Here is a 121896-nt window from a genome sequence, read left to right on the forward strand (position 1 = left end):
CGTTTTGGTTAGCAGTTGAGCATATTCATCATTAGCACCACCCAGGGACTTTATACTAGTGAAAACATTCAACAATTAGGACATTTATTCAGCTCGTACTGGGTGACTAGCACTGCCATGTTACATACCGTATACCCTTGGTTCTTGGATAATTTACATTCCTGGTTTTGAGCACTTACAAGCAACCACATGTGCCCGAAATAAAATATTTTCACGATGTGGGTTTGAATAAAGCTCACTGTGTGACACAAATGGTTTGCACTCGGCTGCTCACCAAAAGGTTGGCAATTTGAACCCACCTAACAGCACCACAGAAGAAAGACATGGTGATCTGCTTCTACAAAGATTATAGCCAAGAAAACCCAACGGGGCTCACTTCTACTTGGGGTTACCATGAGTCTGAACCAACCCAGTGACAACAGGTTTGGTTTTTTGGTTTGAGTTTGAATAAGGTACTTGAGTGCAAGAGTGAGTTACTCATCTCGTGAGTGATCCCATACGGCTGGCCAGCACTCATGTCATGATATGGCTTTGCTATTCTCTACTTACTATTTTCAGCATTTCCTGGAGGAAATCATATGGGAAGAGGCCTTCCTGAATTTGGAAATTTGTGATGACCCAGGCTGAATCCTTTGCAAATGCCATGGTTCTATTATACATTAAAACCAAAACCAAACCCATCGTTGTCGAGTCAATTCCAGCTCATGGATAGAGTAGAACTGCCCCACAGGGTTTCCAAGGAGTGGCTGGTGGATTCGAACTGCCAAGCTTTTGGTTAGCTGTGTAGGTCTTAACCACTGTGCCACCAGGGCTTCATCTACTATACATTATTATTGACATAATCTTCAGCAATCTCTGTCTCTTCTACTGTTAACTCTGGGGGACAGGCTCTATGCCTTATGCAACTTTGTGGCCTTTATACCTAGAACACAATACCTCATACATTTTAAGTGCTCAGTGCATTTAAAATTAATTCTCTCACGTAATTCTCACACACACACTCAAAAACCTCACCCTCTAGATTTATTATTCCCAAATACTCTGTATATTAACAATCAGCTCAAGCTATGCAATGCTACAATAACATACAACCCCAAAATCTCAGGGTTGACAGCCACCAAGGCTTATTTTGCTTGTGTTACACATGCACTAAGGGTCAGCTATATCCCTGTTCAACATCGTCTTCACTCCAGAACCCAATGAACAAGAGAAAGAAAGATGGCAGAAACCCACAATGGCAGTTACAGCTTCCATACAAAAGTGAGGCAATTATCCACACTCACTTGAGTCAAGCAAATCAAATCACATAACCAAGCCTGATGTCAACAGGGCAGGGATGTATAAGCCTTCCAGAGAAGGGAGGGGCGCCAACAATCACATGGTCACACCTGGCACCATGGGGCAAGGTTGTATAATCCTCCCTCAGAGAGAGAGACAGCAAAATTATGAACAACAATACTAAATATCACACCGTTTTATAAAGCAACAGAGGGGAAGCAATTTGTCTGATCAAGTTTCTTGTTAGTGGCAGACTTGGTATTTGAACAAAGTCTCCAGACTCCAAGTTAAAGGTTTTTCCCACTGCACCACAGCTGTTCCTAGATCTTACCCTGGGAGAGATACATTACATGAGCCTGATCTTGCTTTATGCGCACTGCTCACATCAAGTTATCTCACGAAAGCATTTGGCCCTTGAATGTTTTGTTCATAAGGACCCTAAGTCCAAGAGACTCAAAGTTAGCCAAGCTAGGCAAAATTAACAAGCACAAATCAGGAATATGAACAGAGCCAGCACTTACATTCTCAGTAAGTGAGGAGGCACTTTTATAAATGTCTTAGTTTAACCAGACTGAAGATAGGGAGGGGACAGTGACACCTGAGAAGGACAAGAGGCTGTCATTGTCCAGAATGGAAAAGAGAGAAGAATCATGGTCCTGTCTGCTTTCAACACCTCAGGGTGGTGTCACCTGGGTCCCTCCAGCCACTGGTTGATTGCATTGTGCCGTAGCTTGAATGAAGGGTCTGAGAAGCACAGGAACGAGTGCTTGGGAAGAGCCTGGAACTAATAACTTAAAAAGGGCCTTAGCCATGACCTGGTCAGCAATTTTCCAGAGTTAATTATTTCCATCCCCACAAATGTCTCCCCATCCCAAATGGGCACCCTGGTTGCCCATGGTTGCTGACCTCTTTGTTTGCCTCTCTCTGGCCAGGGAGTAGTTTTGCTCAGGGAAGAAGCCTGACATCAGGCGGGTCCCCAAGCCTAGAAAACCAATCCACGTTCTCTGTTTTTTCTGAATCATTTCATTTCTCTTCAGCTGCTTAGGTGACAGCTTTGGTCTTTGGATGGTGCAGGTTATGGAAAGTTCAGCACTATAGCACTTAGCAACAGAGGCTTTACTGAATACCTGTTTCCCATCTCTGCCAATAAAATTTTTCAGCAGATTGGACTTGATTAAAATACACACTGTAAGTCATGAATCCAACCTGCCCAGGATATATCAGGTTGCATTGTGTTATGAAACACATACTGCCCTGGATGTTCTTCCAAAAGAACATGTACAGTAAATGCTGCCCTTCTCCCAGAGAAAAGGTTTCTTTCCAACTCCCACCTCTCACCATCCCCAAATCAAACTCCCAACAAGCTGAAGCTTGCATATAACAATGATGACTCCGGTACTGCTTGTTGGAATCCTGACAGAACCTCTTCTGTCTTCTCCTTCAGTAGATGGAGTGCAGAGGCACCACTAGAGCGCTTTGAAGGACCAAAGTAAGAAGGCTCCATGGAACAATGTCCATGTACCTCATGACTCCCCATTTCTGACAAGCACTTGGCAGACACTCCTACGCAGGCTTCTCAAAAGAGAATCTAGAGAGCAGGTTCAGAATTGCAGCATGGCTACAGGCCATGGTATGACCAGATGTTTGTAGTCACGGGCCTGTCAGCCATGTCACTTCAATACTAAATTCATAGGCCTTAAACTGATCTCTGAAATTGGACTGAGTTGCTCAAAAGTAAGTCATCTGAAAACATCCCTCATAACACCTGAAATAGCCATTCTGGAGTTGCTGTAATTTTTCCAATTTGCTAGTAGGGCACACAGCCAAAAAGAGATGAAAATATTGTATTGGTACATACATACAATACGACGTTACTCATCCCTAAAGAGAAAATGAAGTCCTGATACATGCTACAACACGAATGAACCTTGGAAACACTATGCTGAGTGAAATAAGTCAGTCACAAAAGGACAAGTATTGCCTGATTCCAGTTATATGAATTATCTAGAATGGCAAGGGTGGAAAGACCAAAGTTTATTAGTGGCTACTAGGGGTGGAGGAGGGGGACAAGGGAACTCAATGCTTAGGGAACACTGAGCTACTCTTTAGGGTGATGGAAACATTTGGAAACAGATAATGGTGACGATTGAACGGTATAATGAACATCATCAATGTCACTGAATTGTTCACGCCAAGAATGTTGAAATGACAACTGTTTTGTTACATATATACTTATCACGGAAACCCTGGTGGTGTAGGGGTTAAGTGCTATGGCTGCTAACCAAATGTTCAGCAGTTCAAATCCACCAGGCACTCCTTAGAAACTCTAAGGGGCAGTTCTACCCTGTCCTGTAGGGTCGCTATGATTCGGAATTGACTCTGCGGCAATGGGTATATTTATCACAACAAAAAAATATTATATTAATGCTCAAGGGAAAAAAAAAAGGTTATGAAGGACTTCGCAGAGCGATGGTCTGATAACAAACCAAGAGCATTTAGCAGCCAGCCCTGAAGAAGATGGATTCACAGCCGAGGTTCTTTCCCAAAGCGGACAGCAGCACCTCGTTTTGACACATTCTATGCTGCTTCATTGTAAGCCCCTGTGTGCCATCCACTGTCCCAGGATCACTATAATACAAAGCTAGATGAGGAATGGTTTCTGACTTTGGGGAGCACAGTCTAGCAGGCAACGTAGGATCCACAAGTAAATAGCTAAAATGGCAAATGTTAGGTGCAAAGTGCCACAAGAGAGGTACAGATGTCCAAGGAAAGAGATCACTACCTGCAACGCAACGGGCTTCTCTTTATATACGGCCTTTCTGGCCTTGGGCTTATAATTCTGCCAAAATGATTAGTTGGGCCACAACCTTGAAGGAATTAGTTACTCTACTATGCAAACAGGGTGTGTATCTTAGTCATCGAGTGCTGCTACAACAGAAATACCACAAGTGGATGGCTTTAACAAAGAGAAATTTTTTCTCTCACAGTCTAGTAAGCTACAAGTCCAAATTCAGGGTGTCATCTTCAGGGGAAGACTTCCCCTGTTGGCCCTGGAGGAAAGTCCTTGTCATCAATCCTCCCTTGGGCTAGGGGCTTCTTCAAGCAAGAACTCTGGGTCCAAAGGACCCACTTTGTTCCTGGTGCTGCTTTCTTGGTGGTATGAGGTTCCCCATCTCTGCTGGCTTTCCTTTCCTTTTACCTCTTGTCAAATAAAAGGTGGTGCAGGCCACACCCCAGGGAAACTCCTTTTACATTGGATCAGGGATGTGACCTGAGCAAGGGTGTTACATCCCGCTCTAATCCTCTTTAACGTAATCTAATCTTGCCTCATTAACCACAGACAGAGTTTAGGATTTACAACACATAGGAAAAATATCTCAATCACAAAATGGAGGACAACCAGACAATTCTGTGAATCATGGCCCAGCCAAATTGATATATATTTTGGGGGGGAACATAATTCAATCCATGACAGTGTGTAAAACCACCCAATAGAATTAAGTGACCTTCTGGGAATTGGTTGATTACTATGCAAATTAAGTGACTGTGACAGTTTGCGGTCTGGTGGTAGGGCCATAATTTGAAATTGACAAGAAGTAGGCTTACATAAGGGCCAATCACACAGAGGTTGAGAAGGACCTCAGTACCATCAAGAAAAGTCTGGAGCAGAGCACGTTTTTGGACCTGGGGTCCCTGTGCTGAGAACATCGTAGACACAGGAGAGAGAGACCTATAACACTGGAGATGGCGAGATGGTGAGAGACAGCAGCAACCATGATAGCAGCACAAGCAGCAGCAGCACAAACAGTAGAAACAGAGAGACAGGCAGGAGGCAGCTGCAGTGGGCTTGCAGAGCAAGAAAGAGATGAACGCCTCGGGCCAGGAGGCTTGCTGACAGAGTAGGGTGCTTCCAGGCACTTGTCAGCTGAGCTAAAAAGCTGTGACACTTGCTCCAACAGAGCAGAGGCCAAGAGAAGTCCCAGCAGTGGACACGACCAAGAGAAAGCCTGCCTGCAGGCATGGCCAAGAAGCAGCAGAGAGCTGTCTTAGTTGGAAGCTGTCCTGATTGAAGAACTGCATCCTGTCTCCTCAGTTGTTCCTGTTACCTCCAAGCCGATCCTGATCCTGAATTGTAAACTGTTGCTTCCCCTAAAAACCCTGTAATGGTGAGGGTCTATGTGGCCACTGCAATAAACTATTGAACACAGCAGAGAAGTAGAGAGTGCCATGGGGGGGAGGGCGGGGGGCAAGGAGGGGAGAAGGCTGGTGTCAGAAACAGTGGAAAAGTCGGAGAGTGAAGGAACGTCCGACCTCTACGTCATAGGAATTAGCTTTATGCTGATCTTAATTCCCATGCCTCCTCCTGAAGTTAGATGAGTTCAGACACTACTAGGTTACACTATCCTATGCTGGTGAGACTATGGGCAGCTTTATGATGGAGAAGTATTTGAACTCAGTCTTAAAAGGGGGTAAGGTTTAAAGATTATTTCAGGGCAATAATCTGAGGTTCACCCAGCCTCAACAGCTCCAGAAAATCTGGATTCCACTGAGAATTTGAAACTCTGTTACACATTTTCCCCCTTTTGGGTAGGATTCTTTTCTTTGAAACAAACAAACAAAAAATTGGTCTATCTTAATTAGTAAAATACATCTGCTTTGAGCGTTGTGCTCTTCTAAAGAGTTATCCACATGAGATCAAACTGGCAACAGAAACTCGAAAGATTGGACAGGAAGCTTAAGGGGAAGTGAGTTTAAGATAATGAGAGAGGAATAATTTGGAAAAGGATAGCAAGTGAATGATAGCACGGCTTGAAAAACGTAACCAGTGTCACTGAAATGTACGTGTAGAAATTGTTGAAACGGTGTATTTTTGGCTGTGTACACTTTCACCAAAAAAATTAAAGGGGTGAGAGGAATTAGGCATGTGGAATTGAGGAGAAAGAGAATTCGTCAGCTCCTGCCATAAATGTAGCAGAGTTGCTGGAGCCTTGCCCAGATCCTCTTTGCCACTGTGCTGCACCCACTTCTGAGCTGCTGTGAACTTTGGCTGCTCATGGCACACAGGTGCTCTCCTTTTTTGGAGGGTTGCCTTTGGCTGATCAGAGAGCCTCACCAAGGACCTTGACCCCACCCTGCTCTGAGGATGGCCCACAGCCAAAGATTGATTGAGATGGGCACAATAGGCCAAATTTGTGCTGCAAGGTGGGGACAATTCTTCAGTGTGGCTTATGAAGAGACCACTCCACCCCCCAGCGGATCAGACCCAAGCTCATCTCCACTGAGACCATATCTTTGCTGACGTCTATCCTTGGTCCTATCCCCGTTCCTTCATTTACTCCCTGACAGGTTTTTCCTGAAAGCACCCCTTCAATCCACCAGCCATCTGTCAGTTTGTCCTACTGTGGTGTTTAGTGTGCTGCTATGACACTGGAAGCTATACCACTGGTATTCCAAATACGAGCAGGGTCACCCATGGTGGACAAGTTTCAGCAGAACTCACAGACTAAAAAAACTAGGAGGAAAGACCTGGCGATCAGTTCCCAAAAATTAGCCAATGAAAACCTTATGGATCACAACAGAATATTGTTGGATATTGTGCTGGAAGATGAGCCCCCTAGGCTGGAAGGCACTCAAAATACACAGTGGCCACAACAACAAATGAGCATACCAACAATCATGAAGCTGGCACAGGACTAGGCAACATTTTGTTCTGTTGTATATGGGGGCGCCATGAATCGGAGGTGGCTCTAAAGCGACTAACAACAACAACCCCTTCAATAGGTCACGTGCATCCAGGCTTTGCTTCTAGGAAACCCAAAATAACATAGTAAACCCCTGTTTTCTCTTACACACTGTACCGCTGCACTAACAAAGCATTAGTGAAGTAGCCTTGGGGTAGCCTTCCAGCTCGCAGATAAGCTTCATCCCCCTTCCTTAGCCCACTCTGCTCAATCCCAAACCGTCTCCTGTTCATTACCACAGTTCCTGTCTTAGTTTTGTTTCTGCCTTCCTGGAAACACTTATTCTCCATTTACCCATTTCCTCTAAGATCTAACTCATGATTTACTTATTCCCAGGTTTCCCTGACTAGTCTTTACCTATACCCCTTACATGTGGATTTTTTTCAACACTTAAGTGATGTACCAAAACAGGTACCTATTTTTACTTTTCAGACAATTAGACCAGAACTTAATCATCCGAATAGATGTTGTCACTTTCAAAGTACTCATAAAACTCATAGTGGGAGATTAATCACTTCCTTCAGTACAGCCACGGCCCATGGTAATTTTGGGATTTCCATTTTGAGCTTGCCTTCACAGTATGTCTCACACACTGTTGAACATGGTAGCCTTCAAAAACCTTTGAGGTTTCAGGCGATCTTTCAGAGCCAGGGCTGATAACTGCAGAGCAGTTAGAGCACACAACCATTTTGTAACTCCACAATTTACACACCCCTTGGAAGAAGAAACGCTTCCTCCCACAGTGATGCTCTGAACCCAACCAATCCCACTGATGGCAAATATTTGCCCTGTGAAAGTGACTGTTCTTTCCTCTTTGACACATCGGGATCCACACCTGATGAGTAATGTAGGTATTGATTCATTCATTCAACAAATGTTTATTGTGCATCTTCCATATGCCAAGTACTGGGTGATGAGTGAAGTTGTAAAGGGCTTAGAGTTTATGAGGGAAGAGAGTGCAATGAAGGCTATTACAGAAGCCTGCACAGGGGTCTGCGGGAGAAGGAGGGGGAAACAGACGGGGGCATTAGGGAAAGTTTCAGAAGCAAAGTTTTAAAAAAATGATTAGGAGTTTACTAGATGAAGAGGATTGGTGGGTGGAAGTGAGAGGTGGAACCACTATTGGGAAGGCAGAGATCAAGTTATGAAACAGCAGCACATATTCAAGACATTCCCCATGACGGTGGACTGGTGGAGGGAGCGCAGAGGGATGTGAGAGGTGGTCAGACCCTCACGAAGTCAAGGACAGCTTATCTTGAGAGCAATGGAAAGTCACTGAGGGGTCATGCTGGGGTGAAACCAACCGACAAGGCAGAACCAAGTAAAGACATCCACCCCCTTTTACCCAGCAATCCCACCTCTAGGAATTTATCCTAAGAAAATACTTCAAAAGAAGATGTAAATATTACCATTGCAACATTATCTTTCATAGTGTAAAGTTGGAACAATCTAAAGGTCACTGTGACTAAAAGTTAATGAAATCATTTTTGTAGGTCTTTAAAATCCATTACAAAAAGAATGGTTCCAAAACATTAGGGCAAGTATGCCAACTTCCTTAAAACAATGACTTTGAAATATACCACCGTATGTTGTATAGGCCCTAGACTTGTGGTTAAAATAAATTGGTCTCATTAAAGGAGTTAATGCCTGTGGCACATGAAAACACATATTCAGATGTCTAAGAAGGAAAAGCAGAGGAAAATGGAAATTTTGAGCCAGGCAGCAGGCTCAGTACTTCTTCATATGCGTTCTCCTGGCTAGTCCTCCTAACAGCTCCAAGAGACACATTGTTATCCCCACTTTATGAATGAGAAAACAGAGACCAGGGAAGTTTAGTATCTTCTCCAAAGTCACACAGCTACAAGTGACAGAACTGGGATTCAAACCCACGTCTGTCTGACTCCAAAACCCAGAATGACTCCCTAAAAGAAATTCAGCAAAGGATAAGAACAGATGCATGGCTTAAAGGGAAACTTTGGATTCTAAACATATTTACACCTGGGCCAAATCAAAACATTGGAAAGTAAAATAATAATATCGAACCACTTTTTTTATACCCACCTAATTAGCAGAAAACATTAATAATAATTTACGATGCTATCCAGTTTGCATCGCTCAACTGGCATTAATGTATATTGATGATCATATTGCAAATTTGAATAATTCTTTTGGAAAACGATATTTTATACATATATATAAAATCAGGAATTCTAAAAAAGTCTATTTCCCAGCAAGCCTTCCTCTAGGAATTTATCCTAAGAAAACATTTCAAAAGATGCAAAATTTATCATTGCAGCGCTATCTGTAGTAGTGTAAAGCTGAAAACAATCTCAGTGTGGAGTGACAGAAAACGGTTTGGTGAGCAATGGTACAGCAGCTCAATGGAACAGCGTGCAGTCATTTAAGATGACTTTATGAGGATGATGTAATACCATGGGGTAGTATTTATAGGAAGCAAACCATCATATGAGAAGATAGGATATAGCACACTACTGACAGTCCTGAGGAACACGGCCTAATACCTTCGAAAATTCCCAGGTAGGCGAATGCCATTGTAGCATACAATTTCCCCCCTTTTAAAACGCAGCAACTAAAAACGTTTACAAAAAAAAAAAAATGTGTTTCCACGTTTCCATCCAGTAGATTCCGACTCATAGCGGCCCTCCCTATAGGACAGAGTAGATCTGCCCCATATTGTTTCCAAGGACTCGAATTTCCAACCTTTTGGTTAGCAGCTGTAGCACTTAACCACTACGCCACCAGGGTTTCCAAAAATGTTAAGGAACACCTTAAGCTTCTTAATGAATCTCTGAATACAGGATTTGTTTATAAAGCTATCAAAATAAATTCTACCAATAAAGTAAATTCTAGATTGCATTATAGGACATCATTAGGGTGCTTACCTAAATTTACCTAAACCTGCAAAGAAGCTACCTCTTTTTCACTTCATGTGAGTTCCTTGTAATTTGATCTTGCTGCATTTGGAAGCACACACACACAAAAAAAACAGTTGCCATCAAGCCAACCCTGACTCGCGGAAACCCTGTGTGTGTCAGAGTAGGACTGTGCTCCATAGGGTTTTCAGTGGCTGATTTGTTAGAAGTAGATCTCCAGGCCTTTCTTCCAAAGTGCCTCTGGGTGGACTCAGGTCTCCAACCTCTCAGGGAGCAGCTGAGTTCACTAACTGTTGACACCACTGAGGGACTCCAGAAGCACAAAGGCTGTATGGAAATGCTGGCCCCAGTCATGGTGGGCTGGGATTGTTCACTGGCTGTGTGATTCCTGTCTTCTTGTACATCAGCTCTGAGATTCAGCCATTTCAGAATAATCAAACCCCTGCAAAACTACGAATGGCTGTGGTCTTTGAAGTCCCAGGCAAATAATGGAACCTGAGAGTGTCAAATCCAAGCACGTAAATGGCCCACTACTATTCACAACTAACATATGCATTAGGATTACAACAATCTGAAAATGTAGCCATATGGCCAAAGCTTCTAGAAACATAAAAAATAAAGACGGTTGCGTTTGAGTGAAAGAATTCTAAGTAATATTTTCATTTGAAAACATTTGGTAGGTTTTTATTGTTGTTTTATAATACAGTTCACAGAAATCATGTATTTCTTTACTGGCACATTCTTCTAGGTTGGACTGGATTGCCTACCTTCTTGTTGTTGGGTGCCATCAAGTCAATTCAGACTCATGGTGGCCCCTCGTGACAGAGTAGGACGGCCCCGCAGGGTTTTCTTTGCTGTAATCTTAATGGAAGCAGATTGTCAGGTCTTTCTCCCTCGGAGCTGTTGAGTGGATTTGAACCGCCAACTTTTAGGTTAGCAGTCGAGCACTCAACAGTTTGTGCTGCCAGGGTTCCTTGTATTGCTTTTAGGCCGGTTGATATTTTTATATTTTTTTAATGTGTTTTCAGGGCTTTGGGCTTGTAATAAACACATAAGAGCTGGAGAATTAGGCAAGAACTGGCTAAAGAATTAACTATGTCATACTTTCTAAGGCTCTTGTCATGGATTGAAATTTGTCCCCCCAAAATGCAATGTAATGTAGTCAGTCAATCTGTGGATGTCATACCAGTGCAGAGTGACTCCTAAACCTAACTATTTCTGAGTTATAAAAGGACTAGAATAGATAGAGATGCACCCCACAGGGGGAAGACAGATGTGAGGATAGCCAAGGAACCAAGGAAGGCCCAGGGTTATCCACAAGGAAGGAAGTGTAATGGCCGAGTATCTGACTTGGACTTGAAGCCTCCAGAACTGTGAGAAAATTAATTCCTCTTCATTAAAGCCACCCACTTGTGGTATTTGTGTGACAGCAGCAGTGGGAAATTAAGACAGGCTTGATCCACATGATTCTGGAAGAGAGGAGGAAGGCAGGACGGACAAGGTGAGCGATCACTGTGTTCATGCTGAAAGCACCGCACACCAGCTTTCCTGTTCTTGTTTTGCTCAGGTCCCTGGGTTGACCTCCAGGTGTCCTTCTATCTGTCGCATACGTTCAGAGATAGGAAAACAGACGGAGCATGTGAGCGTAGTTCAGCCTACATACTCGTATGTGAAACAGTCAGAAAATGTGCCTGCTCTTTCCCCAGGCGACTCAGTCTCTGAGCCCTCTCAGTCTCTGCAGGAGGAGAGTGGGACAGAAGAGCCACAATTTTAGGTACATACATTTTGCAGTTCGTAAAAACTCACTCTTTTCACTTACTGTAAATAAAATATTAAGAAGCATGCTCAGAAAGAAATTCCAGTGTTAATGGATGAACTGAAAATAGCTTAAGAAAAATACCAGTAATGGAGAATAGTGGGGGCAGGGGCCACTGGAAGTTATTTAGCCTGGATTTTGATGAAAATCGTGGATTCTCTGAAACCCAATTTTCAATGTTTTAATAACAGAAATTCATAGCATCTTAAAATGATGAGTTTGTACTTTTATTATCAATGATTCAAAAGTTCATAATTAATTTAATAGAGAATTGGGATGAAGGCTTAGGAAGAAATGGAGGAGAAATGAATTTTTTTAGAATTTTCAGGAGTATTAACACTTCATTCTTTATCAAGCGATCCCTCTACCACTGCAAGGGTATTATTGCATAGTAAAGAAAAAAAATTAGCACACCAAGATTGCACCTTAGGGACCTCAAATTTATACAACCAGCATATCGCCAGTTGCCATTGACATGACTCCAACTCATGACACCCCGTGTTTATCAGCACAGAACTGTGATCCACAGAGTTTTCAGTGGAGAGTTTTTCAGACGTAGATCTCCAGGTCTTTCTTCTGAGGCATCTCTGTGTGGGCTTAAACCACCAACCTTTTGGTTAGCAGTTGAGCCTGCTAGCCATTTGCACCACCCAGGGACTCCAACCAGAATAACGTAACTGAAGAACTCAACTGACACATATTAGCCCAGGCACATGGAGACGTCTCCCACTGAATCCTCAGAAGTGCTCTTGTACAGATGAATAGGTGGAGTTGCACATAAGTTAGGGAACTAAGAGGAGAGTGTAGTGGACGTCCTGGTTGACACTCTAATGTCCGGCCATGCCACACTGGTGTAAAGCAATCGGGCTACCATGATCCCCAGCCAGGAACTGGTTCAGGAATGTTCCGTACACATTTCCATCCAGTGAGGAGAGGAGATGTCTGCTGGAATGCTCCTGGGGAAAGCTTTCCCTCTCCTGAGGGAATGTCAGTGGGGGGTCTCTCTTCTTCCTCTGGCAAGGATGGGATGCATCCTGCTTCCGGCAAGGATAACTCCGATGACGGCAAGGTGGAAAGAACTGTGTCTCCGATGGCATCACTGAGCTGCCACCTCCGCCCACACCAACCTCTGGACTTCATCTGGTGAGACAATAAATTTCCTTAGTGTCTACGCCACTTTGAGTCAGATTTTTACTTCCTTCCTGTCAAAAGCATCACAGCTGACGCAAAAAAAAAAAAAAACAGAATCCAAACTCGGATCTGTCTGATTACCAAGCATCTCCTCACCCCAGAGTTCACTAGTCTGAGAGGCTGTCTCTGGTAGCATAAAGGCTCGAAGCGTTTCCAAGTCAACAGCTGCAGTGGAGTCAGACAGACTTGGATCGAATCCCGGCTCTGCCACTAATTAGCTGTGTGATCATGGGCAAATTACTTCTCCTCTTTACGCCTGTTAACTCTTCTGAAAAATGGGGATAATAATAGCGCCTGCCATAAAAGGCTGTTTCCAGATGACAGGACATTTGCACACAATAAGCGCTCAGTGCCTGTTACTCCTCACAAGAAAGGCAGCTGCCGGGCTCTGCCAGCTCTATTCTTTTCCTCAGAATCCTTGTGAGTTCCCAAGAAAGTAATTTTACTTTCTCCTGATAAACCAAATCCATGCCAAAATAAAAACACAGTGTTTCCTTCATGTCCTATCTTTGCTATTGGCTTTTTAATTTAGTCACTGCGCACTGCCTGATGATAATAATAACATAACATCATTAAATGAAATATTTAAAATATCCCTCATAATTTCACACTACCTTGTAAAACTATTTTCATTTTTTAATATCTGCTTTGAGCTCTTTTAATAACATTATGCTCTTTTAATAACTATACTGGAGCAAAGTGACAACAGCAAAGATTAGAAGGGGCCCTCGGGGGGCAGTTAGTTTATGTTAATGAGGGAGGAATAACTCAGAAAAGGAGGGTGAGACTGGCTGCACAGCTCAAGGAATGTAATTGATGTCACTGAATTGGACATGCAGAAACTGTCGAATTGGTGTACATTTTGCTGTGTATATTCTCAACAACATCACCAAAACAAATTAAAAAAAAACTATTTTCATATTTTGATATTGCCTTTTTTATATAATGTTTGTATTCCTACAACTATAGTGAACATGCCGTTTTGTTTACTCTCATTTTTCACTTAAAATACAGCATATTTCTGCATGTTCTTTTAATTGTTTCTTTTAATAGTTTTATAATATTGGTATAGCATAATTTACTAAATATTCCTCCAACGTTGACGTTTAGATTTCTTCCTCATTTTTTATCTTAAATATAATGCAGCATTGAATATCTTTGTTTGTATATTCTTTGGTTTCTGTCAAGTTTTTCCTTAAGAAAAATTCCTACAAGTGGAATACTGGGTCAAGGGGTATGAATTGTCTTTATGTCTCCTGCTATATAATTCTTTCCAGAAGGATTGTTCCAGTTTGCAATTGTCCTTCTAAGTAGTTACTTGGTTTGAAATATCACGCAAGGCTTTGTGCTTTGGGGAAATCAGTATTTTGACTGCTTTGCCGTGGGTTTCAAGCTTTACAAAGCAAGTTCTGCTTTCTTGCTTTGAAAGTTCCCATTTGAACTGATTAGCCTTATTTCTCGTAGACCGTGAACTTTTAAAAGCCTGTCTGGTTTTATCTCTCTGTCTCTCCTCATGAATCTGATTGGAATGATACAGATCCCCAAGGATGAGTAGATGTCTCAAGGACACCATTTTAAATGGATGATCAAGCCCAATATCACATTTCCCTGTGACAGGCACATTTCTAGTTAGGGAGTAAAGTGCTGCCATTACTCTATCCAGATGGGGTAACACTGGTTGCCCCTGGTGTCTTAGTTCCCTAGTGCTGCTATAACAGAAAAACCATAAGTGGGTGGCTTTAAAGAACACAATTTATTTTCTCACAGTTGTGGAGGATAGACATCCAAATGAGGGTCTCGTCCTTGTAGATTCCTTCCTGATAGGTACTCCGGGCATTCCTTGGATGCTTGGTTTGTAGAGGATCTGCTCTTCCCCAGTCTATGTTTGCTTCTGTACCTAATCTGCTCTTTTTATAACTCAGAAGAGATTAGGTTTAGGACACACCTGATGCTGATATGACCCCATTCATATAACAAAGAAAACTCTATTCCCAAACTGGATTACATCCACAGGTATGGGGCCAGGCTTCCAACACTTGTTTTGGCTGGACTCAATTCAATCCATAACACCTGGCAAAAGCCCAGGTCCTTGAAAACTTCATGAATACCCTGAACACTAAAACTGGTGATATAACTAAGAAAAATGGACTCCAATCAAAGTTCAGTGTGGATGTCTTCTCATTCCCTACATAACAAAAAATAACTACCCTCCTTTTTCCTTGGAGCAGGGAAAGTGTGTTTGGTTATGCCAGGATGAGTCTCTTGGGTAGAGAAAGTCTATGTTTTGCTTTGATTTGTTTTTTCCTGCTGTGTTAATTTCCTTGCCTATAGGACAGAACTGTAGCATGTCCAGCATATGGTAGACATTAAAAAAATCAGAATGTTTAATGCATGAATGAACATCCACATCTAAAATCCCATCACATATAAATACAGACAATGATGAAATGAACTAATGGGCTTGCAAACACAAACAGCAGATGGGGAGAGTACAGAGCTGATAGGAGGTCTCCGCATTTTGCCATTCATATGCTAGATCAAGGGTTGGCATCGTTTCTATCACCGAGGCCATATTCTCCAACTACTGTTCCTTCTTCTTTGTTTCCAACTTTGCACGTTCCAATCACCAGTAATTATCAATGCATCTTGATTTGCATGTTTGATCAATTCCAGACTGCAGAAGGTGGTAAAAACCTTCAATTTCCTCATCTTTGGCATTAGTGGTTGGTGCATAAATCGGAATGATAGCACTATTAACTCATCTTCCTTGTAGGTGTATGGATATTAGCCCATCGCTGACAGTGTTGTACTTCAGGATAGATCTCGGAATGTTCTTTTTGAGGATGAATGCAATGCCATTCCTCTTCAATTTTTCAGTCCCAGCACAGCAGACCACATGATTGTCCAATTCAAAATGGCTAATACCTGTACATTTCAGCTCACTAATGCCTGGAATATAGATATTTATGAGTTCCACTTCATTTTTGATGATTTCCAATTTTCCTAGATTCATGCTTCGCACATTCCATGTTCCTATTATTAATGAATGTTTTCAGCTGTTTTTTCTCATTTTGAGTAGTGCCACATCGGCAAGTGAAGGTTCCAAAAGCTTGACTCCACCCACGTCATTAAGGTTGATTATGACATGACCAGTGGATCCCAAGTTCATAGATCCACTCTCACATCTTCTTTGCTGAAAAGTGGCTTCCTTGATCAGATCCTATAATGTATGGGATTCCAGACTGGTAGTTCAAATACTTCATAAGGCCTTGACTAGCGGTGCTGGCTGACACTCTGCAGTCAAGGTAAGGAAAACTCATTCCTGACGTATATAAGTCCTCCTATTAAAATAAACCTTTGGACCATTCAAAATAGAAGGACCCCAATGTAGTCAAGTTGCTACTAAGTGCTCAGTCCCATAATGAGGGCTGCGAGCTGGTCTGTTACTGGCAGGCTGAACGTTTGGCAGCAGCAGTAACTAAATGAGCCTTAGTAAGTGGAAGCCCATTTTATTGGACCAATACATAGTCTCCATCTCTGCCACTATGGATACTCCATCCATGTGGCCACCATGGCAGCCCTGCCTATGATTGAATCTGGCTGATGATAACTGGCTATGTCATTCAGTCTACTTGCTTGTTTAGTGCATTTTCTGTGGCTTTCTGGAAGGCTGTAACACTTCATGCCCATTGCAACATGCCTATCTACATGCCTCTACCCCAGACCCCATAATCCCCGATCTTTCTCCTTCCAGGTCTGACCTTCCAGCCAAGCCATTCACCACTGCCCTGGAGTTTATACATATTCCAACCCTTGGCCATTTCTCCTTCATATCAAGTGGATGACTGTAATTCAGGGCTTCCAACCAGATCTTCCTGATTCAGTCACGGCCAAGGAAGCAAAACCTGAGCAGACCCAAAATTTTAAAATTTGGGTGAACTGGAACAATAACGGGAACAGGAAAAATTACAGGTCAAAACTCTGCTAGAAACCTAATCTCTTTCTTAGAAAATAAGGGGAGCAAGTGCATTGCATAGCAACCAAATCTCTTGCCCATTGGATTTTGAGAAAAGTTGGAAACAGTGGTGTCCCATCCACAGATGGTGGCTGACCCTTCCGCTTTGAATGTGTATCACTCTCCACAGTCCTGCCAATAATCCTGTCTCATGGATCAGGCTCCTGAAAGGGCTTACTAGGCCTCTTCCAAGTCTCCTGTTCCAGGGCTTTGACCATTAATTTTTCCTGTTCTGGTTATTGTTCCAAATCACCCAAATTGTAAAAATTTGGTCCTGTTCTGGTTTCATTTTGTCAGCCATGACTGAACTGGTTTGAACTGGTTTGAAGACCTGCTTCACGTTCACTGCATGAAGTTCCACCCACTAGGAGGATTTTTCCTAGCCACTATTTTTTTTTTATCTTTCAAGGCCACTCCCAAGTGAGACTGAAGTACCAGTGCCATCCATTTTCAGCTTAACCCATCTGTAAACCAAGCATGAAATTTTTCCTCCTCTGTCAACTAGTGATAAGGGCCTCCCTTTTTTTTTTAATAAGGTTTATGATAATACATGAAATTATATATGATAAATGTAGGGGCAAAATCCATGGTGGTTATAGTCACTTCTCCATGCTATGCCTCTATTTTTGACCTGTACTAAAATGATGCTGAAAAATTCCTCTCTGCTCCACACTTCCCAAGAAGACATGAGGATTAGCATCAGGTCAGCAAAGTGTTTGTGCCCTTGGGAGGAAACCCCCCTGGAGAAAGCCAACATGCCTGTTAAAGTTGGGTTTGTCTAGTCCTGCTGAGGAGATTTCCTTTTAGACTTTAAACAATGGATGGGTGAGGTTCTGGTAAAAAGAGAGAGGAGAAGTCAAGTGAGCATGTGAGGATGCGCCCAGCTGTGCCCAGCCTGTGCCCTGATGGGTACAGTGAACACATGCCGAGCTGGTTATTAAACGCCCAGGAGACGATGTACAGCACCTTTGGTGATGTCTGCTGGTGGGTTTAGCCTGGCTGACTCTGCCTATTCTTCCTTACAGTCAGCAGGATTCCCATAGAGATACACATCCAGGCTGTGTATGTGTATGTGTATGTGTATGTGTATGTGTATGTGTATGTGTATGTGTATGTGTATGTGTATGTGTATGTGTGTATGAGCATGTGTGTGTCAGAGAGGGAAGAAGAGGAAAGGACAAAGGAGAATCCACATTCCTGAAGACTTCTCTTCCATGCATTTGAAGGTCTATCACACTCCAGTGGGTGGAATTATAACATACACCAATTAAGAGGAATTTACTAATTACTATCCATACGACATTGTACTTACAGAGTGTTCTGGAGAAAACAAACCAAAAAAAAGAAAACCCAGTTGCTGTCAAGTTGACTGATTCATGGTGACCCCATGTGTGTCAGAGTAGACTGTGCTCTGCAGAGTTTTCAGTGTATGATTTTTCAGAAGTAGATCACCAAGCCTTTCTTCCGCGATGCTTTGGGATGAGTTCAAGCCGCCAACCTTTTGGTTAGCAAGCACTTAATGATTTGCACCACCCAGAGAGCACCTGGAGAAAAATAAAGGTACTGTATATGAGTATGCCCTTTGAGGAGGCTTGAAGGAAGCTGTGGCAGTTTCCCTCTTGGTTTGGGTTTCTTTTTTTTTTTTTTTTAATTTCTATACACAGTCTGCTGTGTCCTGACTGAGGAATAAAGTAGAGGTAGCAAGGGTGTAGATGAGCCAAGCAGCAGCACAAACCATCTCTGGGTTCCAGTCCACCTAGAGGCACCTTGGAAGAACCGAACCAAACCCATTGCCATCAAGTCGATTCTGACCCATAGCAACCGTATAGGACTGAGTAGAACTGCCCCATAGGGTTTCCAAGGAGTACCTGGTGGATTTGAACTGCTGACCTTTTGGTTAACAGCTGTAGCCCCTAACCACTACGCCACCAGGGTTTCTGGGAGAAGGGCCTAGTGATCTACTCTGGAAAAACCAGCCATGGAAAACCCTGTGGAGCACAGTTCTACCCCGATGTGCATGGGGTCACCATGAGTCAGAATCAACTCAATGGCAAATGGTAATGGTTTATCTGTCCTTTTTGCTTTAGGGTAAATACACCTCAGAAGCTTTCATGGGGGCAGTTTTGATGGGAAAATGAGAAGAGTCTCAAGCCTGCACACCCGCTAAGGGAAGTGAGCCCCAGGGGGAGGGAGAGTGGAGAAGAGTCAAAGAGAACAGGTGGGCTCCCATTTGATGAAGCTGTCACCTTTGTCTCTTTGGTTCAGGTGTACAGGGATCTCCAGGGTGGGTGCACCTGTCAGGATTTTCAGTTTGCAAGCAACAGAAAATGCACTCAGCTAAGCCAAGCAGAGAAGGAGTTTATTGGAAGGTTATGGGGGCTCACAGAATTGGAAAGAAGACTGGAGAAACGTTTGTTCGGGCAGCTGAGTACACAGTCCAGGATCCCCCGCAGGGACAGTGGTATTAGAAGCCCAGCCCTGCATGGTGGCAGGTGGCCCCCAAGCCCCTGGACGTATCCATCCCCTGCCACTGCTGCCTCCCACCAGGACATGGTGCATGGGGGATTGCTCCCAAAGAAGAAGGTATGCCGAGGGCTGGGCAGCCCCTACAGAGGGGGAGGTCTGTTCCTTAGCTCTGTCTGAGAGGAGGAGCTTCACTGCAAAAGGGTTTTCCCTCCTGCCAAATCCAATGGATCTTAACCTCCCAATTCTGGTATTAAAAAACAGTCAAGTTGGCTCTGAATCATGGCGATCCATGCATGTCAGAGTAGAACTAGACTCCATAGGGTTTTTAGTGGCTGATTTTTCAGAAGTAGGTTGCCTTCTTCTGAGGCACCCCTGGGTGGACTCGAACCTCCAGTCTTTCGGTTAGCAGCCAAGCCCGTCAACCATTTGCACCACCTGGGAGCTCCTTAATTCCAGAATAGTGCAGCAGAAATGGCATAAATTTTAAATCAGGCAGACTTGAGCTCAGCCTGGCTCGGCCACTTACTGGCTACATGAACTTGGGTAAATGACTTCCAAAGCCAGGGCCTCAGTGTAACATTTCCTATCTCACTAAATGGTTTGGAAGAGCTTTTAATGAAATAACATAAAACACCTGGCCCAAAGCAGGAGTTTGATAAATGTTCTTCCATCTCCTCTGTGTCCATCTCGGGTCCCTGAGTCATCTTTGGCCCATCAGCTCCGGTTTAGGAACACAGTGAGCATCAGGTCTCCGCAGTGGCAGAAGCATCTTTGTCAGATAGAGGAAGGGAGGGCTGAGCCCATGTCAAAACCAAATGGCACACATGCAGGCCTTAAGACAGTCTGCCACACACACTTCCCAGCAGTCTCTGGAGCCTCCTGGCCACCACATAGAACCTACCCGGAGCACAAAGCTCCCAGCTCCTTAACTCTGTCCACCAGCAGCCCCGACAGGGGAGGGGCCTCCAGTCCAGGTTTCCTGTGGCTGCACTCTGCCGAGCTGGCCATATGAAGGCAAAGCCAGAAGCAAGGAAGATCAAGTCACTTTTCCCAGTCTAGAATGCCAAAGTTTTTAGATCAAACAAAACATGTATATGTACACTTTTTTAAATTGTACTTTAATGAAAGTTTACAGAACAAACTAGCTTCTTGTTAAACAGTTAGTACACATATTGTTTTATGACATTGGTTAACAACCCCATGACATATCAACATTTCCCTCTCTCGAACTTGGGTTTCCTATTGCCAGCTTACCTGTCCCCTCCTGCCTTCTAGTCCTTGCCCATGGGTTGTTGTGCCCCTTTGGTCTTGTTTTGTTTTATGGGTCTGTGAAATCTTTGGATGAAGGGTGAACCTCAGGAGTGACTTCATTACTGAGCTAAAAGGGCGTCTGGGGGCCATACTCTTAGGGTTTCTCCAGTCTCTGTCAGGCTAGTAAGTCTGGGTTTTTTTGTGTGTGAGTTAGAATTTTGTTCTACATTTTTCTCCAGTTCTGTCCAGGACCCTCCATTGTGATCCCTGTCAGAGCAGTCAGTGGTGGTAGCCGGGTACCATCTAGTTGTGCTGGACGCAGCCTGGTGGAGGCCATGGTAGATGTGGTCCATTAGCCATTTGGAATAATCTTTCCCTTGTATCTTTAGTTTTCTTTATTTATTCCTTGCTCCCAATGGGGTGAGACCAGTGGAGTCTCCTAGATAGCCACTCACAGGCTTTTAAGACCCCAGGTGCTACTCACCAGAGTATAACGTAGAACATTTTCTTTATAAACTATGTTATACCAATTGAGCTAGATGTTCCCTGAGACCATGGTCCCCACAGCCCCCAGCCCAGCAATTCAGTCTCTCAGGGAGTTTGGATGTGTCTATGTAGCTTCCATGAACTTGCCTTGATATGTACGCTTTTAATCCAGACATTTTTTTCTCTTCCCAGTGGAAAGAAATAGGAGTTGCTTAGAGGAAAAAAGGAGGCTCCCTTTCGTGTTTTCTTTATAGGATTAGAGGTTGAACACAGCACAGGGAAATCCAACCTGGAAAAAGCCCCCTGAAGTCCTTCCCAGACTGGACATGTTTAGAGAAAAAACTGTCTCATATTTGAAAACATGGTGGTTGAAACTCGGCACTGAAGTTAGATGAAATATTTATGTGGGCGGCTTTTAACAACAAATATTCTGTGCCGTTGCTCCCACAAACAAACATTTGCCTGGGTTGTAAATTTGAATTTAGAAAATGCCGCCTGGTAAACAGGTCTTCTGTGTTTGGGGGCCCGGTCAGTCCTGGCTTTAACAGTTAGGCCTGAAAAGTCCCTTGTGGAGTTTCAGGGCTCCTCAGGCGCTCAAAGGAAGCCTGTATAACGTATCTTTGAGGATGGTGCCTTCTTCACAGAGCTCTGAGCCTTTTGAAAGAACATGTACTAACTCTGTAGAAACAGCAGTGGCGAATGGACCTTGCAAACATTTTCCACCAGAGGAGCAAATCTCTTGGAACATTTAGTGGCAGTTTTCCTCTTGGTTTTGATTTCTTTTTTTTAATTCCCACACACAGCCTGCTGTGCCCTGTCAGGGGAATAAAAGAGAGGCAGCGAGGGCGTAGATGAGCCAAGCAACAGCATGAAACATGTCTACACTCTGAGGAACCGAGGTTCAAATGTTCAAATCCCAGCAGGGTTGGCAGTAGTTCAACCCCCACAAAGTGGATGAGTAGAACTAAGAAGGATTTGCTATTTGGGCATTCTGCTGACTAAAGAGGAGTTCCTATGTGGTAAAAATGGTTTATGGGCTTGGCTGCTGACCAAAAGCTTAGAAGTCTGAGTCCACACAGAGGTGCCTCAGAAGAAAGGCCTGGCAATCTACTTCCAAAAAATCAGGCATTGAAAACTCTATGGGGTACAGTTCTATTCTGACACACACAGGGTCACCATGAGTTGGAATTGACATGATGGCAATTGGTAACCGGTAATAACCAAAAATGCCCCTTTGCAAGATTTGGTTCCATTATCTTAATGGGTAATACTGTTACACATTTCTTTGAGAAAATGGCATTTTAGCAAAACTTAACACGCAAGCAAAGATTAGTGTACTCAATTACCCTTCATCAAGAACTACTACTTAAGACTTCTGTTTTCACTTGCTGCATAAATTAGCTTTCATTTGAGAAACAACTGGGAAATTCTTTAAGTATTTGATGAGGATGCTGTTTTGAGGAGTGTTTTCCAGGAATGAAAACAGAGGCAAAAAAAAGTGAATATCAATTCTTTTGTAAGTGGAGCTTGGCGCTTTCTATCCCCAGGCTGAGCGGTTCAAGCATCCAGTGCTTTTATCAGCCTACGCTGCATGTGGTTGCTTAGCAACCCTCCTTATCAATGATTCAGCTTTTCTTCTGATTGCCTTGTAAGAAGATAGTACCTTCGGTACCTTCTATTTCTTCCCTTCCAGATGTACTAGGAAATGATTTTATAAAAGGTTGCCCTCAAGAAATATGCTTTCATTTGTAAGGCCAACATCTCACTAGCAGCCAACTTGGTTGGAGGAGGTATAATAATTAGGCTTTGACGAATGGTTCTCAAACTGTGGTTTGCATCAGGATCTCCTGGCGAAGCTGATAAAAGAATGAAGGTCCAGGCCCTATCCTATTTCAATGAGCCTGAGCCTCTCTATTCTTTTCTCCAATGTTTGAGAACCACTACTAGAGCCTACACATGCTGCTACAGAGTCCAGAAGTCCACCTGCAGATGCCAGGCAAAATCAGATCAATGCATGACCTTTCACAAGGAGTCCCAAGGTTACTCAACTCTTACCTACAACCCTGCGTCCAGCTGTGAACAGGCTCCCAGAGAGTTCGCATCAGCTCCTTCACCTGCACGCTGTGTACACAGGTGGGCTCTGGCGGTAACGTTTGGGCTGTCGCTCCCGGGAGAAGCATTCTACAAGAAGATGAACATTAAAAGAAGCAATCCAAGCCACACAAAGGGGAAAACAAGGTCCAAAGACTCGCTGCCCCAGAAGTTCTAATAAGAGAATTCCGCCATTTTAGGGCCATGAGACGCTGAAATCCATTGCAGTAAAAGTTGTTGTGGCCTTAACTTCTCTTGAGATTCCCTCTCTTCAGAGTGGTCTAAAGAGCAGCTCTGGCTGCACATACGTGGCTTGAGATTCTGTGACCTTCAGAGACAGTTGGGCTGCTCCCTAGAATGGTTTGGAACATTATCTACATTCTGTATCACTGGGTCAAATGGAAAAAAAAAAAAATTTTTTTTTTTTTTGGGGGGTACAATATAATTCAGATGCAACTTCTCTAGATAGACTCAAAGAGAAAGAGAACACGTGAAGAAAGACAACGGGGGTAGAAAATGTTCTGGACCTTGATAAAATGTCTGCTCCCAACTTAATCCCTCCCTGATGAAAGAGCAGGCTGGTAATATTTTTTTCTTAAAAAAAAAATAAATAAAGTTTATTAAACTACAGTTTTTAATGAGGTGCTTAGAAAAACATAAGCCAACCTTCCCTTAGATGGAAAGGGTCATGAAGCAGATGCTTGACACAAAGCTCGCTGTGCCAGGCAGACTCATCTCCCTCAGCCTTACCAGCATCTTCACAAATCACTGGAATCAGAGTCCTGAGGAGCAGACAAGCAGGAATGCTGGAGCTCTCGGGAAATCTCTGCAGAGAAATTTTGCTCTAGATTTCATTTCCACATATCTAGAAGCCCCTACAGGAGGCTTACTGGCACAAAGGTTAAGTACTTGGCTGCTAAGTGAAAGGTTGGCAGTTCAAACCCACTCAACGGCTCCACTGGGAAAAGACCTGGCAATCTGCTCCAATAAGAATTACGGCCTAGAAAATCTGACACGGCAGCTCTACTCTGTCATAAGAGGTCCCTATGAGTCAAAAATTGACTCAACAGCACCTAACAACAACAACAATAAGCCTCTTGGTCACAAACCCATACTGACGTCAGAGCAAGAGCCTGTACTCTGGAGGTTAAAATTTTGCACAGCAAAAATAAAGGCTCAAGACAAAATCTAAAAGTGGTCATCCTGTGCAAGTAACGCTTTTGTGAGTGTACTGTCTGCTGTTTCACAACTAGAAAGAAAGGAAGACCTCCAAATGGAAGGCCGCTCATCTAAATGTAAAGAGAATGAGTTTGGATTCAGACAGAGCTGGCTTGGAGACTTGGTTCCACCACTTCCCAGCCATGTGATGTCAGAAAAAGTTGATTTACCTGCCCAGACCTTAGTTTGCTCATCTGTAAAATGAGGAGAGTCAAAGTATCTCCCTCATCGGGTTGCCTGAAAGATTAAATTAAATGATGCCTGTAGCCAGCACCTGAACAAAGAACACCCTCACTTAGACGGCAACCAGCATTTTGGATCTGCCAGGAAATAAGATCACGCTACCCTTTCAGCCAAACTCTCAACTCATAGAAATAATGATAATTTTAAGAAAGAAAATGGAGGCATAGAAGGTGGTGAATGATCCTGCCTGTTAAATATAATGCGTGGGGGAATTAATCAATTATTTAGTGAGCATCTAAACCAAATGACTGTCCTCGGCATCATCAGGGACATGTCCCCTGTCCTAGAAGAGGTTACAGTCTGATTGTATAGACAAACCATGTGAAACAAAGAATAATTTCATTGTTGTTGCGTGTCTCATAGCGATCCCCTGTGACAGAGTAGAACTAGACCATAGGGTTTCTGTTGTACCACTAGGGCTCCTGAATAATTTAGTACAAAGCCAAATAATACCTTCAGTGAAATAGGGGTTTGAGAAGAATGATACTAGTGTGGGCCTGGGAAAAGCTTTTTGGAGAGGGTGCGGCTGGACGGCTTGAGTAGTAGTTAAGCTGCCTCACAGCTCTGTTTACACCTGTCACCATGAGAAACCCAAGCTTCCCAGGTCATGCCTCAGCCCCTGTACAGCTCTGTACATACCTAGGCTGACCCATTTCATCACTTACTACCCACCAGACCCTTCCTGTGCTCTCTGGAGCTCATGAGCTGAAACACTGAAATCTAAGCCTCTTTTCAAGAGTGATTTTAACATGTAGGAAGAGTAGACAGTCCATTTAGTGTCCTCAGTTTCCCAAGTTCCTTGAGCTTCTTATCTCCAAAGGCCCTGTCCTGCACCCTGCCTCAGGCCCTGTTCCCACCATCTTATCATCACCCTAGCACAATCTCATTTTCAGGCATTCCAATCTCCACTTATCTTTCCAGCTCACTCAAGGTCAGTACCCAAACTCCAAAAGGTCTTCAGCTACACTTTCTCTTCCTCCCATGCCTTTCCCAGCTTAGATTTCATTGGCTGTAACTATATTGATGAAGTCCAGTTTATTCAATTTTCTTTTTTTTTTAATGCACTATGCCTTTGATGTCAAGCCTGTTGTTTTAGTTGCTGTCAAGTCAATTCTGACTCATGGAGAACCCATGTGTGCACAGTAGAACTACTCCATAGGGTTTTCAAGGCTCTGATCTTTCAGAAGTAAATCACCTGTTTTCTGGTACATCTCTGGATGGGTTTGAACAGCCAACCTTTCAGCTAGCAGTCAAGCACTTAACAGCTTGTACCACCCAGGGACTCTGGCACTGGCCTTGGATGCACCCTCATCTTCTTTTCCTTTTTCTCCCTCCCTTCTCCTCAAACATGGGAAAATCAAATCCCAGAAATATCTAACCCTCCCAACTATCCTACACGTGTACTCAAGCATCTGAACATGGCTGAAGAAGAACATTCTGCCAGGCTGATAAATTCAGTTTAAATTCATGACTAATAAGCTCAAGTAGCCCTCAATGTAGTCAGACAATCCTACCACATTCCCTTATTTGCTCTTTCGTTCTCCTGGATCAACATTTCATACCTGAACACTGAACTTAAGATACCACCTCTTATAGGAAGCTTGCCTTGCCTCTTTCCTGACCACCCCTAAGGCTGGAAGAGGTGCCTCACCTCAGTCCTCTTAATATATTCTGTGCACGTATTACACTTACCACCAAAAACAGAATAAAACTGGTCACTGTTAAGTGGACTTCTACTCATGGTGACCCCATTATGCTCTTTTAACAACTATCTATCTATATGGAATCAAATTGACAACAGCAACTCAAAAGATTGAATGGGAACCTTAGGGGGCAGTCAGTTTATGTTAATGAGGCAGGAACAACTCAAAAAAGGAGGGTGAGAATGGTTGTACAACTCAGAAGAATGTAATAAATGTCAAGTTTTCAAGTCTGTGACCTTTTGGAAGCACATTGCCAGGCCTTTCTTCTGAGGCACCTCACTGCCAATCTTTCAGGTAGTAGTCAAGCACTTAACTGTTTGTGTCACCCAAGGATTCCTGCACTTACCACATATTGGGAGTATCCATACACCCACCAGATGGTGGGATCCACGAGGACAGGGACCAGATCCTTTTCCATGCCCTGTGTCCAGCCCAGTGTCCAGCACAGAGTCGGTCCTCAGTAAATGCTTGATGTGTGAATGAAGACATGAATGAACGAACCTACAAAGAAATTAAAAGGGAAAAGTCTTCTTTCTAGTCCTCCAGGTGATTTGCTAAATTGTATGTTTTCTTTTTTCCTTTAAATTTTATTTATTTTTGTTGTTGTTGAGATATACACACCAAAACATATACCAATTCAACAGTTTCTACATGCACAATTTAGGGACATTCATTAAATCTTCTGAGGTGTGCAACCATTCTCACCCTCCTTTTCTGAGTTGTTACTCCCTCATTATCATAAACCCACTGCCTCCTAAGGTTCCCATTCAATCTTTTGAGTTGTTGTTATCAGTTTGATCCCATACAGACAGTAGTTAAAAGAGCATAATGCTCAAGGCAGACATTTTTTACTAGTTAAGCTAAACTATTATTCTATTGTTCAGTTTTAGGAAGACCTCAGGGGATATTTTTGGTTTAAGGTTCCAAGATTATCTCAGGGCAATAGTTTCAGGGGTTCATCCACCCTCCATGGTTCCAGAAAGTCTAGAGTCCATGAGAATTTGAAATTCTGCTCTGCATTTTCCCCCTTTTAATTAGGATTATTCTATGGAGTCTTTGGTCAAAATGTTCAGTAATGGCAGCTGAATACCGTCCATATGGTGTTTTTTTGTTAACCTCTTGTCTTAGTTATCTAGTGCTTAGCTATAACAGAAATACAAGCAGATGGCTTTAACAAACAAATTTATTCTCTCACAGTCTAGGAGGCTAGAAGTCCGAATTCAGGGTGCCAAATCCAGGGGAAGGCTTTCTCTCTCCATTGGCTCTGGGGCAAGGTCCTTGTCATCAATTTTCCCCTGGTCTAGGACCTTCTCAGTGCAGGGACCCTGGGTCCAAAGGACTCCATTCCCCTCTCCTCTCTGCTTGACTCTCTCTTATATTGTTAAAAGATATTGACTCAAAATACAACATAATCTTTTAGATTGAGTCCTGACTCATTAACAAAACTGCCTCTAATCCTGCCTCATTAACATAGAGATTAGGATTTACAATACAATATAATCATATCAGATCATAAAATAATAGACAACCACACAGTACTGGGAATCATGGCCTAGCCAAGTTGATACACATTTTGGGGGGACACAATTCAATCCATAACACCTCTCAGCCACTTTTTCTCAAAAGAATGGATACCAGGGTGGCTGACTGACTGCCAGAGGCTGTTTGTGCGTTGGGCGAATTTCCTGAGAGAGCCGTTGGAAAGCGGGTTGGGTATATTTGTTTAACTCAGGACAGATTTCATTTGGGGATGTTCTCAAGCCTATACTCATGAAATCTTAGAATAGGATGGGGGGCCTGAGAGGTCATTTCATTTCATCTTCAGAGCTTGTCCAACCCAACCTGAGTAGTAACCCGACTGCAGAGCAATATTTTCCAATATTTTGGCAGATTTATTACTATATTCATAATTTTCAGCCCAAATTCCTTAGAATAGCAACAAGACACCGGAAAAGAAATGTGTTTACTTTGAGCAAAGCCAATTAAAATGTTCACTTTCAAACACTTTTCGAATTTGAAAAATTAAGACAGAACCTGAGGGAATGGAGAGGTGTGTGAACCCAAGTGAGGAAGCGAAGGCCTGTTGGGCCCTGGTGTGTAGTGGGCAGACCACAGAACCCCCTGAGTTGTATTTACCGCAAACAATGGAGGTTATTATCCTGCCACTCCCCTCCCCCAGGCCTGACTGCATTATGTAACGCCAGCAACTACTCTGAGCTCCCTAGAGAACGGATATGAGCAAAAATTATACTGTTGTAAATATTCCAGCAACACTGGAGAACTATCGGTCCTTTCTCTGTAATTTAAAAAAAATTATAAACCACAAATTCCCTGATAATTTGACCCAGCCGAGTTGTGAGAAGCACGGCTAGTCATCCTAGTTGCTGTTGTGTGCTGTTGAGTCATTTCTGATTCATAGCGACCCTATAGGACAAAGTAGAATTGCCCCATAGGGTTTCCTAGGCTGTTAATCTTTACAGGAGCAGATCACAAGGTCTTTTTTCCCTTGGAGTGCCTCCTCAGTTCGAACAACCCACCTTTCAGGTAGCAGCCAAGCACTTAACCATTGTGCCACCAGGGCTTCTACCCAATAAAAACCACTGCCGTCTAGTCGATTCTGATTCATAGTGACCTAGATCATCCTAATACATATGGGATAACAAATGGAATATTTAGGTTAAGTAAAAATGAAGTAATGCGAAAATACAGAACATACAGCTTCTCTTAGCCATACCACCGTGCTTTCCATAGTTGGCATTTATTCACTCAACAAGCATTTATTCAGCATTTTCTAAGTGCCAAGCACGGTGCTGGGCCAAGTTAACCCAAGATGAATAAATCACAGGGCCTGCTCTTGAGATCCTCACAGTGTAATAGGGGAGGAGGAGACAGGCTATAAACAAACCTCTGCAATAACAAGTACAACAACGGCTCCAGAAGAGGTGCTCTCTAACACAAGTGCCGCCCACCAATATTTGCAGTTCTCCCTCCAGGCAGGGTCAAGTTGTTTTGGTCAATAAAACGTTAGAGAAAATGATATGGGCAGAAGCACTTAATTGCCATTGTGAGACACGCCAGAGCTCTCATCTGATATCTCAGTAACTGTGGAAGTATGAGTTGAAATTAAGGTGCAATATTGAACAAACACATGAGGCTCAGCTATCCAGGAAAGTCCCTCAAACCCACAGAAGACTTTGCATCAACAAGAAATACATCTTTGTTGTTTTAAACCTGTAAGATTTAGGGAGTGTTCGTTACCCAACTATCCTGACTAATAGAGGTACATTCTAAGTGCTTTGAGAGTACAGTGGAGGGAACCTGATGAAGTCAAAGAGAAATGCACAGTGGAGGTGACATCTGAGCTGAGCAAAGGAGTCTCGTGTGGCTGGAAGAAGTATGTGTACAGTGCGAGGAGTCTTAATATTTAAAAACATTCACGCTGAAGAGCACTGGATGTCATGCTAAGGACCTAAGACTGGTTTCCTGGAACCAGTGTGTTATGGATTGAATTGTGTTTCCCCAAAATATGTGTCAACTTGATTAGGCCATGGTTCCCAGTATCGTGTGGGTGTCCTCCATTTCGTGATCGATGTAATTTTCTGATGTGCCCTAAACCCTAAATCTCTGCCTATGGATAATAAGGCAAGATTGGGTTATGTTAAAGAGGATTAGGGTGGGATGAAACACCCTTACTCAGGTCACATCCCTGATTCAATGTAAAGCGAGTTCCCTTGGGTTGTGGCCTGCATCACCTTTTATGTTATAAGAGATAAAAGGAAAGAGAAGTGAGCAGAAAGGGGGAAACTCATACCACCAAAAAAGTAGTACCAGGAGCAAAGCGTGTCATTCGGACCCAGGGTCTCTGTGCTGAGAAGCTCCTAGACCAGGTGAATATTGATGATAAGAACCTTGCTCCAGAGCCAACAGAGAAAGAAAGCCTTCCCCTGGAGGTGATGCCATGAATTTGCTCTTTTAGCCACCTAGACTGTGAGAGAATAAACTTGTTGGAGCCATCCACTTGCAGTATATCTGTTATAGCAGCACTTGATAACTAAGACACAGTGTTTCCCAAAGCATGGCTAAGAACCAAGCAGATTTTCCAACAGAGCTATATAAAATAAATAAATAAATAACATTCCCTTAAAATATTCCGTTAAAACTTTTAATTGCACCAAGGAAATGGTCTCGGTGTGTTGCTCCTCGTCTCACTTGGAACAACAACATGAATCCTCTCAATGACCCACCAGGCCCTACAAGAACTGGACTTCCAGTTTCATTTCTGAGCTCATTCAGTAACTTGCCTCCTTCACTCTACTGGAGTCACGCTAGCCCCCCTGCTGTTCCTTGAACACAACAGACATACTCCTTAGCTTTTTTCTAGAAGTTTTATCGTTTTCACTCTTACCTTGAGATCTGTGATTTGGTTTTTTTTTTGTCTACAGAATGAAGATCTAAGTGTTTGTTTTTGCATATAGATATCCAATTGCTCTTCCCACACCCCCACTTGCATTTCCAGTAGAAGTTGGGAGGCAGAAAGACAGGCTTAAAATTTGCCTCAATCAATTACCAAGTGGGTGATCTTAGGCAAATTCTTAAACCTCGCTGAGCTTCATTTTTGCATCTGTAAAATAGAGATAACAATATCTACCTCATGGGGTGGTTATAGCTATCAAGTGTAATGTGCCAGGTACATAAAAAATATTGAATAAATATTTTATGGATGAATGAGTAAGTAAATGAAGAGTCGGTGATTATTCAAGCTGTAAGACAAGTGAACCCATGGCATTCCACAGCTTCATGATTAGAGGCATATTTGGGAAAGAAAGCTCATCTCCTCATTTCCCACAGACATTCCTGGTAGGAAATTGACCTCCCAGACTCTGTGTTTCTCCGGTGACAAGTACTAAGGATATTCAAATCTCCTCCCATAAATGCAAAATGATACAATCATTTTGGAAAGCTATATGGCGCTTCCTTAGAAAGCTAGAAATAGAAATACCATATAAGTCAGCAATCCAACTCCTAGCAATATATCCTAGAGAAAAAAAGAGCCATCACACGAATAGACATATGCACACCCATGTTCATTGCAGCATTGTTCACAATAGCAAAAAGGTGGAAACAACCTAGATGCCCATCAACAGAAAAATGGATAAACAAACTGTGGTACACACACACAATGGAGTATTATGCAACAATAAAGAACAACGATGAATTTGGGAAGAATCTCATAACGTGGATGAATTTGGAGCTCTTTATGCTGACTGAAATAAATCAGTCACAAAAGGCCAAATATTGTATGAGACCACTGCTGTACTGAAATTTTTACACACAAAAAGAAACAATCTTTGATGGTTACGAGAGGGGGAGGAGTGGGATGGAGAAACACTAAATAGACAAGGGTTAAGTGGTAACTTTGGTGAAGGGTAAGACAGTACACAGTAATGGGGAAGCCAGCACAATTTGTACAAGGCAAGGTCATGGAAGCTCCTTAGACACATCCAAACTCCCTGAGGGACCGAATTGCTGGGCTGAGGGCTATGGGGACCATGGTATCGGGGAACATCTAGCTCAATTGGCATAACATATATAAAGAAAATGTTCTACACTCTACTTTGATTAGTAGCATCTGGGGCCTTAAAAGCCTGTGACCGGCCTTTGGGAGCAAGGAAGAATGAAGAAAACTAAACATACAACAGAAAGATTAGTCCAAAGGACTAATGGATCACATCTACCACAGCCTCTACCAGACTGAGTCCAGTACAACTAGATGATGCCCAGCTACTACCACTGACTGCTCTGATAGGGATCACAACAGAAGGTCCCAGACAGAGCTGGAGAAAAATGTAGAATTAAATTCTAACTCAAAAAGAAAGACCAGGCTTGCTGGCCTGACAGAGACTGTAGAAACCCTGAGAGTATGGCCCCTGGACACCCTTTCAGCTCAGTACTGAAGTCACTCCTGAGATTCACCAGTCAGCCAAAGATTGGACAGGCCCATAAAACAAAACGGGATTAAAGGGGCACGCCACAGCTGGGGCAAGGACTAGAAGGCAGGAGGGGACAGGAAAGCTGGTAATAAGGAACCCAAGGTTGAGAAGGGAGAGCGTTGACATGTTGTGGGGTTGTTAACCAATGTCATAAAACAATACATGTACTAACTGTTTAATGAGAAACTAGTTTGTTCTGTAAACCTTCATTAAAGTATAATAAAAAAAAAACTCCTTCCACAGGAGTCCTAAGGTTCTCAGAATTCAGAGGTCTACTTTTCTCTGTTTTGCATTCTATATATCGCCCTTATAGCTTAGCACTACCTTAGTCCTGGGCAAGAGAGGCCTTCTCTTTGTCCCTAAAGTTTCCGGAAATGCCCAGGATGCCCAGTTAACTTTGAATTTCAGATGAACATGAACAATATTTTAGTATAAGTATGCTCCATGCATGTTCCATGCAACACCTGGGACATAGTTACACTAAAACATAGTCACTGTTTACCTGAAAATTTTGTCCCATGCTTTAGAGCACCTTACATGTCACAAACCAGCTGTCATGGAGTTGATTCCAACTCTCCTACTCACAGCGACCCCATGTGTGTCAGAGTAGAATTGCACTCCATGGGGTTTTCAATGGATGGTTTTTTGGAAGTAGGTCTCTGGGCCTTTCTTCCAAGGTGCCTCTGAGTGGGCTCAAACCCCAACCTTTTGTTTAGCAGCCAAGCATATTAACCATTTGCACTATCCAGAGACTCCTTACAATCAATCTGTTGCCATTGAGTCAGTTCCAACTCATAGATAACATAAGCACACATACTAAAAAAAATGTAGTAAAGAAATACCCAGGCACTTCATTTGTCATGGAGATCTGGCGCTCACTAAAGGCATAACATACCCCCTAAGCCAAAACATTCTCTCTTATAACTAAACCATTCTTATATCTGTTAACCCACTCTATCGAGTCAATTCCAACTCAGAACAACCCTATGGGACAGAGTAGAACTGCCTCATAGGGTTTCCGAGGCTGTAATCATCACGGAATTCGACTGCCACATCTTTCTCCTGTGGAGTACCTGGTGGGTTGGAATCACCAACCTCTTGGTTAGCATCTGAGCACTGAACCACTATGCCACCAGAGCTCCTAACTATTCTCATACAGGTAACACCATTCAGGCCCCAGGAAATCACTTGTCCACACCTCTTCCTCTTTGTCCTTGAAATAAAAAACAATTGCATCCAAACTCTGTGAAGGTTTGTAGATTGGGCCACTGCCAATGTCAGAGGTATGCATTCATTCATTCAATGTGCAGGGAGATTTTGAGAGACAGAAGCATGAATGTACAAGACAAAATAATTAACTTGCCAAGGCCTTCCTTTCAGGTAGCATGAACAATCTAGACTCTTGCAAAACTAAATATTATTTCACAGAAGTGCCGAAGGATTCATTTGTGTTCTAGAGTGTGGCTCTGGAGGTACTCATAAACTTGTGCGTGGGGCATTCACAACATGGTGACAGACAAAATGCTTTACAATATTAAACAATTCCTATCACTCTTATGGAACCCCTGGTGGCATAGTGGTTAAGAGCTACGTCTGCTAACCAAAAGGTGGGCAGTTCAAATCCACCAGGCGCTCCTTGGAAATTCCATTGGGCAGTTCTACTCTGTCCTGTAGGGTCGCCATGAGTCGGAATCGACTGGACGGCAATGAGTTTGGGTTTTTTTGGTTTTTTTTATCACCCTTGTGGAACCCTTGTAGTGCAGTGGCGAAGAGCTCAGCTGGCTGCTAACCAACCTGTCGGCAGTTCAAATCCCCCAGCTACTTCTTGGAAACCCTATGGGGCAGTATTTTTTTGTTTTTGTTTTTTCATCATTCTTTCATTTGTATATTTATAAATGTGTACATACCATGCATACAGTGTGATAGTGATTCTTTAATTTGGCAACTAGATACGTAGTGCTAGGAATACATACCTACAATAGGTTTCTAACATGCAAAAAAATTATGTTAAAATCAAGTTTATTTAAATGATCTTATTTAAAAATTTGTTACTTATTAATTAAAATTTATAATCTTTTAATATTAAAAGACAATTTTGACTATTTTAGGAGAAAATAACATTTTAAAAATGTATATAAAAATAATCACAAATTTTCGCATTTGATATTTTTATTAAAATATATTTACATTTTGTTACCTTCAATTAATGATAATGTATTATTATTAGTCTTTTATATCATTACTTTGAAGTAAGCATAAATGATGTGAAACAAACTTGATCATAACATAATTAGTGATTGTGCTGAAATGAAGGCAAGAAAAATAAAATGTATGTAATCATTATATAATATTATAATAATTTATAATTATCTAGGTCTGTATTTATTATTTATTCAAATATTGCCAGCTCATCAACAGATCACCCAGGCATGTACAATAATAATTAAATTTAGTCATCTTGGATATCTTGCCAACTATTATTGCTGCTGGGTGCCGTGGAGTCAATTCTGACTAATGTGGCCCCACAGGACAGAGTAGAACCGCTCCATAGGGTTTCCAAGGCTGTAATCTTTAACGGAGCAGCCACTGAGCTGGTGGTGGGTTCCAAGAGCTGACCTGTCCGCCAGCAGCCAAGTGCTTAACAATTGTGCCACCAGGGCTCCTTCTGCTAACTACTAGTCAGGTAAAAGCTATAGCATTACACGTATTTGTAAACGTTGTTGTTTGACTCTGTAGGCAGATGTAATGTATATTATTTAACAGTTTGCTGGCTCTGTTGATAACTCTTCAGTACTGTACTTAGACATGTGGGCTGTGGTTCTCTGTCAGAGCCCTTGCTCTGGACTGGGGTTGCCAGGGCCACGCCTGCCCGAGTGTATAGCATGAGTGATGCTTCATTTCCGCTGAAGGGAGACAGAGCGGGACCAACAGGCTCCTTCTGCTGTCTGTTGCCAGGGAAGTCTGGCTCTTGTCCGCTGGAAGACCAAAGCCCTCCCCAGCCTCTGCTAAAGAGGCGAAGCCCAGGTGAGCAGTAACTGGAAGGAAACAGAATTGCAGGGATACAGCCAGTGGAGTCCTGGAATGCTGGAAGGGCCAGGCCATAGGTGGGGCCTGGACACCATCCTGAGAATAGATAAAAACAAAAACAAAACATGGTCACCGAGTTGATTCTGACCATTTAATGTTTATGGGAGCAGATCACGAGACCTTTCTTCTGCAGCACTGCTTGGCAGGTTTGAACCACCAAGTCTGAGGTTAGTAGTTGAGCACAAACCGTTTATGCCACTGCGAGAGTAGAGTCAGAGTGAAGTAAACACAGGGTGTGCTGGGAATGAGGACCGCGAGGCCCTGCAGAGAGAAGAATCCTGGCTGAGGTGGTGCCTAAGGCCAGGGAAGAGGATATGACTGGAAGGACAGATGGACGGCCCAAGAAACCATGTAAAATAGGTACCTGACTGCATAAGAGAACAGACCTCAGATTGATAAAAGTCCAGAGGAGATTTGTTTTTCAAAATTGATTAAGCGTTGACTGGCTCCAAGTTACCTGATGATGTCTGCAGCTGTCCTTGTGTGTGCCACCTTCAAATACCTGCCCCACCCTACTCACATCTGCCAGTCTCCTGCCTTCAGCATGGTCCTTAATCTCTGACAGGAAGTCCAAGCACCTCACCTAGTAGCCGCAGTTCTCTATGCCCTGTCATGCACTCAAGCCTCCCTGCACTCCCCCTCAAGCCGTTCCCAGTATCCCATTTACTTACTAACTAACCAGTTGTCATCTAGTTGATTCTGACTTATGGTGACCCCACGTGTGTCAGAGTAGAACTGTGCTCCACAGGGTTTTCAATGGCTGATATTTCAGAAGTAGATCACCATGCCCTTCCTTTGAAGCATCTCTGGCTGAACTTGAACCTCCACCCTTTTGGTTAGCAGCAAAGCATGTTAAGAGAGGTTTGCTGGTGACCTGTCCTGTATTTCCTGTGTGGCTCACACCCACATGCTGATCACTGTGCCTGCATGTCCCCTCCTCCACATTCCCTTCTGTTTCTAGGGGACCCCATGTACCTTCAATACTTAGCATGGGTGACACTCTTACCCACTCTCCCCCAGACTGGGCCAAACGGCTCTTCTCCACTGTATGCAGACTTCTGCCTCGGTGCTCATCCTTTGGTGTGGGACAGATCACGCATTAAGGGGTCTGTGCACAGTAGACTGGAGTGTTTGACATTCAAGGATGCTTTCCTCTCATCTTTTGTCCCCAGGATCTGGCGTATTGCCTGGCACATAATAAAAACCCACTGCCGTTGAGTCGATTCTGACTCATAGCAACCCTAGACGACAGGGTAGAAATGCCCCACAGGGTTTCCAAGCTGTAATCTTTACAGAACCAGGTTGTCACATCTTTCTCCTGAGGAGTGGCTGGTGGATTTGAACCACCAACCTTTCTGTTAGCACCTGAGCACTTAACCACTACGTCACCAGGGCTCCTTTGGCACATAATAGATACTCAATAAATGTTTGTTGCCTGAACTGAACCATCTCAATTGACCCTCAACAAGTGAAATCAACATATTATTATCCCATTTTATGCAGGTAAAAAAGGAGGTACAAAAAACTTCAGTTCCTGGAGCAAAGTTCTCTGGACCAAGGATTTCAGTGCTAAGTGTTCTGACTTCTAAGGCCACAACCAGAATGTTCTACTGAATTATGAGCTTTAAATTAAATGGCTTTTTAAAAAAATGTATTTAAGGAGATTTCTTTAGCTGTGAATTCTGTTTGAAGAACAAAGGGAACAAGTGGTTCTCACCTTTGAAGCTCTGGGGCAACAGTTACACAACTTGGAATAGTCCTTGGCCAAAGAGAAGTATCTTTTGAACCTTCCCTTTGAGTTGGTGTCGTTAGTTGAGAAATAATTACATAGTACAGAACACTCAGCCCATGAGAGGCCTTGTTATTTATTTATTTTCTTAATCAACCCTTTACAGGAAGTTGGTTTTCACCCAGGTTACTACTGCAAAATATTTACCCAGGCAAGAGGTACACCCTGAGCCAACCAGAGGCGACTCTGCTGTGTGAATTTGCCGACCTTATTACCATTTACTACACCAGCCATGTAATTACCTTTAGCGTGGAGTACATCCTGTTTCTGCTTGCTCAAACCCTGACTGACATGTTCTCTGACTTTCTAGAACTGCACCAAGGAGTTGCAGTCAGACAGGTAATGCGGAGGCCTAACTCTTGAGGCTCACAACACAGCGTCAGAGCATTTTGGGGCACAGCCAAACTTAAAGCCGTCCCTGAAGAGTTAGAGGCACGCCTCACTTTGGGATGTCCCTCTGCCCTAGGGAATAAACACAGGGATGGGTAGGGAGATGGCCGCGGTGGGAGGAGGTAGCACCAACCAGGGAATAATAAACGAAGCCCTGACACTCACACACCATGATCCTGCGCCCCCCCACCCCAGAAGCTGACCTTAAGACAACTGCCAAAACATTTAGGTGAAGCCTTAGCTGTGAAGCCACCAAAATCTCGGTTGGACTAATTTCCTATTCATTGGCACCACATAATTCTGTTGTCAACGAATTGATTACAACTCATGGCAACCCCATGGCACAGCATAAACAAAAAACCAAACCCATTGCCACTGAGTTGATTCCTACACATAGCGAACCTATAGGACACAGCAGAACTGCTCCGTAGGGATTCCAAGGAGTGGCTGGTGGATTCAAACTACTGATCCTTTGGTTAGCAGCCGAGCTCCTAACCACTGAGCAACCGGGGCTCCTATGGCACACCATAGTGAGTAGAAAACAGGTTAGGAGTTCTAAAGACCCAGCCTCAAATACCAGCTCTCCTCTTTATAGCAGGGTAATTTTGAGCAAGTTACTCAACCTCGACAAGCTTGTTTGACCATCTGCAACATGAGGATATGAGTCCCTGGGTGGTACAAACGGTTAACATGCTCAGCTGCTAACAGAAAGGTAGGAGTTTTGAGTCTACCCGGAGGTTCTTCAGAAGAAAGGCCTGGCAACATGCTTCCGAAAAATCAGAAAACCCTATGGAGCATAATTCTACTTTGACACACTTGGGGTCGCCGTGAGTTGGGATAGACTTGACGGTAGCTGGTTAACATGGGGATAATAGCATTTACCTCACAGCCATTGTGAAGATGAAATAATACGGCCTGTGTAAAGCACAGAGCACATACATCTTGTACAGAGCTGGGCATCACCAAACCTTAGTTATCTTCCCTCATTCCCCCTTGTCCCTGAAGGCAGTAGACAGGGACCATAAGGATCTGCTCAGTGAATTATAGATTAATTATCACAAAAGGAAGAAGTCCTGGTTGCGCAGTGGTTAAGTGCTCGACAGCTGATTGAAAGGCTGGCCATTCCAACCCACCATCCGCTCTGCAGGAGAAAGGTGCGGAAGTCTGCTTGTTTCTATAAAGATTGATCGTCTTGGAAACCCTGTGTGGCCGTTCTACTCTGCCCTATAGGGTCACTAGGAGTCAGAATGTGACTCCATGGCAGTGGATTTTTTTTTTTTTTTGGTGCGGTGGTATCATAGAAGGACTGACAATGACAAAAGCAAGAGCTGCAAATTCAGATCCCTACAGGGGCCTAGCAAGTGATGTGAACAAGTACAGTCGGTGTGCGCACCTGAGAGCTCTGGCAAACAGGAGAGAGCATACCCCCCAAGAGGGGTCTCTTGGAATTATCTCAAATAAAGAGGCATTGGGCCCAGAGCTTCCAATATTTTAAGAGAAGCTAGAAATCAAGATATTTACTTGCAAATTCCCTATTGGTAAATATTTCATTAAATTAAAGTAATATTTTGCTGGTCAAATAAAATACATTCTCACGGACCACCAGCTTGCAATCTCTACACAAGGGAAAAATGCAGCTGGTACAGTGCCTAATCCAGTCTCTGAACTTGAAAACTGGTGCCAATTCTATGGCCCCTATGTTACTTGCTGTGACTCATCACCGCATACACAAATCAAATAGGTGACATTTAATGAGCTCTTACGGTGTACCTGCATGAGCAAACTTAGTCCTAACAATCCCATGGGGTAGGTGCTGTTACGAGCACCAGTTTACAGATTAGAAAATGGGGGTTAGAGATAATTCCCCCAAGACCGTCTACTTGATAAGAGGTGGACCCGAGAGCAGTTACCTGTGTGCTCCAAATCCCAGGTTCTTAGCACTACACAGCAGGTAATGCTTACGTGAACATGAGAAGTCAAGGGAGAGGGGCCCAGGGAGAATCTTGGACAACAAACTATTGCCACCACCTCTACCTGGTATAGATTCTTAAGGGTGAGACGTCTCCTATCTGGAAGTAGAAGCTTCTCTGCTAAGGGCTTTTGGCTGGAGGAAGAGTGCCTCCCAAGTGTGCTCAACCCATAAACAGAGAGAAGCCTACACTTAGGAAAACTGGGGTCACTATTTGTTACGGCCTTGCAGGCCTGCCGACTAACAGGATGTGGGTACACACAGCATGACACATCTCCCACAGGCACCGCTGGCCACACCCGGCCTGCCCATCACCACTCTGACTGCTTTGGACGCTCAGGTGAGGATAGACAGCGGATGTGGTGATGCAACTCCTGGGAAGCTAAGACCTGTGGTTGCGTGGGCCTCATCCACATTCCAACGAGCCTTAATACGCGTCAGAAATAAAATATCATCAGTAAATCAGAACAACAGTTACCATTTCCCGGATATCAGATTGGCAAAATTTGAAAAATGTGACAACACCAAGCGTTGTCAAAGACGTGGGGGAAATAGGACTTCTCACGCACCGCTGGCCGGAGTGTAAACCGGTTCAGCCATCAGAGAGCATTTGGTAGTGTTGAAAATGCCTCAAGGTGTGGACCCCCAGGAGGAAATGCACAAGGAGAGGTGTACACAATGGTTTACCCTAGCCAAGAATAGGGGTGAATCGTGTTTGCGGCATATTCACGCCACAGAACACTGTGCAAAAGTTGACACAAAGGAACCAGATTCATATAAATCAACATGGTTATATCTAAGGAACATAATGTTAAGTGAAAAAAAGAAAGCTGTAGGACGAATAATGTAGTATGTCACCAGGTCTCTGGGAATGCTTTAAAAACGTGCTATTATGATATGTTTTGTAGAGAGAGTGTTGATTCTAATTTCTAAATTTCTCTTGGATCCAACCTCTCCTTCCCATCCCCACTGCTAGTGCCTTAGTTCAGGTAACCTCCTGTCTGATTATTAAAACCACTTACCGTGGAGTTGGCTCTGACTCACGGCAACCCCAGGTGTATCACATCACAACTGTGGCCCACAGGGTTTTCAGTGACTGATTTTTTGGAAGTAGATCACCAGGAGTTCCTTCCAAGACGCCTCTGGGTGGACTCAAACTCCAACCTTTGGGTTAGCAGCCGAGTGTGTTAACCGTTTGTACCACCCATGGACTCCTTTTTCTTTTCCTTCCTCTTCTTTTTTCTCTTCCAACACATGAACTAGAAGATGCACACCTCATTCATGCTGGTGCTGATTTCCAGGGAAGGAGGGGAGGGAATGATACTGGGAAGGGGAACAAAAGGGACTTCAGCTTCCTCTGAAGGAAAGATGATAAAATGTATACACTTGTTCCTTCTGTGTAGTGGGCATAGGGCGTTTGTTATAGTCTCAGTTTTTTTTAGCATTACACACTTTTTGTTTGAAATAAAAAGGGCAACGGTCTCATGAGAAGCAGTGAACCGAAAAGGAGTTTACCCTCCAACACCTGAATACACCATCTTAAAAAAAATTTACCTTCAATTCTTACCTATGGCAATCCCATGTGTCAAAGTGGAACTGTGCTCCATGCGGTTTTCGATGGTTGATCTTCCAGAAGTAGGTTGTCAGGCGTTTCTTCCCAGGCATTTCTGGGTGGATTTAGATCTCCAACTTTTCAGTTAGTAGCTGAGCGCTTAACCGTTTGCACCACCCAGGAACCCCCTTGCGCCATTTTAGCGCGTCACAGCTTCTTTGGCAGCACTGGTGGCCCCCTTGCCAATGAAAGCAGAGTGTGTGCCTATCTTAAGCCAGGGACCTGAGCAAGCTGGTCACTTGGGTCTAGTCCAGGCCTGAGGTCAGTTATCCTGAGAAAGTCAAATATAACTCATTATTTAAAAAGGAGGAACATCTAGCTAGGACAAATGCCAGTCATCGGTTTCTAACCTTCAAATATAGTCAGAGAAGGATTAAACTTCCTGACAGGTCAATATACAATGAAACCCAACTTGGTGTAATAGGCTTTGGAATCAGACAGATCTGAATTTAAATTTCAGCCTCATCATTTGCTAGTTTTGAATCCCTTGGCAGAGTAACGTATCTGCATCTCAATTTCCTTATCCATCAAATGTGGGAAGAAATATCTTCCTCACGGGAGTAAATGAAAAAGGCTTATAAAGCTCTTGGGGCATAGAAAACACTCTAAACACTACCATGTTTCACCAACTGTAAATCACACTTCTCCTAATTTTAAAATCTCTGAAATCAGGACCTATTTGACAATCGATAATATTTTAAAATTACAATTAGTCTTTTTTTTTTTTTTAATTTCTTACAGTGCATAACAGAAACAAAAAAAAAAAACCCAAACCCATTGCCACTGAGTTGATTCCAACTCCTAGTGCCCCTGTAGGACACAGTAGAACTGCCCCACAGGGTTTCCAAGGAGCGGCTGGTAGATTTGAACTGCCAACCTTTTGGTTAGCAGGCGAACACTTGACCACCGCACCACCAGGGCTCCATAACATAAACGAACGTCTTAAAATCAATAGTCTTAGATTTGATTAACTATGGTAGTTCCTAACCTTTCTGTTTCAAAGAGTTGCTGTTGTTATTAGCCACCATGAAGTTGGGCTCCAACTCCTGGTGATCTCCCATGCACAACAAAGCAAAATACTGCCTAGTCCTTTGCCATCCCCCTGACTGGTTGCCAATCAGACTGTTGTGATCCATAAAGTTTTCATCAACTGATTTTTGAAAGTAGAGAGCCAGGCCTTTCTTCCCAGTCCATCTTAGTCTGGAAGCTCCAAGGAAACCTGTTTAGCATCATAGCAACACGCAGGCCTCCACTGACACGCGGCGGTGTCTGTGCGTGAGGTGCGTTGGCCCGGAAACATATACAGCTACATGCAAATCCAAATAAGTTCGTAATGTTACTAGGCTGTTAATACATACATTGCCAACCCCAAGAAAAGTGCTCATAAGAACTTCCCTCACTGTAATCAGTCAGCCTAGCCCCCTTAGAGAAAAAAGCACAGTTCCCTCCCCATTGTAAGTTTAGGCCCTAAAATCCATCAGTGTACCATCAACATGCTTTACGGTTCTCCTGCAGGGCTGCCGGGAGGAGAGATAGCCATCTCTGAGAAAACTATTAAGTGCACAGTAGCTGCTGTAAACAAGCCCCAAGCTGATCTTCAGATCTAGTTTCTTAATAAGCAACAAAAGTATTCGCTAAGCATTTCTGAGAAATGAGGGTCAATTTGACAACTTTTGAGAGACTGAAAAAATGCAATGAGTCAAATAACGGGAAAATCTCAGGAAAATGTATGTAATGTCAATAGCAACACATATTATGCTTCATATTTTTCAAATATTTTTTATCTACTTTATTTAATGTGATCACCACGGCAACTTTATGAATTAAGAGAATGAATATTATTTTCATTTTACAAATCAGACAAGTGACAGCAAGCTCACATAGCTAGTAGAAACAGGACTAAAACTGAGATGTTCTTCCCTCGATCTAATGTTCTTTTTCTGTCTACACTAAGAGCAGACCAGAAGAAACCACTTACAAAGGTTTCAGTCTGTGGTCCATTATGATAGGCTTGCATGCCAAATATTTTACTAGGTTTCTTGCTCTTCTGATTACAGCCTCTGTCATAAACGACAACAGCTGAACTAATCTTTTTCTTTCCTTCCCATTTGTGCACCCATAAAATCATTTCTTTAAAAACATTTGACAATCTGTCATGAAAGCAAAAGCCAAAGCATTCACTTCCGTCATATCCCAGCCTGGCAATTCGCCTGTGTCTTCTGTCATATTCTGAAGAAATTACTGCTCAACTTACAGTGTACTTCCTTACAGCCCTAAGTGAATTCCCCCACCCCATTAATCTGGAGTTTCAGCTATCCAAGATGTCAGCTTGATATCTTATTTTCCATTCTGCCTAACTTGCCAGTAACAATCTGAAACAATACATAAAAAAGGAAATTGTTTCTAGAAAATGCTGTCATAGACATGTATCAAGTTTAACATGTGTTGAAGGTTTTTTTCTTTCAATTCAGTTCAGACAAAATTAGGATGTAAGCAATCAACAATGCATCTACACACAGAAACAATCTTTGATAGTTATGAGGGAGGGGAGGAGTGGAAAGGGAAAAGCACTAGACAGTAAATAAGTGGTAATTTTGGTGAAAGGTAAGACAGCACACAATACTGGGGAAGTCAGCACGACTTGACTAGGACAAAGCCATAGAAGCTTCACAGACACATCCAAACCCCCTGAGGGACCAAGCTACTGAGCTAAGGGCTATGGACCACAGTCTTGGGGCACAGGTAGCTCAACTGGCATAACGTAGTTCATAAAGAAAATGTTCTACATCTGACTGTGGTGAGTAGCATCTGGGGTCTTAAAAGCTTACAAGCAGCCATCTAAGATACATCTACTGGTCCCTTCCTGGCTGGAGGAAAGGAGAATAAAAAAAACCAAAGACACAACAGAAGATTAGTCCAAAGGACCAACGGACCATAACTACTACAACCTCCACCAGACTGAGCCCAGAACAACTAGATGATACCCAGCTACCACCACCAACTGCTGGACAGAGTGGGAGAAAAATGTAGAACACACATACACACAAAAGACCAGGCTTGTTGGTCTGACAGAAACTGGAGGAAACCCAAGAGTATGGCCCCCAGACACCCTGTTAACTCGGTACTAAAATTATTCCTTAGGTTCATCCTTCAGCCAAAGATTAGACAGGTCTATAGGGCCAAGAGTAACACACTTGAGGAACATGCTTCGCCATTCAATCGTGTATACGAGATTAATGAGCACACCAGTCCAAAAGCAAAGACGAGACAGCAGGAAGGGACAGGAAAACTGAACAAATTGTAACAGGAACTCAGGGTGGAGAAGGGGAGAGTGTTGACACATTAAGGGGTTGGCTACCAATGTCATAAAACAATTTGTGTATTAACTGTTTAATGAGAAACTAATTTGCTTGGTAAACTTCCACCTAACACAATTTAAAAAAAAAAAGTGCATATCTATATTTTGATTTTCAAACCTGAAAAGTGAGATTTCAGAGCTCTTTAATGTAGTGATTCTGATCTTCAGCATGCTTGTAAAGGCCAAACAGTTGACGACTGCTGGTCAATATATCTGCATGTGCAGGACTGGTATGAGAAGATTAATGAGTATCCTGTAGAAACCACAGTAGAAACAGCTGATTAATAATAAATATGGCTTTTTATTGAATGCTTACTATGAGGCAAATGTTATATACAACTCAAAGAGATTAAGTATTATTAAGCTTATTTAAAAAGTACTGAAGTTGAGGTTTAGAGAAGTTAAATAACTTGACTTAGTTCACTCAGATAATAAGTAGCAAGTCAGGATTTGAACTCATAGTCTTTGTCCTTAATCACTCTGCTGCTTTAAGAGTTTAATTTGACCTGGAGTCTTGTCCTTAAATAGGGGTTTCAAGATTTCAAAATCTGGAATTTCTACTGAATGTTGAGTAACTCTTGACATAATCCTATTAATATTAGGATATTCTGCCTTTCATGTATTAGTCAACTAACGCCTTTTTCCTTTATTCCACTTGGTTCTAGAGATAAAGTGTTAATAATAACGGATATAAGGAGCCCTGGTGGCACAATGGTTAAATGTTTGGCTGTTAACCAAAAGGTCAGTGGTTCAAACCCATCAATGGCTCTGTGGGAGAAAAGATCTGGAGATCTACTCCCTTTAGTGAATATTACAGCCTAGGAAAGCCTGTGGGGCAGTTCTTCTCTGTCCACCAGGGTCTCTATGAATCAGAATAAACTCAACAGTACGTAACAACAACAATAACAGAAGTAGTATCTGCCTTCATAGAACTCACAGTCCAGAGAAAACACCAACACTAATCGAACAGTTATACAAAAGTACACTTTAACATCCATACAACATCTGATCCTGTGAAGGAGATTACCTCGTTCATAGTATTAGGTGTATCTGCAGAGTTATGTATGGGGAGACTTGGCCAAGAGTTGGGGGTTATGACAAAGGTTTCAGAGTAGGATGTGTTAAGGTTCATGACCTGTGAAGCACAACACTTGGTTGTTGCTTCTAAAGCTGAGGAAATGACAACAACAAAAATTAGGGCCTCCAGCTGGGCCTGGTGGTCAGTATTTTCGAGTTGATCTATGACTTGGTCTCATAGCAATTTTCTTATAGTGAAGAACACTGCCTTCTCTTTCAGCTAGACTTAAGCATGTTTGAAATAGCACATCAGTGGATGGACTGGTCATGGAGAATGGAAGGGAAGAGAGGAGTCAATGATTAAGATGAGACTATAAATATGGGTAACTAAGAACTGAGGACTGTTATCACCAGCAAGGATAGATCTGAGCAGCAATAAAGGTTTGGGAGAAACTCGGATTACAATAATATATTCCATTTTAGACTTAGAGATTTAAAAAAAAGGCGATGGTAAAATATCCAAGTGGAAACACTTTGCAGACTGAAAAAAAAAAAAAACCCAAGAAAGAAAGATAAAACAGGGAATAAGATTTGAGACTTATCTGCGTTCAATAATAATAATTTCTTATGATCACATAATAATCACCTTCATATCACATTTGACAGGACTCTTACTGTATGTCTATAAAAAAAAAAAAAAAACTAATATATGTCTATACACACGTTAATTCATTAAAGTCTTACAAGCCTGTAAAGTGAGTATTATCACTATCATTCCCGTTTGCAGATTAGGAATTTGAGACACAAAGAGATTGCGTGGTGTGGCCAAAGTAATCAAGTTTGAGCCAGGATTCAAACCCAGGCAATCTGGCACCAGTGTCCCCATCCCTAACACTCAACTCTAATCCCTCTGTATATATCATTACAGATTATAATGCCCTTGGACATCTGTGAAGTATGGTTGTGTGTCACCTTGCCTGGGTCATGATTTTCAGTGGTTTGGCAGTTGTGTTATGATGTAGTTTGGCAGTTATGTAATGATGTAATTTGGCAGTTACGTAATGATGTAGCTATCTTCCATTTTGTGATATAACATAATCACCCCCATAATATGATCTGATGTGATCAGCCAATCACTTGTAATGGGAGTTTCTTCAGGGGTGTGGCCTGCATCCAATATATATGGACATTCTGGCAAAGCCCACTGGTTTTTCCTTGCTCTGGATCCTGCATCCGGCTTGTCATCATCTGACCTCCATTTCTTGGGACTTGAGCCAGCGGCCTGCCATATTGCCTGCCAGTCTTGGGATTCATCAGCCTCCACAGCCTGTGCCCTGGCAGCCTGCCCTCTGACGTGTCCATCTTGGGTTCATCAGCCCCTGCTGCTTCGTGAGTCAGGAGAAGCCTCCAGCCTGATGCCTGACCCACAGGCTTAGGACTTGCCAGCCTCTACAACCACATGAGCTATTTCCTTGAGATAAATCTCTCCCTCTTTTGCTACCCATCCATCTATCTGTCTGTCTATATCTATCTGTCTATCTATCTATATATGTAAAGCAAAAAACAAACCTGTCGCCATTGAGTCATAGGACAGGGTAGAACTGCCCCATAGGGTTTCCAAGGAACAGCTGGTGAATTCGAACTGCAACCTTTTAGTCAGCAGCTGAGCTCTAAACCACCGCACCACCAGGGCTCATATATATATATACTTACATGGTCACTATGAGTCCGAATCGACTTGATGGCAACGGGTTTGGTTTTTTTTTGTTTTTATATACGTATACGTTTCATTGGTTTTGCTGCTTTAGAGAACCCAGCCTAAGACAACATCCTATACCACACTTCATCCTCACAGCAACCCTAGGGAAGAAGCATTCCTATGATAATTTTTTGCAGATGAGTGTTAACACAAAGCCCTGCTCAGATCGCAGTTTTAAAACCCAAACCCGTGTTTTCCAGTTCCAAGTTCAGTATTCTTTCCACTCTGCCACACCTGCCTCTGAAAGCTCTCGAGCTCCTGCTTTGGGTGGCACTGAGGGAAAGACGCAATTCCCACAGGCATCGAGGAGGAGGGGGGAGAAAGTGAAGAGGGGGCGCTAAAGGTAAAAGATGAAAAGTCAGAAAATAGACTTTATAAAAAGATATTTTCTCTTCTAGTAACAATGTCACCAAATGATGATTGAGCTCCGGTGACAGAGCGCTATGTTTAATAAACATTTGCAGAAGGGTAGATGCTACGATAAATACCATGTTGTTATTAGTTCTGTTGACTCATGGTGACCTTACGTACAATAGAACAAAACGTTGTCCGGTCCTGCACCATCTTCATGACTGTTGATATGCTCAAGTCCATTGTGGCAGCCCCTGTGTATTTTGAGTGCCTTTCAGCCTAGAGGGCTTATCTTCCAGCACTGTATCTGTCAATATCCATAGAGTATTCACTGACAAATTTTTAGAAGTAGATCACCAGGCCTTTCTTCCAAGTCTGTCTTAGTCTGGAAGGGCCACTGAAACCTGTCCACCATGGGTGGCCCTGCTGGTATTTGAAATACCAGTGGCATAGCTTCCAGCATCACAGCAACGTGCAAGTCCCCGTAGTATGACAAACTGACAGATGGGTGGTGGAAATACTGCGTAGAAGCCCTGATTCTAGATTTCTGTGGATTTACAATCTCGTTGGGGAGTAAGCCTGACCTTGAACAGACAAAGAACTTGCCAAGGCAATGTGCGATCTCTGTCAGATGAGTGACTCAGGGAAGTGAGGGAGGATTTTGGAGGAGGCAAAAGTTACAGGCTGAGTTTTCAGAAAAGGCTTCATGAGGGAAAGTGGGCCTGAGTATTTTTCTAAAAGAGTCAGTTGGTGTTCTTGCTCATCTATTTTTAATACGTTTGCACATTTATCCCGACCCTTTCTGTACCAAGATGGGAAGGAACAAATTCAAATCCCTTTCTCCCTCCTACCTCCGACTTCCCATAAAAAAAAAAGATAATTACAAATTCTGTAACCACAATTGAGACAGTTACTTGAGTCGCCTGTTCCAATTCTAGAAGCTTTCCTTCTTATGCCACAAGGAGACATTTTATTTATACTCCCACACTAGATGAGTTTGAAAGTGCTGTGAATGAGCTCAAAGGCCCACACTCCAACTGTGAAACTAAGTAAAACAGATCTCAAGGCAATACGTCCCTTTTAGAATCAGCAAACCTTGGCTCTACTTAAAGAAACATTATCGTTGTTATTAGGTGCCATCAAGTCGGTTCCGACTCACAGCGACCCTACAGGACAGAGTAGAGCTGCCCCATAGCGTTTCCAAGGTGTGGCTGGTGGATTCAAACTGCTGACCTTTGGTTAGTAGCCGAGGTCTTAACCACTGTGCCATCAGGCTTCCTAAATAAACATTAGCTCATCCAATTCCTGTTACCTAAGAAGAAACTGGGAGGGGTAGAGGAAGTGGTAGTTTAGTGGCAGAATTCTCACCTTCCCTCTGGGGGACTCAGGTTCAATTCCCAGCCAATGCACCTCTCACACAGCCTCCACCCAGCTGCCAGTGGAGGCTTGTGTGTTGCTATAACGATGAGTAGGTTTCACTGGAACTTCCAGAGTAAGATGGACTAGGAAGAAAGATCTCATGAGCTACTTCTGAAAATCAGCCAATGAAAACCCTATGGGTCACAACAGTCCAATCCCCAGCTGATCATGAGGATGGCACAGGACCGGACCAGGCAGTGTTTCATCCTGTCGTGCACGGGTCAGCAGCTAACAACAACAGGAAATTAACCCAATATGGACATTTGGTTAAAGTGATTATCTTATCAGAATAAAGGAGTCACAACGTTGATCTATAACTAGAATCTGTGATTGTAAACCACTACAATTTCAGCCTTGTCAAAATACAGGCCTGAAATAAAGGCCAGAAGTCTTATCAGTCCCTTTCCTCTCCACGTGGAATCCCATTTTCACTGTCAGATGGGATTCATGTATATTAAAGAGCAGCTTTGGAATTTGTTTTAAAACCAGTTACCAGAATAATCTCCCGAAGTCAATGACCAAGGTAGCTGACAGCTTTTCATGACAGACCAATTTTAAGTAAACTATTTGAAAAACACTCTAAATGAAGGGAAGGGAGAAATGAACACTTAAGTGCATGAAATAAAGTCAAACTGTTTGCTAGGAGACATAGTATGAATAATTCAGGTGAATTATAGTTGTTCCTTGGATTACATAAAGAACAACTCTGTCCCCCAAATCATTCAGAAATCTCACAGAAGTGCACTGATGGCTTAGAGCCGACTATTATCGGTTTAGGAGAACTAAGCCTTCGAACTGTATTTCACAAAACAGACTATTGTTGACGTGAGGCAGCATCCATCCATCAGTTCTGCAGACCTCTGTCTTGGGCCTTTGGCTGGCAAGGCCCCCTATTCAGCTGGGAGTTTTCCCAGTGGTCCAGTCTCCCTCCCTCTCCCTGTCCTCTTAGTCCCCTCCTCCTAAACTATTCAGAGCCCTAACTGGTCATTTTCTTTCTTTTATATTGGCAACCGCCCACGTTGGATAAACAAAATACGCAGGATGGAGGGGGATGGTGAAGAGAAAGCACATTTCAGAGCTAAGAAAATAAATAGCCAATGAAGCACGAGAGACCACAATTGGATTTAGACAAGTTTAGCTATGGGAATAAATGTTGGGTGGTCAATTATTTCCAGATCTCAACAATCCAGTGATGCAAAAGGGCAAATGGTACCACTTACCAGAGTGAGTTCACATGGTGTGGGGTAGAAGCTAAGGGAATGGAAGGGAGAAGCAAGAATGGGAGGTTAGGTCCCTTTTCATTAAGTTGTCACTTAGAAAGCCAAGTCTGTAATAAAGCTCTGTTGGGTACTGATTAGACTGTGGGTTTGGGCAAAGGAGGAAAAAGGACAAGCCTAGAGAGCAAGAGAGGAACTAAGGAGGGATGACTTAATGCCTGTCATCACAGAACAACTTCTCCTTGGCTCTTGCTTGGGTGGAGAGAAAAGAGTTGGATCAAACCAAGCACAGAAGCCACAACACCAGACAGTCGCTCACTGAGAGATTCCCATGCGTTGCCCAAGTATGAGCATCTCAGGAAGGATAAAGAGCAGGGAGAACTACGGACCATGGAGAGGGTGAACAGTTTCTGCTTCTTTGGCGCTCTTTGCCATTGGGAGATAGAGACCCAGATGGACCTTTTCTTACCATAAGCTTTTTACAGAGCCATGCGCACAAAGGCAACCAGGGCCTTAAAAAATCAGGTATTGATTGCTCTGAAATGGAGTTGATTAAGGCCCTGTTTTCTTAAATAATGCACTCGGTTGCTAACCAAAAAAGTTCAAGTTCACCAAGAAGTACCTTAGAAGAAAGGCCTGGTGATCTACTTCTAAAGAATTATCCGCTGAAAACCCTTTGGAGCACAGTTCTACTCTGAAACTCATAGAGTTGCCATGAGTCAAAATTAACTCCAGAGCAACTTGTACTGGTTTTTTGGAAGAAGGAGCTAGATGCACTGTTTATAAGTTGAATACTCTTTTGGGGGAGATATTGTTACAAACAGTCAATCTTTTCCTATTGTGTGCTGTCAGAATGTTGGATGTGCACTCAGGAAACACCATTTTTAATATAGGACAACTTTGCCAATCAGAAGTCCATGTGGCTGAGCGCCTGTGCCTTTGAACTGTACACTATGCAGTGGAGCACTACAGGGGAGGTAGGCAGAGAAAGGGAAAACAGATCATGCAAATATGAACCAAGTGAATACACTCATGGAATATCAATCAGGACCAATGACTAAAGCCCACAGAGAGCACCAAAGCACTAAGGGATCAAGAAAAACAGAATTTAGGTGGAATCAACCATGGGAGCTTCCTAGACACCTAAGCTTGCCAGAAAGATTGTGAGCATTTATTATTGAAACAGAAATGTTAACATTAACCATAATTAATCTGAAAGAAACAGAGTAGATCTCCTTATACTTGGTAGTTACATCCTATAAAGTCATTGCGAACACTGAATTAGTGAATACCGAACCATTGTCCTAGGGAAATACAGGGTTAGGTTCCTCCAAGCCTCCGGTCACAACATTTTCATCAACCAAGCAATACATATTTTGTTTTCTATGTGTTACTGTTTAAAATACCTTATTTAATATATATGGCCAATTCATGAACATTGAACCCACAGCCAACAGAACTATCTCGTGCCTGAATGAAGCTTATCTAACAGGTGCATTTTCTCTGTAAGGCACATCACAGCCTTCTTGCACTTAGGAACACTAGGCCACTTCAGCACTATGCTTGGGAGCCATTTTAATCTGTGAAATCACCAACGGAAAGCACAAAACATTGCACTGAATAGGCTGTGGAAAGGATACTTGTTTACAGCGTGAGAGCTGAAACAAGAAGGCAGAGTATTGCCTTGTACAGCCTCAGCTGAGACCGTGAGCATCGGAAACAAATTTTTCACCCCTCTGCGTATAAAGGTTCCTAGAGTATTGACTTTGGGGTTACAAATACATTTTTTAGCAAGCAGGAAAATTCACTGCTAATCAAAAGGTCAATTGTTCAAACCCACCAGTTACTCTGAGGGAGAAAGATGTTGCAGTCTGCTTCCTTAAAGATTTACAGCCTTGGAAACCTTATGGGGCAGTTCTACTCTGTCCTGCAGGGTCACTATTAGTCAGAATCAACTCCACAGCAACGGTTCTGGTTTGGTTTGGTAGATGAATTCACAAATATGGAATTCACAGATTATGAGAATTGACTTCAGAGCAAAGGAAAAAAAAAAACTCAGTTGAATCGGTCATGTTTTCTTCCTTCTAGACTGTTTTCTTTTAACTGTCAAACTCTTTGTGACTTTTACTAGAGAACTGTAATCAACTGTGTTAAAATTTAAAAAATTAAATATTTTTCAACTATATGGCCTATGAATTAAAAAAAATAATGAAAGTAGCAGGAAATGACCCCCCCCCCATCGTGCACAGACACATGCTCAAATTTTTATGAAATTATCACTTTGGGTTACCAAGCAACCATCATTATTCGTTTTTCTATCTTCTTATGTTTCATTTGCATCACCTTTGAATGGGTAGTTGGACTGGATGATTTCCAAGGTCTCTTTCAACCCTGAAGTTCTATGGAGGAGGTGAGGGGGCAGAGGGACCAGGTGATCTGAATCATAACCCACATACAACAACTGGTATGAGACCTCAGGCAAAATCATTTCACTATGTTCAGTGGAAATGCCAAGAGGCAGTGCCAGGGCTAGGAGCTGGCTGAGCGTGTTTGAGGTTTTCCCAATTTTATATAAAATGATAAGCAAACATGACTTCAAGACATATACCCATCACTGTCCAACCAGATTGTCGCTCCTAGATTCTCCTATATAGAAATTATGTAGTGGCCGCTATCTGTGTACTAGTTTCTCAACTGTAAATCTGAAATAATGATAACACTGACCTAACTCACTGTGATCCACCACTCACCTGTTAGTTTTTATACTGTGGTGACTGGGGTGTTGCTACAATGCTGGAAGCTATGCCACCAGGATTTCAAATACCAGCAGGGTCACCCATGATGGACAGGTTTCAGTGGAGCTTCCAGACTAACACAGACTAGGAAGAAAGACCTGGCTATCTACTTCCAAAAATTAGCCAGTGAAAACCCTATGGGTCACAACAGAATATTGCCTGATACAGTGCTGGAAGATGAACCTCCCGCCCCACGCCCCAGGTTTGAAGGAAGATGGCGCACAGGACCAGGCACGTTTTGTTCTGTTTACTACATAAGATCACCATGAGTTGGAGCCAACTCAGCAGCAACTAACGACAACAACATCTCCAGGTGGCATGTGGGGATTGACTAATCAAGCCCTGTAAAAAGCCTTGAAAAATGGAAAACAGACCTTTCCTCTGTCAGAAAGAACTCACCCTGTTCCCTCAGACCTGGAAATTGGAGCACATGTCACCTTTTGTTGACTTTTTCTCACACTTGGACAAAGGGCTCTGAAGTCAAAGGGTACATTAGCCACACACCCAACAGTAGGCTTAGAGAAATTCCTGGGAATTGGCTTGGTGCTGACGACTGCCAACCACTCTGAGTCACTTCCGTTCCTCCCACAGATAGGCTCTATCCTGGTTTCTGCTCCCAGACATATGGGTGTGAACGTCAGTTGTGGGACAGGGAACATGGCCTTGGTCCCAGGCTTACATGTCCAGGTGGCAAGGGGGGCTCTAATGCTTCTACAGCGACCCAGGTAGGGATATCTTTGAAGATCCCTTTTCCTCCCCCCTCACCTATTTCCTAAGCTTGGCTCAGATTTCATTTTGATATTTAACAATCTTAGGGAAACTGTGCCCTAGCAAACAACTCCACCCCATGAAGCTGGGAAAACCAGAGAGGCACAGAGCTCCCCACATATAGAGTAAAACCTGCAAAAGCTGGAGCCTGTGTAAGGCACAAATCTGTCAGAGAAGGAAAATTCAAATATTTGCCACTAATAGAAAGTGACAGAAAAGTGGTAAGACTGTACCCTGTTGGTAAGACAGTATATACCACTGGGGAAGCCAGAACAACTTGTCCAAGGCAAGGTCATGGAAGGTCCATAGAAACATCCAAACTTCCTGAGGGACCAAATTACTGGGCTGAGGGCTGAGGGAACCATAGTCTCAGGGAACATCTAGCTCAACTGGCATAACATAGTTCATAAAGAAATCGTTTCACATTCTACTTTTGGTGAGTAGTATCTAGGGTCTTGAAAGTTTGTCAGCAGCCATCTAAGATACTCCACTGGTCTCACCTCGTCAGGAACAAGGGAGAAGGACGAAAACCAAAGACACAAGGAAAACATTAGTCCAAAGGACTAATGGACCACAACTACCACGGCCTCCACCAGACTGAGTCCAGTACAACTAGATGGTGCCCAGCTACCACCACTGACTGTTCTGACAGGGATCACAATAGAAGGTCCTGGGCAGAGCTGGAGAAGAACGTAGAACAAATTCTAACTCACAGGAAAAAAACAGACTTACTGGCCTGACAGAGACTGGAGAAACCCTGAGAGTATGGCCCCTGGACACCCTTTAGCTCAGTAATGAAGTCACTTTTGAGGATCACCCTTCATCCAAAGATTAGACAGGCCCATAAAACAAAATGAGACTAAAGGGGCACACCAGCCCAGATGCAAGGACTAGAAGGCAGGAGGGGACAGAAAAGCTGGGAATGGGGAACCCAAGTTTGAGAAGGGAGAGTGTTGACATGTTGTGGGGTTGGTAAACGACGTCACAAAACAATATGTGTACTGTTTAATGAGAAGCTAGTTTCTTCTGTAAACCTTCATCCAAAGTATAATAATGAAAAATTAAAAAAAAAAGACTGTACCCTGTCAAAGGTGGAAAATTTTTGAGACATGGAAAAACAAGGCAGTCCCGTTGAATTCCGGCTCTCCCAGGTTGCATGATTTAAAAGCTGCAGTGGTCTCAGTAAAACCAGTTTCCCATAAATGCCTGAAGTTTCTGCAGGCAGTTTACTAATCTGCAGTAACCACATACCATTGCCAATAAGCTCTTTGCAAATTCATTCTGAAGTACATCAGGCGTGACAGGCTGCCAGAATTTTTAAAGCCTGGTATCCTAGGTGTGACGTGCTGACATTCTGAAAGGCCAATTCTTGAGCATCAACACAGCTCCTTTGGAGTCACTTTGTGACAAAGTTATTGAAAAGGACTGATTGGACTTTTTCTCCAATTTGATGTGCCAGAGATACAAATGACAACAATAAACCATAATTAGGTCAGTAGAAAATGTTAATTTATTTAAATGGTAACTTAACTTTTAACTTTGATCAAAGGAAAGTAACTATAGGCAATAAATGAGGGTTTAAATTGTTATGTATTTTTAGATGTTTGGATCACAACTTGGAGCGTGAACATGCTTTGTATACCTTACACAGGTTGACATAAAGCCTGAATGAAATCCACATGGATACAAACTATACGAAACACAGAATCAATATTGATTGTAATTAATACCTGAGTCCCCCAAATCCTTTCAGTGCTCCACTTAGTCTTTCATTAAGCAGTCATTCAACGCCTAATACATGTCATCCTGCTAGCCTCTGGGGATACAGTGATAAGCACATGTGGTCGCTATCTTCAAGGTGCCAACAGTCTATTGAAAGCAATTTCTGTACAATAAGGATTATTCATAAACACAAGTCCTCTTCCTCTAAACCACTCAGAGCTCTGTACTTAATATGTGTTTTGTGTTACGACAGTGAAGCTTAAAAAACAGCAATTTTATCATCGCTGAAATTTATATTTTTTGATGATTCATTGTCATTAGATAGGGAGACTCCAAGTAAATTCAGAAATGGCGGTAAATGTTTGCTTATTCGCCCATGTTTTCCTCTGATCTCTATTGTTACTCACAGAGGGTAGAAAGGACTAAACTTGGCTAAGTACAGAGCAAAGACCTTTGGTGGATAAATTCTTGACCTTGGTTCATTAGCATAGCACTCAACCTGACTAATCAGTAGGAAGCCGAAAGAAGTGATGCTACTTAGCTGCCTCAAGGCTGTGTCCAATATCATACAGCTAGGAAAAAATGGCCTGAACACATTCTATACATCATAGAAGGAGTGTAAATTGATGCAACATTTTTGGACGATAATTTGGCAATATCCTTTACACCTTTAAATGCGCATGTCTTTCGGCCAGCATTAGAGCCCCTTGTCACCTGGAGATATAGGCCCGGGGCCAGAGCCATGTTCCCTGTCCCAGGACTTAGAAGTAATTCTAAGTTAATCTCCAATAAATACACGCACACGTTTGCAAGAACACTTATGCAAAATGTTCAGAGACAAAAGTTTATTAGTGGTTACCAGGTGTGGGAGGGAGGAGGAAAGAGGGAGTCATTTCTTAGGAGGTACAGAGCTTCTGTTAAGGGTGATAAAAAAATTGGAAACAGATGGTGATGATGGTTGTACAGCATGATGAATGTAATTAATGTCACTGAATTGTACGTGTAAGAAATGTTGAAATAGTACATGTTCATATACCAAAAAACCAAACCCACTGCCGTCGAGTCGATTCTGACTCATAGCGACCCTATAGGACAGAGTAGAACTGCCCCATACAGTTTCCAAGGAGCGCCTGGCAGATTTGAACTGCCGACTTCTTGGTTAGCAGCCGTAGCACTTAACCACTACACCACCAGGGTTTCCAATGTTCATATATATATATATAAAAAAAAAAAAAAAATGGGTTTTTCATATATATATATAAATTGCTTTAAAAAAACACATATGCAAGACTATTCATTGCATCATTATTTATAGCAGCAAGAAACCGGAAGCTACTTAAACACCCATCAACAGAGGACTGGTTTAAACCAATTATGGTATCTCCTACAGTAAAATACTAAGCAGCCATTTTAAAGGGATGAAATAGATCTAGATGTAATGATATGACTCAACCTTTATGACATTAAGAGAAACAAAACAAACTAAGGTCTAGATCATATTGGGTATACCATGGAGACTGCCAGAAGAATGAACAAATCTTTCTTGGAAGAAGTACAACCAGAATGCTCTTTAGAAGCAAGGATGGTTAGACTATGTCTCACAGACTTTGAACATGTTATCAGGAGGGACCAGTCCCTGGAGAAGGACATTATGCTTGGTAAAGTGGAGGGTCAGCAAAAAAGAGGAAGACCCTCAGCGAGATAGACTGACACGATGGCTACAACAATGGGCTCAAACATAGCAACGATTATGAGGGTGGCGCAGGACTGGGCAGTGTTTCGTTCTGTTGTACGTAGGGTCGTCGCTATGAGTTGGAGCTGACGCAACAGCATCTAACACCACCACCAGCAGATCATATTGAATAATATGATATCATTTGTGATTTTTAAAAGAGTGTATATACTGGTTATATACATATGCTGTACATTAATATACATATACATGTACATATATCAAAATAGATTATGTATACATGCTTGCATAGGCATAGGAAGATACACACAGAAGTAGTTGATGGAGATTGCTTTGAACCTGGGGTCAGGGATTAGGAAGACTTATTTTCCATCTTCTCTATAGCTCTTTGGTAATGTCTAATTTTTTTAGATTTTTAGAACAATTAAAAAGAAAGAAATGACTTAGAACATTGTCCACAAGTCCCGTCTCCCAATTCAATGGCCATTTGTGCTCATCCGTGCTTATAACGTTCAGTCATGTATGTTCGTGTACCTCGCGTAGACTTCAAATTACCTGAGGACAGAGACTCCAGCTCTTTGGTTTTGGCCTTCCTTGGACAAGTTACTTGGCTTTTGTAAACTTGCTTTCTCGTTGGTAAAATGGAGATAATAATTATAGTAGCAGCTGACATTTGTTAAGTGATTACCATGGGCCAGGCTCTGTGCTTAATGCTTTCACATGGATTATTTCAGCTAATCACGAAACAACCCTATTTAATAAGTATTATTGCCATCATTGACACTTTACAGATGACGAAAGAGGCTTATATCACCAGACTAATATGCCGAGGAGCCAGGATTGGTCTGTTTCCAGAATCCACATACTTATATGGTTGAGATAAGAACATGAGAGAAAGCATAGGTCAAGTGTTTAGCACTGTGTCTAGTCCTCAGTTAAAAAGAGAAAAAAAAAATCACAGGCCATTGAGTCAATTCCAACTCGTAGCAACCCAAGAGGACCGAGAAGAACTGCCCCCTAGGGTTTCCAACACTGTAAATCTTCACAGAAGCAGATTGCCACACCTTTCTTCCGTGGAGCAGCTGTGCTGTTCAAGCTGCAGACCTTTCAGTTAGCAGCCAAACACGCTTAACCACTTCCCATTAGGGCTCTTTGGCCCTCAGTAAGTGCCAGTAAATGTTAGATATTATTCCTGATATTGTCATTTCTTCCCTACCCGGAAACTGTCTAAACCATTAAAAATATGCAGCAGATGGAATAGAAACAAGATGGCTTTGTCCGGAAAAAACTGGTGAAAATTCAGCAGGGGAGTCTTGAGTGACACAGAGCCACCAACTTGAACTCTCACAGGTGGAAGCATCTCACACCTCTTCAGCTGGAGCAGGACCTGCCATGGGAGGCCATTAGGAAGGTCTTATAGCAGGGTATGTTTTTCACCCTCGGGATACAGTGGTTTTACTGCTATTAATAACAGATGTGGCCAGGCAATTAAAGACTGGAGACGGGCAATCACCTCTTGCATTTTAAAGCTTAATCTGATCACCTGTAGGGTCAAGGAATTACACAGCTATCCTAATGGTTAAAGAATGTCTTGTGCCACCATTTATGGACCAAAGTTCAAGCCTTGGAAGTCTGCAACCTCATTAGTTTATCTTTGTTTGCTCTCTCTGTGTGTGTGTGCGCGTGCGTGCGTGTGTGGTTGTGTGTGTGTGTGTGTGTGTGATTCCTTTGTGCATGTACAAGCTGTTCCAAAGCTCAGCTGTGGGGAGCCCTGGCTCCCACTCAAGTCTATCCAGTAAATGTTTCTTTTCAGAAGACGGGAAGCCAGGAGGCCTTAATTCTTCTTTCAGTTCTGCTGCAATTCCTTTTGCGATTCTGAGGCTTTTGCTCATTTATGAAATTAAGGCAGTCTCCCAATGTATACTTGCCTCCCCCACTAAACTGAGAGTTTCCTGAAGGCAGAAGTCTTGGTTGTATAAATCACCGAATTCTCAGGGTCTAAAACAGGGTCTTCCATACAGTAGACGCTCCATAAACACAAAACAAGTGAATGAATGAATCTGTGGGCTTCCTCCCTGGTACAACATGGCGTGACTCACAAAATCATAATCTAATGTATTGAGGTGATTCAATGCATGGAACGGATAACAGTACCCATCAGCTCTCCTACTTTGATTTTTCTCAGCCCACTGTTGAGACACCTCCGTAAACATTTCTACCAGAATGTGGTAGTATGAACAGAAGGAAAATTTGCCAAATTTACCTCTTCTCTAGCAGTACTGGGGAGCCCCTGAGTAGAACTCAGCTACTAACAAAAATGTTGGCAATTCGAATCCACCCAGAGGTGCCTGGGAAGAAAGGCTTGGCAATCTACTGCAAAATCAGCCACTGAAAACTCTACAGAGCACAGTTCTACTGACGCACGTGAGGTTGCCAGGAGTCGGAATCAACTCGACCTGAACTGTTTTGGTTTTTGGTTAGCGGTACTGAACATGGTTTGAATGAGGAAGCAACGAAGGTATGGATCACTTTGAAGTGTGGGTGATCTGCTGGTTTTATTTGTGCTGGCTATGCCTATTAACGGCGCCCATCCATAATGGAGAACTGGGCACCCATAGCCCCTGACACCAAGGCCTCTGTCTCAGTTCCCCTGGTGACTTAAACTGCAGAGAGACCACTAACAAGAAATGTCTAAAAGCCTCAAGTGACGTGACAATCATTCCAGATCTAAAAGGAGGAATGACCAGGGATGACATTCTGGTTTCTTGTTTGTCTGTTTTCATGTGTATTCATCAGGTTTCTTGGTTGAAAACAACATAAAGAAACTCTGCCCCACGGAAGCAGAAGAGGATTTTAGTGTAAGGATTTCAGGTACCACGAATGAGGTGGAAGACCGCCTCTGGTGCCACCACTGCCACCACTCCCTGCCTCTGTGAGCCCCACAGCCAGGAGGAATTTGAACTTGTTCCTTTGTCTTTGAGGAGTCTTTGGGTGGTGCACACGGTTAACGTGCTTGACTGCTAACAAAAAGCTTGGAGGTGCCTCGTAAGAAAGGTCTGGAGATCTACTTCCAAAATATCAGCCATTGAGAACCCTAGGGAGTGCAGCTCTGTTCTAACACACATGGGGTCACCATGAGTCGGAGTCAACTTGACGGCAACTGGTTTTGTTTTTTAGCTTTTGCGTCATATGGTCAAGAGTCAAAGTTCCAAAGGGGAGGATCTGATTGGCCAAGCTGGGTCACATGCCCCAGTCCTAGCTGCCAGGGATTGGGAGATCCAGTATCTGTCCCCCTTATGCTCCCATAGTAGGACAGAAGACCCTGCCTCCATCTAAAACTCACACAGTGAGGAAGACCCCCAAACAGAAAGGAGGCTTGCATACTGCTCAGTCACAGAAGAAGGACAGGTGTCCACTACACCACGGCTCAGTAACGTAGCATCTGTATACTTTGATAATACATTGTTCATAAAGATGGGTAAAAGTCTGTCTCTACAGTCACCAATCCAGTGCCATACACGAGGCAACTATTTTCGTTAGGTGCCATCAAGTTGGTTCTGACTCACAGCAACCCCATGTACAACAGAACAAAACACTACCCGGTCCAGCACCATCCTCACTATCGTTGTTATGCTTGAGCCCACTGTTGCAACCACTGTGTCAATCCACCTCGTTGAGTGTCTTCCTCTTTTTTGCTGACCCTCTACCAAGTATGATGTCCTTCTCCAGGGACTGGTCTCTCCTGATAACATGTCCAAAGAAAGTGAGACACAGTCTTGCCATCCTTGCTTCTAAGGAGCACTCTGGCTGTACTTCTTCCAAGACAGATTTGTTCATTCTTCTGGCAGTCCGTGGAATATTCAATATTCTTTGCCAATACCATAATTCAAAGGCATCAATTCTTCTTCAGTCTTCCTTATTCATTGCTCAGCTTTTGCACGTATATGAGGCAATTGAAAATTCAGTGGTTGGGTCAGGTGCACCCTAATCCCCAAAGTGACATCTTTCCTTTTTAACACTTTAAAGAGGTCTTTTGCAACAGATCTGGCCAGTGCAACACATTGTTTGATTTCCTGACTGCTGTTTCCATGGGCATTTATTGTGGATCCAAGTAAAATGAAATCCTTGACAACTTCAATATTTTCTCCAATGACCATAATGTTGCCTGTTGGTCCAGTTGTGAGGATTTTTGTTTTCTTTTTTTTTTTTTTATATTGAGGCACAATCCATACTGAAGGCTGTGGTCTTTGATCTTCATCAGGAAATGCTTCAAGTCCTTTTCACGTGGGGCAGACTGGTGATTAATGTCCAGATGCTTGCCAGGAATTCTTGCTCTAAAGGCAGAAGAAAATTACCAGCCAAAATTAAATGTTAATCAGTTAGCAGCTTCCTGGCGCTGTCTACCCAAGGCAGTTTCAGAAGTTGTGGTTGAGCAGTGCCTGCTACCAGTTTGTCATAAAAGTCCTGCTGCTTTCCTGGATTAACCCAGGGGAACTTTCAACTCTTGGTCAAGTTTCCATTCTTCTCCTCAATCCTCTCGCCTCCAAAGAGTAAGACTGCAGGCTTGGTTCCATCTTACCCCAGTGGTTCCTCTGGAACTCCAGGACACAGCTTCAGACCATGGCTCCAGCTCACCTACTGAAGGGTCTCCCAGATGAGCCAGCTCAGTGTCTAGCTGCGGGAGGCTGGAGGCCGGGAGGAAGGAACAGATGCATGCTGGGAGGGAGGACTCTTCTTAGCAGATAGTGGTGATCTGCAAGGCAATCAACGGAACCAAGGTCTGCAGAGGAGTGGCCTGATGGAAGAGAGCAAAAGGGGGTGTCTACTACTACTGCTTGTTGCTTTTGATTCTGACTCATGGTGACCCCATGTATTACAGAGTAGAACTGCTCCATAGGGTTTTCTAGGCTGTAATTTTTACTGGAGCAGATCTCCAAGCTTTCATCCATGGTGTCTCTGGATAGATCTGAATCACCAACCTTTAGGTTAGTAGATGAGCACAAACTACTTGTACCGCCCAGGGATCTAAAAGGGGGAATATGGGTGGGTAAAGTGGAGGTCAGAAGCAAGAGGTTTCCTCATCCAGTAACAGCAGCAATAACTCTATCGAAGGACATAGAAAGTTGCAGCAATTTTACTTCCAGGAATTTATTCCATGAAGTCCCTGGGTGATTGGCGCAATTAGCATTCAGCTGCTAACCAAAAAGTTACTGTCTACCCAGAAGTGCCTCAAAGGAAAGGCCTGACAATCTACTTCTGAAAAATCAGCCCCTGAAAACCCAATGGAGCACATTTCCACTCCGACACACGATGGGTTGCCACGAGTCAGAGTCAACTCGATGGTAACTGGTTAATTTATTTCACAGATAACACTTGTGTAAGTACATAAAGATACATGTACAAGGAAGTCCACTATAGCATTGCTGGTGATCACTGCCCATCAATAATTTAATATTTTATGGCACAATCACAGTATGAGATATTACGCATATCTCATGCAGCCATGAAAAAGTGGTATATAAATAGGTAAAACAATGTTGATAAATTGAGAAAAACAAGTACCAGAAGAGTTTGTATAGTATGACTCCATTGCTTTTAAAAATATATATGCAAACAGCCTTGTATATGTATAGAAAGTATCTGGGAGGATAACCTAGACATCATTTACCTTATTAATTCATAGGAGTTAGTGGTGAAGGGGATGCAAGGAAAGTGAGACCTTTGCTTTTCACTTCATAACCTTATTTCCATTTAATTGTTTGCTGTGAGTATGCAGTCTATTTAGAGTTAAAAAAACTGATTAAAAATGTTGTAAAAGGGAAGAATAGCAGGAAAAAGGAGTAAAATTGGTTAACATCAAAAGTCAAGGAGTCAAGAAATAGCCTTTCCTCAAACAAAGTGGCTCCCCCGAGACTGTGGAAGGCAGGTTTCTCTCAGTAAAGAACATTTTTTTTGCTTGAAGGCCAAAGGGAAAAACTAGCTGTCTGTAGTTTTTCTTAAAGTTCCTCAGAGCCAGGCCTATACTCAGCTCAGGTGAGGACCTGCCTTCTGCCTCTTGCCCAGCCATGTGGGCATACCTGAGGGAGGCAAGTCAGTGGGAGGCACGTTCTGGGCCACATACCACAACCAGGCTCTGCAAGTGTCACTGTGTGAGGATGCCTCCCCACCCCCAAATTTTTTAAAAATAAACATCAGTGGTTATTAAAAGTATGGGACTAGAGTTGGGCCAATGAGCTTTGTAGTCCTGGCTGTGATAAGGTAGTGATGTTGCTGGCAATGATTAAGAAGCCAAGGGAAGTCAGTTTGAGAACTGAACTGACCTTTAGAGTAGAAGAAACAATGAACAGGACTTCCAGCCAACATGGCACCATAGACAGAAGCACCACACCATCCCTCCACAGCAAAGACCCGAAAAACTAAGTAAAACAGAGATAAATGTCATTCCTGGAACCCAAAGTGTCAAGTAAAGAGATGAAGAACTCAGCCAAACACCAAATGGAATAAGAAACTGACAGAGAACAGAGCGAGGAGAAATACGAGCAGAGCTCCTCTATCAGCTAACACAGCACGGATTAACCATCTTGGACTCCTGTCAGAGACTGGTGGACAGGGAGCAGCGGAAAGCAGCTTCACAGAGCTCCCACCAGAAGACAGAACACCCGGCAACCAGCAATATACGCCTCTCCACCCTCCATCCTCTCCACACTGCTCTACCTCTATGCTTCCTGGCTGGCAGCAGCGGCTGGGCTGGCAGGAGGTGCAACACCTGTGCTGCTTGGATTCACCCCACCTACACTGGAGATCGGTGGACAGGGAGTACGGGAAAGCAGCTTCACCAAGTTTCCAGGAGGAAACAGAGCACCCAGTAATCAGCGATACACATTTTACAACCCCCGATCCTTCCACCCCCCCACCCCCCCACTGGCCTCCTCTGCTTCCCGCCAGCTGCAGTCTCTTGGTTGGAAGGCAACTGCTTTGGTCCCGGGTTGCTTGGACTTACCCTGCCCACACTGGCTGGCTCCCTGAGTGCCATTTGTCTATCGCTGGGTTGTTTTTTTCTGTTTCTTTTGGTTTCTTCCATGCCTTTCACCACCTCCCCCTCCTTCTCTCAAACACCTGACTCTGTGTGCCATCTTTGCTTCTTCTTGAAAGGCTATGAAGTGTCGCTGAACTGGGAAACCACTCTCCTGGCCTGTGACATCACACTGGTGAGATCTCTTGGGCTTTTTTTGTTTTGTTTTGCTTCCCCGTTTTTTGTTGTATTTTTTTTCTTTCGTGGCTTGGCAGCCCCTTCTAGCTAGGCTGAACTGCGCGGGATAGGAGCCACTTCCATAGTCTGCACAGCCCACGGGGGCATTTCTTTCTTTCTTTCTTTCTTTTTCTCTCTTTTTTCCTTTCTGTCTTTCTTCATTTCTCAGTTCTCATCTCTCTATACTTACCTTCTTCTCCTGTCTCCTGAATACCTGGTGCTTTGTGACATCTATATCCCCTCTAGCGAGGCTATATTGGGCAGCCTGGGAACCACTTTCCCAGTCTTTGCAATCACATCCGTGGCACCCCTGGGGGCTTTTCTTTTCATTTTCCAAATTTTTACCTAGTTATTTTTTTTCCCTTCTTCCTTCTTGTTTTCCTCCATTTCTCAGTTTTTCATCTGTCCATTCCAACAGCAAGCTCCCTTAGCATTCTTTTCCCTTGTTTGTTTGTTTTTGGCTCCTGTTTCTCTCTCCTCTCTCTCATCCTTCCCATACCCATATTAGCTCCACACATCATAACCTCCCCCCACCTTCCTGCCTACCTGCACCATGCACTAAACATCACACCCCTGAGCAGCACAGGCTGGCCTACCAGCATGTGCCCAACACTGATTCCCGGCCTGCACCACTGGCCCTAGTACATGCCACAAACAACCCATCCCTGCACCTCCCCTGCAGCTGGACCTGTCCTGCTGCACTACAGCTGAGTGACTGGCACTGCCCATTGGACAAGGAGGTGAAAAGTATCATGACTACAGATGAGCAAACAACAAAGAGTGCACAGCCCACCTGCTCAGGCATAACCAAATGAAACAAAAAAGCAGGATGAAACAAACAGATCTACAACCGATAAACGAAGAAAATAGCTACTGAATGTCCTGAAGACAGCACACAATATCAAAACATATAAAAAAACAGGACAGGATGGTTCCAGTAAGCATCCAAAATAAAACACCAGGTGACTTTCCAGTAGAAGAAAAGGCACTAGAAATACCTGACGGGGAATTCAAATCTCTAATATTCAGAGCTATCCAACAGTTGAAGCAAAAAGCAGCCAAGAAAGAGGAAAAATTAGACAAATTTATGGAAAAGACAAATTCATGGAAAACAGAGACCAAAAAAATGGAAGAATTCAGGAAAATAATACAGGAACAAAATGCCAAAATAAATTCACAACTAGAAATCATATAAAAACAACAATTTGAAATCCCAAAGATAAACAAGATTTCAGAAATGTTCAGTGCCACAGAAGGGCTGAGGAGCAGCTTTCAAATGATGGAAGACAGGATCAGCGAATTTGAAGACAAATACTTAGATATAACTGTTTGAGGAAAAATGAGAAAAAAAAAGAATGAAGAAATCCTGAGAATTATGTGGGATACAATCAAAAGCAAAAATCTGCACGTGATCAGGGTTCCAGAACAGAAGAAAACGGAAAACACAAAGAGGATCACTGAAAAACTACTGACAGAAAACTTCCCTAATATCATGAAAGATGAAAAACTGCCCACCCAAGAAGCTCAACAAACCCCATATAGGATAGGCTGCAAAAGAAAATCACCAAGCTATATCATAATCACACTCGCTAAAACCAAAGACAAAGAAAAAATCCTGAGAGCAGCTCAAGAAAACAAAAAGTCACATACAGAAGAGAAACAGTAAGACTAAGCTCTGATTATTTGGCAGAAACCATGCAGGCAAGAAGACAATGGAGTGACATAAATATAAAACCTTGAAAGACAAAAACTGCCAACCAAGAATAATATATCCTGTAAAACTTTCATTCAAATATAATAGTGAAATTAGGACATTTCCAGATAAACAGAAATTAAGGGAATATGTGAAAACCAAACCAAACTTACAAGAATTATTAAAGGAAATCCTTCATTCTGAGAACGAACATCAGACCACAGCCTGAATCTAGGATGTAAGATTGTTATCAGCCAAATACCAACCTAGAAAATGAACTGTTGAGGACTCTCCAAAACCAAAAGAATTGCAACAGGGAACCAGAGAGGTTAATCTGTAAATGACAACAACATTAGAACAATAAAACAGGGAATAAACGGTGTAGGTATACAGCTTTGTAATGGAGAAGAAGGCAAGGTGATACCAAGTGATAATAGCCTGGTTCAAACCTAGGAATATAAGGGTAAATTTCAAGGTAACCACATAAAGTTAATAAACCTATTCATCAAAATAAAGAAAAACATAAAGTCTCAATAAAAATAAAAGAAATGAAAAAGAAACCCACAAACCAAAAGAACTCAGCCCAGGAGAGTAAGAAGAACAAAGAAAATTTAGCACTACAAAATGACAGCAATAAACTCACACCTATCAATAATTACACTGAATGTAAATGGCCTAAATGCACCCATAAAGAGACACAGTGACAGAATGTATTAAAAAACAGGATCCTTCAATATGCTTTCTACAAGAGACACACCTTAGAAACAAAGATGTAAATTTAATAAAAAATCAAAGGATGGAAAAAAAATACATGAAGCTAATAACTACCAAAAAAGAGCAGGAGTGGCAAAACTAATCTCAGGTAAAATAGACTTTAAAACAAAATCCACCAAAAAAGACAAAGAAAGGCACTATATAATGATTAAAGGGATGATCCATCATGAAGACTTAACCATAATAAACATCTACACACCCAATGACAGGGCTCCAAAAGACATAAAACAAACTCTAACAGCACTGAAAAGAGAAATTGACAGTTCCACAATAACAGTAGGAGACTTCAACACACCACTCTTGGTAAAGGACAGAACATTTTGAAAGAAACTCAACAAAGATTAAAAAAAAAAAAGAGCTAAAGGACACAGTAAGCCAACTTGAGCTCATGGACATATACAGAACACTCCACCAAACAGCTGTAAAGTACACACTCTTTTCCAATGCACATGGAACGTTCTCCAGAATAGACCACATCCTGGGCCACAAAGCAACCCTCAGAAAATCCAAAACATTGAGATATTACACATTATCTTCTCTGACCACAACGCCATCAAAGTAGATATTAACGACAGAAAGAGCAAGGAAAAAAAAAATCAATTACATGGAAACCGAATAATATCCTGCTTAAAAACCACTGGGTAATAGAAGAAGTCAAAGATGGAATCGAAAAATTCCCAGAATCAAACGAGAATGAAAACACATCATATTAAAACCTTTGGGACACAGCAAAGGCAGTGCTTAGAGATGAATTTATAGCAATAGATACACAGACCAAAAAAGAAGAAAGGGACAAAATCAAAACATTAGCTGTACAATTTGAATAAACAGAAAGTGAACAGCAAAAGATGCCTACAGCCACCAGAAGAATGGAAATAATAAAGATCAGAGGGGAAATAAATGAACTAGAGAATAGAAGAACAATACAAAGAATCAACAAAACCAAAAGTTGGTTCTTTGAAAGGATCAACAAAATCAACTAACTTCTGGCCAAGGTGACTAAAGAAAAACAGGGAAGGACACAAATAGTCCAAATAAGAAATGAAACTGGGGACATTACAGGATACAAGATAAACATACGAAAATCAGTTGGACTCCTATACACCAATAAAGAGAATAATGAAAAGCAAATCAGTAAAACAATACCATTTATAACATCCCCTAAAAAAAAAATGCTTAGACCCAAATGAAATAAAAAGGATCATAAGAGAGTATTATGAAAAATTGTACTCCAGCAAAATTGAAAACCTAGAGAAAATGGACAAATTTCTAGAAACACATTACATACCCAAACCAACACAAAATGATGCTGAAAATCAAGACTCATAACAAGAGAAGAAACTGAAAAGGTAATAACCGCCCCCAGCCCCCACCAAAAAAAAAGCCCTGGCCCAGACGGCTTCACTGGAGAATTCTACCAAACAGAGAAGAGCTTACACCAGTACTACTCGAACTACTTTCGAACATAGAAAAGGAAGTGATACTTCTGAATTCATTCTACAAAGCCTGCATAATAACCCTGATACCAAAACTAGGCAAAGAAAACATACAAAAAAAAATTTCAGACCAATATCTCTCATGAACATAGATGCAAAAATTCTCAACAAAATTCTAGCCAGTAGAATTCAGCATCATATCAAAAAAATAATACACCATCACCAAGTAGGATCATACCAGGTATGCAAGAACTGTTCAACATTAAAAAATCAATGTAACCCACCACATAAATAAGCAGAAAGGACCACATGATCATCTCAATTGACGCAGAAAAGGCATTCAACAAAGTCCAACACCCATTCCTGATAAAAACTCTCAATAAAATAGGTATACAAGGGAAATTTCTCAACATAATAAAGGGCATCTATGCAAAATCAATGGCTAACATCATTCTTAATGCAAAGAGACTAAAAACGTTCCCCTTGAGAACAGGAACAAGACAAGGATGCCCTTTATCACTGCTCCTATTCAACACTGTGCTGGAAGGCCTAGCTAGAGCAATAAGGCAAGAAACAGAAATAAAGGGCATCCTGATTGGTAATGAAGAAGTTAAACTGTCCCTCTTTGCAGATGATATGATACTATACATGGAAAACCCAAAAGACTCCATGAGAAAACTAGTGGAACTAAAAGAAAGATTCAGCAGATAGGCAGGATACAAGAGAAACATACAAAAATCAGTTGGATTCCTATACACCAATAAAGAGAATGATGAAAAGCAAATCAGTAAAACAATACCATTTATAATAGCCCCTAAAAAAATAAAATGCTTAGGAATAAATCTAACCAGGGATGTAAAGGACCTACACACAAAGAAAACTACAAAACACTACTGCAAGAAATCAAAAGAGATCTACATAAATGGAGAAACATACCATGCTCCTGGATAGGTAGACTCAACATTGTGAAAATGACAATTCTACCCAAAGTGATTTTTTACAAATATAATGTAATCCTGATCCAAATACCAACAAAATTCTTTAAAGAGATGGAAAAACTTATCATTAACTTTATATGGAAAGGGAAGAAGCCCCAGATAAGTAAAGCACTATTGAAGAAGAAGAAGAAAGTAGTAGGACCCACACTACCTGACCTCAGAACCTACTATACAGCTACGGTAGCCAAAACAGCCTGGTACTGGTACAATGACAGATACATTGACCAATGGGACAGAATTGAGAACCCGGATGTAAATCCATCCACCTATCGTCACATGATCTTTGACAAGGGCCCAAAGTCCATCAAATGGGGGAAAAGACAGTCTTTTTAACAAATGGTGCTGGCGAAACTGGGTGTCCATCTGCAAAAAAATGAAACAGGACCCATACCTCACACCATATACAAAAACTAACTCAAAATGGATCAAAGACCTAAATATACAACCAAAAACTATGAAGTTCGTAGATGAAACAATAGGATCAACACCAGAGGCCCTAATACATGGGATTAACAGGATATAAACCACAACCAACAACACACAAACTCTAAAAGATAAGCTAGATAACTGGGATCTTCTAAAAATTAAACACTTACGCTCATCAAAAGACTTCACCAAAAGAGTAAAAAGAGAAACTACAGACTGGTAAAATAATTTTGACTATTACAAATCAGACAAAGATATAACCCCTAAAATCTATAAGAAAATCCAATACCTCTACAACAAAAAGACAAATAATCCAACTAAAAAATGGGCAAAGGAAATGAACAGGCACTTCACCAAAGAAGGCATTCAAGTGGTCAAGAGACACATGAGGAAACGCTCACAATCACTAGCTGTTCCAAAAACCCAGTGCCATCAAGTTACTCCCGACTCATAGCGGCCCTATAGGACAGAGTAGAACTGCCCCACAGAGTTTCCAAGGAGCGCCTGGCAGAATTGAACTGCTGACCCTTTGGTTAGCAGCCGTAGCACTTAACCGCTACGCCACCAGGGTTTCCCACTAGCCATTAGAGAAATGCAAATCAAAACCACAGTGAGATACTATCTCACACTGGCATTACTGGCACAAATCAAAAAAACAGGAAATGAATGTTGGTGAAGCTGTGGGGAAATTGGAACTCTCATGTACTGCTGGTGGGAATGCAAAATGACACAACCATTTTGGAAAATGATATGCTGCTTTCTTAGAAAGCTAGAAATAGAAATACCATGTCATCCAGCAACCCCACTCCTAGGAATATATCCGAGAGAAATAAGAGCCATCACATGAATAGACATATGCACACCCATACTCATTGCAGCATTATTCACAGTAGCAAAAAAATGGAAACAACCTAGATGCCCATCAACAGATAAATGGATAAACAAACTATGGTACATACACACGATCGCATATTACACAACGATAAAGAACGATGCATCTGTGAAGCATGTCATAACATGGATGAATCTGGAAGGCTTTATGCTGAGTGAAATCAGTCAATCACAAAAGGACAAATATTGTATGAGACCACTACTGTTCTGAAAAGGTTTACACACAAAAAGAAACAATCTTTGATGGGGTTATGAAGGAGAGGAGGGGTAGGGATGGAAAAACACTAAACAGACAAGTGGTAACTTTGGTGATGGGTAAGACAGTACACAACACTGGGGAAGCCAGAACAACTTGTACAAAGAAAGGTGATGGAAGCTCCAAAGACACACACGAACTCCGTGAGGGACTGAACTGCTGGGCTGAGGGCTGTGGGGACCATGGTCTCGGGGATTATCTAGCTCAATTGGTATAACATAATTTATAAAGAAAATGTTCTACATTCTATTTCGGTGAGTAGTGTCTGAGGTCTTAAAAGCCTGTGAGCAGCCATCTAAGATACTCCACTGGTCTCACCCCTTCGGAAGCAAGGACAAATTAAGACAACTAAAGATACAACTGAAAGATTAGTCCAAAGGATTAATGGACCACATTTACCACGGCCTCCACCAGACTGAGTCCAGTACAGCTAGATGGTGCCTGGCTACCACCACTGAGTGCTCTGATAGGGATCACAACAGAGGGTCCCAGACAGAGCTGGAAAAAAATGTAGAATGAAATTCTAACTCAAAAAGAAAGGCCAGACTTAGACCTGACAGAGACTTGAGAAACCCTGAGAGTATGGCCCCTGGACATCCTTTCAGCTCAGTAATGAAGTTACTCCTGAGGTTCACCCTTCAGCCAAAGATTGGACAGGCCCATAAAACCAAATGAAACTAAAGGGGCACAGCAAACCAGGGCCAAGGACTAGAAGGCAGGAGGGGACAGGAAAGCTGGTAATAGGGAACCCAAGGCTGAGAGGGAGCGTGTTGACATGTCATATGGTTGTTAACCAATGTCATAAAACAATATGTATACTGTTCAACTAGTTTGTTCTGTAAAGCTTCATCTAAAGTACAATTTAAAAAAGAATGACCAGACCTTACTAATGACCCCAGGTAGACTTTGTCTTCTGGGTTACCCCAAGCAGCCCCCAGAGCAAGAAGTGCAGGGGCAAGCTGGGCAAAGGGCCCAAGAAGAGAGGAGCTGTCCTTAATGTCACACTGACATGGAGAATATTATCCACACAACCCCTCTAGAAAGCCAGCCACAGAGGCCTGCAAGGGAAGGACTGGGGTGCCTACACCAAGGCTGATCTAACACACACCTATTCACCCACACTGATGTCATGTTTGCCTCTACCAGTCAGTAACCCTGGATCACCACTTCCCATGACCCCACATCTTTCAGGTTGTAAGTGTTCCCCTCTTCTAAGCTTCTAAAAGAGCTAATTCCAGCCAGTTCACCAGCTGGAAAAGTGTGGGACTGAACCCATTTTTCTCCCACTCAATATGAGAGTTTGTGATGCACTGAAACACTTCAGCTTTAATCCCTCCACTGCACCACCCTGGGTGGTGCTGATGGTTACTGTGCTCAGTTGCTAACCAAAAGGTTGGAGGTTTGAGGCTATCAAGAGACACTTCAGAAGAAAGGCCTGGCTATCTACTTCCAAAAAACAGCCACTGAAAACCCTATGGAGCACAGTTCTACTCTGACACACATGGGGTCACCATGAGTCAGAATGGGTTCCATGGCAACTGGTATACTGCAGGAAAAAGTCAAGCCTGGGAGTCCACACTCAAACCTTAGGACAATGGTGGCTGGAGGGAGGACTGGTCTGCTCTGGTGTGCAAGTCAGGCCCCAACGCAGAGCAGGTGAGAAGCCAAGACTGATGAAGGTAGACCACCTTTGAGCTTTTTTTTTTTCTAGTTTTTACCTTTGAGCAGTGACCACCAAATCCAGCCTGGGTGCAAGCCCAAGACCTTCTCATCCTTCTTCCACGCTCCATGCAGATGTAGCACTGGCTCCTCTTCCAGTTGTGGCCCCCACAACTACAAAAGCAAGAAAGCCTGTCCCAACTCCATCCTCACATCCCTTCTCCCGGTCCCTCAGGGAACCTGGTTTTGTCTTCTCTTCCAGGTTGTAATGTGACCCTTTTTACATCACTCAGCAAAGGTCCCACGGTAGGGTAACCTCGTGCAGGGACCTTCCCCAGACTCGCGAAGAGGAGGCTCCTCTGCACCGCCCCCAACAGCAGCGAGCCTGCCCTGCCCAGGTGCCACTTGTCATTTGAGGCCCCTGGCCGCGACCTCTAGTCTAGCACTCAGCCTGGGGGCAGAGGTGCAAGTGCGGCCGAGCGGCCTGGCCTGGCCCAATCCATTCCCGGGTTTGGGGTGAGTCCTTGCCTCAGACCCCAGGAGCGCTCCCGGCCCCCACCCGCGCACCAACGCCGGCGGCGGCGGAACCCTCAGCCTCGCTGCATTTGGCACATAATTCCGACACAGCAGGGTCCCGGCGGCCGGGCGGCGCGGCGCGCAGCTCTCCAGGCCCGAGCGTGGCGCTCCCGCCGCTGGGTAAGGGGCGGACGCGGCAGCGCCTGCCTCGGTGGCCGCGCTGCTTAGTTAGCCGGGGGGACCGGAAGGATAACGAGGAAGTAGGAGAGGGTTTCCTCAGATGGGAGATTACTTCCGTCCGGGCTCTGGCCTCTCTCCGGAGCCGGCTCGCAGGGGGTCGGGCTCGGGGCGCTCGGTGCTCCGGCCACGCCTTGCCACCTGCAGCGGCCCGGGCGGACGGGACGCGCTCGGCCTTGTCGGAGGGGCTAACGCGGGGGATTCTTGCAGGTGGGAATCGGAGGCATTTCAAAACGCCTGAGCCATGGTGGCCAAACAGCGGATCCGGATGGCTAATGAGAAGCACAGCAAAAACATCACCCAGAGGGGGAACGTAGCCAAAACCCTGGTAAGGCGGGGCGGCGCCGGCCGGGCTGGCCGAGCGGGCCGGGTGGGGCGGGGCCGGCGACGGGACGCGAGGGCAGGGCCTGGCCGCCCGGCCTTCTGCTCCCAGGACCCCGGCCCGCCCCGCCTGCGGGGTCTCGGAGCGTGGGCCAGAGAGCCGGGCGCAGGGCGGTGCGGGCTCCGAGGTGCCCTCGTGGACAGAGGGCCCTGGTTGGTCGTTGCCCCTCTGGGAGCGGCTGGCTGGGCTACCGTGAAAGCGCGGTGGTGGCTCCGCAGGAAGAAATCTGGCCTTCGTGCCTGGGAAAGACGGAAAGCCACAGCCTTGGGGGACACAGGGCCCGAAACGTAGTAGTTGCGAACATGTATGTTGAATGAATGAAAGAAAGCGTAAACGGAGGCCATTTATCATGTCTCCTGTGAACACAGGGTTTACCTTGCTTATTGGATAAGCCGCCCTGTGTAGACCCCACGGCCAACAGACACACACCTTGATAAGGTTTTCTTCCCAGCCCCTTCCTAATGGTCTGCCCTGTGTACTTGAAAGGGCTCCTCCTTTCTACCTGACCTCTTCACCTGTGAGGCCTCCCACCGCTGGCTGAACTAATGTAAATACAACGCTAGTGTTGTTTGCCCTGTGAATCCAGGCTCTTCCTGAAGGTATAATCCCGGAACTTTAGAAATCGGTTTATTGTCAGGGATTGTACTCTCCGAACTGTACATGAATGCTTTACAACTGGAATTATAAATAAAACCTATGTCTTATGCACAGGGGATTCTTTTAACAAAGCAGAATATCTTCCACAGAGAATTCCTGGCCTGGGACTGAATATTCAGAGGCATGAGCTGGCTGAGTTGTTGGGCAGTGGTGGTCTCCAAGTCTGTGAGCAAAGTCACCTGGAATCTATTATCCCATACAGTTAGGTAGCTGTCCAGCTGATGCTTGAGGTTTGGCTGAAAAAGCTTTCAGACTTGATGAGGCAATTCTTCTTAGCCGAAGAAATTGTGCTGGTTTGAATAACTGAGGGGAAAAAAAAAAAATAGGATCTGCGATCATCACACCCGAATTCTTGCAAAACCAAGCGTATGTGGCAGAGCCCTTAGAATTAAACTCTGCTCAGGGCTTTACACATAACTGCAGGCTTAAGTAGTCTTTAAAATTCACGTGGGATTTAGATCAGCTAGTTGTGATTGGTGCACCAAAACGCCCATGTGCTATCGAAATGGAATCATTTTTTACGTAGTTCTAGTCTTCCTTTTTTATTTGTACTCAGAAAAAGAAAATGGTATCCAAATTTACACTGAAAAGAATTTGAATTGATGTTAAAGCATGCAGAGTTTTGTATCCCCAGGAGATTCAGTTCTTCCCAGTGTAACACCTACTGGCTGACATATAAGGAACCGTGGTGGTGCGAACAGTTAAGTGCTTAGCTGCTAATGAAAGCTTGGCCATTCAGACCCACCCAGAGGCTCCACAGGAGAAAGACCTGGCAATCTACTTGCATAAAGAGAACAGCCTAGAAAACCCTATGGAGCAGTTTTACTCTGTCGTATGGGGTTGCTATGAGTTGAAAACAACTCAGTGGCACCTAACAACAACAACATGCTGACATATTGAAAATTCCTCACTGTATGGTTCTTTGTACTGAACTAAGGATCCAGAGTTCAGTTGTTAACTACGTTAGCAACTTAACCTGACTGCAAAAGCAGCAACAAAATAAGAATTTGCAGGGCTGTTTTATCCATTAGGCTCCATAGACTTCAGGCTCTCCAAGATGGCTAGAAAATGTTTGGGACTCAAAAATGTTTGGCATCAAAATATCAGAAGAAAATGGAAAAATTGGGGAAAAACCTGTTTAAACGTCTAGATCATGTAACTAGTCATTTGAAATTCAACTCGACTTTGTTATAGCTACATTTAAATTATATTTAATGTGCTACAAGGCTGCATTTTAATAGGTTTTGATACATTCTCAGGCAGGCTCTGCGAAGGTACCTGGCGCCTTTGAGGCTTTGTAAGCGACTCTACTAAATTTGTAATGAAAGGTTTCCAAACCAAGCCACCATGTATATTTACTTTTAGTTGGTTGGAGGGGCTTTTTGGTTAACTTTATTGTAAATGGATCAGCATCTAAAAAGTAAAATGAAATTCTCTTTCAAAAAGAAAGTCTATAAAACCTAAATCTCATTTTCCCAGTAACAGGTCAAACATGATTCTACTTTGATAGAAGTAACTTCCAAAGATGACTTGTTCACGATGAAATTCAGTAAATGGGGAGATGTAAACAAATTCCAACTGAAAATTCAGACTAATAGTTCAGAAGTAAACTTCTCCTGTAATTGTATGCAGATGCTTCAGTATTTCGTTGTTAGGTAATAAGCTGTGGGGTGAATCATCCCTGGGCCAGAGCAAATGATTAAGTGCTGAGCTGCTAACCGAAAGGTTGGCGGTTCGAACCCACCCAGAGTCTCCTCAGAAGAAAGACCTGGCAGCCTGCTTCTGAAAGGTCACAGCCAGGAAAACCCTACGGAGGGCAGTTCTACTCAGAAACACCTGGGGTCGCCATAAGTTGAAATTGACCTGACAGCACCTGACTATGGGGTGAATCAATATTATTCTCCCAAATAGCAGATAAATCCAAGAAACAGAGAAATGAAGTAAATCATGTTATGATTATACAGTAGTAACTTCTCTGGGCGGGGGGGGGGGGGACTTAAATTTCAGAGTTCTGGGTCACCCGCTGGTATCTTATCACAGGAAAAGCCATTCTGATATTTTGGAGCCTCAGGAAGTGGCAAACTATTTGAAATGAACCATGGCACTAGCAGAATCGCAGCCGCTTTCCTCACCTTTCCCAGCAGCAGATTCAGGCCGTGTGAATTGTCCCAGTGGGACTGCGCCGACTGCCTCTTCCAGAAACAAAGTCACCCAAAGCTCTCAAAAAAAAACAATATATTGGCATTATGATCAGCCAGGTGTTTATGAGCTGTGAAAATACCCAGATAATACTGATTCACTGGGAGTGTCGTCAAAGAGATTTTTGTGTGATATGCTCCAAGTTCTGCATGCTCAAAATTTGTCTTTTCCTGCAAATGAAAAGTAAAGAACTCCTCTAGGTATGCGTACTAGACACCAATAATTCATTTACAGGCTCCTGTATTCAGTTGTTGGCTTTGCTGGAAATAGAGCTAAAATAAACTTTTTATATAGCATTTGTGGAACAACAGCAACAGAATCGGCTTCTGGTCAACCCTGTCAGATGGCTAAGAAGGTGGTGGAAGAGGGTGGGGAGGGGTAAACATCACACTCTGTTCAGGTAACTTTATAATTTCTGTTATTTACTTAATCTGAGGTTGACCTGCCCTTAAGAGTCGAAGAACGGCACAGTAGAAATTCTGGTTAAAGTTATCTTATACAACTATTTAAGACCGATTTTGTTCTCTGGTCGAGAGCAACCGCGTGTCCCCTTGCAGCGTGCTTTGACATCTTGTAGGAGTGGAGGCAGGTACACTTCCAGGCTTGCCAAGGACAGAGACATGAATGGTTTTTTCCTTAGTCAAAGCTGTTGACACTTTGACCCATGCTTGCCTAGGAAGAGAATGCTGAGATAATCCTACCACCAATTAGGAAGTATTCATAAAAATGACAAATCCTTCCTACACACACAGACACCAGTTGCCATCGAGTCCATGTAGGTCACAGCAGAACTGTGCTCCAGAGGGTTTTCAATGGCTGACTTTTCAGAAGTAGATCTCTAGGCCTTTCTTCCAAGGCACCCCTGGGTGAATTCAAACCACCAACCTTTTGGTTAGCAGCCAAGCATTAACTGTTTCTGCCAGCCAGGGACTCCTTCCTAGACCCTATCTTTATTCGAACTAAGAAATATCATTTAACGAAAGCTGTGTGCTGATTCATTCTTCCATGAACATTTATTGAGGCTATACTATGTTTAAGTTCTATACCAGGTATCAGTATGGAGTCCCTGGGTGGCACAAACAGTTAAGCACTAGACCGCTAACCAAAAAGTTGATAGTTCAAGCCCACCCAGAGGCGCCTCAGAAGTGAAGTCTGGTGACCTGCTTTCAAAAGGTCACAGCCTTGAAAACCCTATAGAGTGCAGTTCTGCTGTGCACCCATCGGGTGGCCATGAGTCAGAATGGACTCGACAGCAACTCGCAACAACCAGGTATTGGCATTCATTGTTACATGAAAGAGACACAGTGCCTGCCCTTGGGGGGTCTACAGCCTAGTGGACAGATCGATGTTAAACACGATATCAGGAATAAACCTGGAGCTACAAACTGCAATTAATCCTACCAAGAAAAAGTCCATGGTAATGGAAGTGACAAGTGAGCCCCATTGAGGTTGACTCGCAAGGCCCTTGGAGCATGGCACAGGCAGGCTGAGAAGCAAAGAATTTTTGCCTCATCTAGAATGAGATGATCTTTTTATGTGGCATTAGTGGGACAGCAGCAGCAGAACTGGTCGCTGGTCAACTATGTCAGATTGCTAAGAAGGTGATGGAAGAGAGTAAGGAGGGATATTGAACAAAGACTGTTTTTAGCTCCAGCTAATGAGGAAATATTTGGTGAGTACTTTGATTTCTCTTTTTCAGTCTCTTCCTCCGTCCTTCCTATTTAAGAAACACACTGCTCTTTCTGAAGCCTCTCTCAGAAAATCTGTGTTGCTCAGTGATTGATTTGATTTCGAGGCTGCAGCCAGAGGTGTTGTGGTGGGCGCTCTTGTTTCTTCTGTGCTCCTGGTTTAAGAGGAGCCACAGGTGTGCAGGACTAGGGTCTTGCAGGTATAACCATCCTTTCTGCTCCCCAGGGAATGCAGGGATTGCTCCAAAGTGTCGGCTTCGCTGAGCTTAGGAGCTTTACTGCAAAATGCTGCTTCCCTCACGTCCACTCACAGTCACGTGGTGCTTGTGTTGTTCTGGGGATTTCCACTGTGTCAGTTTCCCAGTTTTTTTGGCCTGTAGAAGGTTTTGAGAAACTGCTGTGTTCTGTGACCCTGCTGGGAAGCCAGAGATACGAGAATTAAAGGTGAGTCTATGAGTGGAACACATCCAGGCTCTGTATACCCAGATGCTGATTCTGTCTTTGAATCCCACCTCTTCTTGCTCAGGCTAACATAAGCTATGAGCCTCAGTTTCTCAACTACAAAATGGAGTTGATAATACCTGCCTTGCAGAGTTGTGAGTGCCAGAAGTAATGGATATAGAGTGCTCAGCATAGTGTCCAGCTGTAAAATGGGGCGGTAGTAGTTGCGTCAGAACCTAACTTCAGGGGGGATGATGCAAATCAATATCATCCCAAGGCTGATCCCCATGAGAGACATACCTCCACCCTCCAGCTTTGTTAACAATTCTGACTCCAGCCGTCCTCCCCACGGCACTCTACTTCTCAGCTGGCTTCGGTAATCCATTGCAGTGGCGACACACAACTCACAGACCATACTCGATTCAGATTCAGGAAGCACGTATACAGAGTCTCTCTGTTTCAGTGCAGGGCAGCTCTTTCAGCTCCTCTGGGCTGTGCAGGCCTCCTCTCAGCTCCCTGAGGACAGGCCCTTCTTGGCTCCCTCAGGACAGACTCCTCTCGGCCCCCTCAGAACAGGCTCCTCTTGGACCCCCTAGGACAGGCTCCTCTTGGACCCCCTAGGACAGGCTTCCCCTCGGCCCACTCAGAACAGACTCCTCCCAGCCAGCCTTCTGAAGACAGGCTCCTCTCGGCCCCCTCAGGATAGGCCTCCTTTCAGCTCTCTGAGAACAGCCTCCCTCTCAGGCCCCTCAGGACAGGTCTTGTCTTGGCCCCCTGAGGACAGGCATCACTGCCTTCGGCTTCACTGCTGTTGGCTTTGATGCAGGCCCTGCCGCCGGGCCCCCTTCTGGGCCTATCACTGTCATCAGTGTTATAGCCCTTGACCCATGTTACAGCTCTTTTAGGAGGTTCCTTGCCTCCTTTCTCTCATCCTCTTCCCTCTTCTTTCTTCCTTCTGCTTCTCTTCCTGCTTTCTGTCTGAAAAGCCTCTGTGGGGTTGGCTGCTGGTATACACAACTCTTTATCAATTTCAAGACATGGCCCCTCCCAGCAGGGGCCACAAACTGATCAATTCCCTCTTGGTAGGCGTAGATACTTCATTTGCGTAGTAGGCTACAGACGCTTCATTTTCATAGTCTATCAACAACCCCTGCAAGGTGTATACCAATCACAGGGCAGGCTGCAGCCCAGGGCCAGACAGAAACTGTCAATCCAAGTTGTTTACAGTTTACCCAGGAAACGTCAGTCAATCTGGACAAAAGTAATAAACCCTCTGGGGTAGAAAACTAGGGCAAAGGTAACTTCTCAGGGCTTAGAGGACAATCTCTCAAGCTGTTTTTCCAAAGAACTAAGGCAAAAGGTCACATAAAGGAACTCATTTCACCACACCAGCATAGAGCATGCTTTCAACAAATGGAAGCAATTACCATTAATATTGTTTTTGGCTCCAAAAGCATTGTATTGGTTTATGTACTCATACCCCATTGGTTCCCAGAGCCTTTAAGACCACCAAGTTCACTGAGTTAACCAAACCAAACTTGTTGCTGTGGAGTTGATTCTGACTCATGGCGACCCCATGTGTCACAGAGTAGAACTGCTCCATGAGAATTTCTTGGCTGTAAATCTTTAGAGAAGCAGATTACCTGGCCTTTCTTCCACAGCACCACTGGGTAGGTTGACACTACCAATCTTCAGGTTAGTAGTCAAGCACAAACCATTTGCACCACCCAAGGACTGCTGATCATTGAGTTACAGGTGTGCTAATGAAGTTATTGGTGAATTTTTACACATCTACCTCAGTCCTTTATAATTGACTTCATCTCCATCTAGAGAGAGCCACTGAGGACTGAGACCAGGTCTGTCTGATTCACAGTACCCAGAAGCATTCAAAAAATGTTTATGGAAGGAATGAATCTAATCTTGCTTTCTTCCACTCTCTTTTAGAGGCCGCAAGAAGAGAAATATCCCGTGGGACCATGGCTGCTGGCACTGTTCGTTTTTGTTGTCTGTGGCTCAGGTATGGGTTTCACTGAACTTATATCTCATGTTCTCCAACACATGTTTTATTCACAAGGTAAATGGATGAAAAACATATTTGTCTGTGATTCAAGTTAACCACTGCCTTAAGCCTTAATCTTAATGGCTTTTGATATAATTTCTCTTCCAGCAGACCTAATATGGGTACAAACAGAATTGATATACTATCAAATCATAATCATAAAACGATTAAGTTGAGCAATTAAATTGCCTCCGTGCACTTTGGAGTTCAGTTAAGTCTTTCTCTGAAGATACAGCCTAAAAAGGGCATTTGGAACAGAAGGTGGAGCACCTGTCTGCCCGAGATAAGTTCACATTCCAGAGAAAGGGCAAGCCCTGTACCTTAGGAGTGAGCTTTACAGAGCCCTGAGATAGAACTGGGCCTTTGACCTCAGCCTTCAGATATGGTCACCTAGTACTATAAGTAAAGTTCAGAGAGCTCTACTTAGACACACACACACACACGCACGCACACGCACACACAAGTGAGGGGAGACTTGAGTAAAGGTATCGTGAAGTTGCTTCTAGTGGAATTCTGTCATTGGGAGTCTTGACCTGGTTCCTGGTCTCCTTGTGTTGTGTCTGCAATATTGGTGAGTGTAGGCCACTTCTAACCATGGGGTGTCCCTTCAAGAGCTCTTATCCCCCATCATCTGCACTGTTGCTGAGGCCAGGGAAGGGGAGCAGTCCACGTCTTCCTGTGCAGACCTAGGGATCCCAGGAAGACATGATTCTGCCCAAGGGCAAGAGAAGCCCATGAGTAAAGATGGCTAGGTTCCTCTTATCTCCAAGAGAGGGTCAATCTTCCAAGGAAGCACAAGCTCTTAGGAGGAAGGAGAGATCAGGAGCATTTGACGATAGTTACTTGAGGCTCAAATATTTCACAGATGATTTGGCATCCCCAGATGAGAAAATATCCCACTCAGAGAGACCAAAAAAGCTGTGTTGCATCCCCAAAGATATGTTTGAAAAATATCTCTTGCCCAATATAGGAACCCCCTCATCACTGTTTTGAGCAGGGGTTTACCCAGCCTCTCTTTGATCACTTCTGAGGATGGGATACTCACTTCTCCAAAAGGCCATTTATGTATAGCTCGAATTCTGTTAAAGACTTCTCGCCTATTTTGAACTATTCTGTGCTGTCTTAAACTTTCCTTTCAGTAGTTCAGGTTTGGCCTTCTAGAATGACACAGAATGAACCTATTCTCTTCTGAACTTCTTGAGTCTTCGGAAGTTTTCAGGACAAATGGCTAGTTTCTTCCCTAGTTCTCTCAGCATCGCCTCCTACGATGTGGTGTAATACTCCTGGATTCACTCACAGATTCTCCTAAAGTGTTCCAGCTTCAGTTCCTGTCTGAGCTGACTCCAACTCATGGCGACCCCATGTGTGTCAGAGCAGAACTGCGCTCCATAGGGTTTTCCGTGGCTGATCTTTTGGAAGTAGATCACCAGGCCCTTCTTCCAAAGCACCTCTGGGCTAGCAGCCGGGTATGTTAACTGCACCACCGAGGGACTCCCTCTTAAAGTATAGTATTTGTGAAAGCAGAGGGTGATCTAGAAGTGGTGTGACCACCACAGAGGCAGTGGGACCGTCATTGCCCTTGATTTCATTCCCGGCTTCTGTTAACATGGCCCGAGCTTGCAGTTGCTTTTAACAGACTCACCACATTAGTGATCACTTCGAGGTAATGACCAACCATCCCCACCCTATCTTCTTCACATAAACTTCCTGAGAGCATCAAGATGTTTCTGTATGGCTCCCATCCAAAGTGGTCCCCCGTCCCATCACACTTTGTTTTATCTGTGGCCCTCATCGGCATTTAGAACTATTTACTTACTTACTTACCCATTTCCCCCCACTAGGATGTAAGCTCAATGGAGGCAGTGTTTATTTCTCATTAAATTTGCAGAGCCTAGCACACTATTTAACACAGTGAAGGCTCAATAATATGGATGGATGGATGGATGGGTGGGTGGGTGGGTGGGTGGATGGATGGATGGGTGGATGGGTGGATGGGGCCAGATATATCCCATACTGTAGATATTTTTGAGACCTAATATAAAACTTCATGATGATTTCTGTTAAAATTCTATTATATTTGTTGTCAGTTATCTTTCTATGAAGTGATCATAAAGTCTTGAAACATAAACATACATAATAAGTGGCTTAATGATATAACATTACAAGACACAATATGGGCAATGGCATTGTAGTGCCCTCATTAGCAATGCTCGTTCAAAGCACTGTATGAAATTACAATGAATGTGGAATATTATATAGCATTTCCCTCAACCCCGCATATTCATCTCTGATTACCACAAAAAATAAAAAATAAAAAAGCCTGTGCCTTTCACATGCCATAGAAGTAATCAAGAGAATCAATCAATCTATAAAAAAGTTATCTATGTTTTCAGACTTTATGATCAGCCTGTAGGTTGTTAGATCTTGAACCTTTCATCTCATTATCTTTCTTTCCCAGCTTTATAGTCTCTGAAAGTATATTTTCCTTCACATTGCTGGTAGAAGCCTAAACTTTGAGAACCCCATGGAACACATTTAGAAACAGTCCCTCCTCTGAATGATTTTGAACCTCTAAGCAAAACTCATTCAAGCAATAGTCATTCCTGGAGGGTCCTCTTTGTGCCTGGTGCTGGGCTGGGCTTTGGGAATGCCAACCCCTTCAGGAGCTTACAGGGGCGTTGGGGGAGGCAGATAAGGAAGCCGTACCCCAGGAAGAGTGCTATGATAGTGGGGCGTGCAGGGTGCTTGGCAAGCCCTGATAAGAGACTCATAAATCACACTGGGCAGTAGAGAAGACTTCCAGGAGGAGGTGCTATTTGAGTTGAGTTTTGAAGGACAAACAGGCAGATGAAGGATGTGAGGAAGAGGCAGGTGATTTCAACTGAGGGAACATGATCTGGCAGAGGCAGGGAGGCACGAGGTGGCACAATGGGCTCAAGGATGTAAGTAGCTGAGAATGGCTGAAGCCCAGACACAGAGAACCGGAAGCCGGGGAGTTGTTCACCCTGGTAGTCACGGGTCTGACTAGAGACAGAGCCAACGTTCTTTTTCTTCTTTTGGCTTCAAGATATTGGTAGTAGCTGCAGCCCTCCCTAGTCTGCCCCTTCAAGTAGCCTATGGGGAAGAAAAGTCTATAGAGTTCTTTGCCCTGACTTGTTTTTCTCAAACTCATGCTGATTCTCAATATCTACCTCTTCCTTTTCCAAGGACTTAAAAACCATCGATTAAACGACATGGCCTAAGATTTTGCCAGGCTCATGGGTTCACATATCAGGAACTCTATCTTTTCTCCTTGGGTAAATTGGGACATTTGCTGACAACAGCCTTTTGGGACTGCTCCCAGCCCTCCTACTTTCTCCAGCATTGTGTACATTGGTTCTATTATCCTATCCGTAGGTTTGTCCAACCACCACCCATTTGTCAGTTTGTCGTACTGTGGTGGCTTGCATGTTGTTGTGATGCTGGAAGCTATGCCACCAGGATTTCAAATACCAGCAGGATCGCCCATGGTGGACAAGTTGCAGCGGAGCTTCTAGACTAAGACAGACTAGGAAGAAAGGCCTGGCAATCTGCTCCTCAGAATTAGCCAGTGAAAACATTATGGATAGCAACAGAAGATTGCCTGTTATGGTGCTAAAGGATGAGCCCCCTAGGTAGGAAGGCGCTCAAAATCAAATTTAACAGCGATCACGAAGATGGCTCAGGGCCAGGCAATGTTTCATTCTGTGTTACATAAGGTCACCATGAGTCAGAGCTGACATGATGGGACGGCAACTAACAACAACAATAAGTTTGTCCAAGGGCCTGGGATGTGAGCCTGCAGGAAATGTGGACTTAAAAGCGGTAAAGAAGATACACTTAGCACTTACTGGCTCAACACGCGCGCCTCCCTTAGTGTCCAGAGCTGTTTTAATGATGTCTTTGTAAATCTTCTCAGTTAGAAGACCACTTTGCTTTTATGGAGAGGGAGTTGAGTTGTCTTATTTTCTCTGTCCTCTGTTGACATGCTACAATAATCCCTAAGCCATGGGTCTCATCCCCTTTTAATCGTAACTAAAAACAATCCCTATGTTTGAGCCCAGCAATTGGGAGAATGGCACAGGACTGGGCAGTGTTTCATTCTGTTGTATGTAGGATTGCTACGAGTCAGAATCGACTCAACAGTACCCAACAACAACAACAACAAAAATAATCTACCAGCACCCCACTTTTTTTGCCAACTGTAGCATTTTTTGCAAGCCTCGGCTCAAGCTGGGCACTGTTCTCACAGAAATGTGACATCCTTCTCAGTTTGTCCTTGGTAATGTGCCCTTCTATCTTTGTACATGTCCTTTTCAAAATGGAACTTGTCATAAAAACACAATAGTTCCTTCAGATCTGCCCCTATTGCCTGCTCTCTGGGATTAAGCCCAGTTCCTTTCATCTTGCAGAACCTGATGGTCTTCAGTGTCTTCCCTTTATAGAGTCTCAGGCTCTAGGCTCCTACCTGTCTTTCCTTTCCATTTAAAAAAAGATCGGATTTCCTCAAGTGTAGCCAGTTCACCAGATCCTCTGCTTTGTGTAGTGAGCCTTCTTACAGATGCTAGGATTGCTGAAGCCCCTTGTCACTGGTCTGTATTGCTCCTGCCTTAGTTGTAACCCAAAGTGGGAGAGATCACATCTGATCACATGGGTAGGATGTCCACTCACAGCACTCAGTGCTTCTTGTGCCCTTCACGCTCACTCAGAATGCCCTGGAGTTTCCTGTAGGGTTGCCATGGCTTCACGTGCACACACTCCTCCCTTGCCCTGTCTATCAAATCTGTTTCCTTGAGCAAGATGAATGCCTGTCTATCAAATCTGTTTCCTTGAGCGAGATGAATGCCTGTTCCAGGCTTACGTACCATTCCACCAAGTTCCAGCAATACCTCCGAGGTCATGTTTCCCTCTGAGTTCATGTTGTTGGTATTCATATTTTGTACACTTTTTATATAGACAGTAAGTAAAAAGGTGAAGTCTTCTGATGTTAATGAAGCCGTTAATCATTGATCCAAATCTCTGGACTCATTCCCTTTCATTACCTTACCCTGTTAACCCACTTTTCTAATTAATGGTTGGTTGGGCAGAGTGCTCTTTTTCAAAATAGTGCCAGTGTACCTAGGGTAAGGAAATATTCAGGTCAGGCAAGTAATAAAGAATGCATGATTTATCTGTTTTCCTAGTGACATTCTAGGGGAGAATGAGGTCAGTAAAATTTTGGCATTTAAGTACATACTGGCTTATTTAAGTATATGCTCCATTAAAGGAATTGAAGAAGGCTTGGCGGCGCAGTAGTTAGGCACTCAGCTGCTAACTGAAAGGTTGGTGGTTTGAACCCACCAGCCACTCCACGGGATAAAGATGTGGCAGTCTGCTTCTGTAAAGATTACAGCCTCGGAAACCCCATGGGGCTCTACGGGGTCGCTCTGAGCCAGAATTGACTTGACAGCAAAGGATTACTCCATTTAATGTGGAAAAACAGGCTTAGAAACCTCCAAGAGGTTATCCCAGTTGCCGTTGAGTGGATTCTGACTTATTGTGACCCCCTGTGTGTTAGAGGAGAATTGTGCTCCATAGGATTTTCAATGGCTGATTTTTCAGAAGCACAGTAGATCGCCAGGCCTTTCTTGCAAGGTGCCTCTGGGGGGACTCCAATCTCCATCCTTTTGGTTAGCAACCAAAGGCCTTAACCGTTTGTGCCACCTGGGGACTCCCCAAGAGGTTCTAAGATCCCTTTATTATGGGGAGCCATGAGTCACAGCAGACTCTTGAACCTTATTTCTCTGCTTGTTTCAAGTGCCTGCCTTCATTCTCAGCACACGTCTTTCATGGCTGTGATATTGGTAAGTGTGAGACCATGAAAGGGAAGGAAGAGCAGCCAGGAGAACCATGAGGGCAGAGTACAGGTGCCTGAGACCTGCCCCAGACACGCACCAGGGAATGTCCCCCTCGCTGAGAATCCCACGGCAGCACCAGACCTCCTAGGGCAGCCCTGACGCCCCCAGGGTCTGAGTCAGGCCAGCGCTGCTCCATTTTCTGCTTTGATGCATGGTTGTAACTCCTCATACGTTACCTGTTGAGCAGGGAGTTCAGGAGGTTATCTAAATACAGCCCTCTTCAAAGTAAGTAAAGTTCCACTTTCCATAATCCGAGTAACAATAAAGCTGGTTACCAAATTAAACAAAATCAAACAGGATATGGCCCTGAGATGTCCTCTCTGGATAATAACTGTGTCTGAAAAGAACACACTGTTCCAAAGCTTTTTTATCTCACAAAGAAAACTCCTGCGGCAAAACAACTGAAAAGGTCTCATAGGCAAGGGACTTCTTTGAAAACCGACAAGTTAGCAATAATGGGACAAGGGGCCTCAGAAGAAGATGGTTTTGGGATCTGTCAGATCTGAGTTCAAAGCTTGGATTCGCTGTGTATTAGCTGAATAACTTTGGACAAGTCACTTAATCTCTGTGTATTGATTTCATTATCTATAAAGTAGGGATAATAACCAAAAAAAAAAAAAAAACTTGCCATTGAGTCTATCCCAAGAGCCCCTCAAAAGATTGCCCAAGGGGTGAAATGTTCAATGGCTATAAATGCCTAGTCAGTTGTAAACCTGAAACCTATAGCTACTGTCTTCCTTAATGCCGCCCTCTCAGCCTTCATGGAAAACCGTGGCACCACTGGACCTCATGCCGTGAGGGGTTCAGACGTCCATTCTCCTTTCATCCTCCCAGGCGGCGCCTTTGTTTGGCAGGCTTAGCCTCAGACATTCATCACGGACTACCACAAAGCGGTAGGCCCTGCCTCTTCACTTCAGGGATGAGTGTTAGCACTTCAAGTGATAACACTTTGGTGCGTGAGACTGTATTCTCATATGATTAAGTACCAAAATCTTTCAGATGTCCCCAAGCAGGAAAAAAGAAATACAATAAGTAGACTAAAATCACTGAATAGTGGTTGGTACTTTAAGTTGAATTTCAGAAAAAAATGTGAGTTTCACTTCGTTCGTTGTTGTTAGCTGCTGTTGAGTTGATCCCAACTCATGGTGACCCCGTGCACCACAGAAGAAAATGCTGCCCGGTCCTGCACCATCCCCGTGATCGGTTGCAGATCTGACCATTACGATCCATAGAGTCTTCACTGGCTGATTTTCAGAAGGAGATTGCCAGGCCTTTCTTCCTAGTCTCTCTTAATCTGGAAGCTCTGGTGAAACCTGTTCAGCCTCCTACCCAAAAACCAGACCCACTGCTGTCAAGTCGATTCCAACTCATAGTGACCCTATAGGACAGAAACCCGTAGGGTTTCCAAGGCTGTAAATCTTCACGGAAGCACACTGCTGCATCTTCCTCCCACAGAGCAACTAGTGGATTCAAACCACCCAATCTTTTGGTTAGCAGCCAAGCACTTAACCATTGTACCACCAGGGCTCCCTGTTTAGCCTCAGAGCAACACTCAATCCCCACCGACAGAAGGGTAGTGGTAGCGCATGAGGTGCACTGGCCGGGAATCGAACCTGGGTCCCCACGTAGAAGGTGAGAGTTCTACCGCTGACCACCAGTGCCCCTTTACTTCTTAAAGCAACCCTAATTAGATGCTGTTTTGCTGCAGTTTTCTTTGTGAGATAAAAAAGCTTTAGGACAGCGTGTTCTTTTCAGACACAGTATTATCCAGATCGGACATCTCAAGGCCATATCTTGTATTTTGTTTAATTTGGTAGCCAGCTTTATTGTTTCTTACATTATATCGGTTATGTCAGAAATACAAAACCTGTTTGTCAATCAAATACCTGTTGTTGATCCCCTCAGATTATCATTCCAAACAGGCCAGAAATTTTTCTTGCTCAAATCTCGGCAAGTGCTTTTGTTTTGTTTCAGCCTTTTTGACTGGTTTTATTTGTCCCTCCTTGGTCTCCTAGGACCCAGATCTACACTGAAGCCGCCTTGAAAGACCTTGCCCTGGGTTCCCTCCCCTTTTTATAAAGCATATCTTCCTCCTCTGCGGGCAGTGGGGCCTCTTTCCAGATAAGCAGCTCACCCCGTCTCTCACAGTCCTCAGTTTCAAAACCTGCCTCTTTGGAGAGCCGTTTGATAGCTTCTGAAGAGTGCTTGTTTTTATCTTGCTGCTCAGAGACAAGCGTGACCTGGGATGTGTGCCTGAGACTTCACCACAGAGATGCTGTCACATGGATAGACCAACTGCTATCTTCCCCAAACACTCGCAGTCCTGTGTACTTCCTCAGGCTGTTAATGCAGCCAGTCACTGCTGTTTACACCCAGAGCAGGCATTCCTGGTTTGTTTTTGTTTTCTCTCTTTTATCCCTGGCTCTTTTAAGAACAATATTGAGGAGAATTCTCAGACCATGCTAAGGCTCAGTGGGAAAGTGAGCTGTAGTTGATTAATAATGTCTGTCACAGACAGGGTATGGAGTGCACAGTCACTGCCTTATCTTTGCTCTCCCTGCCCTAACCTTTTTATAATGTCAGTGACACGGTGTCACAGGACAACAGTCTTCAGCATTTTCAGCTTTCCTCTCTGACCAGAATGCCTCAGGGCTTGGTGAAATTAGGTCTTTTCCTTAACATCCTAGCTGTTCAGATAATTTTGTTGTTTAGAGTCAACATACACGTGTTGTGTGTGGTCTTATAACACTATTTACCTCTTCCAAGCCCTGATGTGATACTCCACATTGACAGGAAGCAGCAGTCTGGGATAGCACTCTTGCTTTGCACCTGGTTGTATCCTTCTCCGGCCTCACCCCTCAGTTAAGGTTTAAGCTGGGATCAATGGAATCGCTGTTTCATTCATATCACCCTTTGATTGTCAGAGGGAAATGCTTAAATACTAGCCATGCCTGGGCTCCCTTCCTCAGACTCCTCCCTCATGTATTCCTAATTTAAACTGTATTTCTCTCTCTCTAGCCAACCCTAATATTCATTTCCTAATTAGAGATTATGAGAATTTTAATGGTTACTGAAGCCTGGGTGTTCTGGAAACTGATGAGCTTGTATCTCCCCCCCTCCCCGCCACCCCCACCATCAAAGAGAAACCTCTAGAGTAATAGGATTAACCAGGGACTTTTTTTTTTTTATAATTTTCTATATTTTCCAAATTTTTCAATGAGCCAATATTACTTTTATAATCAGAAAAAAATAAATGTCTTTTTAAAAAATAACCTCTAGGCTAGTGGTTTTTAGCCTTTTATTTTTTAAGTGGCAGAATTCTTCGTTCATATCTCAGGGGGACGCAAACGAAAGGGCAGCTCTTCGGGTAGCAGCGGGGGGTATAGGGAGCCTCCCTGTATTGCTGAATATTCTGATTTTTTCTTATCCCCAGAAGAGAACACACATCTGGACTGTTTGCCCATCAAATAGGAAATTGTGTCTGGCCCATAGCCGGCCTCTGATGCTGCAGAGTTCGTGCCTTTCAGCGAAGAGCCTGCTAGGTTCCTTTGGCACCGTTGGTTGTGAGTAGCTCCACCAGTTCTGGGCAGGGACAGCCATTGTCTCAGTGGAGCTGTAACAGCCTGTGCTCTTTCTCCTGCGTTCTCCAGGACTCTGCCCAGGGGAAGGCAGAGGGGGAAGAGGGGAGAGAGAGAGATCCTGTCACAGCCTGGTCTCTTTTTCAGGACAGCCTCTTCAGAACAGATGTGAAGTGATTCTCTGGGATGTTTTTGGCTGGGCCTAAACTCCTCCTGTTCTCCTAACCTCTGTTTCAGATGGTTCAACTGTTTCCTTTCATGTACATGCTGAAGCCTCATTTCTAGAAGGGCCAACACCCCCCGCTCTCCCTAAGACTGGCTGTTTCCTTAAGGATTGTGTGAAAAGAGAAAATACCGTCAAGTGTGTGCCAAGGACTTATAGCCAGACTGCCTTGGGTTTAAAACTCGGTTCTGCCACCCACTAGCTGCGTGGCCGTATCCAAGTTACCTATGTCCCCTTAAGCCTCAGCCCTCCCATTCTTAAAAGGGGGTGCCCATCACCACCATCAGTTGCCATTGAATTGACCCCGACTCACGGCAGCTCCAACTCTTGGCAACCTCATTGGTGTCAGAGTAGAACTGTGCTCCACAGAGTTTTTAATGGCTGGTTTTTCAGAGTAGATCACCAGGCTTTTCTTCCAAGGTGCCTCTGGGTGGACTGGGTCCTCCAGCCTTTCAGCTAACAGTCAAGCATGTGAACCATCTGCACCACCCAGGGACACCTTCTGTGGGCTAGGCTATGTCTATTGCTTCCAGGTGAGACACTAGCCAGCACAGCAACTATTTGAACCATCCAGGGACTCCACTGTTTCCTAATCACAGGGATTAAATAGGACAATGCATGTAAAGTGTTTAGCAGGATCATGGTAATGGTTTTAGAAAGTGTGTTCATTGTAATTATGTTGTGGCCCTTAGTCATCCTGCCTCCCTACCTCTCTACCACCCTGGCAAGGTTCTCCCTCAAGATGTGAATGATTACAAGGAAAGAATGATAGTATTTTGGCCTTTTTGGTGGCTTTGCTTTGTAATGATGAGAAAACTTAAGAGCATAGCTCTTGAGATACTGAGGAACCTGCATGAGCCCTGAGGCCAGCTGCCACCTGGACAGGTAGAAGGTAGGGTTTCTAACCCAGAAGGCCAGTGTTAGCACCACTGCAGGACAACTCAAACCTCATCTCTGCTTCTGGAAAAGAACTCTTTATAAGTTAGTCCATGGGGGTGAGTAAGATCTATGCATATAACTACTTTGGCTACCATTTCTTGAGTACGATAATATCAGGCCCTACATATGTATTTTTTCTTACAGTCACACAGTCCCTGCAAAGAATCTGTTATACTCATTTTTCCAGATCACGAAACTGAGGCTGATAGAGGACACTGGCTTACATCTCATAGCTAAAATGTGAAGAAGCTAGTACTCAAACCTAGTTCTTGGAGACTACAAAACCCATCTACTATTACCCTACATTCCTTCTCCCTTTTACTGTTGCCCTAAAAAAAGACTATGGAGCACAACAGAGTTCCACCAGCTTTAGGCATTTAGCACACAACTACACATTGAAAAGAACTTACCTTCTTTCCCTGTCAGAAAAGGTGATTCCGGATGTACAGCCATCCTGGGTCTGCTACCAGATGGCTAAAGCATTGACCTAGCCATGGGCTCCTTCTTGATGAGGCCACTGTGTCCCATTCACCTTGCTCTTTTCTGGACACTTGCCCAGGACAGACTTGAATTCGCATATTTGCAGGTCTACTGCATACACACTGGCCTTTCCTGGAGACTGCCAGAGCTTTCCTGAAATTGTGACAATCAGAGGGAGTCCCACACCTCAGGCTGGCAAGTGGGACGTTTGAGGAACTCGACAGCCCTGGAGAAACTCTTCTCTTTCGCCACAAATGAAAGCCTGTGGACATCCATCTGCTCTGGAATCCCTTCCTCAGGTCTGAGGTGGACGATTTGGAGAAGACGCCTCATCCGCCATTGTGGCTCCCTCAAGGTGACCAAAGCCTCTCTTGTTATGTGCCTCCCTCTGCCCCGTGCCCCAGCGGAGCACCTGAAGACCTGTTCTTGTCCTCTTTCTCAGAAGTGTCTCTGCTCTCTGCCATTTAATGTGGATAAAGGCCATCACATTCTCTGCAAATAGTATCCATTTCCTTTATGCTGCCTTCCTGCCCTCACCTGCCCCTGGCATCTCTCTTTTCCACCCTCACCATCTCTGGAGAAGCACCGGGAAAAGCTACCAGGAAATGGTCTCTTGCCTTTGACTTCCTTTGTGCTGGTTTGTTTATAGAGCTTAACGACCCACCTTTGCAGTGTTTTGTCTCCTAACTTTTCTACTTGTCTCTTAGGGGACCCATAACTATTCTTACCTATTCTTACTGGCTCTTTCAGACTTTTTTCATCCTTTTCATGTGTTTTAAATTAACAATAATCAAAGCTACGTGATTCCTAAGGTTGTTCCTCTGGCCTGTCTTAATCTCTCTTCTCAGCAGTTCCTTCTCTCTTACTGTCAACTATTTATTTTCAATAAAAGCGGCTTTATGAAGCTTGCTGGTGTCTGGCAGAGCTCCAGCGTTCTGACACTTTCCTCTGGGATCCACTTGTGTCATCCCCAGATCCTCCTGACTCCTTTTTTATGGCCAGGGTAGGTCAGTTTTCAGGCTAAGAAGTGCATTAGGATGACAGGGTTCTAGTCTGTCTTAGTTTCTTAGTGTTGCTATAACAGAAATACCACAAGTGGGTGACTTTACCAAATAGAAATTTATTTCCTCACAGTTTAGGAGGCTAAAAGTCCAAAATGAGGGTGCCAGCTCTAGGGGAAGGCTCTCACTGTGCGCTCCAGGGAAAAACCCTTATCTGGTGTTTCCTGACGATCTTCTTGCAGCATGTACATACCTTCCCCTCTGCTTGTGCTTGCTTTTTCTGTGCCTGAGCTGCTCTGCTCTTTTTATCTCAAAAAGTGTTTGGCTTAAGACACACCCTACACTGGCATGGCCTCATTAACATAACAAAGAAATCAGTGGGGTTAAATCCATAGGTATGTTGTTGTCCTTTGCCCATGAGTCTATTCCGACTCATAGGGATCTTACAGGACAGAGTAGAACTGCCCCATAGAATTTCCTAGACTATAATCTTTACAGGAGCAGATGGCGAGGTCTTTCTCCTGCAGATTCCCTAGTGAGCTCAAACCACCAACCTTTAGGTTCTCAGCTGAGCGCTTAACCATCGCACCACCAGGGCTTCTTATTCCATAGGTATAAGGGTGATGGGTGATGATTTACAACACACATATTTTGGAAAACCTAATTCAATCCATAACACAGGCCTTAAGAGTTTATGGTCTGTCATGACTTTGCTCTTAGGACATTTGAATCCCAGGGCAGCAATTTGGTTCTGACTCTTTTGGTTTGCAAAGTAATCATTTGAGGTTTTTTTAAATATATTTTCCTCCAGTTTTTTTTTTTTTTGTGTGTGCAATTATTTCCCTTTCAGTCATTCAATAAATATTTATTGAGGACCTGTTTTGTGCCCAGTGCTGAGCTAGGGCCGGGGTAGAATTGTGAGCAAATTCATACATGGTCTCACCCACTCTCCTGGAGTTTTCAGTCTAGTGGGAAAGAAAGATGAGTTAATCAACTCATGGTAGTAAACCATGTAAACTTTCAGCTGTAGGAGCTGTGTTTGGAGGAGAGGCACGTGGGGCTATGAAAGCATAGAATGCAGATGGCTGATCTACTCTGGACAGTGGTTCTGAAAGTGTGGTCCCTGGACCAGCAGCATCAGCATCACCTGCAGACTTGTTTGAAACCCAAATTCTCAAAGCCCACCCCAGACCCACTGGACTAGAAATTCTGGGGGTGAGGCCAGCCTTTATGTTTTAACACACCCTGAGGGGTTGTGATGCACACTCAGGTTTGAGAACCACTGCTCCAGGTGGTCAAAGAAGGCTTTTCTGAAGAAATGACGTGAGAAATGAGAGCTGAAGGGTAACTAGGCAGTAGGGTGGGCAAAAGTACTTCAGACAGAAAGAAGGACATGTATGAAAACCCTGTAGTGACAGCATACAGCTTTTGAAAGCATGAGTCCCCCAGTGAGAAGAAGAGTGATGCAGAATAAGTTGAGAGGTTGACAGGGGCCAGAATACGCAGGTCACTGAGGCCTCATCAGGGATTAGGCAAGAGGGAGCTTTTGATCTGCTTTCAACCCAGGAGTGACCCAATCTTACTTGCTTTTATTTAGAGGACAGTTCTAGCTACAGTATGGAGAAAGGACTGGAAAGGAATAAGAGTAGACCAGTTGGAAGTCATCGCAGGGGTCTAGGGAAAGATGATAGTAGTTTGGACTAGGATGGTTTCTAGGGGGATGGGAGAGAAGGGTGTATAATCAGAAGATCCTTAGGTATAATCCACAGGTTTTTGTCATTGACTCAACGTGTCAAGGATGATTTCAGTGTTTTTGGCTTGCACAGGAAGATGGAGGATAGTAATGCCAAGTTTAGCAGTGAGAAGAGATCATAAGAAGTCCTACTGAGTTTGAGCCATCCAACTGTAGATATCAATGAGATGGTAGAATGTAGGTCTGGAGCTTCAGGGCAGAGGTCTGGGTGGAGACCCCATTTGTGAGTCATTAATGTCTCGGTGGTGATGAAAACTGTGGGCCTTGATGAGATCCTCTAGGGAGAAATAATGAAGGAAAGAAAGCCCAGAACCACTCACTGAGAAACTTCAGTGTTTAATGGTAGAGTAGAGGAGGAGGATCTCATAAAAGACACTTAGGAGAGCCAAAGAGAAGGAGAATGTGCTGTTGCAGAGGCCATAGGAAGAGAGAGTTTCAAGGAGTGAGTGCTCAGCATCAGTGAGTAGGAATAAGGCAGGAGGAGACTGAAGAACACCTGTTGGATTGAGAGATAGAACGTCATTAGTGACTTTGTTCTTGTTAGTTGCAGTTGGGTTGCCCCTGACTTACGGCAACACCATGACAAAGGACCAAAATGCTCCCCTGTCCTGTCCCATCCCCATGATCGCTTGTGGACAGAGCTATTGTGATCCATAGAGTTTTCATTGGTTGATTTTCAGAAGTAGATCGCCAGGCCTTTCTTCCTAGTCTATCTTAGTCTGGAAGCTCCGCTGAAACCTGTTCAGCATCACAGCAACATAAACGTCAGCGCTGACAGACAGCTGGTGGCTGCGCACGAAGTACATTGGCTGGGAATCGAACCCAGGTCTCCCTCATAGAAGGCGAGAATTCTACCGCTAAACCACCAATGCCTCCATTCAGGACTTAGCAAGAGATGTTTCAGTAAAGAGAACAGAAGCTAGAATGAAGCGGATTGAGGAGGGAATAGAAGGTAAGCTAATGGAGACAGTACGTACAGCCTTTGGAAATGGTCGACTATGAAGAGGAAGAGAGCATGTTAGTTCCTGGGAGATGTGGAGTGAGAAGTACTGTTTTGGCTTGTTTGATTTTTGAGTGGAAGCAATTCTAGCATGTAAAAGCTTAAGGATTTTGGTGATGGGGGAGGATGAATAAAACAGAGGTGGTCAGGAAAGGTTTCCGAGGGCCAGGATCCTAAACGCAGTTGGGAAGTGCAGATGCTTGTTGGTTCTGGTGGTGCCTGCTCCAGCCTAGGTTTTTCTGAACCTCTGTGACTGCCAAGGGCCAGATCCCCTGACCTGGAATGCCTGCTGGCCCTCCCTTTCTTGGCCTCTCTCCTTCCTGCTGTCTCGCCTGTCCACAGCCCCTTTTCCGCAGCCTGCTCAGCTGTTTTCTCAGCTTTGTTCACCCACTGTTAAGTTATTAACTTGTCAGGGTCTAGACTCCCCACTTCCTTTCCCTCTTTGAACTGACTCTTGGCCCGCTTCCTGTTCGTTGCCTCGGAAAAGTCAGCATTTGGAAGGCTAGGGTTACTCTGTAGGTCAGCACCGGCAAGCACGCAGAACGTCCGTGAGCATAACTCGTCTAGAAGGTTGAAGGCGTTTTAAAAACATTGGTACAACTGAAGCAGGGATAACAAGCAATTCACCTTGCCGTTATCTTAGATGTGGAGGCAAATGGTGAGCTTCAAAGAGACTTTTTTCAAAGAGATTTCTCCGAGAGCATTTGGTTTTAAAGGGTCACCTGTAAACTGTTAGGGACCAGAGGATTTTTACATGTTAACTCACAGATTCAATGAGGATCTGAAATCATCTTGAATTCGTTTTTAAAGCAGACCCAAAGAAACAGGTAAGTTGTTCTAATGAAAGTATTACTCCTCTGAGACACATGATATTTTCTCCAAGATTCTTTAGAGAAATTTGCAGCAGTTTCTTAAAAAGAATTGAGTGGCGTTCTCATTACCTAGAACTTTCTAAGTCATGAGTTAATGGGGTGTGATGGACTGAGATACACAGACTGCTTTCTGTTCATTGACCTACATCACACTGATAATAATTTCTTGCCGAAGAACAAGAGTAAGGGAGAAATAACATTTTTGAGCATCTATTACAGGTAGATCTTTTATTTATGTCATTATATTTTATTCCTTGCAATTCTTTGAGGTACTTACTATCTATAGTTTTGCAAATAAAGAAGTCAAGGCTCAGAACTGTTTATTAATTGCTCAAGGTTAGTATCTTTAGAGAGCGACAGAGCTGGCACTCAGCTCTGGTCTGCTCTCATACATGGAGAAGCAGCAGTAGTTGCTGCAGTAACAGTTATAATAATAGCAGTAGCTACCGCACACTGACTCCTCAGTGTGTGAGGAACCTTCATACAGGCTACATCGTTTAATCCCTGTAACAACCCTGTGAGTACCATGATCCTCATTGTACAGAGGAGGGATCAGCATGGTCACACAGCTATTAAGTGAAGAACAGGGATCCAAAGCCAGTTCCATCCAACTCTGACATTCCTCTCTAAAGTAAACTTGTTTGTCCAAATTAGAGATGTTTCCCTGACGCCAGGAACAAAGCCTGAGGCATGGGAGAGGTAAATGTTTTTTGTCTAATGTTGTTGAATATACAACTGCCTTCCATTTCTATTGAGCCAGAGGAAAGAATGTTTATTTAATTTTTACTCCTTGTCAGCCTTGGTAGGGGAGGACAGAAAGGTCAAATATTTCTGTGAGTTTATATATTTTGGTATGCCATTCTCTCAGCCATCTAACAACTTCCCCTGTCAAGACCCACCCAGGAACCCAGTATAAGCCAAGGAGACCTCCCAGAGCTGGCAGAATTAGAAATCCCACATCTAGAGAAGAGTCCCTCAGACCCTCACAGGGAACCAGTTTGATTTTACACAAAATTCTAAGGCTTTTTTTTTTCCCGGATTTCTTCATCTACAGCAACATAATAATACATGAAAGGAGGGCCCACCGCAGATTGGTGCAGTAATACCAGACGTGATCAGGGACAAGAATAAGAAAACAAACAAACAAAAAAAATGATAAGAACCAGAAATGAGAGCCTAGAAGTACAGCTTTGTTGTTACTTGCTGTTCAGTCAGCTCTGACTCATGGCAACAACCCCATGTACGACAGAACCAAATGTTTCTTGGTCCAGGAAATATTCTGTTGTGATCCATAGGGTCAGCAGGCCTTCCTTCTGTCTTAGTCTGGAAGCTCCATTGAAACCTGTCTACCATGGGTGACTCTGGTGGTATTTGAAATACCACTGGCAAGGCTTCCAGCATCCCAGCAATGCAAGCTACCACAGGATGCCAAACTGACAGACTGGTGGTGAAGTACAGCAGATAGCTATTTTGACAACGTCAGATAACGCTGTGCAACCTCCGTAGCAATATTGCAGCAGTCTTATTAATTGTTTTTCATTATGGTGATGCTGAACAGTCATAAGAAGTTCACGTTAAATCGTGTTTGCTATACCCAGTTTAGGAAGTCAGTGATGACATGAAAAGAAAGGAAAATGCATTAGTGCTTTATCTACTCTTAAAATCCAGCCATCCAAGACAGATCCCCCAGGCCCTCTGCGTTCTTTACCTTTGTGTTCCCGAAACAGCGCCCGGCACGTAGTATGTGCTCATTAACGTTAGATGATGAAACATGGAAGGATTTGTTTCCTGAGGCTTCTGCCTAGCCCTGTTTTACTGTGGCCACGTAGGAAGCTGCAGTCCTGGGTACATTCCGGCTGACTTTATGAAGGAGAGGAGGGGGGAAAACCTCTGAGAGCTAGTGTTTTGCTTCTACACATGATTCAATATGATGATAGCAGCCTCTCCTCAAAAAAAAAAAAAATGATTCATGCCATGGTAGTTGCTCTTATCATCATCGTCATCGTTGTCGTCATCAAGATTGATCAATGTTGCTAGCTGCAAGGATGGAACAGGAAGCTGATCTTCCTGTCCTGGAACACATTGGAAACCCAGTAGCTAGAGCCAGGCTGGGAGCTGTCTAACCAGCTCTTACCAAAATAAGCAATGAGGTGGGAGGAGTGGGAGTGGCAGCAGTTCTCCCCGGGCTCACAGGCCACCTGGCTCCTTGGTGTGTCAGGAGGAAGGCCCATCTAGTGAAGATTAGGCCCTGAACAAACCAGTGTTGCTCTCGTTGAGAGACAGGCGACATTTCAGAGGCTTACAGGCAGCCAGGGAGTCCCTGGGCAGTTAAAAGGTTAACATGCTCAGTGCTAACCAAAAGGTTTAAGGTTCGAGTACACCCAGAGGTGCTTCAGAAAAAAAGCCTAGTGATCTACTTCCAGAATTCAGCCATTGAAAATTCTGTGGAGCACAGTTCTGACACTCATGGGGTCATCATGAGTCAGAGTTGACTCCATGGAAGCTGGTACAGGCAGCCAGAACATACTTTTGCATCAAGGGTTATCTGCAGCCAGAGACCTGGACTGGTGGGTTGGCTGGCACCTGGCCTTCCTCACCAGCACAGAGCGGGTGTTTTACAGGTCACGGCCATTTTGAAGAGGCAGACTCACTGAGCCGTTAAATGAACTGCAGCGCAGCGCGAAAGCCGGGTATCCTTCTCCCCAGCAGGGGCAGAACATTTAGGGGAAGGGGGCCAAATCTCCTCTCAGAGCTCCATGGGTTTCTGGCCTTCACTCCTAGTGGAATTAGCAGGAGCTATCCGGATAAATCCCTGAGGCATCCATCAGCCAACAGAGTAAGCCTGGCCTTTTAAAGAAGTTCACTGACCTCTCGTTAACTCCTTGTTAGGAAATGTCTAATCAGCTGTGCACTAACATGCCCAGGGGTCAGGGAGCCGGGCACTCTGTGGGATTGGGTTTCCAGTTGTGTGCTGTCTACTGCCTGAGCTGTCCGGTTGGCTTTCCCCTTTCAGCTATCTTTCAGATCATTCAGAGCATCAGGATGGGCATGTGAGAAGGCCTGGGTTCGAGGCTGCCTCCCTCCCGCTGGAGGGCGGAGGACCGCATATGCTTTTAGCCAGGTGTCTGTGGGAGGCACGCAAGCTGTGCAGAGTAGACAGAAGGCTCCCTCGATTGTTCCCTGGTGGTTTCATCTTGGATGTCAGGCCAAACTGCCTTCTCACGGGACATCTCGGCGCGTCCGTGCTTGCAAGCGGAAAGGACATTGGACTTTTCTGTTGACTGGATCGGCAGCCCCCAGCTGTCGGCAGCCGCGCTTTGTGTGGTTTTTCCTCGGTTTCACTCATGTCTGCATGTGGCCCTCTGAACGATCGCTGGTTTACCTTCTACGGCTACAGTCTCGCCTTCATCGGGAATTGGTTTTACAAATAAATGTCTTTGTTCAACCTCATGCCATGTGTGGGTGAGTGTGAGAAAACCGAAGTGAAGAAGAAATCAGAAAAGCTCAAGGGGGGTTGGGGCAGTGGGGGAACTTGATGACTCAATTGGAAAGGGTCAGGGAATCTGCGGCCTGGGAACCACAGCTAGATTCACCCAGTGGGTCCCTGGCAAAGGCCCAAGGTCTTCCCTTGAAATGCAGCCGTGGGCGGTTCTAATCCTTGGGTTTTCCACACAGCTAACTCTTCATTCTGGTTTTTTTGTTTGTTTGTTTTTTCTTTTTTTCCAGTCCAGAAAAGGCAGCTGAAGTGTGCAATAAGGTTGCATTAGCCTGCATCTCCTGTGTGGTCAGCCTCAGGGCTCCACAGAGCAGATGATCCAGGCCTCTTTGTGAAAATCATCAACTCCAGGCCCAGCCCCGTCCCTAACAGAGAGCCACTGGGTGGATCCAAGAGGTCCCTGGGTGGCACACACCACCCTGGGTGGTGGTTTGAACCTACCCAGCAGTGCTATGGAAGAAAGGCCTGGCAATCTGTTTCTGTAAAGACTACAGCCAAGAAAACCCTATGGAACAGTTCTACTCTGTAACATGTGGAGTTGCCATGAGTCAGAATCGACTTGATGGCAACGTGTTTGGTTTGAGCAGAGCAGGAGTCCTAGAGTTACTCTGTGGTCAACTGGGAGGACGGATGGGGGAAATTCAGTGCTGGTGAGTAGAAATGCTCCTTTCCCTGGTCGTTCTGGCCCCCTGACTCTCAAAGTGTGGTCCACCTGCATCAGCATCACTGGCAGTTTATGTGTGTGATTGGTGGGGGGAGGTGCTTCATAAAATGCAGATTCTTGGGTTCCACCTCAAGCCGGCTGAATCGGAATTGCTGTAAGTGGGGCCAAGGAAAAAATGTTTTTAACAAGCTGCCCAGGTGAGGCTTACGCACTCTAAATGTTGAGAACACCTGACTCAGACAAAACCCAGCTAAAGAGTGAATAAGGCTTTGCCCCATTCCAAAGCCACGAGGGCTGTGAAGCTTGCTCTTGAGCACAGACAAGTCCCTGGATGGTGCAGACAGTTAACGCGCTCAGCGGCTAACTGATTGGCCCAGGTCTGGGTTGAGGTTCGAGTCCACCCAGAGGCACCTTAGCAGAAAGATCTGGTCATCTACTTCCGGAAAATCAGCCACAGAAAATGCTATATAGCACCGTTCTACTCTGACAGACACACGGGGTCGCCATGACTCGGAATTGACACAACAGCAACAGGTACGGTGACAGGGAAGGGAGCAGGAGAGATCTGGCTTGCCCTCCCGTGGACCTTGTGATACAGGCAAATGAAGTTACAGGTGCAGCCACAGAGATCACTGACAGGTTTAAAGAAAAGATCTTCCTTAATATCGTGAGAGCTTAAAAGTGGAGCGGCAGAAGCGGCCAGCACCTCCCTCCACCACTTAAGAGGATTAGTGGCACACTTCAAATTAGGGGTGTGGGGGCTTTTTGTCCCTGGACTCTTTCATCCCAGATCCTTTACTGATGTTTTTTAGGGCTTTCTTTTCCCTTATGCTCTGCGTTCGCCTCCTGAAGCACCTCTTTCCCCTCCCACTGAGGAAAGCAAGGTAGCAGGGCTGCTAGGGCACAGCCTCCCTAGGGACAGCCTGTGCCCCTGGGCCCCCCACTCCATCCAACCCAGTCCCTCCCCTCCCCAGTGGACCATGCCCAGGGCTGCACACGTAGGTAGACGCTCTGCAGGCTGGTCCCCAGTCCTGTGGGCTGTCTGGCTGTCCCCTACTAGACCAGTGTGCTGTGAAAGGTCAGACCCCTTTGGCTCCTGAGTAGGATCTAGGAGCCCACAGCTGCCTGCTAAGAGGCCAGAGGGAGAAAGTCCCCTTGCTTTAAAGCCCCATGCTCTCGAACACATGCTTTCTGACTCCCACAGCTGCCTGGTCTTGATTTGAGTACATGCCTCTCTTCTTTCCCTAGTGCCAGTGAAAGCACATCTCGACAGCAACTAACAACGTCAATAACCAAAGCACCATTAAAAGCCGTTACTGGGCCTTGGCTTTGTGGTTCATCATTTACTGGACAGAGTCCTTGTTTTGTCTATTTCAGATTTTCCCATAACAGTAACAGTCCACAGGGTGACTAGATTAGCATTTTAAGGAAAAGGAAACTAAAAGTCAGTAAAAAAAAAAAAAAAATTTTTTTTTTTTTTTTGGTCATATTAAAAAAAGATAAATCCAGCCAGTCCCCAGGTGTTAGGTGGGGTTGGCCTAGTCAGCTACCATCCATAAAACTGCCTGTGGTTATCTCCCAATCTGTGTGATCATCCGCAAATTGGTTCTTTCTTCCTCTCCAAATAGCCTCCCTCAAGTACTATGTATCAGCCTCCCTGATATCTTCTTGCCTCAGTCCTTTGCAAGCACGAGGAGAGCTGCAATAAGTAAATCAGGGCTGTTGTTGTGTGCTGTCAAGTCAATTCCAAATTGTAGCGACCCCATAGGACAGAGGAGACCTGCCCCACAGGGTTTCCTAGGCTGTAATCTTTATGGAAGCAGGTTGCCAGGTCTTTCCTCCCGCAGAGCTGCTGGTGGGTTTGAACTGCTGACCTTTCAGTTAGCAGCTGAGCACTTAACCATTGTACCAACAGGGCTCCTCTACAGGGGCTTACAAACCTTTTATTGTCATGACAGTAAGAAATATATTTTACATGAAAGCCTAATGCACAACACAGTAATACAAAACGCACTCATCTTTACCCCAGGTAAGGCACGAATAGGTTCCAACCTACAGCTTAAAAAACAGTACCCTTCAGGGGAACATCCATCCCTTCCAGGAGACAGATACGGAGTCTCATAAGCTAAGACAGTTTGAATCCAGCTCTGTATCCTGGTGAGAACCACATCGCATTCATAGCCAATCAGTACCTCCAGTGACTCACAACAAGTGACTTCATTTGGGATTTAAGATCCATTGGCAGATCCTGCTGAGAAAGCTAGAAACAAAATTTGGGGGCCAGGTGAGTTCATTGATCTAGCACCATCTTGAATCCATTGAAACAATACGAAGCAAACATCCAAATGTTTGTTTGTACGTGTGTGTCAGCGTTCCTTGCTGTGCGTCACAACAACTGGGGATGGAAGATTCTCAAAAGTGTGAAGCCACCCCAGGCGCACTGAAAATCAAGCTCTCCTGGGAAGATGTGTGCATATGTTTTTTTTTAAGATGTCTGGATGATTCGGATGTTGTTTGTTCAAGAATTAGTATTTGGGAACCACATCACCAGCAACCTAGTTTAATTCAGCTAGAGCAGGGACCCAGAGATAATGCTTCCAAACAAACTGCACCAACCCTAATTCACAAAAGTGTCTTCCTCTTCCAACGTTCTTAATCACTTGAGGGTGCCCCACAGAGCTCTGCAATGATGATACAGTATTTCTGGTTTTCCTCCAGGTCTTGTGTGTATGTGTTTCTGTCATCCCAAGTAGGCCAGAGAGTGGGCACATGGTCTTAATACTTGGCTCTTGAAGCACTTTTAGAAGGAAGAAGCATGCCTGATGGGAAGGCTAAGTTGTCAGCCCCTGCCCTCTAAGGCGTAATTACTGAGCAAACACTTCTTTGGGAAGGCCAGTAGATGGGTGAATGTGCTCACTGGTTCAGAAGTGCCTAAATTCACAGGACGTGTACACTCAGAAACTGTCTTTGTTACAAGACAGTCCTCATCATATCCAGACAGAAGAATATTCTAACGTAATATCCCTGATGTTATTTCACACTTTGTCCCCAAAGTTTTGGAGGTAGAATATCATTTGGTAAACCCATATCTGTGGCCAATTAATTTTCTTATTTTTTTTTTAATCGTGCTTTTTTTGTTTTTAGATGAAGGTTTACAGAGCAAACTAGCTTCTCACTAAACAGTTAATAAACGTATTGTTTTGTGACATTGGTTGCCAGCCCCACGACATGTCAACACTCTCTCCTTCTCAACCTTAGGTTCTCCATTACCAGGTTTTCTGTCCCACCCTGCCTTCTCATCCTTGCCCCTGGGCTGGTGTGCCCATTTAGTCTCATTTTGTTTTATGGGCCTGTCTAATCTTTGGCTGATGGCCAATTGATTTTCAAGAAGGGTGCCAAGTAAATTCAATGAGGAAAGAATAGTCTGTTAAATAAGTAGTGTTGGACAGCTAGATTTCCACATGCAAACGAATGAAGTTTGTCCCCTACCTCACACCATTTACAAAAACTAACTCAAAGTGGACCAAAGGCCTAAATATAAGAGCTAAAAACACAAAACCCTTAGAAGAAAAGATAGGAATAAATTTTCAGGACCTTGTATTGGCAATGGGTTCTTTGATAAGACACCAGAAGTATGAGCAACAAAAGAAAACAGAGAAATTGGACGTGATCAAAATTGGAAAATTTTTTGTGCATCAAAGGACATTATCAAGAAAGTGAAGAGATAACCTACAGAGTGTGAGAAAATATTTGGAAACCATATATCTGATAAGGGTTTAATATTCAGAATACATAACTCCTCCAACTCAACAACAAAAAAAAATCCAATTGAATAATGGGCAAAGTACTTAGACATTTCTCCAAAGAAGATACACAGTTGGCCAATAAGCACATGAAAAAATGCTCAACATCATTAGTCAGCAGGGAAATGCAAATCAAAATCACAACAAGATACCACCTCATACTCACTAGGATGGCTATTATCCAAAAAACAGAAACTACCAAGTATTGGTGAAGATGTGGAAAAATTGGAACCCTCATGCATTGCTGGTGGGAATGTAAAATGGTACACCTGATGCAGAAAACAGTTTGGTGGTTCCTAAAGAAGTTAAACATAAAATTACCACATGATCCAGCAATCCCACTCCTAGGCATATACTACAGAGACTTGAAAGTAGAAACTCAGATTCTTATGCACCAATGTTCGTAGCAGCGTTATTCACAATAATCAAAAGGTCCGTCAGCAGAGCAAGGGATCGACAAAATGTGTTACATGCACGCAATGGAATATTGCTCAACCATAAAGAGGAATGAAGTTCTGACGCATGCTATGACATAGATGAACCTTAAAAAGCCAGACACAAAAGGACAAATACTGTGTGATCCCACTTATGTGAAACATCTAGAATAGGCAAATGCACAGAGAGAGACAGAAAATAGATTACATTAGAGGTTCCCAGGGGCTGGAGGGAGGGGAGAATGAGCAGTTATTGCTTAATGAGTACTTGAGTTTCTGTTTGGGAAGTTTGAAAAGTTTTGGAAATAAATAATGGTAATGGTTGTACCACCTTGTGAATATAATTAGTGTCACTGAATTGTACACTTAAAAGTGATTAAGATGGAAATTTTTGTATTATATACATTTTCCCACGGTTTTGAAAAATGTCATTTGGGTGATGTTCTTTATCACAGACAAGTCATCAGGCTTCGGCTGGAAGATGTGAGTGTATATTAATAGTTCTTGGCTATAGGTCCACTCTGAGGAATCTACAGCCTTGAGACTTCTTCTGCCAGCCATGGGCCACAACTCCTTCTCCAAGGGTCAGCTAATTTTTCCTGTAAAGGGCCAGGTAGTAAATATTTTAGGGTTTGTGGGCCAAACAGTCCCCTGACTGAACTTGCAAAGCATCTATAAAACCAGTTGTCAAGTCGATTCGATTCAATCTGACTCATGACAACCCCACGGGTGTCGAAGTAGAACTGTGCCCCACTGGGTTTTAAATGGCTGAGTTTTCAGAAGTAGATCGCTAGGCCTTTCTTCTGAGGCACCTCTGGGTGGACTCAAACCTCTAGCCTTCTAGTTAGCAGCTGTTATGGATTGAATTGTGTCCCCCCAAAATGTGTATTTACTTGGCTAGACCATGATTCCCAGTATCGTGTGGTTGTCCTCCATTTTGTGATCTGATGTATTTATCCTATATGCTGTAAATCCCAGCCTCTATGATGTTAATGAGACAAGATTAGAGATATTTATGTTAATGAGGCAGGATGAAATCTACACGATTAGGTTGTATCTTGAGTCAATCTCTTTTGAGATATAAAAGAATCAAGCAGAGAGGAGAGGGACCTCCTACCACCAAGCAAACAGAACCATAGTGGAGCGCGTCCTTTGGACCCAGGGTCCCTGCACTGAAAAGCACCTAGACCAGGGGAAGATTGATGACAAGGACCTTCCCCCAGAGCCAATAGAGGGAGAAAGCCTTCCCCTGGAGCTGGTGCCCTGAATTTGGACTTCTAACTTCCTAAACTGTGAGAGAATAAATTTCTGTTTGTTAAAGGCATTCCACTTGTGGTATTTCTGTTCGGGCAGCCTAGATAACTAAGACAGCAACTGAGCATGTTATCTGTTTGCACCACCAGAGAACTCAAAAAAGTATGTATAGAAAATAGATAAGTGACTGGGCGTAACTCTGTTAATAAAACTTTATCTGCAAAAATAAGAGACCCTTGAAGAGCCATAGTTTGCTGACCCCTGCTTTAGAGCAATAATTCTCCAAGTGTGGTCCCCAGAACAGCCTTATCGGCATCACCTGGGAACATGTAGGAACTGTAAATCCTCAGGCCCTACCCCAGACCTCAGGGGTGGGGCCCAGTAGTCTCAGACTTAAAAGCCCTTTAGGTGATTTTAGAGCCCTGGTGGTGTAGTGGTTAAGCATTCGGCTGCTAACCAAAAGGTGGGCCGTTCAACTCCTTGGAAACACTATAGGGCAGTTCTACTCTGTCCTATCGGGTCACTATGAGTCAGAATAGACTCGATGGAGCGGGTCTGCTGTTTTGGGTTTAGGTAATTTTGATGAAAGTTCAAGTTTGCAAACCACTGCCATAGATCTCATATGCCAAACCTGTTTGCTGCAGAAAGTTTTCTCTGATTAGCCATACCCTCACGTGGGCCTCCTCCCCGTCATGCCTTACAACTTTAGGAATGCACTTAGTACTTAACCAACCATTAGTACTTGGAATTTTGCCCCCTGCTTGTCTCATGCCTCTAAATTTTGTCCCCGAGTCAGATTGAAGATCCCTGCATGTAGCATGTACACCTTTGACTTCTGCTTCCACTCCCACCCTCTCTCCCCCATTTTGACTTTAATAAAGGCAAGATTTACCTTTATTAGCTTTCTGAATCTTAGAAATGATAGCTAAGCACAGCAGTTCCAGCCCACAATTCATTTTTCAAAAATATACATTGAGTGCCTGCTGTGTACTGGCCCTCATTTTAAGGCACTAAGTCTTCATAGAACTTACATTCCAGTGGGGGAGACTTAATAAACACATAACACATCAATAAGTACTATGAAGAAAACTGAAGCAAAATAATATAATACAGTGATGAGTGGTGGGGTGGGTGACATTTTAGCATGGTCAGAGGAAAGCCAAGATCAATGCATTTTTATGACCTTGAAATGAAACTGTAGGCCTTTTTATATAGTCCTCTCTAGAGAGGGAGCCATAACAGTACTCCTTTCAGTATGAGTCAGGATTGAATAAGCTGTGCTGCAGTAACAAAAAAAGATCTCAGTGGCTTAGCACAATAAAAATGTTAACTTCTCTCTCCCAAGTCTGATACAGGCTGGTGAGGACTCACCTCCCAGTGGTGCCTCAGCAGTCCAGGCTCTGGTGGCGTCCAAAATCACCACAGCGTAGAAAGACCTCTTCATTGCTTGGCTAAGAAGTGATGCTTTACTTCCACTCATCATCTGTTGGCCAGAGCTAGTCACATGACCCCAGCCTATCTACAAAGAAGACCAGGAAGTATCAGGGTGTACATGGATATTGGGTGAGCTCTGTTTCTGCCACAATATTGTGCTCATTGTATTTTCATGGAATTGGTTGAATATAAGATTCAAGGTTCAGTCGAGGTCCGTTTTCTAACCATCATCTTCTTTGGGACTTATTCTCACCAAGCTCCTTTTACCTCTAGAATCCCCCTACGCACGTCACAGACAGTGGCTGGGAGGAGGCTTGCTGTGAGCCATGGGTAGGTGACCATATGATTTTTTTTGCTGGCAGAGCCTAAAATATTTATTATCTAGCCCTTTATGTAAAAAGTTGACCAACCCTTGCTTTACATGAATTTTTTAATTGTAGTAAAAATGTATGTAACAAAATTTGGCCAGTTCAACAATTTTTACATGTGTAATTCAGTGATATTGACTGTGCTCATCATGTTATCCAGCCATCACCACTACCCATTTCCAAATCATTCCACCACCAGTAACATAAACTCTATGCCGCCAAGGCAATTACTCCTCCTTTTCCCCTCCCTCCCACTCCTTGTATCCACTAAATCTTTGGTCTCTATACATTTGCTTATTTTATGTAAGTGGGATCATACGATATTTGTCCTTTTGTGTCTAACTTATTTTACTCAGCATAATGTTTTCAAGATTCGTCCATGTTGTAGCATGTATCATGTGATGTGAGGTAAAGAATTACTTTACCTCAAGTAATTTGGCCTTTGTCCTTGGTTCCTGAGAGATAACGCTAATCCCTTGGAATTTCTTGAGTATTTAAAATATCTTCATTACTTAAACCTCTAGACCACATTTGATGGCTTGTGCTAATGTGTAGGGGCTAGCCTGGCTAGGAAGACCACCACATGACCTGGTATCAACTGACCTCAGGGAGGGAGGGTATCTGATCCAATCAATCATCATTTCTCTTTAGGGCTGAGTAAATATTCCATGGCAGTAACAGTCAGGAAATCAAGTGATGTATTGTATTGGGCAAACCCGCTGCAAAAGACCTTTTTAAGGTGTTAAAAACCAAAGATGTCACTTTGAGGACTAAGGTGTGCCTGAACCGCGGCATGGTATTTTCAATTGCCTCATACACATACAAAAGCAGACAATGAATAAGGAAGACTGAAGAAGAATTGACGCCTTTAAATTATGATGTTGGTGAAGAATATTAAATATACCATGGACCGATAGAAGAAGAAACAAATCTGTCTTGGAAGTACAGCCACAATGCTCCTTAGAAGGGAGGGTGGCAAGACTTTGTCTCATGTACTTTGGACATGTTATCAGGAGGGACCAGCCCCTGGAGAAGGACATCATACTGGGTAAAATAGAGAGTCAGTGGAAAAGAGGAAGACCCTCAACAAGATGGATTGACACAGTGGCTGTAACAATAGACTGAAGCATAACAATAGACTCAAGATGGCGCAGGACCAGGCAATGTTTTGTTCTGTTGTGCATAGGGGATGCTTTGAGTTGGCACTGACTTTATAGCACCTAACGACAACAGTATTCCACTGTATGTACCACATTGTGTTTATCCCTTCATCTGTCGATGGATATTTAGGTTGTTTCCACCCTTTGGCTATTATGAATAATGCTTCAGCGAACACTGGAGTACTGACCACACAATTTACCATCCAAGCCAAGCTACTTTTAAGCATGAAAAAACATGAGAGGAGATATTTTAATAATCATACCAACACACCAGGCGTAAACTGAGACTGTCTTGATGTGAGGTAAAGAATTACTTTACCTCAAGTAATTTGGCCTTTGTCCTTGGTTCCTGAGAGATAACACTAATCCCTTGGAATTTCTTGAGTATTTAAAATACCTTCATTACTTAGACCTCTAGACCACATTTGATGGCTTGTGCTAATGTGTAGGGGCTAGCCTGGCTAGGAAGACCACCACATGACCTGGTATCAACTGACCTCAGAGAGGGAGGGTATCTGATCCAATCAATCATGATTAAGTAATAAAGCCAATAAAAGCTCTGGACATGGCAGTTCCATAGGCTTCCTGGCTGGTGAAAGACATCAATGTACAAGGGAAGGTTACATATTCTTTGGGACATGGACGTTTCATGCTGGGAACCCCCCCAAACCTCATCCTGTGCTTCCCCTTGCCTGTATCTTTTTTCCTATAATAAAGCAGTAATCATAATTATAGCACTTTCTGTGAGTTCTCTGAGTTGTTCCCGCAAATTATCAAACCCAAAGGAGCAGTGGGAGCCAGCAGGTCAGAAATGAGGGGGCTGGGAACCCCTGAGCTTATAGCTGGTATCCTGAAGGAGGTAGAGGGAACCTCCAAATCTGTAGTCAGCTGGTCCGAAGTTAGGGAGTTCAGGGGAGATTCCCAAGCTTACAACTGGCATCCAGAAGGAACCCCTGAAGTTGTAGACAACAGGTCAGAAAGTTGGGGTGTCAGGTAGACTCCTCAAACTTCCAGCTGGCATCTGCCTATTTGGCAGTCTGAAGATTGGTGTGCTTCTAACTTGTGAGCTCTGACCTACATCTGAGTGGCTAGAGTCAGAGAAGCGCTGCATGGGCAGCTGGTATCAGAACTGAGCAAAGAAGTAAAAAGTGGGGATTTGTTATATCTTCATAGATGAGGACAGAAGAGTGGAATTCTGAGATTCCCAGACACAGTGCAGTTGGGATTCACTAGAATGTACCTGGGTAAATCAGGACATGTAGTCAACCTAGCCTTAGGTAGTTGCAGAGAACTTCATCTCAAGAGATGCTGGACTAAGTCAGAAAGGTTTGTACTTCCACAAACCCATTCCGCATTGCATAGGGCTGTCTTTCCTAAGAAGAATTTTCAAATTAAAATAATAAAAGTGATAACAAGTAATTGATCTGTCTTGGCAGAGCTGTGAAGAGATCTTTAGAGATGAACACAAGCATATCAGTTTTGTCAGTGCCAGGTTTTTGTGTTTAGGGTATGAGTGGGGGAGTCAGGGTGGGAGGTGGGATCAGAGGCAAAGTTCAGTGGGGGCAAGGGGCAGTCACATTCTTTCTGTGAAGTAACATGTTCAAAATGCCATCAGTCAAAGCAGCTAACATCTTAAAAATCCCTGTCTTAGTCCTCTAGTGCTGCTGTAACAGAAATACCCCAGACTGATGGCTTTAACAAAGAGAAGTTCATTCTCTCACAGTCCAGTGGGAGAGAAGTCCAAATTCAGGGCGCTGGCTCCAGGGGAAGGCATTCTCTCTCTGTCAGCTCTGGAGGAAGGTCCTTGTGATGCATCAGTCTTCCCTTGGTCTGGGAACATCTCAGCGCAGGAACCTCAGATCCAAAGGACGTGCTCTGCTCCCGGTACCGCTTTCTTTGTGGTATGAGCCCCCCCCCCACCCCCGCCCTTCCCCTTTATCTCTTGTAAAATAAAAGGTGGTGCAGTCCACGCCCCAGGGAAACTCCCTGTACACTGGATCAGGGATGTGACCTTAGTAAGGGTGTTACAATCCCACCCTAATCCTCTTTAACATAAGATTACAATCACAAAATGGAGGACAACCACACAATACTGGGAATCATGGCCTAAACAACTTGACACATATTTTAAGGGGACACGATTCAATCCATGACAGTCCCCAGTACACAAACTGTTCACAGAGACTTTCATTTTATGTTACTTTAAGAAATACAAAGTTTAAATGTTGGAGGGACACAATGAGTAGAGCTCTGGAAGAGAAGTCCAAATGAATGTTTTACAACTGGCAATGAGATTGTTATAACCCATCCATTTATTCATGGTGAGGGAGAAAAGTTACTCCTAAGGAGAGACCATCACCCATCTGTCAGTTTGTCATACTGTGGAGGCTTGCAAGTTGCTATGTGCTGGAAGCTATGACACAGTATTTCAAATACCAGCAGGGCCACCCATGGCTGAACAGGTTTCAGTGGAGCTTCCAGACTAAGACAGACTAGGAAGAAAAGCCTGGCCATCTACTTCCAAAAATTAGCCAATGAAAACCCTATGGATCACAGAATACTGTCTGAGACTTTGACTCGCTTACTTTGGGTACCTCATCAGGCGGGACCGATCACTGGACAAGGACTTATCAATGATCATGAAGATGGCACAGGACATGGGGTCAGCATGAGTCACAGCCAACTTAACAGCAACTAACAACAAGAAAAGACCAAAAGAAAATAAGCATAGTCATCGCCCAATATTTGCTGCCGAACACTTTTTAAGCATTTTATCGTCTTTGCACACTTTGTAAACATTTCCTTTTTCAGTCTTCTCCTACGGTAAGTTTTACACACAACGAACACTTGTGGAGCACTGCTTGGTGCCAGAACTATTCAGGTACTTATGTTATTGTTGAATCTGCACCAGATGTTCCCCAGGTGGGTGTTAGAATTTTCCCGGCCTCACAGATGAGGAAACTGAATTGCCGATAAATAGGTGAGCTCGGATTCAACCCCAAGCAGGCCGGTTCTAGAATCGGTGCTGGCTCTTCGCCACTGCCCTGCTTCTTCAAAAGGGCATGGCCCTGCTGATATAAAGAGCTGATTTTCTTCTTGTTTTTGTTTTCACTGCTATTTATTCAAGGCATAGAACAGTGCCTGGAACTCTGAAACTATTCATGAAATGGGCGAATGAATGGACACATGAATGAACTAATAGCTCTTGGTGAGTGCATAATGTCCTCGGGGCAGAGGAGAATTTGCCTGTAGAAGGCAGAATGGAATCACAGGAACACTACAAGGCCAGAAATCAAGGCACTGGTTCTTGCCCTGGCTGCTGCCCACCACTCTGCTTCTCTGGGCTTTGATTTCCTCGTCAGTACATTTGAAGACGTCTTGTCCTCCCCCATCCCAGGGCTGTTGTGGGAAGCAAACGATATGATGTATGTGGCATCGCTTTGAAAAAACTGTACAGTGCTATACAGATTATATATATAATTATATATACACAGTTACATATATATAATCATTGTCAGCAATCATAATAATATAATAATTGCTACTCTGGACAGGTGGGGAACTACACAGAGAAAAACGTTGCTTCATATTCAAAATCCTACCTCTGCAGGGGCCCTAACTTAGAACAACATGCTCTCATGCCCAGAAGGGAGAGTGTGGCTGAGTTAACACAGCCCATCCCAGCTAATGGAGGAAGAATGCAAAGGGCACACACTGTTGGCAGTGCCAGGGTTTTACATGTTGTTATTGTTATTAGTAGTAATTCTGAAGGTGGAGCTCAGGTGAGATTCAAAATTAACCTGGGGCTGTGGAAGACCATTGGTATCTGTTAGATGGCTGACTGACAGCCCCTGTAATTCTGATTATATGTTTGTTATCTTCAAGCCTCCTAATATGTTATCCCTGAAGTGGCTGGAGATAGGATATGCAGTCGATTCACACAGCACTAGAGGCTCAAAACAGGTGGGGAAAGAAAGAAAGAGGGAGAAGGGGAGAGAGAGGAAAGAAGAGGGGAGGGAGGAAGAGAAAGAAGAGGGAGAAAGGGAGGGAAGGAAGGAGTAAGGGAAGGATTTTTTTTTTACTAATGTCGTACCAGTTTCCTTGGTACTTCACAGGAAACCATCGAGCATATTTTCCCCCGGCCAGGTTACAGGGAGGGTCCAGCGTGCTACGCCTCCTGCAACCTCAGTCTCCACTCTCAGGACCGCAACTCACGGAAAAACGTTTTTAGGTAGGAATGGCAGAAACTTGTCCAGTTCCGAGATCATCTATTGTTTCTGTATGGGAAAAGGCCTTATTTTTTCCCTGTTTTTCACCTGGGTATTGTCATTTTGATAAATCGCCTTCAGGCTGGATATGCTTAGGGGTGACAGGTAACAGATGAGAATAGAATAAAGACACGTTTCTGATGATAAGGCATGAACAGTATTGTCAGGGAGCAAGACTCACACACAGCAAAAGGGTGCTTGACTGTGTGCAACAGACATGCCTGCAGAGCTCAGAAAGAGCAGAAAGCTGGCTGGGCTGGGGGCCTGCGGAGCTCAGAAAGAGCAGAAAGCTGGCTGGGCTGGGGGCCTGCGGAGCTCAGAAAGAGCAGAAAGCTGGCTGGGCTGGGGGCCTGCGGAGCTCAGAAAGAGCAGAAAGCTGGCTGGGCTGGGGGCCTGCGGAGCTCAGAAAGAGCAGAAAGCTGGCTGGGCTGGGGGCCTGCGGAGCTCAGAAAGAGCAGAAAGCTGGCTGGGCTGGGGGCCGCCGCCCCTTCCTGAATTCCCAGGAGGCCGAGCGCCGGCTCCTAAAGGCCACGGGACCCCAGCGGCACTTTGTGGGGCAGAGCGCCATCCTGCATTCTCGCCCCGCTCCTTTTCACACTGGCACCTGCTACATCGTCTAATTTTCCTCATGAGGAAGTCAAGGTGGCTTCCAGAACACGTAATGACTCCCGGTATGACAGTGACACAAACTAGCAGTAACCAGTTGCTGCTGAGTCAGTTCCAACTCATGGTGACCGCATGTGCATCAGAGCAGAACTGTGCTCCACAGGGTTTTCAGTGCCTGAATTTTTGGAAACAGATTGCCAGGCCTTTCTTCGGAGGCACCTCTGAGTGGCCTCAAACCTTCAACCCTTCACATTAGCAGCCAAGTACATTAACTGTTTACACCACCCAGGGACTCCCGTGGACATGGTATCTGTACTTTAGAAATAGATCTATCAAGTGGCGTTTGCACGCTATCTCTCTTCTGGGTGGCTACTGGAGGAAATAAAGAAGAGAGACTGGTGACATTGTTCCATCTCTACATATGGGAACACTCAGGTTTTTCACCCAGCGGGAAAACCCTCCATTTGCTCACGGCTGATATAGCGGGAGACCCTGTCTGGCTGTTTCTTTCTGGCTGCTAATAAGCAAGGGGTGGTGGGGAGGCAGAAGCGTGCCCCTGAATGAAGTCCATTCACTGCAGAAGTCACCAAACCTGTATTTCAAGGGACATTTCTTCACTCTCCATCTCCCAGATGGGCCTGCAGCCCTGAAAAGGGACTCAGGCTTGGCCCTTTGAAAGATGTCAATCCCTTTCTCTCTAAGGCAGACAAGTAAGATGTCTCCCCCCATGTTCTAATATCAAAGCTACTCCTCAAAGTGTCATTTCTTTGTGTTGGAAAAGGTTCCTGCTGCTCTCCAACCTGGCCCACCTCCCTCAAGACTGACGGGAAAAGTGCTGATATGATAATACAGTTGGGGTTTGCTGCCAGTTGCCACAGGCCAGAGGAAGCCAGCACACAGCCTTCCCTGTGCGGCTACGACCAGTGGGGAGGCTGAGGCACAGAGGCCGGCCAGAGGACCCACGGCTTAAAATAGCCTTAAGTCTTTGCAGCAGGGACTCAGGCTCTTCTCTAGGAAGCCACCCTTGATGTCATATCCTCGGGGGGGGGGGTGTCAGCAGGTGCCCATCTTTGTCTGTCCCCCCCACCCCCACCCCTCGTTTCCCAAGGAGCAGCAATTGCTGCTCTATATCTAACAAGGCTACTGATTCTCTGCTTTGAAATGCAAAATGGGCCCAAGCCTGGGTGTCTAATACGTTACCTCTAAAAAGAAACCAAAAAATACAAACTGCTGGCAAGATGGATCCAACTCGTAGTGATCTTGTAGGACAGAGCAGAACTGCCCCAGAGGGTTTCCACGGCTGCAGTCTTTACAGAAGCAGACAGCCACATCGTTCTCCCTCAGAGCAGTTGGTGGGTTTGAACCACTGACCTTTCTTTTGGGTCAGCAGCCAAGTACTTCCCCACTGCATCACCATCACCTCTTCAAGCTTCACAAATTGTCCGCACGTTAGGTTTGACAACAGCTCCCCCCACTTAGCACTGCGCCTGGCTGACCAGTGTCCTGTCTGTCCCCAGGCTGGGCCAGGTCTAGCATTCTTTTCCTGAAGAAGCCTGTCCCCCTTTTCCCTCTCCCTGATGCTATTTAATGCTCTCCTCCTGCAGCCTGAGAGCGTTCAGGGTAACAAATGGTGACGCACTCAACTAACCGAACGCTTGGTGGTTTGAACTCACCCAGAGGGGCTGCGGAAGGAGGCCCTGGTGATCTGCCTCCAAAGGTCACGGCCTTGAAAACCCCACAGAAGCGCAGTTCTACTGTGCATGTATGGAGGTACCACGAATTGGAATCTCTTCAGTGGCAGCTGGTTTGGTTTGTAGTTTTTGCAATCTGAGCACACGAGGCAAATGAAATCAGTTATTTGCTTTTCTTGGTTGCATGCCAAGGTACAGGAGAAGTGTAATTGATGTGGCCACCATCAGCACAAGGGACGAGGACGAGGACGGTTCTGGGGACCCCAGTGCGGCTGAGCCAGTCAACCCCAGCAGCCTGCCCTCTGGGGCAGGAGCCCTCCAGCAGGCCTCTTGTCAGTCTTCATTTAGAAACAAGAAAGAAACTGCATTTTTAAAAACGCCAACAGAAAAATCTCGCTGCAGCAGCCTGGATTGTAAATCAGTGTAGACAACTTGGGGTCCCCCAGAGTGTGTCCCTTCACAGCCATCGCACATGGTGGGTCTCCGGCAAGACACAGGTGCTGGTGGAGCTGGCTCCCTGTCAGTCTCAGGCCCAGGCTCCAACCCCAGCCTGGGGGCCAGAGGCTATTCAGGATTCACCTTTATTTAGTCTGGCACATCTGGGGAGCAGTTCCCCTCCTTTTTAAAGCCCAGTGATGTCTGTTGTTGTTTCTGCTGCCCTTGAGTCAGCCCGACTCATGGGGACCCCATGCTCAACACAGTGAAAAGCCGCCCTGTGCTACATCATCCCCACAATCGGTTGGGGATGGGAACTTTGTGACCCGTAGGATTTTCACTGGCTGATTTTTGGAAATAGATCACCAGGCCTTTCTTCCTAGTCGACCTTAGTCTGGAAGCTCCACTGAAACCTGTTCACCATCACAGCAACCCACAAGCCTCCATTGACAAATGGGTGGTAGCTGCTCATGAGGTGCATTGGCTGGGAATCGAACCCAGGTCTCAGCATGAAAGGTGAGAATGCTATCACTGAACCACCACTGCCCTCACAAATGATGTACAGGGCTGGGAGGGCGAAGGCACACAGCAGCATTGCTCCCCAGGAGGGAAGGCCCCCCACTCCCATGGTGCTCACCGTGGGGCAGCTCAGACTCCCTGGGACCTGAAAGGCTATAGCCGGGGGATTCTATACCCACAGAGCACTGAGGTACTTCTGGGAACCCAGGATAGTCTTTTTCTTCATACAATAGAGGCTGTTATTTAAATATAAAATACAACAGGGAAGGGAAGTGAACATGGTCAGCTTTATGGGTGAACAATCAGACGAGGGAGCTCTTCCCAGAGTCTACCTTTTTGTTAAATTGCTGGGGTCTCAGGAACTGAGTTCCTCCTCCCCACCTCCCACCTTCCCTTCTCTTCTCATTCTCCTTTTTCTTATCTCTGTCTCTGTCAGTCTGTGTGCCTCCATTCTCCCTGAATCTCTCTCTACTTCTCTCTCCCTGCCTCTATAATAGTAACTCATGCCAGGTACTGTTCCAAGTACTTTTCAGATTTCAGATCATTTAACCCCAAAGCCCTATGAGGCAGGTTCCATCTGTCTCTCTGCATCACGTTCTTCCTCTCCTGTTGCCTGTGTCTCCATCTCTCCCTGTCTCTCTCTCTCTCACACACACACACACACACACACACACACACACACACACCGGCCTTCGGGCCTCTCTCCACTTCTCACACACAGAGCTTAGTCCACAATCAGTGGATAAGAAGCAGATCATCTCCTCAGGGAGGAACAGCCTCAGACCATAAAGAAACTCACCAAGTGCCCCCTTGCCAAGCTGCCCCGCGTTCAGCTGAACCACCTCGGGCCTGTGAGGCCCTGAGGTGCCTGGTACTGCCACAGCCCTGAATTTGATTAAAGCTCCGGAGAAAGAGCAACTGTGCCTCTGCTACCCCCATAGCGGGGCTGCCTCTCCCGGGGGCTCTGGGGTGAGGGTCTGTCCTCTCCTCTGTCCTTGGCGCCACTCTGACCTTGGAGGTGAGGGACGGAGACAGGCAGAGGAGACCGGAAAACACAAAAGAAGAAAATTTCTCCAGCTCTTCCCTTTCCTGACAGCAGGGCACAGGACAGCATGCTGAATAGAGAATCTGGAAACCTGAATTCTTATCCTGGCCTTGCCACCAACTAAATCTTGGCATCTGGCAGGTCATTTACATTCTGTAGGTTTCCACTTCTCCTGTAGGGGTTGGATTATATCAGGTTTTTTTTTTTCTTTTTTTTTTTTAGGGGCAGTGAGTGAGCTTGGTTCAAACAAAATCACAGAGAAGCCCAATATGTAAAACTCCATGAAATGGGGGGCAGGGAGGGCCCTGTCTCAAACACTGCTCACCCTTCTCTCTACAGCGGCCCTTTCCAGATTTGCTCACCTACAGCTCTCATGAAACTCAGACTACGCACCTTCCTGGGTGCCAGGGTGAAGAGTGGTGAGCACAGGCTCCCTGCCCACCAGGAGCTTACAGTATGGGGGAGGGAGAGGTGAAACAGATCAATGTAGCATTCTTAAACAAGGGGCATCATTAACAAATGGCCATGTACGAAGCACTCAAGGAAAAAGTGCTCTAAAACAGTTTGGCAATTCCTCAAAAAGTTAAACAGAGAACTACCATGCCAAAAAACAACAACAACAAAACCCACTGCTATCCAGTTGATTCCAACTCATAGTGACCCTAGAAGACAGAAAATAACTGCCCCAAATTGTTTCCAAGGAGCAGCCGGTGGATTCGAACTGCCGACCTTTTGGTTAGCAGCCAAACATGTAACCACTGTGCCACTAATCCCACTCCTGTGCATGTACCCAAAAGATTTGAAAGCAGGGACGTACACCCATGTTCTTTACAGCATTATTCACAATAGCCAAAAAGTGGAAACATCCTAAATGTCCATCAACAACAGATGAACGAATCGACAAAATGTGTTCTAGACACACAAGATGGTTACTCTGCCAAAGAGAAATGGATGAATCTTGGAAACATTACGATGAGTGACATAAGTCAGACACGAAAGGACAGATGTATGGCTCCACTTACATGAAGCATCCAGACTAGGTAAGTGCATGGAGACCCTAGTTTATTAGTGGTTACCCATGGTGGGGGGGAGGGGGAAAGGGGAGGTCACTGCTCAGGAGACACTGAGTTTCTGCTCCTGGTGGTGGAATAATCTGGAAAAGGACAGTGATGGTTGCGTAACATGATGAAGACAATCAGTGTCACTGAATCTTACACGTAAAAACTGTTCAACTGGCAAGTGTTTTTTTATGTATATTTTTTACCACAATGAAAAAAAAAAGGTGGTCCAAAATTGTTGAGTCTATGTGTCCAGAAGATAGCCAAGGATTTGGCATGGGCTGAGGTGGAGAAGGACGAGGGAGGTTGCCCAAGACTTCTGTGGTTCGAGGCCCTAGGCCTGCTCCACCTCGGGGCGTAGGGAGTCCTCTTCGTGGTCTCAAGGCTTTTTCGTGTACTTTTCCCTTCACCCAGAATGCTTTTTCCCTAGATATTTCCGTGGCTCAAATCCACTCGTATCTCTCCTCAAATGTCACTTCCTCAAAAAGCATTCTCTGCCAGCACTAAATGCAGTAATGTTCACATGTTCACTCTTGTGCACACACGTGCGCAAACCTGCACACACACAGAGGCACGTGTCCTGGAACTCTGTCCTCCCTGGATTTGTTTTCTGCACGGCACTTACCACCATTTCTTTTTTGGTGTGTGTATTACATACACATTTGTTGTTGTTAGTTGCCATCAAGTCAGTTCCAACTCATAGCGACCCTAGAGGATAGAGTAGATCTACCCCATAGGGTTTCCAAGGAGTGGCTGGTGGATTTGAACTCCCAACCTTTTCGTTAGCAGCCAAGCTCTTAACCACTGCACCACCAGGGCTCATATATGTATTTGAGAAATATATATATTTGTTTCTTTTCTGATTCCCCCACTAGAACATAAGCTTCAAGGAGGCGGGGACTGTTTTGTCACTGCTGTGTCCCCTGTGCCTGACATCTCATAGGTGCTAATATGAATATTTTTGAAAGAATAACAAATAAACAAGTGAATGAATGGCCTGCAAAGTTCATCCAGGCTCCACCTTGGCATCTAACGTCCCAGCTGGTCACACGCACTCCCCTCACCTACACTTCTCTTTTTTGCCTTAAAACTCTCAAGAACCTTGCAAGGAGGGGGTGCCTGCCTGAAGACAGGATTTGAGGATTTCGCTGAGAACCGTAGACAAATAACACCTATTACCAGCTTCTGCTCTCGTAATGTGGCTTTACAGTTTAGGTACCGGGAGAGTAAAAGATGGTACATGAGGAGGGGAGTTTCCATTCAGGTTTTAAAATAGATTCATACAATTTGGGTGGTGGAGAAGACCACAGACTCAGGCCAGGTTTGAAGCAATTTCGGTGAATTACATGGCCCAAACCTGGTGGCGCAGTGGTTAAGTGCTACAGCTGCTAAGCAAGAGGTCAGCAGTTCAAATCCGCCAGGCGCTCCCTGGAAACTCTACGGGGCAGTTCTACTCTGTCCTATAGGGTCGCTATGAGTCAGAATCGACTCAGCGGCAGTGGGTTTTGGTGGGCGACATGGGAAGCCCTGGTGGCAGAGTGGCTAAGAGCTTGGCTGCTAACCAAAAGGTCAGCAGTCTGAATCCACCAGCAACTCCTTGGGAACCCTATGGGGCAGTTCTCCTCTGTCCTCCAGGGTTGCTATGAGTCAAAATAACTCGGCAACGGGCTTGGGCTCGCGTGACATGGACAGGCCTGTGCGTCCCCTTAGTCAAGCTTTAAATATAACCAGGAATGCTTGTGCTGAGGAGGAGAAGAAGCTGCTGGTGGCAGGGAGGAAGCAGGGGAGAGGCACAGGGCCGGTAGGTAAGCTCACAGATCAGATCAGCTGTTCTCTTCAGGCTTGCTCCGGCCTGGGGGACCCAGCTGGCACTCAAGGCCTGTGGCTTCAGGACGCTGACTTTTATAAACATAATGACTAAGGTTTCACACATACATCAGCATGTTTTAAGAGCTCCAGTCTCCCTACCCCACCCCACCCCACCCCACCGCCCATGAAAATTAGGCTGAACCAAAAAGGAGGTCAACTTTGAGTAAGACTTCTATGAACACTGAAGACAGAATGGCAATAGCATCTGATATTTCCAGGCGATGGAGCCAACTCCCATTAAATGCATCATTGTGACATTTTTATTTGTTATGCCTTAGAATTCCACTCTTGAAACCTCGGACTCTCCAGAATGGAGGAGACGATAAGTGTTATCGAGGCCACTGTTTTTAAGCTAGGGCTGCAACTCTTCTCCGGGTCATGAAATCAATCTAGTGGAGCATACTCAGAATTTAATTTTAAAAAGGAAATTGTTGTTGTTGTTAGCTGCCATCAAATTGGCTCTCTTATGACTACCCCGTGTACAACAGAACAAAATGCTGCCTGGTTCTGCACCATCTTCATGATCCTTGGCGTGGTCAAGTCCATCGTTGCTGCCACTGTGTATTTTGAGGGCCTTCCAACCCTATCTTCCAGCACTATATTGGACAACATTCTGCAGTGATCATTGGCTGCTTTTTGGAAGTAGATTGCCAGGCCTTTCTTCCTAGTCTGTCTTAATCTGGAAGCTCCACTGAAACCTGTCCACCATGGGTGACCCTGCTAGTATTTGAAATACCAGTGGCATAGTTTCTAGAATCATAGCAACAAGCAAGCCACCACAGTATGACAAACTGACAGGTTGGTGGTAGGAAAAAAAAGGAAATAGAACGGAATTAAATAGAAAATACCACAGTTCTTCGCACATAGTAAAGGTGAGCACTGCTTCGTAAAACTCCTGCTGTAACATATAAATGCGTATGTGTATACTGCACGGCAATATGAAATATGTTTCTTACTATGAATTCTGGTTAAAAAGAATTTTGAAACCTCACTGCTAGTGAGATTGAAAAATGATCCAACCACTATGGAAAACGGTACAGTACTTCCTCAAAAAGCTAGAAATAGAAACACCCTACCCTACCAGTTGCCATCTGGTTGGTTCCGATTCATAGCGACCCTGTCAGCCAAATAATAGACTGGC

At 44.1% G+C, this 121896-nt stretch overlaps 1 protein-coding gene and 1 non-coding gene across 4 annotated transcripts; one reads left to right on the top strand and one right to left on the bottom strand.

The window, feature by feature from the left end:
- The first annotated feature begins 73633 nt into the window (after nucleotides 1-73633).
- SERP2 (stress associated endoplasmic reticulum protein family member 2) lies at nucleotides 73634-100662 on the top strand. 3 transcript variants are annotated; one of them, XR_010318195.1, is made up of 4 exons: nucleotides 73634-73792; nucleotides 80776-80848; nucleotides 92132-92380; nucleotides 99665-100662. XR_010318195.1 is itself a non-coding variant. In XM_064270098.1 (3 exons), exons 1-3 carry the CDS (start codon nucleotides 73709-73711, stop codon nucleotides 92188-92190), a joined length of 216 nt encoding a protein of 71 aa, XP_064126168.1. In that variant the 5' UTR covers nucleotides 73634-73708; the 3' UTR covers nucleotides 92191-93395. The 3 variants fall into 3 exon arrangements, 2 of the variants coding, with proteins under 2 accessions (XP_064126168.1, XP_023407041.1); XM_064270098.1 differs by lacking the exon at nucleotides 99665-100662 and having other exon boundaries at nucleotides 92132-93395; XM_023551273.2 differs by lacking the exons at nucleotides 92132-92380; nucleotides 99665-100662 and having other exon boundaries at nucleotides 80776-81922.
- Nucleotides 95581-95651, bottom strand: TRNAR-UCU (transfer RNA arginine (anticodon UCU)). The gene has a single exon. It is a non-coding gene; the product is annotated as a tRNA-Arg (tRNA).
- Nucleotides 100663-121896: the final 21234 nt, after the last annotated feature.

This window comes from Loxodonta africana, chromosome 17 (genome assembly GCF_030014295.1).
Source record: "Loxodonta africana isolate mLoxAfr1 chromosome 17, mLoxAfr1.hap2, whole genome shotgun sequence".
In the NCBI taxonomy this organism is placed as follows: domain Eukaryota; kingdom Metazoa; phylum Chordata; class Mammalia; order Proboscidea; family Elephantidae; genus Loxodonta; species Loxodonta africana.

Coding starts and splice junctions, on each gene's coding strand:
- SERP2 (XM_023551273.2), top strand. CDS start 73,709: ATGGTGGCCAAACAGCGGATCCGGATGGCTAATGAGAAGCACAGCAAA. Junction 73,793..80,775: donor GGAACGTAGCCAAAACCCTG/GTAAGGCGGGGC, acceptor ACTCTCTTTTAG/AGGCCGCAAGAAGAGAAATA.